Source organism: Oncorhynchus mykiss, chromosome 5 (assembly GCF_057628025.1).
Source record: "Oncorhynchus mykiss isolate SJ-2025 chromosome 5, ASM5762802v1, whole genome shotgun sequence".
NCBI classification, from domain to species: domain Eukaryota; kingdom Metazoa; phylum Chordata; class Actinopteri; order Salmoniformes; family Salmonidae; genus Oncorhynchus; species Oncorhynchus mykiss.
Window position 1 is genome coordinate 81,359,382 of NC_143026.1, and position 144,179 is coordinate 81,503,560.

The 144,179-nt window shown below is 42.1% G+C and overlaps 5 protein-coding genes across 8 annotated transcripts in view; 3 read left to right on the top strand and 2 right to left on the bottom strand.

Moving 5' to 3' along the window:
- Positions 1 to 9,764: 9,764 nt before the first annotated feature.
- Positions 9,765 to 34,818, bottom strand: LOC110524638 (desmocollin 2-like protein). The gene is made up of 16 exons (XM_021604482.3): positions 34,464 to 34,818; positions 31,381 to 31,468; positions 23,132 to 23,331; positions 22,694 to 22,858; positions 22,253 to 22,408; positions 21,948 to 22,092; positions 21,668 to 21,822; positions 21,140 to 21,274; positions 19,758 to 19,943; positions 18,568 to 18,815; positions 18,011 to 18,153; positions 14,669 to 14,896; positions 11,683 to 11,904; positions 11,314 to 11,423; positions 10,842 to 11,180; positions 9,765 to 10,620 (listed from the first exon to the last, which is right to left on the bottom strand). The coding sequence occupies exons 1-16, from the start codon at positions 34,500 to 34,502 to the stop codon at positions 10,411 to 10,413; spliced, it is 2,769 nt and encodes a 922-aa protein (XP_021460157.1). The 5' UTR covers positions 34,503 to 34,818; the 3' UTR covers positions 9,765 to 10,410.
- Positions 34,819 to 54,104: 19,286 nt separating this feature from the next.
- Positions 54,105 to 75,544, top strand: LOC110524639 (desmoglein-2.1). Of its 2 annotated transcripts, none has more exons than XM_036978491.2 (14): positions 54,105 to 54,342; positions 57,158 to 57,289; positions 59,625 to 59,783; positions 59,912 to 60,053; positions 60,403 to 60,566; positions 60,982 to 61,116; positions 61,450 to 61,635; positions 61,787 to 62,241; positions 62,549 to 62,691; positions 65,945 to 66,166; positions 66,859 to 67,098; positions 69,132 to 69,262; positions 69,418 to 69,735; positions 70,437 to 75,544. In XM_036978491.2, the coding sequence occupies exons 1-14, from the start codon at positions 54,292 to 54,294 to the stop codon at positions 71,637 to 71,639; spliced, it is 3,681 nt and encodes a 1,226-aa protein (XP_036834386.2). In that variant the 5' UTR covers positions 54,105 to 54,291; the 3' UTR covers positions 71,640 to 75,544. The 2 variants fall into 2 exon arrangements, with proteins under 2 accessions (XP_036834386.2, XP_021460158.3); XM_021604483.3 differs by having other exon boundaries at positions 54,172 to 54,342; positions 57,155 to 57,289.
- A 19,531-nt stretch (positions 75,545 to 95,075) lies between these two features.
- Positions 95,076 to 118,436, top strand: LOC110524640 (uncharacterized). Its single transcript, XM_021604485.3, has 14 exons — positions 95,076 to 95,396; positions 100,850 to 100,978; positions 101,771 to 101,926; positions 102,152 to 102,290; positions 102,696 to 102,865; positions 103,216 to 103,350; positions 105,654 to 105,839; positions 106,010 to 106,548; positions 107,946 to 108,088; positions 109,622 to 109,843; positions 111,034 to 111,279; positions 111,459 to 111,583; positions 112,878 to 113,237; positions 113,445 to 118,436. Exons 1-14 carry the CDS (start codon positions 95,340 to 95,342, stop codon positions 117,063 to 117,065), a joined length of 6,228 nt encoding a protein of 2,075 aa, XP_021460160.3. The 5' UTR covers positions 95,076 to 95,339; the 3' UTR covers positions 117,066 to 118,436.
- A 2,834-nt stretch (positions 118,437 to 121,270) lies between these two features.
- Positions 121,271 to 124,546, top strand: ttr (transthyretin (prealbumin, amyloidosis type I)). Its single transcript, XM_036978495.2, has 4 exons — positions 121,271 to 121,413; positions 123,305 to 123,444; positions 123,605 to 123,740; positions 124,381 to 124,546. Exons 1-4 carry the CDS (start codon positions 121,348 to 121,350, stop codon positions 124,486 to 124,488), a joined length of 450 nt encoding a protein of 149 aa, XP_036834390.1. The 5' UTR covers positions 121,271 to 121,347; the 3' UTR covers positions 124,489 to 124,546.
- A 4,008-nt stretch (positions 124,547 to 128,554) lies between these two features.
- b4galt6 (beta-1,4-galactosyltransferase 6) overlaps positions 128,555 to 144,179 on the bottom strand; it is a 22,702-nt gene continuing 7,077 nt past the window's right edge. For 2 of the 3 annotated variants that reach the window (XM_036978493.2, XM_090236106.1), the window contains 7 exons: positions 143,803 to 143,916; positions 142,250 to 142,374; positions 141,767 to 141,883; positions 140,530 to 140,717; positions 139,623 to 139,745; positions 139,419 to 139,520; positions 128,555 to 133,123 (listed from right to left, as the gene is read on the bottom strand). In XM_036978493.2, the coding sequence (XP_036834388.1) occupies positions 132,976 to 133,123; positions 139,419 to 139,520; positions 139,623 to 139,745; positions 140,530 to 140,717; positions 141,767 to 141,883; positions 142,250 to 142,374; positions 143,803 to 143,916 (917 nt within the window). In that variant the 3' untranslated portion in view covers positions 128,555 to 132,975. Of the gene's footprint in view, positions 133,124 to 139,418; positions 139,521 to 139,622; positions 139,746 to 140,529; positions 140,718 to 140,787; positions 141,571 to 141,766; positions 141,884 to 142,249; positions 142,375 to 143,802; positions 143,917 to 144,179 lie in introns of those variants that run through there. The other variant, XM_090236107.1, reaches the window with a different exon arrangement.

Sequence of the window (144,179 nt, forward strand, 5' to 3'; positions counted from 1 at the left end):
CGGTTGACCAACCTGTATCTACGGGTTCGGAGTCGGAGTCAGAGTCAGAGGGGGCGCCGGAACCTGACCCCCCCCCCGATTTCGAGGGGTCAGTCGAGACACTCACTGGGGGCCGACTGAGGGGACAATTCGGAACGGTCCAGTGGGAGGATCCGAACTTGAAAGCCTTCGCAGCCCAAGTGATAGCGGTGGATGGACAGCTACTTCTAGGGGTGAGTGACTGGCGATACCCCCATTTCCAAATCAAGAATAACCTTTTGTATCAGGTGTCGCGCCAACAGGGGGAACTTCGAGCGGTATTGTTACTGCCCCGACGGTACGTGGGAACCGTTCTTCAGCTGGCCCACACCCACCTGTTGGGGGTGCACCTGGGAATGGAGAAGACCCGAGAACGGATCCCCGCCCGGTTCCATTGGCCCGGGATGACGAGGGCCGTGGATAACTACTGTCGCAGCTGCCCGGAGTGTCAACACTGCCCCAAAAGCACACTGCCGAAACCCACTGGTCCCCCTACCGATTATCGGGGTGCCCTTTGAACGCATCGCCATGGATATAGTTGGACCCCTGGTAAAAACAGCACGAGGACACCAGTCCATCCTTGCGATAGTAGATTATGCCACCCGGTATCCCGAGGACATTCCCCTATGGCCAGCGTTATCCAAGGGAATCGCCCGGGAGCTGTTCCACCTCTTTAGCCGGGTAGGCACCCCGAATGAGATCCTGACAGACCAAGGTACAGAGTTTATGTCCCGCCTAACGAGTTGTGTGCTCTCCTGCAGATCAAACGGATCCAGGCCTCCGTCTTTCACCCGCAGACGCCTGGGCTCGTTGAGCGCTTCAATAAAATGCTCAAACAAATGCTGCGGACGGTCATCAAGCAGGACGGGAAGAACTGGGATCAGCTACTACCCCACCTAATGTGGTAAGTTCCTGACAACATGGCAAATTATGAGGTGATCGAGAAGCTGGGACCTGTCAATTACTGCGTACGGGGACGGTTGCAGAGTTGGGGACGGTTGCAGAGGTAACAGGAGTGAGTTCAGTTTTTGATCCCCACAGGAAGACGACATCCCGGAGAGGGTCTCATGGGGGAGACCTATTATTTTCTTTTGAACTATAATTTTAATAAACACCTTTGAAACTGAGCTAATCTTACTCTGTCCCTGTCTGATCTGTGTAAACGTTTTGACCCAACCCCCTGGTCTGCCACAAGCTCTACAGTGATGTATGGATCTAACATACAGTTTACAGGTGGACTATAACTCTATAGTGATGTGGATCTAGTATACAGTATATAGGTTGATTATAACTCTACAGTAATGTATGGATCTAATATTCAGCATGCAGGTGGACTATAACTCTACAGTGATGGTATGGATCTAATATACAAGTGGACTATAACTCTACAGTGATTTATGGATTTAATATACAGTATACAGGTGGACTTTAAATCTATGTGGATCTAGTATACAGTATATAGGTAGACTATAACTCTACAGTAATGTATGGATCTAATATTCAGTACGCAGGTGGAATATAACTCTACAGTGATGGTATGGATCCATCATACAGTATACAGGTGGACTTTAAATCTACAGTTATGTATGTATCTAATATACAGGTGGACTATAACTCTACAGTGATGGTATGGAGCTAAAATACAGTGTACAGGTTGACTATAACTCTACAGTGATGGTATGGATGTAATAATATACAAACCGTATCATGTCACTATTTTATCCTGTCATACTGAGTCAGTCAACCCATTCCACAGACACATGCGCACGCAAACACAGCCGCATGCACGCACGGACGCACACACAAAATCACACACACACACACACACACCGCCCTGAACCCTCCCCACCCCACCCTAACCCCCAACATAGCCCTCCTCTGACACCTCATCAGCATATGGAATAATTGCACATGGAAGCAGAATCTCCCTGCCCCCCAAGTCTTCAGCGGTGTCTCAAATGTCTGCCTATTCCATTTATAGTGCACTACTTTTGACCATAGGGCTCTGGTCAAAAGTAGTGTGCCATATATGGAATATAGTGCCATTTGGGACATACCCGTCTTCTCTAGTCCCTGAGATAATTCATTCAGCCTGTGTGTGACATTCTACAACAGCAGGAGGGAGTAGCATGGAGGAGGCAGGTGATGCCTATTCTATGACTGGGTTATAAACGAGCCAACAATCAATAACTACCCCCCCCCCCCAGTAACACTGACAGTAAGGGGAGCAACACCAGGCCAAGTCACCCCTATATCAAATCCAACACCCTCAACTCAGCCCAACTGCCCTGTTCAGCTAGACCTTAATTCCACTAGATCTTTCCCACTAGACCTGAATTCCACTAGATCTGAATCCTGTTGTTTGGCAGCCCAGATAGGCTCAGTCCAGTCCAGCCTAACCCAGCCCCAACCAGTCCAGCCCAACCAAACATAATCCAGCCCAGAAGGCTGACACTCCGAGGCTTTTTATAGATCAGTGGTGCCGGAAGAGAGCAAAACTATCTGATTAGTGATGCAACAATAACCACTGGACAGAAGCCCCTGCCCAGCCCCTCTAAATACACCTCTGCTGTTTTCAACCAAGATCTCAGGGATCACTGCCTCATTGCCTGCATCCGTAATGGGTCAGCGGTCAAACGACATCCACTCATCACTGTCAAACGCTCCCTGAAACGCTTCAGCGAGCAGGCCTTTCTAATCGACCTGGCCGAGGTATCCTGGAAGGATATTGATCTCATCCCGTCAGTAGAGGATGCCTGGTTATTTTTTTTAAATGCCTTCCTCATCTTCTTAAATAAGCATGCCCCATTCAAGAAATTTAGAACCAGGAACAAATATAGCCCTTTGTTCTCTCCAGACCTGACTGCCCTTAACCAACACAAAAACATCCTATGGCGTTCTGCATTAGCATCGAACAGCCCCCGTGATATGCAACTTTTCAGGGAAGCTATAAACCAATATACACAGGCAGTTAGAAAAGCGAAGGCTAGCTTCTTCAAGCAGAAATTGTCTTCCTGCAACACAAACTCAAAAAAGTTCTGGGACACTAAAGTCCATGGAGAATAAGAACACCTCCTCCTAGCTGCCCACTGCACGGAAGATAGGAAACACTGTCACCACCGATAAATCCACTATAATTGAGAATTTCAATAAGCATTTTTCTACAGCTGGCCATGCTTTGCACCTGACTCCCCCTACCCCAGTCAACAGCTCTCTTCTCTGTATACATCAATGATGTCGCTCTTGCTGCTGGTGAGTCTCTGATCCACCTCTACGCAGACAACACCATTCTGTATACTTCTGGCCCTCTTTGGACACTTAACAACCCTTCAGGCGAGCTTCAATGCCATACAACTCTCCTTCCGTGGCCTCCAATTGCTCTTGAATACAAGTAAAACTAAATGCATGCTCTTCATCCGATTGCTTTCTGCGCCTGCCTGCCTGTCCAACATCACTACTCTGGACGGCTCTGACTTAGAATACGTGGACAACTACAAATACCTAGGTGTCTGGTTAGACTGTAAACTCTCCTTCCAGACTCACATCAAACATCTCCAATCCGAAGTTAAATCTAGAATTGGCTTCCTATTTCGCAACAAAGCATCCTTCACTCATGCTGCCAAACATACCCTTGTAAAACTGACCATCCTACCAATCCTCGACTTAGGTGATGTCATTTACAAAATAGCCTCCAATACCCTACTCAATAAATTGGATGCAGTCTATCACAGTGCCATCCGTTTTGTCACCAAAGCCCCATATACTACCCACCACTGCGACCTGTACGCTCTCGTTGGCTGGCCCTCGCTTCATACTCGTCGCCAAACCCACTGGTCATCTACAGGAACCTGCTAGGTAAAGTCCCCCCTTATCTCAGCTCGCTGGTCACCATAGCAGCACCCACCTGTAGCACGCGCTCCAGCAGGTATATATATCTCTCTGGTCAACCCCAAAACCAATTCTTCCTTTGGCCGCCTCTCCTTCCAGTTCTCTGCTGCCAATGACTGGAACGAACTACAAAAATCTCTGAAACTGGAAACATTTATCTCCCTCACTAGCTTACTGCACCTGTACATAGCCCATCTATAATTTAGCCCAAACAACTACCTCTTTCCCTACTGTATTTATTTATTTATTTTGCTCCTTCACACCCCATTATTTATATCTCTACTTTGCACATTCTTCCACTGCAAATCAACCATTCCAGTGTTTTACTTGCTATATTGTATTTACTTCGCCACCATGGCCTTTTTTTGCCTTTACCTCCCTTATCTCAGCTCATTTGCTCACATTGTATATAGACTTATTTTTCTACTGTATTATTGACTGTATGTTTGTTTTACTCCATGTGTAACTCTGTGTTGTTGTATGTGTCGAACTGCTTTGCTTTATCTTGGCCAGGTCGCAATTGTAAATGAGAACTTGTTCTCAACTTGCCTACCTGTTTAAATAAAGGTGAAATAAAAATAAATAAAAAAAATACCCATCCTTTCTCCTCTGTACTGATGTAGACCCAGCCCTGGCCTTGTCAACCATCCTTTCTCCTCTGTACTGATGTAGACCCAGCCCTGGCCTTGTCAACCATCCTTTCTCCTCTGTACTGATGTAGACCCAGCCCTGGCCTTGTCAACCATCCTTTCTCCTCTGTACTGATGTAGACCGATCCCTGGCCTTGTCAACCATCCTTTCTCCTCTGTACTGATGTAGACCCAGCCCTGGCCTTGTCAACCATCCTTTCTCCTCTGTACTGATGTAGACCCAGCCCTGGCCTTGTCAACCATCCTTTCTCCTCGTTACTGATGTAGACCCAGCCACACACACACACACACACACACACACACACACACACACAGAAGAATATCCACAACGTGTTATATTTTACAGCAAAGGCTGCCGCATAAGCAAACTCCTTTTTCGCCCACTCATTTGCGAGTGTGTGATAGGCTTTGGAACGACGGCTGTCTGGCAGCTCCGTGAGGAAAGTCGTTTAAACCTGTCTGAATGCTCTCATACCTTCCACAAAAAGTTTTACTCAACAAAAATACATGTAACGCATACACGCAAGCACACACACACACACACACACACACACATATATTCCCCCTCTGCACTATAGAGGAGACTGCCTGTATCAGGGCCTGTATCTCGCCCCTGGCCAATGCCTACTTGAAACCCAAAATGAGTGCTCAGGGCCAGTGTTACAGTCTCAGGCAAGATGCTCCAGTGAATTTAGAGAGGCGTTTGAGCTCTTCAAAATTTCCTAATTGCACCCACTGGGAATGATCTGAAATAATCCTTGAAGGCTTTTTGGTTTCATGACTTTGCAGCGAATGAAGAACAGTTTTGTGAGCAGTTTATGTTCATTTTCCTACATAAAACATAATGGTGGTTATGTGGAAGTGTCTTTAAATGCATATTTTTAACATTAAAGAAACGCATTTCTGTATGGCTGTACTATGTCTGTGTTCCTTATTGTGCCTTGTGTTTGTATACATATCACATGTTTTGTAATAGCTTTCTTCCTCCACTCGGTTCCCCAGTGGCAGAGCAGCTGAATGAATAATGGGTGGCTATGAAGGAATGACTCCTTAATCCCTAATGCTGCTGACTCACATCAGCTGGTACCTGATGAACAACTCTCCCTCAAACTAACTGTTCAGCCTGCTATCTCCCTCTTGAGTCAACACCTTTTTGTTTCTATTTCTCTCTTTCTCTCGCCCTCTCTCTCTCTGCATCTCACTGTATGAGGGTCTCTCACTCACTCACACACACCCCCCCCCCCCCCCCCCTACACTATAGAGGAGATGTCTACTGCCTGTATCCCGCCCCTGGCCACTGCCTACTCGGACCCAAAATGAGTGCTCAGGGCCAGTGTTAGAAGCTCTGGTGAATTTAGAGGTGTTTGAGCTCTTAAAAACATCCTAATTGCACCCACTGGGAATGACCTGAAATAATCCTTGAAGGCTTTCTTCTTTCATGATTTTGCAGCGTGCTATCTCCATCTTGAGTCAACATCTCTCTCGCACACACAAGTTCAAAATGAGAGAGAGCATGAGCAGAATAACATCAACATGCCTATGAGAGCTATCATGCTTTTGGGTGGTTTATTAAGCATAACGACAGAGTATATTTTAAGTGTGCATTTGGTTTGTTTGCGGTAAGAAATATCTACCCCCTCTACTGTCATTAACATATTTTCAAAGGCAGCATTTGCATAACAGTAGTGATCTGTCCCACTGGGCACAGACGTCTATTCCAAGTTGGTTCAACATCATTTCATTGAAATGACATAGAAAACAACGTTGATTCAACCAGTGTGTACCCAGTGGGTTAGGTCATTAACATTTAAGCATGTCTTACTGTGACAGTCGAACATGACAGTACTGAGTTTCAGCCTGATAGGAACAGTCACATTTGCTCTGAGATTTGCTCGTTGCCGGTCTGCCTCCATCTACTCTGCTATCTAATAGTAATGAATGTTTATCTGGTAAGTGAAACACTTAGAGAACACAAATTAACATTTCAACAACTCATGACACCATTACCACATTGTTTACTGCAAAACTAAATAATCACCCACAAAAAGCACAATTTAGGAGTATATATAAAAAGTATATATATAAAAAATATTTTAAACAAGATATTTTATATGTTGTCAAAATTGGCTTGCTTCCAATTACTGGTAGCTGAATCAATCAACACAATATTTTTTATGGAAAAATCTCATCTAAAAATGTTGAACATTATCCATGAATGTCGGATAGCACCTACTGTATTAACAGGTTATCACTCCCATCTCTACAATATCCCAAATTCTCCATCCCATTGGAACTAAGACACAGACACACACACACACACACACCAGTGTTTCGCTTATATTAATTTGTTTCCGCCACTCCCAAAAATATGATTGAATGATTTTTCAACAAAAAAAAACCCAGTTGGTAAAATATTTTCAGTGTAAACTTAACTGACTAAAACTAGATATGAAGTATGTAGAAAAGATAATGGAGCTATAAACAGTACCAGTCAAAAGTTTGGACACACCTACTCGTTCAAGGGTTTTTCTTTATTTTTTACTATGTTCTCCATTGTAGAATAATAGTGAAGACATCAAAACTATGAAATAACACATGGAATCCTGTAGTAACCTGTAACGTATATTTAAAATGTTAGATTCTTCAAGGTAGCCACCCTTTGCCTTGATGACAGCTTTGCACACTATTGGCATTCTCTCAACCAGCTTCATGAGGATTGCTTTAACAACAGTCTTAAGAGTTCCCACATATGTTGAGCACTTGTTGGCTGCTTTTCCTTCACTCAGCGGTCCAACTCATGCCAAACAATCTCAATTGGGTTGAGGTCGGGTGATTGTGGAGGCTAGGTCATCTAATGCAGCATTCCATTACTCTCCTTGGTCAAATAACCCTTACACAGCTTGGAGGTGTGTTTTGGGTCATTGTCCTGTTGAAAAACAAATGATAGTCCCACTATGCGCAAACCAAATGGGATAGCGTATTGCTGCAGAATGTTGTGGTAGCCATGCTGGTTAAGAAGTGCCTTGAATTCTAAATAACTCACTGACAATGTCACCAGCGGGCCTCCCAGGTGGCACAGTGGTCTAGGGCACTGCATCACATTGCTAGCTGTGCCACCAGAGACTCTGGGTTCGCGCCCAGGCCACGGGGCGACGCATAAATGGCCTAGCGTCGTCCGGGTTAGGGAGGGTTTGGCCGGTAAGGATATCATTGTCTCATCGCGCACCAGCGACTCCTGTGGCAGGCCGGGCGCAGTGCGCGCTAACCAAGGTCGCCAGGTGCACAGTGTTCCGACACATTGGTGCGGCTGGCTTCCGGGTTGGATGTGTTAAGAAGTAGTGCGGCTTGGTTAGGTTTCGGAGGACGCATGACTTTCGACCTTCGTCTCTCCTGAGCCCATACAGGGGTTGTAGCGATGAGACAAGATAGTAACTAATAATTGGATACTATGAAATTGGGGAGAAAAAGGGGGTAAAATATATATTTTTTTTTAAAAAGACAATGTCACCAGCAAATCAGTCACACCTCCTCCTCCATGCTTCACGGTGGGAACCACACATGCGGAGATCAACTGTTCACCTACACTGCGTCTCACAAAGACACGGCGGTTGGAACCAAATAATCTCAAAATTGGACTCATCAGACCAATTATCCATTGCTCGTGTTTCTTGGCCAAAGCAAGTCACTTCTTATTGGTGTCCTTTAGTTGTGGTTTCTTTGCAGCAATTCAACCATGAAGGCCTGATTCACGCTGTTTCCTCTGAACAGTCTGTTACTTGAACTCTGTTAAACATTTATTTGGGCTGCACTTTCTGAGGCTGGTAACTCTGATGAACTTATCCTCTGCAGCAAAGGTAAATCTGGGTCTTCCTTCCCTGTGGCGGTCCTCATGAGAGCCAGTTTCATCATAGCGCTTCTTGGTTTTTGCGACTGAACTTGAAGAAACTTTCAAAGTTCTTGAAATGTTCCGCATTGACTGACCTTCATGTCTTAAAGTAATGACAGACTGTCATTTCTCTTTGATTATTTGAACTGTTCTTGACATTGCCCTATTTGGTAAAATATCAAGTCCATACCATCTTCTGTATACCACCCCTACCTTGTCACAACACAACTGATTGGCTCAAACAGATTAAAAAAGGAAATAAATTCCACAAATTAACTTTTAACAAGGCACATCTATTAATTGAGATGCATTCCAGGTGACTACCTCATGAAGTTGGTTGAGAGAATGCCAAGAGTGTGCAAAGCTATCATCAAGGCAAAGGGAGGCTACTTTGAAGAATTTCAAATATAAAAAGTACAATTTGTATAACACTTTTTTGGTTAACACATGACTCCATGTGTTATTTCATAGTAATGTCTTCACTATTATTCGACAATATAAACCATAGTCAAAATAAAGAAAAACCCTTGAATGAATAGGTGTGTCCAAACGTTTGACTGGTACTTTACTTTTAAATAAGATCTTTGAGAACTAAAAATCACCAAAATAAAAACTAGATATTCAGGAAACATCTAAAATTCCGAAGATGTCATGGCCCCCCATTATTTAAAAAATGTTTGAGTCACACAGATAGCAGAAAAGGACAGCATAAACCATGGCAAAATGTGTAGAATTGCAAGAAATTAGCTTTAAAACAGCAAAATGTTCTCTGCACCCAACAGGAGGGCCTTTAAAAATATTGGTTGGAGACCACGCCATTTTACACGCCCACAACCCCACCTGTTGGTTCCAGTCTACGTCTTGAGTCTTTTACCATTTTTAGGGCCGTCCTCCGACACCTGGATGGCAGGGAGCTCGGCCCGTGATGTACTGGACCATACGCACTACCCTCTGTAGCGTCTTGCGGTCAGATGCCAAGCAGAAGCCATACTAAGCGGTGATGCAGACAGTCAAGATGCTCTCAATCGTGCAGCTGTAAACTTTTTCAGGATCTCAGCCCATGCCGAATCTTTTCAGCCTCCTAAGGAGGAAGAGGTGTTGTCGTGCCTTCTTCACAACTGTGTTGGTGTGTGTGGGCCAAGATAATTTCTTAATGATGTGGACACGGAGGAACTTGAAGCTCTCAACCCGCTGTGTTAGAAAGAGCAATCACCGTTCTTTATCGTTTTATTTTCTCTATTTCTTCAGCTGGCAGGACACACTTCTCCCCCTCTATTACCTCTTTCAAAATACCTTTGGGTTTAATTTAAGAGAAACAAACATTCAAGAAGCAGACCGTTTTAATGTATACAGTACAATAGAAAAATACTCTGCATTAACATCTTCAAGCACAAATGTACAAAACAAAGCTCTTCTCTTTCTGCTTAAATTTGCTATTTATTTTCTCATTAGAAAAAGACAAAATAGTGTGAGCCCTTGACAAACGGCAGCAATTATGAAGCATTATCTCATCTCCTACAGAAACCAATTGACTCAGAGATTATGTTACACATTCAGCAATGACAACTGCAGAAATATGATCTCTATCTGATCTCTATCACACACAAACACACTGATCCTGGCCAGTGTTGTATTACAGTAAAAACAGGGACATACGCCCCCTGGTGTCAAAGCAGAGCATAACAGAAACCAGATCAGAGCACTAACAGTCAGTAGCATGTGTATCTCAGAGTGAGGTACAGGCAATGTAGAAGGCTGAGGAGAGAAAGAATACCTGCCATATCGTTGTCTCCCATCCAAAACAACAGATCTATCATCAGACTCACTCACTGACAGTCTCACATACTGACGACACGCTCTTGGCATTCACCTTCCATTGACTTTAGTGGTTGTCTTTCTCCCAAAGGTTCTGATCTTATTAGTTGCTTTGTGTTCCCGTTACTTGTGTTCTTTAATCGTGTTCTCATCTCAGATCTCCTCCTCCTTGTCCATGCAGATGTTGGCCAGTGTTTTGAACTTTGACCCCAGTGACTCCAGGAAGTCCAGGTTATCCTGGTCACCAAAGTCACTGCAGCAACCCACCGACCCGGCCGGTGACCCTTCACCCTCGTACCCGTACGCTCGGGCCACGTCGTCCGCATAACGCTCCTCTGACTCATCTGCAAAATAGACCAGCTTCTGCAGAATAGAGAAAAAGGGTGTCCAGGTCCCGACTGTTGTCACACCAACCCAGATATTTATTGCAAAAACACTTGACAGGAATGACAAATTGAGTGCTGAAATTGCATTCTTTTGAAACAGCCCATATTGACTAAATCTACGAATAATGTATTGCAATCTGAATACCATCACAAAAACCACAATAACAAAAAACACATGTTGCTTTGGCTATGGCTTACCTTGCCCAGGTAGAGTCCGTTGGTCTTCCAGGTGTGCAAGGCGGAGAGAGTGGAGGAAGCCTGGGACTGTTTGAGGAAGGTAGTGTCTGTGTAGAAGTTACCGCCCCCGTACTGTCCAGTGGAGTAAAAGCTACTCTGTCCCTGAGCTGTCAGGAAGTCCCGCCTACTGCTCTCCCGATTCAGATTGATCGTCTTCTGACCAATCAGAGGAGGACCTGGAGCCGGACACCCCGCCCCATTCTGATCCAGAAGCCCCACCAGCCCTGCCCCCTTCACGGAGCCATCCACTGTGTCCACGGCAACACCGGTGGAAGGTACAATCAGCAGGGCCGCAGATTTCTGACCAGAGATAAGAGACAATGAAAGTCCCATTCACACACACATCCACACACAAAACACACAGGCAGACAGTACACACACACACACACTCATCAATGATAGAGGAGCTAGTCCAGAGGAAAGCTGATCTCACCACTTCATCTCCAGGAGCCTCTGTGTTAGACTTCAGCAGCATGCCACCACTACAGTCTTCCATGTAGATCTTCTCTCCCTTAGTGGTGCAGTAAAACACAAATAATAGACCTGCATATGAGAGAACAAATATGTTAGTTACATAAATCCATATAAATGGAGAATTGACTAAAATGATAGATGTGAAGTATAATGTAGGATATGTCATATTCATGCCTGAGAACATGGTATGAGTACTCTGAGTGGTATTTGATTTAATACAGGAATAAACTGACAAAGTATTCGATGTGACTAAGTGATGCAGGATAAGATATTTGATGAATGTACAAGTGTGGGCATGTGCTAGTGTGTATCCATCATTCCTACTCACAGAGCAGTAGGAGCAGCAGGAAGGCCAGCAGCATGGCTAGGACGCCCCAGATCCCCACAGAGACAGAACTCCTCTTGGCCACACACTCTCCCCCCAGGCACTGACACACCCTTAAAGACAACACCTGGACCCCGCCCTTATTCTGGAGGTCAGTCACATGCACAGGGACTGTATACACACCCCGGGCCATCTCCACCACCTGCTCCAGCACAGCTGACCCATCTACAGAGGGGGCGGGGTGTAAGAAGGACAGGAGTTAGGAGGTGATTGACAATATGAGGGATAGAAGAATAGAGGAAGGGGATTTAGAGAGTTAGGTAGAGAGAGAGAAAAAAAATGAGAGACCGAGCAAGCTAGAGATAGATTACTTTGGTAACCAGGGTATAAATGCCTCGTGAGGAGATAACCTTTGGAATGTTCAGTGTCTCCTGTGGTGGCTGTGTGCCCCTCACAGTGTGTGTGTGTGTGTTTGTGCATTCGGAAAGTATTCAGACCCCTTGACTTTTTCCACTTTGTTACAGCCTTATTCTAAAATTGATTTAATAGTTTTTTACCCTCATCAATCTACACACAATACCCCATTACGAGAAAGAAAAAACGGAATTATTACATTTACATAATTATTCAGACCCTTTACTCTGTACTTTGTTGAAGCACCATTGGCAGGGATTAAAGCCTCAAGACTTCTTGGGTATGATGCTACAAGCTTGGCACACCTGCGCAGCTATTTTCAGGACTCTCCAGAGATGTTAGATTGGGATCAAGTCCGGAATCTGTCTGGGCCGCTCAAGAACATTCAGAGACTTATCCCTAAGCCACTCCTGTGTTGTCTTGGCTGTGTGCTTAGGGTCGTTGTCCTGTTGGAAGGTGAACCTTCCCAGTCAGAGGTGCTGAGCGCTCTGGAGCAGGTTTTCATCAAGGATCTCTCTGTACTTTGCTCTGTTAATCTTTCCCTCGATCCTGACTAGTCTCCCAGTCCCTGCTGCTGAAAAACATCCCCACAGCATGATGCTGCCACCACCATGTTTCACCGTAGGGATGGCGCCAGGTTTCCTCCAGACGTGACACTTGACATTCAGGCAAAAGAGTTCAATCTTGGTTTCATCAGACCAAAGAATCTTGTTTCTCCTGTTCTGAGTCCTTTAGGTGCCTTTTGGCAAACTCCAAGCGGGCTGTCATGTGCCTTGTACTGAGGAGTGGCTTCCGTCTTGCCACTCTACCGTAAAGGCCTTATTTGTGGAGTGCTGCAGAGATAGTTGTCCTTCTGGAAGGTTCTCCCATCTCCACAGAGGAACCCTGGAGCTCTGTCCATTGGTTTCTTGGTCATCTCCCTGACCAAGGCCCTTCTCTCCTGATTGCTCAGTTTGGCCGGGCAGCCAACTCTAGGAAAAGTCATGGGGGTTCCAAACTTCTTCCATTTAAGAATGATGGAGGCCACTTTGTTCTTGGGGACCTTCAATGCTGCAGAAATGTTTTGGTACCCTTCCCCAGATCTGTGCCTCAACACAATCCTGTCTCAGAGCTCTACGGACAATTCCTTCGACCTCATGGCTTGGTTTTTGCTCTGATATGCACGGTTAACTGTGGGACCTTATATAGACAGGTGTGTGCCTTTCCAAATAATATCCAATCAATTGATTTTTCCACGGGTGGATTCCAATCAAGTTTTAGAAACATCAAGGATGATCAATGGAAACAGGATGCACCTAAGCTCAATTTCGAGTCTCATAGCAAAGGGTCTGAATAGGTATTTCCTTTTTTAATTTTTAATAATTCTGCAAAAAAAATCTTAATCCGTTTTTGTTTTGTCATTATGGGGTATTGTGCGTAGATTGATTAAGACTTTTTTATTTATTTAATACATTTTGGAATAAGGCTGTAACAAAATGTGGAAAAAATTCAAGAGGTCTGAATACTTCCGAATGCACTGTATGTGCTTTGCAGCTTCTGTATTGAAGCTTTGCCTGTTTGTTGGTTTGACGGGGGGCATTTCTTATAAGCTACCGGGTTAGAGTCCCGCTCCTTGAAAGGGGCAGCTCTACCCTTTAGCTCAGTACGGATGTTGTTTGTAATCCATTGCTTCTGGTTGGGGTATGTACGTATGGTCACTGTGGGGACGACGTCATCGATGCACTTATTGATGAAGCCGGTGACTGACGTGGTGTACTCCTCAATGCCATCGGATGAATCCCAGAACACATGCCAGTCTGTGCTAGCAAAACAGTCCTGTAGCTTAGCATCTGCGTCATCTGACCACTTCCGCATTGATGGAATCACTTCCACTTCCTGCTTTAGGTTTTACTTGTAAGCAGGATGAGGATAGAATTATGGTAAGATTCGCCAAATGGAGGGCGAAGGAGAGCTTTGTATGAGTCTCTGTGTGTGGAGTAAAGGTAGCCTAGAGTTTTTTTCCCTCTGGTTGCAAATGTGACATCCTGGTAAAAATTTGGCCAAATGGATTTAAGTTTTCCTGCATTAAAGTTTCCGGCCACTAGGAGCGCCACCTCTGGATGAGCATTTTCTTGTTTGCTTATGGACTTTTGCAGCTCATTGAGTGTGGGCTTAGTGCCAGCATCGGTTTGTGGTGGTAAATACAGCTTTATTTTTTCTCATCTTAAATAGACTGCTACAAAAAAATGTAGATGTAAACTCTCTTGGTAAATAGTGTGTACTGTCACTATTTACTCTCTGTCACTGACAACTAAAAATGATCTTGACCTGTGCACCTACATTGTAAACCTTAATTCATAGGTTAGACTGTAGCAACCTCATGATGGGTATAGGGAACATAGCCTAAACCTATCGATGTTACATTGAGCTGGGTGAATAGAATATGAATGACAGTCATCCAATATGCTGTAAAAGAAATAAGGCCAAGCTCATTCAAAAATATATCTTCCTCCCTCATCTTAAACGTCACCGACCGCCACTGCTCTGGATGTAGACATACTATACCCACAATTCAACCCCAACCCACTCTTCTCACTTTGAATGTCTCTCAGCCTCCATTTCCCATCATGCCCCTCTGGCAGCATGAAGTTGAAGGGTCTGGCATAAGGTGATAGGTCAGCATCCTCTGCTTCTATGGTTACGGAGCCCATCTGCCCGTCCTCCCCCTCACACAACGTCAGGTATGTCCCCGGGACGATCATCGGGACGTTGTCATTAACGTCCTCGATCAGCAGCGTTATATTGCCATTGCCAGACTTCCTACCTAAGAGACAGAAAGAAGGTGGAGGGGTCAGGTGAACAAGGTCAAGCTCTGAGCGGCAGTGCCGATTGGGTAACTTTTCAGGTTTCACTCATTCAAAACTAAAATTATTCATCCATTCGTTCATTCAAACCTGGAATCTCTCATCCATTCATTCAAACATGATGTCATCTGTAACCTGAAATAATTTGTCTATTCATTCAGTAATCCATTCAACTATTTTGTTACATCTAAAATCCATTGTATTATACAATAGTGCCACATAACAAAAGTACAATACTTTGAGTGGAATATGTAATAACAGTTGAAGTGCTGTACACACACATCCACAGTTATGTTAAGGTCAAATGTAGCCATTATTATCTAAATATGAAATCATTTATGGTTAACAATAAAGTACCTTACTGTGATTGATTTCAATTAAAATGGTCAATCAGAAATATTTATATTTCTCAAGCAAGAATGTAGCTAGGACTGCCTGGAAGTGGCCTGAGTGAGGGGCCTAATGGGAGGGATATGTAACCTGAAAACTAGCAGTTATGGGTGGAGAGGTTTGAAACTCTGTTAGTTGGAATTGCAGGCTGTCTTTTCAAACAGCTCTTATAATAAAAAGGTATTATCATAATTTTCTAAATTTCACAGTATTATTCCAACCTCATATTGTGAAATATATATATATATTTAAAAAAAGAAGATAAATCATGTTTTTGACTGCACTGCTCCTTTAATAAGAAAAACAGCTTGTGAGTGTTCTGTTGTGTAGATTTCCTTTGGGGGTTTAGAACAGTTCAGCCCTAATGAAGATAAAACAGTTCAAGTGTCTTGCATGAATGTCCTCCTGCCACATTCTATGTGACTCTGTACTTAAAGCAAGACTAGATAGAGACAGATAGCAGCTAACGGTTTTGATCTAATTTACACTATGGTGTTGCGTGACCCTTTCACACATATCACTCTCAGGAATGGTAGACATTCAGATAATACAGATTAGCTTAACCCTTTCAATTCAATGGGCTTTATTGGCATGGGAAACATACACTACATGACCAAAAGTATTTGGACACTTACTCGTCAAACATCTCATTCTAAAATCATGGGCATTAATATGGAGTTGGTCCCCCATTTGCTGCTATAACAGCGTCCACTCTTCTGGGAAGGCTTTCCACGAGATGTTGGAACATTTCTGTGGGGACTTGCTTCCATTCAGCCACAAGGGCATTATTGATGTCGGGCACTTAGCCCTGGCTCACAGTCAGCATTCCAATTCATTCCAAAGGTGTTCGATGGGGTTGAGGTCAGGGCTCTGTGCAGGCCAGTCAAGTTCTTCCACACCGATCTCAACAAACCATTTCTCTATAGACCTCACTTTGTGCACGGGGGCATTGTCATGCTGAAACAGGAAAGGGCCTTCCCCAAATTGTTGCCACAAAGCTGGAAGCACAGAATCGTCTAGAATGTCATTGTATGCTGTAGAGTTATGATTTCCCTTCACTGGAACTAAGGGGCCTAGCCCAAACCATGTAAAAACACCCCCAGACCATTATTCCTCCACCAAACTTTACAGTTGGCACTATGCATTGGGGCAGGTAGCGTACTCCTGGCATCTGTCCGTCGGACTGGCAGATAGTGAAGAGAACGCGTTTCCACTGCTCCAGTTTCCAATGGCGGCAAGCTTAAACAACACTCCAGCCAACGCTTGGCATTGTGCATAGTGAGTGATCTTAGGCTTGTGTGTGGGTGCTCGGCCATGGAAACCCATTTCATGAAGCTCCCAAGAAACAGTTATTGTGCTGACATTGCTTCCAGAAGCAGCTTGGAAGTCGGTAGTGAGTGTTGCAACCGGCGATTTTTACGCGCTTCAGCACCAGGCGGTCCCGTTCTGTGAGCTTGTGTGGCCTACTACTTCGCGGCTGAGCCGTTGCTCCTCCTAAATGTTTCCACTTCACAATAACAGCACTTACAGTTGATCGGGGCAGAAATTTGAAGAACTGACTTGTTGGAAAGATGGCATCCTATGACGGTGCCACGTTGAAAGTCACTGAGCTCTTTAGTAAGTCCATTCTATTGCCAATGAGGTCTATTGAGATTGCATGGCTGTGTGCTCAATTTTATACACCTTTCAGCAACGAGTGTGGCTGAAATAGCTGAATTTTAAGGGGTGTCCACACACATATATATAATATATACACATAAAACATGTTTACATTGCCAAAGCAAGTGAAAGAGAATAACCCAAAGTGAACTAAACAATGCAAAATTAAGAGTAAACATTACTCACAAAAGTTCCAAAACAGAGGTATTTCAAATGTTATATTATGTTATATATACAGTGTTGTAACAATGTGCAAATTGTCACGCCCTGACCTTAGTTATCTTTGTTTTCTTTATTTGGTTAGGTCAGGGTGTGACATGGGTGGTTAATTTAGTTTTTGTATTGACTAGGGGTTTTTGTATGTCTAGGGGTTTTCTAGTTTTGATGTTTATATGTCTATGGTTGCCTAGATTGGTTCTCAGAGGCAGCTGTTTATCGTCGTCTCTGATTGGGAACCATATTTAGGTAGCCATATTCCTTGGTTATTTTGTGGGTTGTTATTCTATGTTTAGTTGCCTGTTCTGCACTAGCCATATTGCTTCACGGTTCGTTTTGTTGTTTTGTTTAGTACTGTTCAGTGTGCTCTCTTTTATTAAAGATTTATGTTCCCTTACCACGCTGCGCCTTGGTCTCCTCTCTATGACGACTGTGACACAAACAGTTAGTACACTGAGCACAAAGGAGAGTTTCCGCCTACCACACCCTGACTGACAACCCAACAACACTGATCAGCCACACCCCAGTTCAGCTACTCCAGGTGTTCTCACCAACGACTCACAACAGCATAGCAAGTATGTTATACTGTAAGGAAGTGGTCCTTTATGAACACCAATAAAGTCATGTTTTACTGTGTCACTGCATGTTCACCTACACAGAGTAACACTGTAAACCTAACAGGGAAATGTTAATAAACCCCAAAAGGCAGATGTGTCATTTCATACTAATACATGTATGAAATATCCTTCATACACTCTCCAGTGCGGTTGCCCATGTGTAATAACAGTTTGGGTGAAAACCACACTCACTCTCGTCCACAGCTTTGATAGTGATCGTGTAGGCTCCGTTGGTAACTAGAGGAGACTCAAGGTCGATGGTGTTAGCTACCCTCAGCTCTCCCGTGGTCTCTCCCACAGCTATCCATGAGCCAGGGTCAAATTTTGTGTAGTACCTACAACACACAAATCAACATTTGTATTGGTAACATGCAGATGTTGCGTAAAAAAATGAAGTACTACAAAGTTGCTTAGGAGCTAGAAGCAGACCTGCCATGTCTGTCAGCACGATCTTACACACACACACAGAGAGAGAGAGAGAACAGGTTTAACAGATAGCATAGAGCTATTGATGCATTCCAAACTATAAGTGCAAATTGATATGCATGTAGAAACATGAATAGAAGAATGTATGAAAGACACGAGAAAACAACTAATTTAATATAAAGGAAAATATAATTTACTACCAATCTACTCTACTATAACCAGCTTTAGGGTAGTCATTGGTCTATATTCTTCCTTTACTCTACTGTTACTGGATGTGTAGGGACAGTGGGTCGCTAGTGTGCACTAGGGACAGTGGTCCGTACTTGATCCCCTTGCTACTCTTGGTCTCTGGGTCCAGTGCAGTGTACGTGGAGAGGAGGGTCCCGTTGGGAGTGTTCTCTTTAACCCTGATCACCATGTTAGGAGGGGTAAACTCTGGCCCCTCGTCCTCATCACCCACACTGACATCCACAGGGATGGACAGCCAGGTCCCTGCCATGCCCACCAGGGGAGCCTCATTCTGGGCAGAGATCATCAGCTTCACTGTCTTCCCCTTCTCATAATCAAGAGGCTGGAGGAGGGGTTGGAGAGTAGGGAAGAGTGAAAAAAAACAGGTTAGGCTCATGACTAACTCAGACTGGCCTGGTTGTCATTCTGTCAGCATTAGCCTGAGCTCTGTGGCTGCATCCCCAATGGCTCCCTATTCCCTACCAAGTGCACAACTTTTGACCAGAGCCCAATGAGCCCTATGGCCCCTGGTCAAAAGTAGCACACTATATAGGGAATAGGGTTCCATTTGTGACATAATCTGCACAAAATGTTCCTGTTACGACTCAGGTCAAGCTGAAGTCTCCATCCTCTGACACATTTAACACCCACCTACCAGAGAGCAGAGACGCACTATGACCTGCTAATAATAACAACCACGCTCACTTCTTATCACTGCTACAACTTAGACACACATACCCCCCACACACACACACGTCTGACAAGACTAATCCACACTCACCAGGCAGGCCAAAAGTCCATCCAACCTCATATTGCAGAAATATATATAAAACACAGGGAAATCATGTTTTTGACTGCACTGTCCCTTTACTAAGAAAAACTGCTTGTGAGTGTCTCTGTGTGTGACACTGTGTGTGACACTGTGTGACACACACAGAGAGAGACAAGTCTGCCAAGACAAATTCCACACTCAACTCTCCAGAGAGCTGCCTCTGAATTATAACAGTGTGAGCAGATTAATATCATCATTCATCTTTTAGTCAATGTCGCTCTGTCCTTGTCATTATGTCAGTCTCTCTCTCTGTAGCAGACTTTTTTTTTGTGTCAGTCAAGTAAAAAGCAAGAGTTGACACACCCAAACAAGATGGACATGTGCTGACTAATGGAATAGTAAAGTTATGAAATCATAGTAGTATACCCATAAAAGTATTTGGAACATATTTCAAGTATGTGACTATCTTTGATTGTCAGTGCTTTGGTCTGTGGTTGTTGTTATCTCTGTCACCTTGACGACATAGAGCAGGCCCTCGTTGGTTTCAGGGTCCGTGTCGATCCGGAAATTCCCATTCTCGTTGCCCTGGGTGATGACAAACCTGGCGTTCCAGTTTGGAGTCTTCTCCTCATCCTTGTCATCCACAGGAATCCTCAGGACCAGCATGTCTGCTTGGTTCTCCTTTACAGTGGCCTTGTACTGTCAGGCAGAAACAAACATTTTGTTAAATAAGTGGAGCACTCTTTTTTTGTTGTCGTTGTTGTTTTTGCCCGGTTATATATTTCACCTAATTTTTTTAGTATAATGTTTTCTTTTAAGTGCAAATAAATACATTAAATAAATAGCATCGCCTGACTATATTTGACTATTTAAGTAGCGTTTCAATAATGACCACTTAGCACCTACCGAAAATACCCTGAGGTGATTTGTTGACTGCATTATTAACACTGCATACCTGTTTTGATTAGACACATATGGACAGGTACGAAAGGTCAAAAGGGTAAAAGAGGGCAGTAGTCTTTATAACCAAGATATCAGACAATACCACTTCTGTGAAGGATTGCACAACTCGTTAACTTTCCCCAAATTCCCAGGGGTATTGCTTACTCCCTTTTGATTCCGGGAACCTTTCATCCAGGATTTATAGGAAATCTGGTAATTTAGGAAAAATGTCAAGAATTTTACAACCTTACTATGTGTTATTCTCTTTACATTAAAACACATTTTGCAGGTCTGCTTCCAATCAAAATAATGTGTTAACTAATACACTCTAAATGGCCTGTAACGCAGAGATTAGCCAGCAGTGTTATTTTCCGACAGCCAATAAAATGTCAATAATTTCCTTTATAGTGCATTACTTTTGACCAGGGCCCATAGGGCACTATGCAGGGAATAGGGTGCTAGTTGGAACACAAACACAGTGCTGTCTCATGGCAGAAGGGTTGAGAGGCTAGAATAGGACCTCAGGTTAAAGAACTGGTAACCTGTCCAGACAATCACTCTCTACAGCTTTGATGTTACCTGAATATCTCAACATGTTTGAGAAAAGTGAAAATCTATTTACCATTTTCAAATGCTGTAGGCTAATGCATTGTGGTGGGGGGTTGGGATAAAGGACAAAAAAAATACAAAATAAAAAAAATATAAAAAATATTGCTCAAGTGTTGTCAAAATGTAACGTTTTCCACATATTCACTCTATTGCTATTATTTGTGTGCAATATCATTGAGTTTGCGTCAAAGATGAGTGATTTATTGATTGCATTCCAAATGGCACCCTATTCCCTATATCCAGACGGACTCCGGTCAAAAGTAGTGCACTATATAGGGAATAGGGTGCCATTTAGGATGCAACCATAGTCGTCATCTTAAACACAAGTGGGAGGAGTGACGTACGGTGGTCTCCCTGAAGGTGGGAGGGTTGTCGTTGATGTCCAGTAGCGTAATGGTGGCCGTAGCAGTGTTAAACAGACCGTTCTTAGCTCCATCCATGTCCCGGATCTCCACGGTAACAGCATTGACAACCTGCGTCTGGAAAGACCCAAACACACAGAGAAACATTTTAGTCATTTAGCAGACGCTCTTATCGAGAGTGCATACATTGTTTCGTACTGGTCTCCCACAACCCTGGCATTGCAAGCTCAATGCTCTATCAATTGAGCCACACGGGACATACAACATTTCCACCACAGAAAACCTCAGTGAAGTATCATCATTCAAGAGTACTCAAGTCTGCTCTGGTTTATACCTCAAATTCAGTACACCGTTCAATTAGCTAGAATGTCAGAGACTAACAATCACTTGTTACACAATATTAACATAGCCCAACAATACAATAGGCGAACTCTATATTACAGTGATGCTGGTGTATTTAGAGGGAAACAGGTGGGTGTTGAATAAGGAAGGACGCCCTGCCTATGGTACCTCTCTGTCAAGAGTGCTGGTCTTAGCTGTGATCAGCCCACTGTGAGACCCGATGGTGAAGAACTGACCACCAGTCAGAAGGGTGTATCTGATCTTAGTGTGGGGAGTGTCTGCTTCATCCTTATCAGTGGATTTCACTTCTCCTACCTCAGTACCTGGAGAGAGGGAGGGAGGGGGAGAGAGAAAGAAAGTTAAAATACAATATTGATCTGACACACACACACTCACTCACTCACTCACTCACTCACTCACTCACTCACTCACTCACTCACTCACTCACCAGGTTTGCACTGCTCTAACACAGAGAAGGTGAGTGGTCCAGAGAAGGTCGGTGCGTTGTCATTGATATCTTCCACCAGAACAGTAATGTCCAGAGGCCGATCTGTCTCCTTCCCCGACCGCCTGTCAAACACCTGGGCTGTGAACTACACACCACTCATTAAGAACACACATACTGAACACTTTTGGTCTGAGGTACAGACAGCAGACAGACAAGATGACGCCACTGCTATTATCTTGCCTATAATCATTGTGCGTTCATTTAGACCAACTTTATGGCCTGTATTGAAGGTCTGTCACACTTACCACAAACTTGGGGTACTGTTCCCGGTCAACAGGGTAGTGCACACGCACCATGCCTGTGTCACGATCCACAGAGAAAAGCTTCTCCGGGGGCATGGTCACCCCTGAACCACTGATTATATAGTACACTGTGAAATTCACTGATGAATCTGACCCCACCTACAGATAGGGAGGGGGAGGGGGAGAGGGAGAGAGACAGACAAACTTACAGAAATAGCCTAAAATAACACCAGTACAGTTCTAACACACTGACACATAAATCAAGAGCCAAGGAGAGAAGTGAATGATGATTCCAAAATGGGGGAATTCAAGATTGGAGGAAGGTGATTGAGATGAGGGGGGGGGTATTACAGAAGAGGGATAGGAGAGTAAGACTGATGGGATACATGAGGAAACAGAAGGGAGGATGTGAGGACGGTGATAACGATGAATGCATGTCCTCACCAGTTCTACATCTTTGGGGAAAGGAGGGATGTCCTGCTCTATGATGCTGAAAGGGAGAGGACTCCATCTCCTTTTAGAGCGCCTCAAGACCTCAGACGGACCCCTCTGAACCCCTTTATGTGCAGGCACATTGAAGGGCACCCTCATGGGTACTTGAATATGCTCCTACAAGGACAGTGTCACAGTGATAAGTAAAGATACAAGCAGTCTACTTTCTAAACCTTACAGGAAGACTCACATATCTACAGTAACTCTGTTATTGCTTTTCTGTTGTAGAGGGCAGGTTGAGTAAAAGGGTTGGTGGGGAGTACTGGGTGTGTCTTCTGTTTGTGATTCAATACTGTATGTTGCATGTATGATTCATTGCATGATTCAGTAATGTTACAGTAAAGTCATTCAGAAGTATCCCTCCCTCCCTCCCTCCCAGGTATTCCTCACCTGTTCAAGATCTGGGGACAGATGGACCTCCATCCTCCAGCGCCGTCCTCCCCCGTCCCTCCCCCTCACCCAGAAGGACCTGCCCTCCGCTGTAACCGTTGTGACGTCCACCGTGACAATGGTGCCGTCGCTCCGCATGGCGAAGTGGGGGTCACTGGAGGTCAGCCACTGTCCCTGTATGTGACACCCTGTCACTGGTACTGGACAACAGAGAACACAGACACCACACACTGTTAAGTCGATTGAACTATCATTAAAAGTGAAGACATTTTATCAAAACAATTTTCTAGGTGTAATTATTATTACGCGATTTAACTAATCATGTAAACTTTAACTAGGAGGTCGGGGCACCACGGATTTTTTTTTTAAAGAGTCTCTATTTCCCGAATCGACTCTTCAGATGCTTTCATATGTTATTGAGTACAGTGTTCTATTAATGATTATTAATCTTTACCTTCCGTTAGTCTCATTCCAAACGTCGTAAAATTCTTGGTTATCTGCACGAACCCTAGCATAAATTATGAATCAGCGATATACAAATTGGTTGAATTATTTATTTACTAAATAACTAATCAAGTCACAGAAATACATGAAAATAGACACAATTAGTTCATACATGGGGTATTACATGATACAAAAAAAATTCCCTGGCGGACAAAACCGATAGCTGATAACTACACTCATAGAAATTGATAATACCTTACATGAACTACCTTTAATTTGAAAGGAAATTGCAATTTACATATTTACGAATGTATGTCGTCTCTCTCTATGGTCGCCGGTCCATCGGCTGGAGAGAGTCGACAGAAAGCCTCTGGTTTGTCCACCAGAGATCAAAGTCGAAGGTTGTTGGAATTGATACTTCAGAGTATCATTCAGAAATGCTTTTAGAATAGATGTTTCGGCGGTTGTCGGTATTCTCGTTCTAGACTTAATTTCTAGCTGCAGACTAGACATTATTCGTCTAAGATTTGCTCTTATTCTGTAGTGATCAATGGTCTCAGAGTTGAACCATTTCCAGCCGTGTAGCCAATGTTCCACATGGTATGGTCTTGTCCTTTGGTAGAGTTGTAGTGGCAACTATTTCAACATGTCGCGTCAGCTGCATGTTTTCTAGTCTCATGTCAATTTCTTTAGGTAGTATTGTAGTTCAACCATTTGCAACCTCAGCTTACACTGTGGTTTGTGTGGTCTGGTGTGAATTGCGTCACGAGTGGGTTTATACACTTCATAGAAAAGGGCGGTCCATGACACTGACGTAATGTCTAGTAGTTACGCCTACGTGAGCATATATTTATAACATTATATAACATTTATGACATTATAACATTTTTGGCATGTGTTTTCCTGGATTTTTTGTTGTTATTCTGTCTCTCACTGTTCAAATATACCTACCATTAAAATGATAGACTGATCACTTCTTTGTCAGTGGGCAAACGTACAAAATCAGCAGGGGATCAAATACTTTTTTCCCCTCACTGTATATCCCCCCACTAGAATCCCCATACTTTAATGAAGACAGCTTCTCCATCCTGGAGGGGGAAATCAATCATTTCCAGGCCCAGGGACATGTACCAGTCTGTGGTGACCTAAATGCCAGAACCGGACAAGAACCTGACACCCTCAGCACACAGGGGGACAAACACCTGCCTGGAGGTGACCGCATTCCCTCCCCTATATCCCCCTAGGCACAACTATGACAATATAACCAACAAAAATGGGTCACAACTCCTGCAGCTCTGTCGCACGCTGGGTATGTACATAGTCAATGGTAGGCTTCTAGGGGACTCCTATGGTAGGTACACCTACAGCTCATCTCTTGGCAGTAATACTGTAGACTACTTTATCACTGACCTCAACCCAGAGTCTCTCAGTGCGTACACAGTCAGGCCACTGACATCCCTATCAGACCAGCAAAATCACAGTCTACTTGAACAGAGCAATACTCAATCATGAGGCATCAAAGCCAAAGGAACTGAGTAATATTAAGAAATGCTATAGATGGAAGGAATGTAGTTTGGAAACCTACCAAAAATCAATTAGGCAACAACAAATGAAAATCCCAGTAAAAATGTTTAACATCTCAGCTTCCCTATCAAACCTAAAAATCTCAAATAGAAAATTGAAGATAATGAACAACAATGACAAATGGTTTGATGATGAATGCAAAAATCTAAGAAAGAAATTGAGAAATCTGTCCAACCAAAAACAGAGACCCAGAAAACCTGAGTCTACGCCTTCACTATGGTGAATCGCTAAAACAATACAGAAATACACCACAGAAAAAGAAGGAAAAGCACGTCAGAAATCAGCTCAAATTAATTGAAGAATCCATAGTCTCTAACCACTTCTGGGAAAATTGGAAAACACTAAACAAACAACATGAAGAATTATCTATCCAAAATGGAGATGTATGGGTAAAACACTTCTCCAATCTTTTTGGCTCGATAACAAAGAACAAACCGCAAAAGCATATACATAATCAAATACAAATCTTAGAATCAACTAAAAAAAGACAACCAGAACCCACTGGATTCTCCAATTACCGTGAATGAACCACAGGACAAAAAACAACAACCTTCCAACCCAAAAACACCTGTGTTGTTGATGGTATCCTCAATGAAATTATAAAATATACAGACATCAAATTCCAATTGGCTCTACTAAAACACTTTAACATCATCCTTAGCTCTGGCATCTTCCCCAATATTTGGAATCAATGACTGATCACCCAATCCACAAAAGTGGGGACAAATTTAACCCCAATATCTACCGTGGGATATGCAAACTTGGGAAAATCCTCTGCATTATCATTAACAGCAGACTGTGAAAAAAAAAAATTTACTGAAAAAATGTCAAAATGTATTTTTTACCAAATTATCGTAGTACAGACACACATTCACCCTGCACACACTAATTGACAAACAAACAAACGAAAACAAAGGCAAAGTCTTCTCATGCTTTGTTGATTTCAAAAAAGTATTCGACTCAATTTGGCATGAGGGTCTACTATACAAATTGATGGAAAGTGGTGTTGGGGGAAAAAACATACAACATTATAAAATCCATGCACACAAACAAGTGTGCGGTTAGAATTGACAAAAAAACACACACAATTCTTCCCACAGGGCCGTGGGGTGAGACAGGGATGCAGCTTAAGCCCCACCGTCTTCAACATATATATCAAAGAATTGGCAAGGGCACTTGAACAACCTGCAGCCTTACCTTAAAAGAATCTGAAGTCAAATGTCTACTGTTTGCTAATGATCTGGTGCTTCTGTCACCAACCAAGGAGGGCCTAAAGCAGCACCTAGATCTTCTGCACAGATTCTGCCAGACCTGGGCCCTGACAGTAAATCTCAGTAAGACCAAAACAATGGTTTTCCAAAAAAGGTCCAGTCGCCAGGACCACAAATACAAGTTCCATCTAGACACCGTTGCCCTAAAGCACACAAAAACCGATACATACCTTGGCCTAAACATCAGTGCCACAGGTAACTTCCACAAAGCTGTTAACGATCTGAGAGACAATGCAAGAAAGGCATTCTATGCCATCAAAAGGAACATAAAATTCAACATACCAATTAGGATCTGGCTAAAAAATACTTGAATCAGATATAGAACCCATTTCCCTTTATGGTTGTGAGGTCTGGGGTCTGCTCACCAACCAAGAATTCACAAAATGGGACAAACACCAAATTGAGACTCTGAATGCAGAATTCTGCAAAAATATCCTCAGTATACAATGTAAAACACCAAATAATGCATGCAGAGCAGGATTAGGCTGATACCCGCTAATGATCAAAATCCAGAAAAGAGCCGTTCAATTCTACAACCACCTAAAAAGGAAGCAATTCCCAAACCTTCCATAACAAAGCCATCACCTACAGAGAGATGAACCTGGAGTAGAGTCCCCTAAGCAAGCTGTTCCTGGGGCTCTGTTCACAAACACAAACAGACTCCACAGAGCCCCAGGACAGCAACAAAATTAGACCCAACCAAATTATGAGAAAACAAAAAGATAATTATTTCCAATGTCAAGTAATTAACAAAAACAGAGAGTACACAGCGGCAGAATACCTGACCACTGTAACTAACCCAAACTTAAAGAAAGCTTTGACTATGTACAGAGTCAGTGAGCATAGCCTTGCCATTGAGAAAGGCAGCCGTGGGCAGACCTGGCTCTCAAGAGAAGACAGGCTATGTGCACACTGCCAATAAAATGAGGTGGAAACTGAGCTGCACTTCCTAACCTCCTGCCAAATGAATGACAATATTAGAGACACATGTTTCTCTCAGATTACACAGATCCACAAAGAATTTGAAAACAAACCCAATTTTGATAAACTCCTTTATCTACTGGGTGAAATACCACAGTGTGCCATCACAGCAGCAATATTTGTGACCCGTTGCCACAAGAAAAGGGCAACCAATGAAGAACAAACACCATTGTAAATACAAGCCATATAAATAAACATATTTCCCCTTTTGTACTTTAACCATTTGTACATTGTTACAACACTGTACTGTGAGGCAAAAAAGTATTTAGTCAGCCACCAATTGTGCAAGTTCTCCCACTTAAAAATATGAGGCCTGTCATTTTCATCATAGGTACACTTCAACTATGACAGACAAAATGAGAAAAAAAATCACATTGTAGGATTTTTAATGAATTTATTTGCAAATTATGGTGGAAAATAAGTATTTGGTCACTTACAAACAAGCAAGATTTCTGGCTCTCACAGACCTGTAACTTCTTCTTTAAGAGGCTCCTCTCTCCTCCACTCGTTACCTGTATTAATGGCACCTGTTTGAACTTGTTATCAGTATAAAAGACACCTGTCCACAACCTCAAACAGTCACACTCCAAACTCCACTATGGCCAAGACCAAAGAGCTGTCAAAGGACACCAGAAACAAAATTGCAGACCTGCACCAGGCTGGGAAGACTGAATCTGCAATAGGTAAGCAGCTTGGTTTGAAGAAATCAACTGTGGGAGCAATTATTAGGAAATGGAAGACATACAAGACCACTGATAATCTCCCTCGATCTGGGGCTCCACGCAAGATCTCACCCCGTGGGGTCAAAATGATCACAAGAACGGTGAGCAAAAATCCCAGAACCACACGGGGGGACCTAGTGAATGACCTGCAGAGAGCTGGGACCAAAGTAACAAAGCCTACCATCAGTAACACACTACGCCGCCAGGGAATCAAATCCTGCAGTGCCAGACGTGTCCCCCTGCTTAAGCTAGTACATGTCCAGGCCCGTTTGCTAGAGAGCATTTGGATGATCCAGAAGAAGATTGGGAGAATGTCAGATGGTCAGATTAAACCAAAATATAACTTTTTGGTAAAAACGCAACTCGTCGTGTTTGGAGGACAAAGATTGGTAAAAACGCAACTCGTCGTGTTTGGAGGACAAAGAATGCTGAGTTGCTTCCAAAGAACACCATACCTACTGTGAAGCATGGGGGTGGAAACATCATGCTTTGGGGCTGTTTTTCTGCAAAGGGACCAGGACGACTGATCCGTGTAAAGGAAAGAATGAATGGGGCCGTGAGATTTTGAGTGAAAACCTCCTTCCATCAGCAAGGGCATTGAAGATGAAACGTGGCTGGGTCTTTCAGCACGACAATGATCCCAAACACACTGCTCGGGCAACGAAGGAGTGGCTTCGTAAGAAGCATTTCAAGGTCCTGGAGTGGCCTAGCCAGTCTCCAGATCTCAACCACATAGAAAATCTTTGGAGGGAGTTGAAAGTCCGTGTTGCCCAGCAACAGCCCCAAAACATCACTGCTCTAGAGGAGATCTGCATGGAGGAATGGGCCAAAATACCAGCAACAGTGTGTGAAAACCTTGTGAAGACTTACACAAAACGTTTGACCTCTGTCATTGCCAACAAAGGGTATATAACAAAGTATTGAGATAAACTTTTGTTATTGACCAAATACTTATTTTCCACCATAATTTCCAAAGAAATTCATTAAAAATCCTACAATGTGATTTTCTGGAGAAAAAAAATAATTTTGTCTGTCATAGTTGAAGTGTATCTATGATGAATATTACAGGCTTCTCTCATCTTTTTAAGTGGGAGAACTTGCACAATTGGTGGCTGACTAAATACTTTTTTGCCCCACTGTATATAAGAAAAATATGACATTTGTAATGTCTTTATTCTTTTGGAACTTCTGTGAGTGTAATGATTACTGTTCATTTTTATTATTTATTTCCCTTTTGGATATGATCTACTTCACTTGCTTTGGCAATGTTAACATATGATTCCCATGCAAATAAAGCCCCTTGAAATGAATTGAGAGGGGGGGGGGGCTCCCACAGTGCACATCATGACAGTTACTACACTGGGCAACACACACACACACTCAGAACAAAACATAGAACTTTGGACAGAACACTCAAGCTCGTATTCACAAATAGTTTCAGAGTAGAAGTGCTGATCTTGGATCAGGTCTTCTCTATCCATTTAAACTTATTCAGTATGATCTAAAAGGGGAAATCTGATCCTATATCCTACTCTGAAACTCTTTGTGAATACAGGCAACGGTAACTACAGGCAGTGAGTCAGACATAACTCACACACACATAAAACACGGTCACTAACTAAACTCAGCAAAAAAAACAACAAAAAAAACCCCCCTTTTTCAGGACCCTGTCTTTCAAAGATAATTCGTAAAAATCCAAATAACTTAACATATCTTCATTGTAAAGGGTTTAAACAATGTGTCCCATGCTTGTTCAATGAACCATAAACAATTAATGAACATGCACCTGTGGAACGGTCGTTAAGACACTAACAGCTTACAGACGGTAGGCAATTATGGTCACAGTTATGAAAACTTAGGACACTAAAGAGGCCTTTCTACCGACTCTGAAAAACACCAAAAGAAAGATGCCCAGGGTCCCTGCTCATCTGCGTGAACATGCCTTAGGCATGATGCAAGGAAGCATGAGGACTGCACATGTGGCCAGGGCAATAAATTGCAATATCCGTACTGTGAGACGCCTAAGACAGTGCTATAGGGAGACAGGACAGACAGCAGATCGTCCTTGCAGTGACAGACCACGTGTAACAACACCTGCACTGGCTCGGTACATCCGAACATCACACTTACGGTACAGGATGGCAACAACAACTGCCTGAGATACACAAAGGAAGGCACAATCCCTCCATCAGTGCTCAGACTGTCCGCAATAGGCTGAGTAAGGGGTGGCAGGTAGCCTAGTGGTTAGAGGGTTGGACTAGTAACTAAAAGGTTGCAAGCTCGAATCCCCGAGCTGACAAGGTAAAAATCTGTAATTCTGCCCCTGAACAAGGCAGTTAACCCACTGTTCCTAGGCTGTCATTGAAAATACAAATTTGTTCTTAACTGACTTGCCTAGTTAAATAAAGGTAAAATAATAAAAAGACCTGGCAACAATGCCCCCTATGGGCACAAACCCATCGTTGCTGGTCCAGACAGTACTGGCAAAATGTGCTCTTCACTTCCGAGTCGTGGTTTTGTCTCATCAGGGGTGATGGAGGTGGAGTGTCCGTCATGGTCTGGGGGCGGTGTGTCACAGCATCATCGGACTGAGCTTGTTGTCATTGAAGGCAATCTCAACGCTGTGCGTTACAGGGAAGACATCCTCCACCCTCATGTGGTAGCCTTCCTGCAGGCTCATCCTGACATGACCCTCCAGCATGACAATGCCACCAGCTATACTGCTTGTTCTGTGCGTGATTTCCTGCAAGACAGGAATGTCAGTGTTCTGCCGTGGCCAGCGAAGAGCCCGGATCTCAATCCCATTGAGTATGTCTGGGACCTGTTGGATCGGAGGGTGAGGACTAGGGACATTCCCTCCAGAAATGTCTGGGAACTTGCAGGTGCCTTGGTGGAAGAGTGGGGTAACATCTCAGAGCAAGAACGGGCAAATCTGGTGCAGTCCATGAGCAGGAGATTCTCTGCATTACTTAATGCAGCTGGTGGCTACCCCAGATACTGACTGTTACTTTTGATTTTGACCCCACCCCCCTCCTTTGTTCAGAGACATTATTCCACTTCTGTTAGTTACATGTCTGTGGAACTTGTTCAGTTTATGTCTCAGTTGTTGAATCTTGTTATGTTCATACAAATATGTACACATGTTAAGTTTGCTGAAAATAAACACAGTTGACAGTGAAAGGACATTTCTTTTTTGAAGTTTACATTGACTAGGCTACACACAGATAGGCAGGTGTTATAGGCCTACCTTGAGAGATGACATAGCCAGGCCTGACCTCCACTGGGACCTGGGCTTGGATGGAATGAGGAACACAGCACTCAGACTGAGCTATGATCTGAGAGAGAACAGAGAGAACAGGGTTTACACGTGTCTTTCATCCTGTCTTTGTCACTCTCCTTCTCCTACAGTCCATATTTTCAATTCATTATTGGCAGTGATGCATTAACCCCCAAATCCATTTCTGCTATCTGCCAACTCCTTGTCAAGAGAGCAGACAGACTGGCTACAGATGCATGTCTTCTAACCCTAACCTTAAAGCTATAATCCTTCATTAAAACAATAACAAAGCAGGCACACTGCCTCTGTTTTCCTAAAAAGATTAGGGATTGGTCTGGAGAAATGTAACCACTCAAATTCAGACAGATCTATGGATGCATGGACTGACCATACAAATGCATGGACTGACCATACAATTTCCAGGGAACTCATGATATTATCACAATACGCAGGTGCCGATACGATATGTATTGCTCATTGTACACAGTGTACAAAACAGTAGGAACACCTGCTCTTTCCATGACATAGACTGACCAGATGAATCCAGGTGAAAGATATGGTTCCTTATTGTTGATGTGACTCGTGGCAGAGGAAAGGGAAAAGACAGGTTAAAGAAGGATTTTTAAGCCTTGAGATATTGATTTAAGTGTGTAAAGAACTGCAATGCTGCCGAGTTTTTCATGCTCAACAGTTTCCGTGTTTATTAACAATGGTCCACCACCCAAAAGACATCCAGCCAACTTGACACACCTGTGGGAAGCATTGGCATCAACATGGGCCAGCATCCCTGTGGAATGCTTTTGACACCTTGTAGAGTCCATGCCCTGGTGAATTGAGGCTGTTCCAAGAGCAAAAGGGGGTGCAACTCAATATTAGGTGTTTGTAATGTTTTGTACACTCAGTGTATGTCTACTGCAGATAGACAAGTGAGACCCATAACAAAAATTAGTATTGATCAGTCATGGAAATATAAGTGCTGAAAACTTGTTGGCTCACTATTTAAAAAGCTATAGGATGAAAAATACTTCCGTTTTGGCATAGATACAGCCAACTAGTGCTTGCTAACGCTACCAAGCCAAAACATAATAATCTACAAATCTATACTTGGAGTCAAAGTATCGATATAATATCATCCCAAATAATATTTTGATATGTAACTTCATCAATTTCTTTCCCCATCTTTAGTTGAGGCTGTACGATGTTTGTTCACATTTCTGTTGTTTACAAACATTGAAATAAAACAAGCTTATATTTTGGATTCTGATGGGGTATGACAGTTGAACTTCGCTCATGAGGCATTTATAAAAGTTATATTATTCAAGAATGAAAGGGTATATTTCCCTCAAACACAACTCTGGACCTCGAAACCTGTTCCACTGCATTTATTGTTCCCCTCTAATCAGGGACTGATTTATAACTGGGACAACAGGTGGGTGCAATTAATTATAAGGTAGAACAGAAAACCATTAGGCTTCGGACCTCGTAGGGTAAGAGTTGAATACCCCTGTTATATACCATTTATTGTATAAGTCCAAAAATGGATGTAGATACTAGGGATTCTAGCTTCACTGAAAATACCTAACCTTTAGAGTGGCAGGTAGAGCTCTGGGTCAGTTACCGAAAGGTTGCAAGATCAAATCCCAGAGCTGACAAGGTAAAAATCTGTCGTTCTGAACAAGGCAGTTAACCCACTGTTCCTAGGCTATTATTGTAAATAAGAATTTGTTCTTAACTGACTTGCCTAGTCACATTTTTTTATTAACCAATCAAATGTATTTATAAAGCCCTTTTTAGATCAGCAGCTATAAAGAAACCCAGCCTAAAACCCCAAACTGCAAGCAATGCAGATGTAGAAGCACGGTGGCTAGGAAAAAGACACTCCTCTTGTTGGACAGATCAGTTTTCCAATCACACTCTGTTCACATCATTGAAATGTCTTTGAACTAATAGGCCTATAGTAATACTACTGCTGAAGAGTGCCTAACTAATTCTAGCAAGTGTGAGGAAACCAGTAGACGTGTGAATAACATACAATGATAAATGTAGCCCGAGTCAAAGGCAAAACTACTTATTCAAGTTTAATCTTCAATGTGAGATTGGTACATCCATTTTTTTACCACATCAACTGTTTATCAAAACAAGTTGTGAGGTGACTGCTTTGTTTTTTAATCCCAGATTGGGATATGGGTTATTTTAAGCAATATTTCTAATATTTGTCTCTGAAACAGTATAGGATGTTTTGGTGGGGCATTGTTGAGCATTGAGTAAGTAGGCCTTATGCTGTTTGTTTGAGGCCCCCAAATGACCTTATTATTTTCCTATATGGAGTAGCCTGGTCATAATGGCTCAAAACAAAATGTCAACATGGGCCGCCACTCACTACGCTATTTGAAAATATTTGAGCTTTACAGGTTTATCAAAAAAGTCTTATCTGGATTCGCATTTCCCAGACCTTTGTTTCTTTTATAACCCGTAGTGCCTTCGATAATCATTAACCCCATTCGCAGCGAGAGTGCTGTATCAGTGAAATGTATAACTAATGAATGCATTTGCAAAAGATCTAGACAGGCCTACTCAGTTTGACAAATAAGTAGCCTATAGCCTAAACACACGTCAGAGAAAGAGACTAGGACAGGAGACTAGAGAACACGGATCATGCTCATTTTATACAAAGTTTCAGCTCAACAACATACGTCTGTCATTTCTGTGCTTACATTCCACACCGATTTGCTCACGAAACGTCTGCAGGAGATACGCGTAGTGGTCAGACATTGAGGACTGGACTGCCCACCTACTTTTAAACCTGAACTTTAGTCCCTCAACACTTTTATTCAGGAAAATAACGAAAACAACGGATCCCAGTGAAGAATACCGTTCCACTGGGCACAGACGTCCATTCAACGTCTATTCCATTGAAATTACGTGGAAACTAAATTGATTCAACCAGTGTGTGCCTTGTGTGTTAAATAGTCAATCCTACATCAGCGCTATTCTCCAAGACACATTTGTCTTGAAAGTTACAATACCCATTGTTTGCGGTTACCGTCACTTACCACAGTGAGCAGGCTGACGCAAAAGACGCCCGGGGCCATTGTGCGGCGGGATGAATAAACAGAAGTCTGGAGAATCGCGCCCTACCTAAAATGACTGAAGTCGTTCGGTGAAGTCCCGGGTGCAGCGCGGCGCGAGGGATGGGTGGAGGTTTTGGCTCTAGAGCCTTGGTAATTATTTTAGCTCACACATTAATTCCAAGGGTGTGTCGGGAAGAATTGAGACAGGCTGTAAGGGGGTACGGAGTACGCTCTGGGGCTGGCCGTAACGATCACCACCTACAGGTTTACGGGGAGGGACTGTCCCGCCTCCTGTCCTGTCTTATCTCGGGGTCTGGACTCCACCCACGCCAAACCTTCCCAACTATGTGTGCTTTACTGTCTATGTTGACTATAAGTGTTTATCTAAGTTATTATCCAACATTTCAAAATGTGCTATTGTAATAAAAGTGTCACCCTGTATATTAGGCCTATGTTTTTTAATGCATACAGAGTGAGTCATTGACCAAACCAACCAGAAAGGAAACAGAGGCTTAAGTGTAGACCAGAGGTGTGATTTTATCTCTTTGCGGGTAAGAAGTCTGACAGCCATGTATAGTAAGTATCGTTCCCTTGTTAGGTGTGTGTGTTGGTTATTCTATCCTTGTGGGGACCTAAAATCCCCAAAAGTCCCCACAAAGATAGGAAAACAAGGAAAATTCTCCCTCGTGGGGACATTTCCCACACCATTTTGAGATGCCGTAGCCAGTATACAGTTCCTCAAAAGTCCCAATTAATCTAAGATAACTAAAGAAATCAGGCATTCATTTTGATGTTTTTGCCAAAGAGATCGTAATCGTGCAATTTTACATCTAACTAAAATGTGTTTTTTCAATGAAAAAATGTGCAAGAAAATGAGTTGTCTCTCATTGAATGACAACAAAGACTTTATTGAAGAATTCGTACTGTTGACCAATCACAGACGAAGGGCATAGACTTCCGCTCCGAACTTCGGCTTGACTCCAGATAAAAATGTGTGTGCCCAAACAACCGATATAAACCTCACGTAAGTCCAAAACAAACAAAAAGTCATAATATGAACTCTACCAAAATGTTCCAGCTGGCAAGCATGCAGACACCTTAAGGGGTTAGGTTAATTTGTTTAACCTTTAGGCAAGTCAGTTAAGAACAAATTCGTATTTACAATGACAGCCGACCCCGGCCAAACCCAGACAACACTGGACACCACCCTATGGGACTCCAAATCACGGCCAGATGTGATACAGCCTGGATTTGAACCAGGGACTGTAATGACACCTCTTGTGCTGTGATGCAGTGCCTTAGACTGCTGCACCACTCGGGAGGGTTAAGGTTAGGTTATGGTAAAGGTTAGGGGTTAGGGAAACTAGGATTTGAATGAATGTTAGGTCCCCACGAGGATAAAATAGCGTACGGTATGCATGTGTGAGAAAGAGAGAGTGAAGTCATAATAAAACCTTTATCTACAGACATAAACAGGTTGACCTTTACTTAATTCATTCATACAGGTGTATCAGACAGAACAATAATACATGAGTTACAGTCTAGTCTACACCTTGACAGTCTAGTCTACAGACAAACAGAAGCCTGCTGAGGGAGAGTACAAAGGTGATGTGTGCTGAGAGTCCTGGCACAAATGGTTGCCATGAATCACCCAAGTGGGTGCCACACATTGGTGGTGGATGACGAGAGTTTCCCCCTTACTATGTAAAGTGCTTTGAGCACCTAGGTGGAAAAGTTATTCCAATCAATTATTATAATTCATTATTATGTGTCATTACAGTGTAACCAATGTGAAATGGCTAGCTAGTTAGCGGGTTAATAGCGTTTCAATCGGCGACGTCACTCGCTCTGAGACCTTGAAGTAGTTGTTATCCTTGAAAATAAACCACCTAGCCCACTTAGACCTCATAGCCCAGACTCCAGGAATGCACATCCACCACTCCAGGCCCTTGAGGAGTGTGTGTGAGGAATATGTGTGCGCATCTAAATTCATATATGTGTGTGTGTGTGTGTGTTTGTGTGTCAATGTGTGTGGTAGGCTAAGTGAGGGGCACAGACAGGGGAGTTGAGAGGGAGTGAGAAAGCAGAATGGTGACCTCACTCCCACCTCTTTATGAAGAGCTGATCAGGGTGCATGACACTGGCGGGAGCAGAGAGAGAGAGAGCAAACTAATATTCCTTTCAAACAGAGACGAGAACCTGCCAACTTTAACATTGCCCACCACAGAGCCTGTACTTCTATTTCCACCATCTGACCTAATCATGATTGCGGTAATGTATAAATGTAAACTTTCATATTACCGTCGTTAGCACGCATTCAATTATTAAAGGGGAACTGCACCCGCTGATTTGGCATCGTTTGGGGCTTTTGGCTAGTATTAGTCAGACTCAGACATTAATTGGCTGCCACCATAGCTGCATCTATTATTTTGTTTTGCCCTAGACAATACAGAATACACTTTATGAGCAACGAACTACCTTGAAGCTAGCTAGCTAGTCTGCCTCGCTAGCATTATCAAATGATAACATTACATAACCAGCAGTATCTAGACAATACACAATAAACTTGTATGAGCAACGACCCAACTAAGTTGTAATGAGCTAGCTAGGTAGCTAACGTTAAATAAAACATTAGCTAGCCTGCCTCGCTAGCTAACGTTAGCAAGCCTGCCTGCTTTATCAAAAGATAGATAATGTTATTGCTGGTTATGTAGGTAGCTTACGTCGTTACTTAAGTTATACCAGAGAGGTCATTATATTCCAGTATCTCTGATTATACTCACCACCACCGGTCATTGCACACAAAGCTACCATTACTAGTGCAGACTTGGGGGCTGACCAACTCCAACCACCTATTCTGCGTACTAGGGTCCTTCGGCATGGCATGCAAAAAATAGAACTTTGGCTGTGGAGGCATGGTCAATCTGTTTAGCGCTTTTCAATCTGCCGTCCTTTGAATGCGTTGGGGGCCATGAAACAACGGAGCCCAATTAAATGATGGGAAGCAAAGTGGGCGGAGGGGCGATTTGAACGTGGAGCTTAGCAAAAGGGGGCATGATTTTTTGACATGATTTTAATCCAAACCCAACCTTCATTTACTCTTGTGACGAACTAAGGTTCCAAACTTTGTTTCAGACGAGACTGAACTTATGACCAAAATTATCTTATTTACACCTTGTAGTCAAAATGTTTCTGACTCATATCTTTAACATTCTATCGTTGTTGTCCGGCAAAAAAGTTGTCCTTTCATTATGAAAAAGTATTAACACAAGAACAGCAATCTGCATGACAATCATCACAGCAGCCTGGTCCAAATAATTGTCTGGAACATATTATCTAACCAGATGGTTGTTTGCGAAAATTATAACTGAGAGATTGACAGGTTTTCATTTGAGGTCGAGGAGATAGTGTGTGAATCCTGGCACTGCGCCTGCAAATCCAATTTGTTTCCCAACAACATTTTATTCCAGTCATTCTGAAGCATATATCATCACACCGCTGAAGAGAACACACACACAATAAATGCGACGGTAAACACACACACACAGATTTGCCAGGGCAGAGCCACAGGATTCACAGGGTGCGGCCCCAGCAGAGCCTGGAATGTAGCACTACTCTGATATTTGGGAAGTGTCTCCCTCCTCCCTCTTCTCTCTCTCCCTTCCTTCCCTCAGGTCCAATTCCACCCTTAGCTTCCCACCCCGGGGCCTCCACCCTTCTGACTTGTAGCTTGTAACTAGGGGCGACGAGAGGACAACCTCCCACAATGGTGTCCAATTACATTAGCAGGAAGAAGGAGGAAACTGAAAGAAAACCTCAACTACTGGTCTGTCTGAAATGGCACTACGTTCCATTCATAGTGTAGGGAAAAGAGTTCAATTTGAAACGCAACTGCTGATCTGTCCACTTTATCCAGCAGATCAGAGAAACTTTGTCTGCGTCCCAAATTACAGCCTATTTCCTATAGGGCTGTGGTCAAAAGTAGTGCACTATGTAGGGAATAGGGTGCTATTTGGGACCACGAAACTAGGCTAGGGATCAACAGACCAGCTATCATCCCCGTATGACCAGTGGTGATTTTAGCATGTACATCTTGGTGGGGGAAAAAATAAACTATGTGGGATGCATGCCAGCAAAGCCACTACACAACACAACTAACTAGACAATCTATTGTACTTGTCCTGTTGCTCAGTTGTGCACCGGGGCCTCCCACTCCTCTTTCTATTCTGGATAGATACAGTTTGAGCTGTTCTGGGAAGGGAGTAGTACACAGTGTTGTACGAAATCTTCCGTTTCTTGGCAATTTCTCGCATGGGATAGCCTTCATTTCTCAGAACAAGAATAGACTGACGAGTTTCAGATGAAAGGCCATTTTGAGCCTGTAATCGAACCAACAAATGCTGATGCTCCAGATACTCAAATAGTCTACAGAAGGCCAGTTTTGTTGCTTCTTTTATCAGGACAACAGTTTTCAGCTGTTCTAACATAATTGCAAAAGGGTTTTCTAATGATCAATTAGCCTTTTAAAATGATAAACTTGGATTAGCTAACACAACGTGCCATTGGAACACAGGAGTGATGGTTGCTGATAATGGGCCTCTGTTCGCCTATGAAGATATTCCATTAAAAATCAGACATTTCCAGCTACGCTAGTCATTTATAACTGTTATGGCTAGCGTTCCCCTAGGGGAACCCCCCCCATTCAGCTGAAAAGGTGGCGCGGGAAATTCAAAAAATATTATTTTGAAATATTTAACTTTCACACATTAACAAGTCCAATACAGCAAATGAAAGATAAACATCTTGTTAATCTACCCATCGTGTCCCATTTTTTAAATGTTTTACAGCGAAAACACAACATATATTTATGTTAGATCACCACCAAATTCAAAAACACACACAGCCATTTTTCACAGTCACAAAAGCAGAAATATAGATAAAATGAATCACTAACCTTTGATTATCTCCACCAGATGACACTCATAGGACATCATGTTATACATGTATTGTGTGTTTTGTTCGATAATGTGCATTTATATATATATATATATATATATATATATATATATATATATATATATAACAAATCTCAGTTTACATTGGCGGGTTACGTGCAGTAATGTTTTGATTCCAAAACATCCGGTGATTTTGCAGAAATAATCACAATAAACATTGATAAAAGATGCAAGTGTTATTCACATAGTTAAAGATAAATGTATCCTCTATGCAACCGCTGTGTCAGATTTCAAAAAAACTTTAAGGAAAAATAATAATCTGAGAATGGCGCTCAGAACCCAAACTAGCCAAAGAAATAGCAGCCATTTTGGGTCAACAGAAGCTACAAAAAACACTATATATATATTCACTTACCTTTGAATATCTTCATCAGAAGGCAGTTCCAGGAATCCCAGTTCGACAATAAATGACTGATTTGTTCCATAAAGTTCCATAAAGCCCATCATTTAGCCACTTGTTGTTAGCTCGTTCAGCCCTGCATTCAATCCTAAAAAAGCACGAGCAATTCCTCCAGACAAAAACTCAAAAAGTTCCGTTACATGTCGTAGAAACAAGTCAAATGATGAATGCAATCCATGTTTATGATGTCTTAAACATTAATCAGCAATAAGGTTCCAACCGGAGAGTTTCGTTGTCTCAAGAAACGCATTGGAACGGAAGAACACTCTCTCGTGACCGTGCGCAATGAGACCGAGGCTTTCTGCCAGACAACCCACTCAAAGAGCTATTATGAGCCCATCCTTTATTGTAGAATCATACAACCAGAATCTAAAGACGGTGACATCTTGTGGAAGCCCTAGGAAGTGCATGCTCATCCATATCTAAAATGGACATCAAATGGCACTGTTTTCAAAATTGAGTTCTCACTTCCTGTTTGGATTTCTTCTCGGGTTTTTGTCTGCCATATGAGTTCTGTTATACCCACATACATAATTCAAACAGTTTTAGAAACTTCAGAGTGTTTTCTATCCACCAGTAATAATAATATGCATATATTCCCATCTGGGAAAGAGTAGGAGGCAGTTTACTCTGGGCACGCCTTTCATCCAAAAGTGAAAATGCTGCCCCCTAGCCCCAACAGGTTTTAACAATGTCTACAATGTATGATGTTATTTTAATAGACAAAAAAATTTGCTTTTCTATTCAAAAACAAGGACATTTCTTAGTGTCCCCAAACTTTTGAATGGTAGAGTATATATATATATATTACATTATTTGCAAACCTGGGGCTCAAAACAGGGGGGGGGGCAATCATTTGGGATTGAAAACGTATAGGCAGCCTAGCCAACCTAATTTTGAATATAAACCAAATTTGATCACATTCACATTTTCTCCTGACACACAAATGGACTATAAATATATAACGTTACCAATTAGTTACCCTTACCAAATGGACAGCGCACATAGGCTGTATGCATATGCTCTTATTTGTAGCCTACAGTTGATCAGATGGAAAAATGGTCTCGTTTTCATCCCATGCAACAAGTCAAATCTTGAATGTTTAGGTGTAGCCTAGGCTGCTGCTACATTTATTTAATTCGTTTTTTTGCTTGTGTCTGTCCGGAGTGATGGAAAGTGGAAAGCCTACTTGAGCGCGCGTTAAAAACATGTGCTGCGTCAACCTCTAAGTTTTAATCGATGACGCGATGGAAGCTATCAAATTATTCTGAATGATTACATAGGAGACAGTAGAAAGTTCCATATGTTCAGCAAGTAAAGCATCGTTACGTGCAATTACCACTAGAACACCCTTGTGGTTGAACAAGGTAAAGAGAACATTCAGGTTGGATAATCAACTATTCGCCTGCAGTTTTCCTTAAATCCACCAACAGCAGTTAGGGACCGTCAACAATTTTTTCTAATTTCAATAGCTCTTTAACAATTACTCCTAAAACTTTAAAAACTGGTTCTAGCTAACCAGATGGCATAGACACACATTGCACACACTTTTTTTTGTTGGTTTACATCTCACACTATTTTAAATAATTGATTTTAATTTCTAAAATTCAATAGTGCCTTGGTCTTGTGACCCACACACCTCAAACAATATTCAGAACGTACACTCAGTGGGCCTACACATTGCACACCCTTTTGTTTGTCCATTTGCATCTCATGAGATTTTATGATATTTTTTATCAACAGGTCCTTGGTCTTATGACCTATAACCCTCAAACTACTTTCAAAATATCCAGTCACTAAATTGCACACCCTTGAAATGATGTAGTACATAATTTTTTTGGTCCATTTTCATCTCACACAATTTTACTTTAATTTTCAATGTTTTTCATTGTTGCTCATTTCAATATCTCCTTGGCCATGTGACCTACAACCCTCAAACTACTTTCAGAACATCCAGTCACTAAATTGCACACCCTTGAATTGTCAATTTTCAACTCAGGTGATTTTACATACATTTTTCTATGTTTTTATTGTTTTGGATTTCAATACCTCTCTGGTCATGTGACCTACAACCCTCAAACTGTTGTCAGAATATCCACTGACAAGCCTTACATATTGTACACCCTCTTTGTCCATTTTCATCTCAAACGATTTGACAGTTTTCAAACATTCAAATTTTAATAGCTCCTTGGTCATGTGACCTAAAACCCTCAAACTTCTGTCAGAATATCCACTGACAAGCCTTATATATAGCTGGACTCAAACAAGTTTCAGAATGTCCAATGACTACCCTTCCATATTGCACAACTTTGAGTTTGTCCATTCTCATCTCACACGATTTTCCATAAATGTTTCAAAATGTTACATTTCAATAGCTCCTTGGTCATGTGACCTACTGAAGTCAAACAAGGTTCAGAATGTACACTCAGTGGGTCTACACATTGCACACCCTTTAGTTTGTCAATTTTCATCTCACTCGATTTTACATGCATTTTTTATATTTAAATTTCAATAGATCCTTGGTCATGTGACCTACTTGCCTCAAACAAGGTTCAGAAGGTACACCCAGTGGGCCTACAATTTGCACACCCTTTAGTTTGTCCATTTTAATCTCACTCAATTATACATTATTTTTTTCACTTTTTAAATTGTCAATAGCTCCTTGGTCATGTGACCTACTTGACTCAAACAAGGTTCAGAATGTACACTCAGTGCACCTACACATTGCACACATTTAGTTTGTCCATTATCATCTCACTTGATTATTCATACATTGTTTACATTTAAAATGTCAATAGCTCCTCAATAGATCCTTGGTCATGTGACCTACATGACACAACAATTTTCACAATGTCCACTGACTACCCCTCTATTTTGCACACCCTTTGGTTTGTCTCATTACATCTGACACATTTTTACATTAATTGTGTAAACTTTCTAATTTCAATACCTCCTTGGTCATGTGACCTACTTGACTCAAACAAGGTTCAGAATGTACACTCAGAGGGCCAACACATTAAACAACATTTAGATTGTCCATTTTCATCTCATTCGATTTTAAAATCATTTATACATTTCAATTTCAATAGCTCCGTTGTCATGTGACCTACTTGCCTAAAACAAGGATCAGAATGTACACAGTGGGCCTACACATTGCACACCCTTTAGATTGTCCATTTTAATCTCACTTGATTATACATGAATATTCAACATGTTATATTCAATAGCTCCTTGGTCATATTACCTACTGACCTCAAACAAGGTTCAGAATGTCCACCAACTACCCTTCTATATTGTACACCCTTTTGTATGTCCCTTTCATCTCAGGTGATTTTACATACATTATTCAAAATAAAACATTTCAAAAGCTCCTTTGTCATGTGACCTACTAGCCTCAAACAAGGTGCAGAATGTACACTCAGTGGGCCTACACATTGCACACCCTTTAGTTTGTCTATTTTAATCTTACTCAATTATACATTAATGTTTCACTTTTTAAAATGTCAATAGCTCCTTGGTCATGTGACCTACTTGAATCAAACAAGTTTCCGAATGTACACTCAGTGGGCCTACACATTGCACACCCTTGCGTTTATCCACTTTCATCTCACTCGATTATACATTTATTTTCAACATGTTACAGTCAATAGCTCCTTGGTCATGTGACCTACTGACCTCAAACAAGGTTTAGAATGTACACTCAGTGGGCCTACACATTGCACACCCTTTAGTTTTGTCCATTTTCATCTCACTCAATTTTACATGAATTTTGTAAATTTTAAAATTTCAATAGCTCCTTGATCATGTGACCTACTGAAGTCAAACAAGGTTCTGAATGTACACTCAGTGGGCCTACACATTGCACACCCTTTTGTTTGTCCATTTGCATCTCATGAGATTTGATGATATTTTTTATCAACAGGTCCTTGGTCTTATGACCTATAACCCTCAAACTACTTTCAAAATATCCAGTCACTAAATTGCACACCCTTGAAATGATGTAGTACATAATTTTTTTGGTCCATTTTCATCTCACACAATTTTACTTTAATTTTCAATGTTTTTCATTGTTGCTCATTTCAATATCTCCTTGGCCATGTGACCTACAACCCTCAAACTACTTTCAGAACATCCAGTCACTAAATTGCACACCCTTGAATTGTCAATTTTCAACTCAGGTGATTTTACATACATTTTTCTATGTTTTTATTGTTTTGGATTTCAATACCTCTCTGGTCATGTGACCTACAACCCTCAAACTGTTGTCAGAATATCCACTGACAAGCCTTACATATTGTACACCCTCTTTGTCCATTTTCATCTCAAACGATTTGACAGTTTTCAAACATTCAAATTTTAATAGCTCCTTGGTCATGTGACCTAAAACCCTCAAACTTCTGTCAGAATATCCACTGACAAGCCTTATATATAGCTGGACTCAAACAAGTTTCAGAATGTCCAATGACTACCCTTCCATATTGCACAACTTTGAGTTTGTCCATTCTCATCTCACACGATTTTCCATAAATGTTTCAAAATGTTACATTTCAATAGCTCCTTGGTCATGTGACCTACTGAAGTCAAACAAGGATCAGAATGTACACAGTGGGCCTACACATTGCACACCCTTTAGTTTGTCCATTTAAATCTCACTTGATTATACATGAATATTCAACATGTTATATTCAATAGCTCCTTGGTCATATTACCTACTGACCTCAAACAAGGTTCAGAATGTCCACCAACTACCCTTCTATATTGTACACCCTTTTGTATGTCTCTTTCATCTCAGGTGATTTTACATACATTATTCAAAATAAAACATTTCAAAAGCTCCTTTGTCATGTGACCTACTAGCCTCAAACAAGGTGCAGAATGTACACTCAGTGGGCCTACACATTGCACACCCTTTAGTTTGTCTATTTTAATCTTACTCAATTATACATTAATGTTTCACTTTTTAAAATGTCAATAGCTCCTTGGTCATGTGACCTACTTGAATCAAACAAGTTTCCGAATGTACACTCAGTGGGCCTACACATTGCACACCCTTTAGTTTATCCACTTTCATCTCACTCGATTATACATTTATTTTCAACATGTTACAGTCAATAGCTCCTTTGTCATGTGACCTACTGACCTCAAACAAGGTTTAGAATGTACACTCAGTGGGCCTACACATTGCACACCCTTTAGTTTTGTCCATTTTCATCTCACTCAATTTTACATGAATTTTGTAAATTTTAAAATTTCAATAGCTCCTTGATCATGTGACCTACTGACCTCAAACAAGGTTCTGAATGTACACTCAGTGGGCCTACACATTGCACACCCTTTAGTTTGTTCATTTTCATCTCACTCGATTTTACATGCATTTTTCAAAACTTTATATTTCAATAGCTCCTTGGTCATGCGACCTACTGACCTCAACCAATGTTCAGAATGGCCACTAACCCACCCTTCTATATTGCACACCCTTTTGATTGTCCCTTTTCATCTCAGGTGATTTTACATAGACTTTTCAAAATTGTACATTTCAATAGCTCCTTGGTCATGTGATCTGCTGACCTCAACCAAGGTTCAGAATGGCAATGAACTACCCTTCTATATTGCACACCCTTTAGTTTGTCCCTTTTCATCTCACTTGATTTTACATTAATTTTCAACATGTTACATTCAATAGCTCCTTGGTTATGTGACCTATTGACCTCAACCAAGGTTCAGAATGTACACTCAGTGGGCCTACACATTGCACACCCTTTAGTTCGTCCATTTTCATCTCACTCGATTTTACATTAATTTTTCAAAATGTTACGTTTCAATAGCTCCTTGGTCATGTAACCTACTGACTTCAACAAAGGTCCAGAATGGCCACTAATGACCCTTCTATATTGCACACCCTTTTGTTTGTCCATTTTCATGTCAGGTGATTTTACATGAATTTGTCAAAATTGTACATTTCAATAGCTCCTTGATCATGTGACCAACTTGACTCAAACAAGGTTCAGAATGTACACTCAGTGGGCCTACACATTGCACACCCTTTAGTTTGTCCATTTTCATCTCGCTCATTTTTACAAGAATTTTGTCCACTTTACAAATTCAATAGCTCCTTGGTCATGTGACCAACTTCACTCAAACAAGGTTTAGAATGTACACTCAGTGGGCCTACACATTGCACACCCTTTAATTTTTCCATTTTCATCTCACTCAATTTTACATTAATTTTTCTAAATTTTACATTTCAATAGCTCCTTGGTCATTTGACCTGCTGACCTCAACCAAGGTTCAGAATGGCCACTGTCATGACGTTGCCCTCTTTGGACACCGCGAGCACCATCTCCCTACCTTGGCACCATCTCTCTCTGTCTCCTACAACCAGGCTGCTGTTGTCAGAGAAGTCGTAAATTCCTGGAGGAGATTAAATCCTCATGGCCACAGTATAGAGAGAGAGTGAGTTTCATAGAGAGAACAAAGGAATTTCTTCCACCTCACAGAACTGGAGAACCGAACGACATTTATGTTCTGGAGAAGGTATAAAAGATCGGTGAAGAATCCAGCTACGAACTGGTCCGTTTGGTACAATTTTGTGAAACTCATGGGAGACAATACCATAACGCTGTTTATACAATAGCCCCAGTTATGAGGATAACATCTAATTGTTGTATAAGATGAATGAGTGAGGATGATACTGTTTGTGAAATTGTGTAATGTGATTTTGGACTGTTTAATGAAGGAAACTCCAATTCCCTTTGGAGTTTAACTAAATCAGAGGACGACCCATGAGCACAGTTATAGTCTGGCGTCATGGGACAGGACCTTTTCTGCTCTTCCGAATAAAACCCCCACCCGGGTATTCTATCACCAGACCAGCTTACCTCGATAACGAGAGGGCCAAAGGTTGAGAGGAGACCGAGCTTACCTCAATTACGAGATGGCTAAAGGTTGCAGACCAGCTTACCACGAGAGGGCCAAGGTTTGAGTAGAGACCATAAACCTGAGTATAAGCAATGGTTTGAGTAGAAGGCTGAATCTTTTAACCATACCATGTGGTTAAACTCTTAGACTATTGATACTGATAGAATAAGAACAAGTCTTTGATATTAATTACTAGTCTGCAGCTAGGAATTCGGTATCTCTGAACGCGAAGACCGACAACCGCCGAAACATCTACTCTATAACGACATGAATGAATGTCACTCTAAACTATCCATTCTAACGACGACAGAGAGAGAGAGAGAGAGGGCGGACAGCCTCTCCAACAGAAACAAACTTTTCAACAGAGATCTCAACGACACACTGAGCGTAAATATATATATTGATTGCAAATGTTCCCGAATGAGTGAGCGTTCATGTGCAAAGGATTAGCATTTCAATTGTTATAATATTCAACTCTGTAGTGTCTCCTCAGCTGACCCCCACTCTCCTTTTTGTCTAACAAGCCGCCATGCCGGTTTAGCCCACTAGGGCACATTCTCCTATCATTTCCTTGTAACCATATCTACTGTTTGTTATGCATTTCTGTGAATTACTTAGTTAGTAAATCAATTATTTTAAGACAATTGATGTATGGATGACTCATAGTGAAGACTGTGTTCGTGCAGATAACCAACAATTTACGACGTTTGGAATGAGACTAACGTGAGGTAAATAATAATTAATTAATTAGAAGACTAATTGATCAGATATTAAAATATCTGAAAGTTTAATTAGGAAAATTCTAACTTTGTAATCTGAATATTTTCCTTGGTGCCCCGACTTCCTAGTTAATTACAGTTACATGATTAATCAGTTTAATCGCGTAATAATAATTGCAAAGTGTTATTTGATGAATAAGTCTTCAGTTTTAATGATGCCAAAGACACGACACCACTAACTACCCTTTTATATTGCACACCCTTTAGTTTGTCCATCTTCATCTCAGGTGATTTTACATACATTTTTTTAAATCTTACATTTCAATAGCTCCTTGGTCATGTGACCTGCTGACCTTAACCAAGGTTCAGAATGGCCAAGGACAACCCTTCTATATGGCACACCTTTTTGTTTGTCCCTTTTCATCTTAAGCTATTTTACATTCATTTTAAACATGTTTCATTCAATAGATCCTTGGTCATGTTGACTGACCTCAACCAAGGTTCAGAATGGCCACTTACTACCCTTCTATATTACATACCCTTTATTTTGTCCCTTTTCATCTCAGGTGATTTTACATTCATTTTTCAAAATTGTACATTTAAATAGCTCCTTGGTCATGTGACTGACCCTTTGACTTCCACAGCGTGTCCCAACCTGACTTACATTCCCACCAGAGGACGACCCCTGGTGGATGGGCGAACACCACCTAGCCCCCTACCTGTCCAGAGCCCCATGTCTTACGTCTTCTACCTGCCTGCCTGGGCTCTCTCACACTTTGTCTGGCCTCTGGTCCCTGGCCCTTCTGTGTGAACATGGTAAACTGTAATAAAATAAGGAGGATGGTGGAGGAAAGATGCCTTCTGTCCCGACAAAATCTTGGACTGATAGCTGACTTTCAATAGATCACAGCGAGTGAGCTGCTCTGCTACGAATGAAACCCTGACCTAGAATCAGGTCATCTTCGAGTGATTTAGCACCAGGTTCCCCACTAAATGCGGTGCGCATCAGGAGAGGGGTGGAAACTCATCTGGCCGCACCCCAACCCCGTCTCGAACGGCTCTACTCACCTGCCAAAAGAGGCAGACTATCCTGGGCCAACCGAATATCCATGGTGCTACTGTAGCCGATGTGAAATTGCTAGCTAGTTAGCGGTGGTGCGCGCTACTGTTGTTTCAATCGGTGACGTCACTTGCTCTGAGACCCAGGTCAGGGCGAGGGGACGGACGTAAAGTCTATACTGTTACACTACGGTATCGTTACGTTTAGGGGGGATTCTGACTTAGAGGCGTTCAGTAATAATCCCACAGACGGTAGCGTCACACCATTAGCATACACCAAATGTGCTTGGGTGATTTGAGTGCGACCGCGACAGGTGGGTACGGTCCTTTGAATTTCATCAAGTTGACAATCAGTGATCCATGCCCAGTGGGAACCCAGGCTTCTTCTGTCCGTTTTATGCGTCCGCAGCAAATCAATGGGAGTGGGTGGTACTACCCACATCAGATGTAGGCCTCCCTCCCTAGACAATCTGGAGATACCTCTACAAGCGGATTCATGAAAGGCTCCCCGTTAACCAGCTATACTTTTGATACCAATTGGTATTAAACGCCCTCACCTTTTCATCTTTCTTCATGAAACAGATCTCAGGCAGAGGTCGACCCTCGGTTTTAATTCACACCTTTTCTGTGTACCCCAGAGAATGAAAGGGGTTCATCAAAAACTAAACACAATTTGCGGTAGCATTGGTGGTGAAAAGTGCACACTCGAGCTGGTATCTAGCTAGTTAGCTATTGCTAACAGTACTTGCTACTGAAGTTAGCAGGGCAAATTGAAATAAATTGCACTGGAAACAAAAATAAAGTTATAAAACCAAGAAAACAATGTATAATCTACCTCCATCTCCTGTAACTTGAAGAAACTAATTTGAATTGAATAATATAAAAAAAATACTCAACTATCACTTTTCAATCTCTATCCAATAATGCCACCAACTCAAGCTTCTCAACACATAGAACTCCTTATAATCCTCTGCGGCACAACCCCAATACAAAGCACTAGGTTTGTTTTCTGATCATAATCGTATGATTGGATGGACAACATGTCAGTTCATCCTGAAAAAGCTTTGATTGATTGGAGGATGTCCTCCAGAAGTGGTCATAATTACCATGTAGGTCTATGGAAGGGGTGAGGCCTACGAGCCTCCTAGGTTTTGTATTGAAGTCAATGGATCCAGAGGAGGACAGAAGCTAGCTGTCCTCTGACTACATCATGGTGCTGACCCAGAGAGTGCTGTTGAAATTACTATAGATCTTCCTTGCAAAATAGTGTGTTTTAATCAATTATTTGGTGACATATGGATATATTTAGTATAGTTTTATCTAAAAAAATTAACTGAGGAGGATGGTCCTCCCCTTCCTCCTCTGAGGAGCCTCCACTGGTTGTTACCTCACAATAACTAGTGTTAGACAGGGTGCTAGGCAGCACAGGTAGATCCTGCTTTTGGGTGTGTCTACCTGGCAGGACACCCTGCCATGCCCCACCTGGTCATGCCTACCTGGTGACGGCCTTGTCACGCCCTGTCATGGCCTAGTAGGAGTGTCTCAGTCATGACAACACCTGCCTGAGGGGGGTACATAATGATACCCAGAACGATACTGTTGCTGTCTCACTGAGAGGAGTGGACTGTGGAGTTCATATATCCACTCTGTCTCCCAAGTTACATCTAGTCTATGAGACCAGGCTGGTCTCCCTCTAGTGAGAACTAACCAAACTACTGTAACTGATATAACGATTATGGTGCTATTTGGGACTCAACCCACAAAACTTTCAACTGAACTTAGTCAAATATCTATATTTTTTGTTTTATTCCCAACTCCTAAACACACCACCGACCACACACACCACACCTACAGCAGCACCCTTGAACAACTCATTAGCAGTCTTCATAAACCTTACCTCGACCCTGATCCTCAATAAAACTCCCTCCAACTCTATATTTGACAGAGATGTTTCCTCTCTCTCTGACCCCAATAATAACTGCCATGAAGAGGAACAGGTATGTGCATGTATGCACCTGCTTGTCAACAGACATGTCTTAGGTGAGTCACCTTTTCAGTCTGTTCCCAGAACAGTCACATCTAATTAACAAGGTGTGTCCGTCTCTAATACCTGTGTGAATATAGTACACTTGTGATCATAATATCTGTGTGAATAATAAACCTGTGATGATCATTATCTCACACTGGATTCCCCTCTTATTACTAAGAACAGCTATATCACAGAAGACAAAACACAAAACCTCCAGGACTTTCTGCAACACCTGATCAAAGTGAATTTCCTGAAGCCTTCTTAAACTAAAGTAGCATGTTATTTCCCTCAACAACCCTATTTGTAGAACAGCAAAGTGCTTCTGTTCACATTCTCATGACTGTTTAGCAGGGATGTGGAGAGAATATATGCCTGTGTACCAAAACAGCACACATTCCCTACATTGTGCATTATGTTTGACCAGGGCCCGCATACTTCATTACATTTGACCAGAGTCCTATGAGCCCAGGTCAAAGTAGTGCACTACGTAGGGACTGGAGTAACATTTGAAATGCAGTACGATTGTAATAATTTAGCTACAAAGAAACCCTCCCCCGTGTGTATTCTACTGGTTAATTTAACATCATAACCCATATGTCCACATGAGGTTGTGTCAGTATAGACTAGAGCCAGCTCAGGGATGTCTGTATACAAGCCTCTCTTTATGTCTCTCTCTGTGCCTGACGCCACCTCAGTTTGGGTTACACCAACACTGCTTCACCATGACAAGAGTGTCGTGTTTCAAATGGAGCAGATAGAAAGAGATGACAGAGAAAAGGAGAAAGTGAGAGAGACTAAGGTAGAGGGAGGGAGAGAGAGGGGGAATTTACAGCTGTACTCCACCCTTGTTATTAAGTTCCATTAAACATGTTAGAGCCAATCTCTTTGTGTGTGTGTGTGTGTGTGTGTGTGTGTGTGTGTGTGTGTGTGTGTGTGTGTGTGTGTGTGTGTGTGTGTGTGTGTGTGTGTGTGTGTGTGTGTGTGTGTGTGTGTGTGTGTGTGTGTGTGTGTGTGTGTGTGTGTGTGTCTTTGTATGACATGCTCATACAGGGTTTGATTGTCTGTGTTTATACCTGGGGTGGACAAGTGTTGGGGCGTTTCCAGAAAGACTGGTTCTGTCTCTCTCCCTTTCCTCTCTCCAGTCCTATACCCACCTACAGTACATACTCTTCTCCCTGTCCACCGCTCAAAGTTCTATTCTGCACTCTTTTTCATCCCTTATTTCATTCTCTCTTCTTCCTGTACCCCTTCTACCTCTCTCTTCATTCTCCCTTTCTCCCATATCCCCACCTTCTCTCTCCCACTCCCTCATCTCTCTCTCTCTTTTTTTCTCTCATTTTCAGGTTTCCCTGAAAGTATGACTCATCCATCCAACACTCCTCTGCGGCTACACCCTCATAAAATAATTGAACAGTTCTACTGAGGGCTCCTTTTAATCCCAATGTATTTTACTCTTTGTTATTTAATTTCTTGGATACATAAAGCTGTAGATGAATTAACAGAAACACACCCGTGCATGCTCCTCATTGAATTTAACCAATATTAATGCTTTTAGCTTGAAACTGTACATCAATGATGAAGTGCAATTAATGAATTAATGTATTTTCCAGCACCCTCTCTTTAAACCATATCACAACCAGCCACATGTCAGAACACGTGTATAGAACATTAATGCTAGCTATCTTTCCAGAGTGGTATACAGAAAACAGGAATAAAGAATGCTGATAATACTGACAGACGGAAGAATCTCTACTTTTACAAGGAATTGAAAGTGGCACATTTAGTTTCATTGCAGTCTGGGGTGTTTTGTTATTTATAATGAAGCAGAGTTGGCAACTTTAATTTCCATAAAAATTCCCACTTTAAAACAACATTTTCATTTAGGCCTAAAAGGCAAGAATGTTTGACTTTGGATTCCATTTAACCCTATAGGATATGTCACACAAGATTAACAAATAGTTTTGTAAATGTTCTATAGCGTGGGAAATTACTTGATAACTTATTTCCAATACATTTTAAATGGCACCATAAGTCTAGGTGATGCGGCTAAGGCAGAGTCAGGCTCAGGACACAGACGTTCTCATTCCAACATTCTTTAGTCACGTGCATGCAATGCATACATGTGTCACATAAAGAGAGCAAGGGTTGTGGGAATAGGGAATGTTTTTCCTAAACAAATTAGGGATTTTGGTAACAGAACTTTTCAGTCAGAAAAATGTCTGTTATTACTGTTAGCTTCAGCGCGATAAACACGGATGTTCTATGGTGGTCGCTGCAGCAGGGAGGAGAGAGAGATGACGGGTGCCAGTCACACAGTCACTCGCTGTATTTTTTCTTTTTTAACAGCGCATCAAGCCTCAGCCCGGCCCTGCACAAACAATCAAATCAATTGCTGGTCGGACTCCCTCTAGTCATTTGTGTGTCTTAATTATTTAATCAAACAGCGTGATTAAATTAATATAGTTGATTTGATTAAAACACATAAGATGTGTCAATATATGGAAAAATACACGTTTAAAAAATTCGGCCAGGATTCTCCTATCCAGTCTAACTGTGCCTAGGGGCCCCTGACAGCCTGCCTGCCTGCCTGAGTTGCCTCCTCTCACATCATCACCTAGCAGTGCACTCTAGACCTAAGCACCTTATGAAGTCACTGTGTGATTTACAGTAGGCTATACAGTATACTACCTTGCCATGTTCGTTTACCTTACATTACATTACATTACCCAACTTTACCCAACCTTACCAGAATGTGTGACTTCAACAGGTAATATTTTGTCAATAGGCTTACCACATGACAGTTTACATTGTATATACTCTCTATACAAAAGACATCCATCAAGATCCTTTAATATTTTGTCATACAATACAACGAGATATGAGAGATAGCAAGAGAGGCAGAAAACATACAAATTCATCTGATATGGACACTGCATCAAGAAATAGTAGCCTGGACAAAACAATAGCTTGTCATTGAGGTGAGTTATTTGTTATTTACATAGCCTTGTTCTGTTCAATGATATCTACCTATATAACACTTTAAATGCCCCATGTCATGTTGTTATGTTCAAAAGAAAACAATATCAATATTGCTAAGCACCATTCAAACCAATGAGGTATCGGCACTTTAAAACCAATTATCTGATAATCATATTTCCCAAGCTCTTGAAAAGCAAAATAAGCATTTCGGGGCTCTTATCTCACTCGCTCTGTCTCTTTCTTGCCAAAGCAAGTGAAGTAGATAATAAACAAAAATGAAATAACAATACAAATTAACATTAAACATCACACTCACAAAAGTTCCAAAAGAATAAAGACATTATTTCACATACACAGAGAGAGAGAGAGAGAGAGAGAGGGAGAGAGAGATAGGAGAGAGAAGAGAGAGGAGAGGGAGAGAGAGAGAGAGAGAGGGAGAGAGAGAGAGGGGAGAGAGAGAGAGAGAGAGAGAGAGAGAGAGAGAGATCTCCTTACCCCAGGTGAGGGTGTGGATGTGGTGTCACCAGCCAACCAAAGAAGAGGAGGAGGCACCGCCTCAATTTACCGTACATCAACAGTGCACTGAAAGAAGTATCTCACCTTCGTCCACTATTATAACGTCGAGGACTCGCTTGTGGATATAGCTCGGATTCTAGCACAGGTGTTTGGATTTTGGGACATTCTTCCGGTCATGAATCGGGGTTCTTTGCCCGCCGCTGCTTTTTTGCTACTTACATTCACGGTGAGTTATCTTATTTGACGTTACCGGCGTTGTTTTTGGATTATAATTTTTTTTTTGTGTTGGGGAGGCTAAATTACTTGGAAAATATAGTTTACGCGCAACCAACTACGTCACACTGGAAGAAGTTAAGCTAAACTAAAGCTACCCTTAAGAAACACATAGTCTAAAGTTACTATCTATCTAAATTTGAAATGATCATCATCTGTAATTTATCATATTAAACACAAAAACGATGTTTCAAGTGAGAATTAGGCTATAGGCAGGTCTGATGGCGAAAAATAAATTCACCGATATGTTATTTTATTCTTTGCAAAATAAATAGTGTGTAACGTTAGTTAGTTTCAGTAGCTAAATTACACGGTACATGCCAACGAGTAATTAACTAGACCTACTGAAAACACAACCAATATTTGAATTTAGTACATCTAACACTACTACTGCAAAATGTAATTTAATTACTACCCAACACTGGCAATTTTACACTTCGTTTTACAATTCGTTTTTTGGTCGTTCCGACATGGGCGTTCTGACACTCATAACCGTACGGATATGTTTGGCTGTAGTAGGCTACTGGTAGCCTAGCTAGTTGTTAAATACATTTATATTCCTTGCCTTTTCAGTTTATAAGTCATAAGCAGTCTCATCTCGCTCCCAGAGTGGGCCGTTATTAAAAATACAAAAAGGAGTTGTGTAATAAACACTTTTATAAATTGTATAAAAGGTGACTGTCTACTGGTCAAATATGCGCGAGACAAGTGCGCACAACTCATTGACTATCAAAGGGAATATGACGGTCCACAAGCGCACCCATTCTTTCTGTAGGTCTATACAATTATTATTTTTCTGAGGTTACAAAATAATGATGTGTCACTTTTCTAACGAATATTGACAGTAGGCTTATAATCTTTAGGCCACACATTTCAGGTGGTTAGGCATATAACCCAGTCAATCAAGAGCCCATAACCTTTACTTGGGGGTCTCGTAGGACTGACATGTTATTTAGTTATAACCCTCTGGTCGAGCCAGAACCACCATAAAAAGGAGAAAATGTCCAAAGTTTAGTGTTTTGTTATTTGCATATAGACAGGTGTCATGGTAACATTGCTCTCACTCATGACAGTGAGAAATAATCCCTTTCATTTTGAGAGCACTGCTTGAAACGGGTTTTGAAATATGAATAAGGCCTCCTACAATACATTTTGAAAATGGCATCCACAGAACGGTTTCCACCTAAATTGACTATAGCCCTATCATAAGAATACCTGAAAACAAATAAATGCTTTTTGGTCTGAATTTAAGGTTATGGTTTGGCATAAGGTTAGCAGTGTGGTTAAGGTTAGGGTTAAGGTTAGGTTTAAAATAAAATTGTAAGAAATAAATTGAAGAAATTATGACTTTGTGGCTGTGGTAACTAGTTGCAACCTTGCAGAACCGTCCCACTGGGCACAAATGTCAATTAAACGTCTTTTCCACTGTGGTTCAATGTAATTTCATTGAAATGACGTGGAAACAATGTTTATTCAACCAGTGTGTGCCCAGTGGGTTTTGGGTGTGTATCATGGCTGCGGATCACAGCTGAGAGATATAGCGGAACTAGCCTAACCTTGTACATGATAGAAAATAGTATTTCTACAGCATTCACTCAAATGTTCTTTAAAGGGCATGAATTTGACTTCATGTGGTTGTTACTAGTTACCACAAGCACAAAGTCTAAATGTGCTCGGCCTGTCTATATTGTAAAAAGTCAATAATTTACTCTGTGGTTAATATTAGGTTTATGGTTAAGTTTGAAATCAGATTTGAAGAACATCAATTGTAGAAATACGCAGGGTTTAGCCATAATTAGTACTTTATGGCTGTGGTAACTAGTGACAACAGTTTCATGTTGACAATGACCTGGCTGTCAAAGCTAGTTGGTCATTCCATCCACAGGGCTATTTGTCAAACATGTTAATGCATCCCAAATCGCACCCTATTCCCTATTTAGTGCACTACTTTTGACCAGGCCTATAGGACTCACGTAGGGCTCTGGTCAAAAGTAGTGCACTATATAGGGAATAGGATGCCATTTGGCATGTGTTTTTTGCCAGTCCTGATTCATCTTTTGTTCTCACGTGCCCACCCACTATTACATACAGGTTCATACTCCTCCTTGCGAGCTACAATAACTATTCTTTACTTAGGAGTGGTTGGCTGGGTGAGTCTGCAGTAGGCTTGGCACGGTCTCACTGCTTTCACAGTTATGCCTCAGTACTTAAGTGGGTTTAGGATGTACACTGTATCATAACAGGTTTAAGTTCTGGTTTAGGTTCATTACAAGTCACAGTAAACTCATGGAACCTGAGTGTTTGAATGACAGATCAAAGAGTAACTCACTACAGGAGAGGGACATGCAACAATGGCTCTTCCTATACCAGGACCACAAACTAAAATGGGAGATAAAATTGTTGACTGCCAGGTAAAAAAAAATATGCCAGGCTCCTATCCCAGTCCATGGACTGGAAATTGAGACACACTGATCTGGAGAAACATAATGCAAGTAATACTCTCTCTCTTTATCTTTTTTCTCTCTCTCCACCTCTGAAAAACATGGGGTGTGCACAATCACTCACCATAAAGTATAACTCTGCCAGGTGTTTACCATTTGGAAGATCTGACTGAGTTATGAGAACTTGAGAAGGAGGAGCAATCAGTTAATATGTTCCAGACACATTGATAGTGGATGGGGTGGGTGAGAGGATACGGGTTTCTGCTAATGCTTTGTCACTGTTATCCATGGAAGTAACCATTGATGTATTTTGTTTTGTGAAAGCAGGTTTTAGTGTCTGTGGCTGTGGTGGAGGCACGTCATTCCGCTGGGCTAAGGAGACACAAGAGGGAATGGATCATCCCTCCCCAGAAACTAGATGAAAATGTAGACTACACCAAGAAAGAGTTTATCGCCAAGGTAATGCCACATGACGGAGGTGCAATTGGTCGCTAGAAGAGCCATATATTTAGAGAGTTAAGCCAACTTTTAGAATTAGAATATTGTTCTAATTCTAGATATTCAGTTATTGTTTAGATTTTCCTGATGTAATATTAATGGGGAGCTAACATGGTATAGTACCAGTCAAAAATTTGAACACACCTAGCAGCATGCCACCCTGCATCCCACTGCTGGCTTGCTCTTGAAGATAAGCAGGGTTGGTCCTAGTCAGTCCCTAGATGGGAGACCAGATGCTGCTGGAAGTGGTGTTGGGGGGCCAGTAGGAGGTACTATTTCCTCTGGTATAACAAAAAAAATCCCAGGGCAGTGATTGGGGACATTGCCCTGTGTAGGGATGCTGTCTTGTGGATGGGATGTTAAATGGGTGTCCTGACCTTCTGTGGTCACTAAAGATCCCATGGCACTTATTGTAAGAGTAGGTGGGTTAACCCTGGTGTCTTGGCTAAGTTCCCATTCTGGCCCATAATACCATCATGGCCACCTAATCATCCCCAGCTTACAATTGGCTTATTCATCCACTCTCTCCTGTAACTATTCCCCAGGTCATTGCTGTAAATGAGAATGTGTTCTCAGTCATCTTAACTGGTTACATTTTTAAAAAACTACTTATTCAAGGGATTTTCTTTATTTTTTAACAATTTTCTACATTGTAGAATAATAGTGAAGACATCAACACTATGAAATAACACATGACATCATGTAGTAACCAAAAAAGTGTTAAACACATCTAAAAGTATTTCATATTATAGATTCTTCAAAGTAGCCACCCTTTGCCTTGATGACAGCTTTGCACACTCTTGGCATTTTCTCAACCAGCTTCATGAGTGCATTTCAATTAACAGGTGTGCCTTGTTAAAAGTTAATTTGTGGAATTTCCTTTCTTCTTAATCCGTTTGAGCCAATCAGTTGTGTTGTGACAAGGTAGGGGTGGTATACAGAAGATAGCCCATATTATGGCAAGAACAGCTCAAGTAAGCAAAGAGAAACAACAGTCTATCATTACTTTAGGACATGAAGGTCAGTCAATCCGGAAAATGTCAAGAACTATGAAAGTTTCCTCATGTGCAGTCACAAAAACCATCAAGCACTATGATGAAACTGGCTCCCATGAGGACCGCCACAGGAAAGAAAGACCCAGAGTAACCTCTGGAGAGGATAAGTTCATTAGAGTTACCAGACTCAGAAATTGGAAATTGCAGCCCAAATAAATGCTTCACAAAGTTCAGAGGAGACTGCGTGAATCAGGCCTTCATGGTCGAATTCCTACAAAGAAACAACTACAAAACAACACCAATAAGAAGAGACTTGCTTGGGCCAAGAAACACGAGCAATGGACATTAGACCGGTGGAAATCTGTCCTTTGGTCTGATGAGTCCAAATTTTAGATTTTTGGTTCCTACCGCCGTGTCTTTGTGAGACGCAGATTAGGTGAACGGATGATCTCCGCATGTGTGGTTCCCACCATGAAGCATGGAGGAGGAGGTGTGCTGGTGTGGGTGTCGTCTGCTGGTGACACTGTCAGGGATTTATTTAGAATTCAAGGCACACTGAACCAGCATGGCTACCACAGCATTCTGCAGCGATACGCCATCCTATCTGGTTTGCTCTTAGTGGGGCTATCATTTGTTTTTCAACAGGACAATGACCCAACACACCACCAGGCTGTGTAATGGATATTTGACCAAAAAGGAGAGTGATGGAATGCTGCAACAGAGGACCTTGCCTCCACAATCACCGGACTTCTATCCAACTCAGATGGTTTGGTATGAGTTGGACCACAGAGTGATGGAACAGAAAGAAGTGCTCAGCATATGTGAGAACTCCTTAAAGACTATTGGAAAATCATTCCAGGTGAAGCTGGTTGAGAAAATGCCAAGATTGTGCAAAGCTGTCATTAAGGCAAAGGGTGGCTACTTTGAAGAATCTCAAATATAAAATATATTTTGATTTGTTTAACACTTTTTTGGTTACTACATGATTCCTTGTGTTATTTCATAGTTGTGATGTCTTCACTATTATTTTACAATGTAGAAAATAGTAAAAATAAAAAACCCTTGAATGAGTAGGTGTGTCTAAACTTTTGACTGGTACTGTACATTTACAGTACCAGTCAAAAGTTTAGACACACCTACTCATTCAAGGGTTTTTTATTTTTACTATTTTGCGGAAACCACATTGATCCAACTCTTTAAATACGTGTCTCTCGTCTCTAGCAATGTTAATATTGCTGTCGTGTTTGTTGTATTTTGCGTTTGTGTCGACTCACCCCTCTATCTGTGTGTCTGTGTTTCAGATCCGGTCAGATTCAGACGATGGGACTGGTAATGTGCAGTACTCTCTAACTGGGGTGGGAGCTTCTAAATACCCCTTCAACCTGTTCATAGTGAACCCTGACACTGGCTTTGTACGCATCACTGGTATCCTGGACCGGGAGACTATCGCCATGTACAATGTGAGTATCACACCTACAGCAGAGCCAAATAACTGAAGATATAGCACAGGTGTATTAGTACTGCCGCAATGTATGATGTCCTTTGGTTTATTTATAGATAGATGTGATGATGTTTTTTTTCTCTTCAGTTGTCAGGTACCGCTAAGTTCACTGATGGCAGTGAAGCAGAAAAGAACATTGATTTGAGGATCCAAGTTGTGGATCAGAATGATAACCCTCCTATTTTCGGTGATATTAACCCAGGAGCGGTGTACGAGCTCAGCCCAAAAGGTAAGTGTTTGGCAATAAATCAATAACTTCCCCTAGAAAAGTGGGTTGCTCTGTTTGAGTGTCTGCTAAATTATTCAAATGTAAAATGTTTACAACTTCCCCTAGAAAATGGGAATGTGCCAATGCAATCCCAATGTGTGTTCTAGCTAATGACAGCATAATCTCTCATGGACAGACAACGTAACTAATAATCGAGTAGCTGGTGCAAGATTTTCATTCTGGGTTGCCAAGTTTAATGATAGCATGACAACATCCCATTAATGTTTTTTAAATGTCCTGGGGCGATGTTATTTGATGAACATTAATAGAGATATTAGTGTTGATGACAGTTTTTTTTCTGTGTCTGTAGACACGTCCATCATGACATTGACTGCAACAGACGCTGACGAACCAGGGAATGAGAACTCTAAGATTGCCTACACCATAATTAAACAGGAGCCTCCAGGAGAGAGCATGTTCTACATCACCAATGATGGAGTACTGAAAGTAAAACAGCCCACACTGGACAGAGAGGTACATACAGCATAGTCACCCATCTTTATTTATTTTTTCTTTCTATTTATTTTGTCTTTATTTTTACCCCATTTTCGTGATATCCAATTGGTAGTTACAGTCTTGTCCCTTCACTGCAACTCCCGTACGGACTAGGGAGAGGCGAAGGTGTGCGTCCTCCGAAACAACCCCGCCAAGCCGCACTGCTTCTTGACACACTGCTCGCTTAACCCGTAAGCCAGCCGCACCGATGTGTCAGAGGAAACACCGCACCCTTGGCGACCGTGCGTACATGCGCCCGGCCTGCCACAGGAGTCGCTAGAGCGCGATGGGACAAGGACTTCCCGGCCGCATGCACGCTGTTTTTAATAGACAGATTGTTATTAGACACTCAGTTTATATATATATATATATTTGAATCTCTTTTGTTTCCTAGGTGCAGGACTGGTACATGCTGACAGTGAAAGGTACAGATCTGAACGGTAGACCAGAGGGCAACACCGGCACCGGAACCTTTAGAGTCAACATCAAGGATGTGAACGACAATCCTCCCACTCTGGAGAAAGATGAGGTATCTAGAACATTACTCCATCAGCCTGATCCCAGATCTGTATGTGCTTTAGAAAACACTCCCAACAGCATACTCCAGCCTGATCCTAGATCTGTAAAATATAATTGTTTCATTGTTTCACGTCAGATGATGACTCCATATGCACTGTTCATGGTAATGCATTGCTTTGGAATGGCACCATCTGTCCGAAGACAATGTTAACTAGTTATGCTAGTCAGAGGTGTTGACTAGCACATACACAGTACTGGGACCAGGTTAATATTACTCCCCCTCTGTATAGTATTAGGACACTAGAGGCTGATGTAGTGTCTGATACTCTGTGTGGTTCTGCAGTATGAGGGCAGTATTGAGGAGAACACAGAGAACGTGGAGGTGATGAGGTTCAAAGCGGAGGACATGGACATGGAGAACACTCCTAACTGGGTGAATCAGTTTGAAATCGTCAAGGGAAACGAGGCTGGCTACTTCAGCATTGAGACAGACCCCAAGACCAACGAGGGAGTTCTGATACTCAAGAAGGTACGGCATGAGCTCTATCACACTGCACAGTCATACATTCACAGATATACTGTGTACACACACACACATACAGATGCATTCACACACTTACACACACATTATCTCCTTTCTTTTTCTGCTGAAATGCCTTTTTGTTTCTTCCATCCATTAGTCTGTAGACTATGAAGACGTCAAAAACCTTGAGCTGGGAATAGCCGTAGCTAACCAGGCTCCACCTTATAATGGTGAAGGAGGAGGAGGAGGAGGAGGAAGTGGGACAGGAGCAGGAGGAAGTTGGACGGGAGGAGGAGGAAGTGGGACAGGAGGAGGAGGAGGAGGTGGAGGAGGAGGAGGAGGAGGAGGAGGCGGCAGTGGAGGCGGCAGTGGAGGAGGCAGCAGTGGAGGAGGAGGTGGAGGATCGTGGTTTGGTGGTGGAGGTTCTACAGGGAAACCTATGAAGACCTACCCAGTGAAGATCGCTGTGAAGAACCAGCCAGAGGGGCCACGGTTTGACCCCAAGGTCAAGGCTATCCCCATCTCAGAGGGAGGAGACTTCAACATCAACAAGGTGATCGGCTCCTACCATGCCATCGACGGAGACACACTAATGCCTGCACAGAACGTCAGGTCTGTAGTCTCTCACTCACTCACTCACTCACTCACTCACTCACTCACTCACTCACTCACTCACTCACTCACTCTCTCTCTAGTGGTTGGACTAGTAACCAAAAGTTAACCCACTGTTCCTAGGCCGTCATTGAAAATATGAATTTGTTCTTAACTGACTTGCCTAGTTAAATAAAGGTAAAATAAGCACACACACACAGACACGGCAATACCTAGTCTGATCTGTTGAGCTCAAATACACAAACCCTATCCGATATAAGTTCATATACCAAAACATTTTCCACTATCCCTGTTTTTCCTGATGTAGGTATGCTAAGGGCTCTGACCCTGACAACTGGCTGACCGTTGATGAGTTGACTGGGGATATTAAACTCAATAAGATGCCTGACAGAGAGTCCAAGTTCCTGGTCAACGGGACATACTACGCCAAAGTTCTCTGCATGACACAAGGTAAGCTAGTTCAGCCTCTTGGCAGTTAGCTTCTTAGACTTGACACACAACACCCTACAGTATATTGAATGTCAATGTGCCAAGGGAAGGATCTGAACCTGGGTCTCGCATGGGAGAAACCAAAATCTTAACAGTTAGCGCAATATGAAATTCCATCTTTGCCCGAGCGTGACACTGATTTGAAGCTGCACAGAGGGCTACCTCATCACATCTGCTACCTTTGTATAGGACATATGTTGCATAACATGAATAACTCAAGTTGAACTAGTTAGTCTATAGCCTTCTGTTGCATTTCTGAATGAAATGACATGATCTCTTATTACAATCTATTCTACATAGCACAAGATTATATAACATCAGTCTATATAACCCCTGAGCCTGAATCCTAACTTGTAACACTATGTTCCCATGTTCTGTGGCTCTGCTAAGCACTGAAAATAGAGAAGAGTACACTCCTGTCTCCTTATAGCCTTGTATTCTGCTCATACTCCGTAATCCATACATCAAGGCTGACCGGATGTAGCCTGTTCCCAGATCTGTTTGTGCTCTTGTAAACTCCATTGCTGTCTTTGTCAAGCCAAATATTTCATGTCATGTTTGGCATGACAATGAGTGACAAGGAGGTGACATGATAGCACAAACAGACTGGCACTAGATCTGATGTGCAGTAAAGGGGCCTGATTCACAAAACCTTCTTAACTGCCATTTTTTCCTTAACTATAGACTTGTGAAGAAAGTTCAGCAAAGTTGCTATTCCTCAATAAAGTTATTGGAAATATTCTTAATTTTTTTTCCTATGTTTCTTCCTAAGAAAAACATAATGTTTTAGGATTCCTTCTTGGAAATGTACTTAACTTTAGGACAGCTAAACCCTTGTCTTGAGACGAATGGATACTTCTGTAACCATGAATGTTTTCTTGCGCCACAGACACATTTGGCTATGGGATATTTAAATGCAGCAAGAAAACAAATTAAGCACGCATTATCTAGCTAGCTAGTAATTAGCAATATATTACAATATTCTAGAAGTGTTAAATATTTTAATGTTGAAAGATGAGACAGAGGAATTGAGGCGAGTAACCAGTCTTGTTCAGGACATTGCAATACATCCAATACATCTCAAGCACACCGGTAAAAACACTGAAGTTGCAGTAATTAACATTTACAGATGGCATCACTGTGCCATCTTACACCCCCATAACATCTTCCCGTTTATAAAATAGGACAGGAACTGTCAATTCACTAACAAAACAAACCTAGTAATAATTTCCAACATGAACATTTTAGTTTTTTTTTCAGGTATTAACTTAACACATTTTGATAGTCTCTTCACTTTTCCCACATTTTTTATATCTCTGTCTGTCAACAATCCCTAATGGGAAACCTACAGATTAAGTATTTTTGGTGGCTGGGACAGACGCCCGCCGCGTGAAAAGAAAGGGGGCGTCTGCGAGGACTGCGTGTTCCCGCACAGGCGTGTCACCTGACTGTCTAAGGGGAGTATTGATGGGTGAGGGAGTGGCCAACCTGTGATCCCCTAGCTCTTCACCCAGTGCCTCAGACCCCATGTGACTTGCTGGGGTTGCGTCCTTTGTCATGCGACCCCTATGACCATCAGGGTTCTGAGTAAGTGCTGGCTCAGCAATCCGAAGGTCAACCCTGTTACGATGGTACAGTGATCCATTCTATCTATTCTCTGACGGCTAGAGCAGTTTCTTCCTTGCAGTCGGGCCAGCCCATCAGAATCACAGACCTCAATGCCCGGAGGTGCTCGTCCCTGTCTGTTTGCTGTCTGATTTGTATAAGGCGCTGGTCCGTAACATTAAGGTAGTCAGCCTGGTTGATGTGTTCAACATCCATTTGCACTGTTTGTAAGCTGAACACTGCGTGTTGTTCATGCATGGAGCGTGTGTGTGTGTGTGTGTGCCTGATGCAGTAGCCCTGCCGAGCGTGTCACTCACATACATCTCCGGCCCTGGCTTATACACCACCATAGTTCTGCTCTCTTGGAGTGAGTGCCCTAGAGGCGAATGCCACAGGCTGGCCCTCCTGCATGAGGCAACAGCCAAGTCCATACAGCCAAGTCCATACGGTTGTGTTAGATCAGTGGAGATCCAGGTAAAGAGGCGGACATATATCCGGCCAGTTGCCTGACTAATTCCAATCCCTGAGATGACAGAGGACGTGGAGCGATGAGCCTTTGGAGGAGTGTGGATTTTAACAAATTTCCAGGGTTCCTGTAGAAAAGGCCTATGGAGTTGGTGGAATCGCCCTTTAATTCATGGCCACTTGCACAGCAAAATCAGAAATGGGTTGCCTGCCCTAAAAATCTTCGTCCCTATTCCTTTGTGACAACTACTGATGGTAAAAAAGGGCTTTCTAAATCCAAAAACACTCCTTACCCCAGGACACCCTCAACAGGTGACTATCCAGGGAAATTAAGAAAAATGAGCCGTCTGTTTCTGCATAGATCTGATAGATTTATTAACGGGACAAACAAACAAACAGGCTGACGTTTCAGTGTAGTTCACCTTCATCGGAGCCTTGAGTTTAAAAAGGTGGGAGGCACCTATTTAACCTCACAGGGGAGTGTCACACTTTTCAAACATGTCATTTAGAGCTGTCAATAATATCAACTAGACATGGGCTATTTAACCAAGTATAATAAGCCTTCTAGATTCCTTCCTACATATACAGTGCATTCCACTTGAATAATAACAAAGGAAAGAGAAATAAACAAAAACATATTTACAAAAGAAGAGAAAGAGCTGACCCCTTCGCTCGACTGCGTCTAAGCAGTCCGTCCAAAGTGCCTCTCTCGGTAGCAATTTCCTCACAATATTGCCTCCTCTGGTGGAGAGAGAAACTTTCTCAATTCCCCAGAATTTCAAAGTGGAGGTTTGAGCCATGGTTAACACTCGCTTAGTGCCTCCCACCTTTTCCTACTCAAGGCTCTGATGAAGGCGAATTACGCCGAAACGTCAGCCTGTTTGTTTGTCTCGTTAATAAATCCATCAGATCTATGCAGAAACGGAGTGCTCCTTTTTCTGTATTCTCCCCAATAGTCACCTGTTCAAGTGTCCTGGGGTAAGGAATGTTTTGGGATTTACAAATCGAGCACATGATTCCGTTTGTTCAAGCTGGGCTGAAGTGCTTTTGGGTACACTTCCTTTCTATGTCTTTATAAATACATTTGATTGATTGATTAACTGACTGACTGATTGATTGATTGTCGCACTCTTTTCCTGTTCAGACATGCCCTCTAAGACAGCCACGGGTATGGTAGCCATCCAAGTGGAGGACTTGAACGACCACTGCCCCACGCTTACTAGTAACGTTCAGACCATGTGTATGACAGCCGATGCTATTACCGTAACTGCAGTGGACAAGGATGCGTTCCCCAACGGAGCCCCCTTCACCTTCACCATCATCCCAGAGGGAACAGAGGGAGTGTGGGTGGTCGAGCACCTAAACGGTGAGAGGCCTGGAGAATGGAGTTCCTACTGAGGGAATAAGATGATGATAGCACACAATAAAACCATTAGGATTATTTAGTCTAGAAAACAAGAAGAGCTACACTGAGTGGTAGCATAGCCAAGCATATCATATCACATATACTGTATTATATACTATTCTACTGTATCTTAGTCACTTAATGACGTTTACATATCTTGCATTACTCATCTCATGTTTTTACTGTATTCTATACTATTCTACGGTGTCTAAATGACTTAATGTTTACATATTTGGCATTACGCATCTCATGTATATATTGTTTTCTATGCTATTCTATTGTGTCTTAGACAGTTCCACTCTGACATTGCTCGTCCACATGTATATAGTCTTAATACATTCCTACTTAGATTTGTGTGTATTGGGTGTATGTTGTGTAATTTGTTAGATATTACTTGTTAGATATTACTGCACTGTCGGAGCTAGAAGCACAAGCATTTCGCTACACCCGCAATAACATCTGCTAATCACGTGTATGTGACCAATACAATTTGATTTGATTTGACAGACTTGCCTATTTCCTTAGTCATAGAGATGAGGAAGGAAAGTGATACCGTCCATGTTGTGGTCCCAATCCCCAGACAGATGTAGTATATCTATCTGACAACCTGTCTCATGTCTGACTGTGTTTGTGTCTAACCTCTGACCCTACAGACACCTCGACCATCCTGAGGTCCCAAAAGGATTTGTGGCCGGGCTCCTACGCAGTTGCCATGGAGATCCGCGACCAGCAGGGGCACGCGTGTCCTGACCAGCAGAAGCTAAAGGTAGATGTCTGCACGTGTGTGGACAAAGGGAAGGCGTGCGCGACGCGAGGAGCTAAGGGCTCTACTGGGGCAGTTCTAGGGCCTGCAGCAATTGGACTGCTCTTCCTGGGTCTGCTGGCGCTACTGCGTGAGTATGATATCATCAGGAAGAAAAAAAGGCAGAACGCATTCAGGATTTGCAGTGAAACAAGGGAAATGTATTGCATATTTTCAGGACAAATCTTTTGACCAACTGGGTTCATCAATGTCTACAATAGTGAGAAAATCAAAGTCATCATTGTGACATGGTTAGAGCTAGAGTTAGTCATCGAGGGGATGGGGATTGCCTGAGCAAGGCGCAGATTCACTGATCTTGATCATATAATGAGAAGATAATTCTTACTAAGCAGTAATTCTGCTTAGAGCCCTGCTCAGTCAGGTCGATCCTCTTAAATATTCTGGTACCATAGAGATAGATAGGTGACTCATCTTTATATCTGTGCCATTATAGCGTCTGTGACAGCATGGGCAGCGCCATTGAAGCTGCAGCCCATAGGAATCCCCACCCAGTTGACTACTTTAAATTGGCCAAAGTGGTGGAAGCCCTCAATGGCAATGTCAATGCTAAAATGGGTCAGATACATGATGAATCCTCTATCTATCTCTATGGCTGGTACACTAAACTCTTCCCATAGTCCCTCCTCTCTCACACAGCTCTGAACTGATCTGTCTTTAAACAATCCCAGCTTTAGTTGAGGAGACAAGAGAGCCATATCACCAAGTCATATATTGAGCCATTTAAGACTGAATTTCCTACAGAATGCCTAATCAAACATCATTGCCTGAACTTGATTGATATTTATGTCAGAGCAAGTCTGAGTCGACACCTGAAATATACTGATCAAAAATATAAACGCAACATGTAAAGTGTTGGTCCCATGTTTCATGAGCTGAAATACAAGATCCCAGAAAAGTTCCATATGCACAAAAAAAATTGTTTTCATCCCTTTTGTGAGCATTTCTCCTTTGCCAAGATAATCCATCCACCTGACAGATGTAGCATATCAAGAAGCTGATTAAACAGCATGATCATTACACCTTGTGCTGGGGAAAATAAAAGGCCACTTAAAATGTGCAGTTTAGTCACACAACACAATGCCACAGGGGGGTTGCTGAGGAGTATTTATCTTTAATAAAGCCCTTTTGTGAGGAAAAACTCATTCTGATTGGCTGGGCCCTGGCTCCCGAATGGGTGGGCCTGGCTCCCAAGTGGGTAGACCTATGCCCTCCCTGACCCACCCATGGCTGTGCCCCTTTAACTAAATCATGCGGTATAAACAAAAAAGTAGTTGGTCTCCTGCTGCACTTGTAAATCTTGTACTGTGAGTGGATTTACATTTACTATAATACCTCTAGTCTATGAGACCAGGCTGTGATTACGGCTCATCCTAAATGAATCATGAATAATTATGAGTTAGAAAGTTATAGACTCACAAATATCATACCCCCAAGACATGCTAACCTCGCACCATTACAATTACAGGGGAGGTTAGCATTTTTGGGGGGGTATGATATTTATGCCGCTGTAGCTTTCTCACTCATCATTATTCACAATTAATTCAGGATTATCCGTAATCATGGTAGTATCCACATTAATAGAGAAGTGTTTAGAAACATATTCTAGTTTAATTTACTCCAAAATAACACAATACATTATTTACCATTCATTTCTAATGGGCACAAAATAATCTGAAACGCAACCAAAACAAACAGAAAATGCATCCAACAATGTGTAGAGTCACAAGCTTGTTGTAGTCATTGCGTGCTATGAATATGGAACCACCAAATACATAACTGTTTACTACTTTAATACACATAAGTAAATTTGTCCCAACACTTTTGGTCCCCTAAAATGGGTGGGCTTTGGTCAAAAAGTGCTATAATTTCTAAACAGTTCACCCGTCAAATCTATAGTACTGGAGTACAGAGGCAAAACAACAAAAAATGTATCGCTGTCCCAATACTTTTGGAGCTCACTGTATAGTCAACATCAGCCCTACTCTTGCTTTCTTGCTTATGCCGTATAATGGCAGGTCATAGCTCTGTCATAGCTCTCAGTTTTTAATTGAAGCTGCTACTCTTATGTTTTGTCTAACCCCCCTCATGGTTCTGTCTCCACAGTAATCCCTCTCCTGCTGTTGTTCTGTACGTGTGGGGGTGCCGGAGGTCTTCCTGGGGGCTTCACTGAGATGCCCTTTGACGCCAAGGCACAACTTATTTCCTACCACACTGAGGGACAGGGGGAGAACACGGTAAGAAGGGGAAAGAAGGGTGTGTGTGCATGCGGGGTCACAGATAATATTTTGTGTGGATGATTCCACTATGGTAGTATGTTTCTCGTTGGAGTTAATGGTCCAAGATGTCACAGTAATATTTTTTTAACCCTCTGACCCCTGACCTCTTACAGGAAGTACCTCTGCTGAACGCACCAGTTCAGGTCGACACAGGAAGGGTCAAAATGGTCAACGCGGGAACCATTGCAGCAACGGCCGGAGGGGCGGGGCTAATGATAGGTGGTGGTCAGTTCCAGAACTCCTCCTCCACGATGGGCGGTGGATTCTACCAATCAGACGGCCTTATGGATATTGGATATAAGAATGGAGGAGAGATAATCGGCCATGGGAATGGAGGGGGCTTTTATTCTGAGTATGAGAGCAGAGAAGGAGGAGGAGCCTATGAAGGCATCGCCCTGCCTGATCACTACCTGGAGGAGTACTACTCTCAGGTAAGGAGGCAGAAAATAGATCTGTCAGGTCAGTAGATTGTGAATCAACATGGAGTAGAGAGCACAAATAGAAATACAGCGTCCATATATGAACGGTTGTGTGTATATTTAACTGGTTTAACTGTCCCTGGTTGGTTGTTTAGCAACAAAACCGACATATGCGCAATTATGGGGCAAAACAGACGGGGTTGGGTTAAATTGTTGACAATATGTAAACTATATTTAATCTCCAAATGTTTATTGAAAACATAAATACATTTGCACAATGAGCACTTGATGTCTGTCAAATACATCATTGCCGTTGTTGGTTAGCTAGATAGCGTATTTTTTGCCATATTAGCATTGACATGAAATCAGTCAAAACACCTCAAAACAAGACATTGTATCAGAAACTAGCTGTAACTAGTCACTTACGATTCCCCTCATGGCAGTTTCTTGTCATCGTTGGTAGCTATCTGGCCATCCAGAATCACAACAACTCATGGACTTCTGCCTCATTGAAGTGGGCACATAATTTCTGCATTGCTTGCTGTTTGGGGTTTTAGGCTGGGTTTCTGTACAGTACTTTGAGATATCAGCTGATGTAAGAAGGGCTATATAAATACATTTGATTTGATATAATGAATGGTGGCAGGCGGTAGAATTAATTGATGTGTCTGTATTGTAACATATGTCTGTATGGGTCTGTGTTGTATTTTCAGAAAGCTCACTGTGCGGCTGAAAACCATGTCCAGAAGGACAGTATGTTGGTGTATGACTACGAGGGCCAGGGCTCTCCTGTGGGCTCGGTGGGATGCTGCAGCCTTCTGGAATCTGACAACGACCTCCAGTTCCTCAATGACCTAGGGCCAAAGTTCAAGACCCTGGCCGAGGTGTGCCGCGGAGAGAGGTTCCAAACCGAAGTCTCTGCGCCTCTGCCACCCAGACCCATCATCTCCATGCCAACAGCAGCCAGCAGTGTGACGACCAATGTGGCGTCCAGACTGGTTTCCGCCGCCCCGGTCCCAGCCCCAGCCCCAGCCCCAGCCCCAGCACCGCCCCCTGCCCCGGCCCAGGTGACACACGTTGAGAGGGCTGTGGTGCGGGAATCAGATCGTTTGTCTACTCTGAGGCAGGACATGGTGGGAGGAAGCCAGGGCCAGACCTTCCTACTGCAGCAACAGCCTATGTACTACACCACCATGCAGCCTATGATGCAGCCCGTGGTGCAGCAGATGCACTATGTAGTGGAGCAACAGGTTCCCAACATACAGGGCATGATAATGGTCAACGGGCCTCCGTCAGGCTCGGCCCAGGGCCTGGTGCTGCAAGGGCAACAAGTGGTGACCGGTACCCAGGCTCAGGGCACGCTTGGCAGGGGAGAGGGAGGCCTGATCCATATGGGGAACATGTCTGGTTCTCAGGGTATGATGGTGGTGGATGGGCCGGTGATGCAGGGGGGGCAGATGCTCCAAGGGGGGCAAATGCTGCAGGGGGGGCAGGTTTTTCAGGGAGGGCAAGTTCTTCAGGGGGGGCAGTTGGTACAAGGGGGTCAGGTCCTTCAGGGGGGTCAGGCCTGGCTGCAGCAGAGTAGCTCCCTGCAGCGAGGGGGCTTATCAGGGTCACAGAGCATGCTGGTGATGGAGGGACAGGGGGGTAGCAGCGGAGGTAGTGGGGTGCAGAAAGGCCAAGGAGGGGTGTTAGGGTTCTCCCATGGGTCCATGCAGAGGAACGGCCTCTCTGGCTCACACAGAGTCCTTTACACCACAGAGCAGAGCTCAGCCGCACAGTCCAGCGCAGGCTCACAGAGCGGCATTGTAGGATTGAACGGGTCCTCCAGCAAGGTCAGCGTAGGCCCCGCATCCTCCTCCCGCAAGGCGGTGATAGAGAAAAGAGTTGTGACCAACCAGAGCACCAGTAAATAAGGTCTCGACCAATAATATAATACTATAAACACAAGACACATTAAATGCCACTGAAGTTATTTATGGATGGAAATGTCACCACCTTGAAAGTTTTGATTTCAATTCAGTGGTCAAGGTGGGTGTATTTTTTTGTCCCTGAAAAGCATATAATTCTTAGATGTATAGTGGGTTTTAGAATGATAAAGTGTTAGATTGTTGTTTAAATGTGGCAGTGGGCAAGTGTAAATGTGCAGGTTCAGAATATTTTACAGATTGTAACCTTGTGTCTGCTTGCACAGCAAATTCTATCAGCCAGGCCTATAAAGCATCCCACCTTAGTTTTATCAGGCAGTGTGTACATGTGTGTTTTCATGTGAGTACGATTCAGCTTCCATCTGAAATAATGAACTGTTTTATTCCCTCTTGTGTGTACAAACACAATATGGTACCTTTATTTGACTTTCTAAACTTCTGGGGGGACAATGGTAATTCTTCTTTTTAGCTGTTAAGTAAATTATGTGTGTTTATGTCCTCTACTAAAAACAATCTTGGTCGACCGAAAGATGTCTGTTCTTTCGACCAATCGATTGGTTAAAATGTGTATTTTTCCATGTATAGACACGACCTATGTGTTTTAATCAAATCAACTATATATGCATTGAGCTTGTCTGATGCTATAAGCACACTGTTTGATTAAATAAACACAAATTACTAAAGAGGGAACTAGGGATAAAGATAACCAGAATTTTAAAAAAATGTTGCCTGTCCCTACCATCCTCCTCCCGCTCCAACTGGCCTTCGCAGATTCTGATGTTACTGTCCTGAACTTGCCAGGAATAGGCTACACAAGGAGTCAGCAAACTTTCTCATGTGGAATGCAAATTTATCCTACCATTTCTACTGATCTGTGTGGCAGTTATGATTTTCATATGCACATTTTTGTGTAGCAGTTTTCATTTATATTATCATCTTTGTATCTTAAAATCATTGTCGTGTGGTTAGTCAAAATTATATCCAAATCTAAATGAAAATGATACAAAACCTAAAAAGTTACTTCTATTGCCATTGCTAACTCTGTAAAAAGAGCCTATAAAGCCAACAAATAAAAACATTGCAGCCTGCAGGTAGAAAATATCCTGATAAAAATAAATATCCCATAAATCACATTGGCTACACATGACCTGTCTGCAACGAACTTGAAACATTGTATCAACTATTAACTTGGGTCTGGCCTGAAGAACCTTGCCACATTGTATAAAATATTGGGCCCTCAAGAGTTTTGCGAGCCAATGAGACACACCTGTAGGCTATTTGTGCAAGGGATAAGAAGTAATCAGGTAGGCCTATTTTATGATGTTTCCACTGATCAGAGCATGACATTTTTCACTTTCACACTGAGTGTTTATCAAAAGGTAGAGAGCTGGAAAGATTTTTCAAATACATTGACAATAGTTCATCATTCTCAATGGATGTAAAAACAGACTTTGTTTGCTTGCTGTTTGAGGTGAAGAGAATATTACTTTGAGAAGCTCCAAAGGTCATTAGTGGTGGTGTGTTAAGCCAAACAGAAATGCTATCAGATCCCCAAATGGGCACATTTATATGCCTACATGTGCCTGCAGGCCAGGTAGCCTATAGGCCTACTTCTATGGGTAATCAGGTGCACGTCCTTACTCAACATTGACAGAAGCGCTCCAAACAAAAGACAATGACTAAATTGACAAAACTCATAAATATAATTAAATTAACCAGAACTGGTTTCTCACAAGTGTAGCATAGGTTGTGCGCTCTGCAAACAACGTGACCACTCCGACATTGACAAAGGTAAAATACTGGAATTATATTGAATGCATTAACACACATTACCGTAACCAAAAAAACATTGTAGATTAGAAATTATAGGAATTAACTGGATGTACTACTGGTGATATATGTAATGGGGAATTGATAGACACTAACAATCAGACGCCAACAATTCATACTATGAAGTTATGAAACAATGAATGTGCACAAATTGGCGGGAGAGAGGGTGTTCTGGAAAGAGAAGTGCATTGTGAAGCCACATGCCCCTTCTTCTTGGACTGTGCCATCCCCGCGACCTCTGTAATAGATTAGTTCACTGAGATGGCCGCGAATAAGACAGGCATGTCCTGTGTCATAAAAATATATATTTGCTACTGCTCAACTGAAAAAAACCTTGGTCGACCAACAGCCTATCTACCAAACATTCGACCAGTCAAATAATTGGGGTCAACCCTAATTTCTGTTGATTAGCATCAAGGATCAACCTGATTTTGATTAGGGGCACTGTATTGAGTATTGAGCACTTCTTTACAGGCGAAACAAATCTAAAGCTTTTTTGTTTTTCTATTGGCTGTTAGTGTGAGTTTGTCATCCACAGACGTGTGATTGCTGTTATTCTATGTGAACATCTCCACCCACGTCTCCCTGAGACAGGCTCTCAGCCCCCCACCACACGCGCATGAAGGCACACATACACACACAGACCTCCTCTTCAGTCTGTGGGACTTGTCCATGCACACCAAGAGCACGTTAGACTGTACATTTCCATACAAACCCTGACATCTTGTCCAGTCAGTTTAAGATTCTGCACCTTATTGGCAACTTATACCTGGAACCTGCTAGTCCCGCTGAGCAGGGCTCTGAGCAAGCCTCACATAGGACAGAAGTGGATGAGCTATAGCCAATAGGCAAAGAGATACAACAGAAGTGGCTGAGCTATAACCTATATATTCTACACCCATCTCTGGTATACACATCCATGTTTGTTATTTCAGTGATTAGACAGGTTTGTTTAGATATTATTTTTTTTTTGTCTCTGCTTGTATTGTAACTATTTGATGGTTTTGTTTGATCTGAATTTAACGTATACGTAATTAATTGGACTTTCTAAAAGCAGCAAGCATGTTCTCAGAGCTTGAAGCATGAAGAATGTGCTTCCATTTTTCAGTCTTAAGCTCAAAACATGAAGTTGGAGTTTGTCAATGTAATAATACTGAGATTGTCACACAGTTTTTCTCACTTAACTGTTGGGTGCTCATTCTGAAACAAAGTATAATAGCTATGCCCCAAAGCTTTTAATTTTATCCAGGTTTGATTGAATCTATACTTGTAGTTGCATCAGTTATAGTACCTAAGGATGGGTCTTAGTATTTTTATGTTGTTTGTGTTTTTGTGTACAAATATTCTCATTTTTATGTAACTTTTTTTTATACCTTGTTGTGTTTGTGTATGCACTCAGACTGTTACCTAAACATGGATTCGTCCAATCAGGGTCTATTTTGTTTTTAACAAGAATGGGAAGAGGGGGAAATTATTACCACTTGTCTAAGACTATCTACTAATTCTCAAAGTACCAGGGGAACATTGTATAGTTTATTTTATGTTACTCTTCTATTAAATGCACTGGTATGTATTTTGTCAAACGCTGGGTATATCTGAAAACAGTTTTTCTTAGCCGTGTTTGTTCCAGAGAAAGTTTGGCAAAAAGGAGACGACTGAGATAAATAACTATTGCTGTATTGCACAAGAAGACACAAACTACTGACCTCCTGCACAGTCACTGTCTTTGTGGTCTGTCTGATCTGATTTCATCAACCAAATGTCATCGAGCCAATGTTTCACCTCAACTGTATTTAGAGATCAAAGTCCTTTTGGTTATTTAGACTGAAGTTAGGAGTGTCCGATACATTAATTATATACAACATTTCTGAAGCAAGTCTATTATATAAATAACAATTATAGTACGCTATCCCTTAAGGTTTTGACATGAGTCACAGTCCAATCAGGCTTTTATCTACTGAAACGTCTCTGGAACACTCACTCTTAAGTAATGTTTCTATTTTGGTTTGTAAAAGAGACATTATTTTAAATGTTACAGCTTCAATAAAGCTCCTCTTTTATTATTCCTGATGCCGTCGACTAGCCTTTTTGACCAAAGTCAACTATGATCTCTCTCTTGTGAACTTTTTAATTTAACACTCAATGCTCAGCTCTGAGGAATGAGGTCTATCAGGACAGGGCATGCTCAGGCAGTATACTGCCACAAACACAAACCAAGTGCGAGTCTCTCCAAGTCTGCAGTCTAGAGAAACAGGTTGGGTTTCTTTGATCTCTGTTTGTCCCCATTGTCTCTGTGACATTTCTGTAGAAGTTCAAGTTACATAATTAATATGCTGTGGGTAGCTTCGCATCTATCAACAGTTTTCTTGGCACTTGTTCAACAATTATGGGTTCCATGTAACTTTCTTCTCTTACACACTTTTTAATCTGGTCGTTTAATTCTACAGAACCCTCAGGTTTCTTTGATCTCCGTTTATCCAATTTTCTCTGTGGCATTTCTAGTGAAGTTCAAGTCAGATCATTAACATATTGTACACAAAAAAACAACCTTCTTCCACCTAAGAAACGACTCAGACCCTCTCTCTTTGACCGCACTGCTGAAATTCTGTTTACTCACACCCCACTGCTGAAATTCTGTTTACTCACACCCCACTGCTGAAATTCTGTTTACTCACACCTCACTGCTGAAATTCTGTTTACTCACACCCCACTGCTGAAATTCTATTTACTCACACCCCACTGCTGAAATTCTGTTTACTCACACCCCACTGCTGAAATTCTGTTTACTCACACCCCACTGCTGAAATTCTATTTACTCACACCCCACTGCTGAAATTCTGTTTTACTCACACCCCACTGCTGAAATTCTGTTTACTCACACCCCACTGCTGAAATTTTATCATACCTGGACTACTGCAACGCCATTCTCTACGGACTCCCTGTCAAAACACTGGACAGAGCTGTACAAAACTCAGCTGCCCGAGTCCTCACACACACCAGACCTTGGGACCACATCACCCCCACCTCACCACATCCCTTCTCCTCCTGGCACCTTTTTATACTATTTACCCCTTTTTTAAATCCAAAATGAACGTGAAGGCAGCTTACACAAGGGCCTTCTTTATAAACACCCAGAGAGAGAAACACACGCAACGGAGACATTGGAAAGGCATTCAAAGAGACTCCAGAAAGCGGTCTTAAATCTTAAAAAGGATACAAAGAGGGTGGTACAATGAGAGGGAGAATGAGAGACAGAGAGAGCGGGAGGGAGAGAAAAGAAAGGAAGAGAGAGGAGGTGGAGAGAGAGAGAGGGAGGGGGTGAGGCAGCCATGTATAAAAATAGAGAGAATACAAAGGGGAGGTGGGACTGAGAGGATTTAGTGAAAAGAAGATATGACCGAGAGGGTGTTCTCAGTTGGGTTTTTACCTCAGTCTGTACAGATTGTATGCTGCTGTGGAGCTGTACTGCATTGGCTTCATACCTACCTGTAAGCACTATAGCAACAGCTCTGCCTCTGAACCCTACTCATCCAGAGCAGACACTCATAACTATCTAACCACGACCAATACAAATTCCACACAAGGATAAATAGACAGACACACAGTGGATGGGCTGCAGCAGGAGCAGTAGCAGAGCAGTAGAACAGAACACAGCCGTTAGCCGTTTGCTAGGTTTACAACCACCTGTGTTATCCTGTCCTTCAGGCAGTTGTCTTCTCTACCTGCCAGGTGTACCAGCGGCGGCCAGTGAAGGTGTGGATCTGGCAAACCTAAGATGGCTCCCCTACCAGCTGTCACTCTGTTACTGGGTCTCTCTGTTGTAATGAGTTCACAGAGAGTTGTGTGTGTGTATTGCTACTTTCTACCTAAGGCTGCATCTCTATTTGTTTACTGTCAAAATAAAATAAAGAGGGTGTAAGGTCCAGGGTGTGCGTAAACAGATTCATATTCTATCATTATTTCAGAGTATGTTATAGTCGTTGGACTCAAATGCAAAACAGACAGAGAGTAGCGACAATGCTGTATTAAGATCAGGGTCCCTGAATAAGTCACTTAAATTGAGTACTGATAACTTGAGCCAGTGTTGAAGGACCAGTGTCAACTCAAACCGTTTAATTTGATTTAGGACAGAACCCAATTTGCTGCTTGTAAATGTGATTGTGTGTCATGACTGAGGCCCGTATTAAGTCTACTTTATTTGACCCTATTTTGCTGAGTTAGTTATCATACAGGATTTAATTCTAACATTTTCAGAGCAAAGATGTCACTTTTGTCATACTTCTGTATTTTTCAGATGTCCTGTTGGTGGCTTATTGAACAGAACGCAACCCTTTGTTGTTTGTGTGTGGCTTAAATCAGCCTTCGAGACTGGTGTCTTCCCACTGGGCACAGACATCAGTTCAACATCTAGTTTTGATTTACATTTGGTTGAGTTGTCAACTAACGTGAATTCAATGTAAAATCAACAAAACATTTCACCATGTTATTGGAGTTAGCTTAAAAGTTGGAAAAAAAGACAAAATGCCCTTATGTTGATGACTTTTTGCAAATCCAATTATTTTTCCACGTACATTTTGGGGGTTGAAACTACATGGAAACAACATCGATTCAACCAGTTTTTGCCCAGTGGGAGGTTATTTTGGAGTTGCTAGCAGGTGTATTACGGTCAGTGACAGGGAAGGGGACAACAGCAATTCAACTGTTTGTCAGTAGCATAACAAATTCAACTCAAGCAAAGACTAGCTTGTTTTGACAGTATAGCCTAGCTAACTAGCTGATTCCTCTAGCCTACATTAGCAATGAACAGATGATACAGCCCACCCCAATTCTAGCAAAGATACTTAACTCCCTTTCATATTTGGTTGTAGCTTGATTTGGTGTAGCCTAGCCTACAATGTGTGATGTATTTTTGCAGAAAATGAAGGCCTTTGTTCAAACAAATCATGGAGAATTTGGCTACAGGAGCAGTAGAAAATGATAAATGGAATTTTCACTTTGAGCACGTGCCCCACCCAAAGGCTGTGTATGGCCCTGCATCCATGGCATCTGTGTCTGGAGAAAAGTGGGTATGTTCAGTGATTAGCATGTTCAGTGACCCTTACATTCAGAAGGATAAGATTTAGTGGCAAAACGGATAGTGTAAAAAATTAAAAGACAAAGAAATAATAAAAATAATAAGACAAAGAACATTTGGTTCTCTGCCTCTTTCCAGCAACTGAGTTAGGAAGGACACCTGTATTGTTGTAGTGACTGGGTGTATTGATACACCATCCAAAGCCTAATTAATAACTTCACCATGCTTAAAGGGATATTCAGTGAATTATTATTATTTTTTATCTATCTACAATAGGAGCCCTTCTTTGCGAGGCATTGGAAAACCTCCCAGGTCTTTGTGCTTGAGTCTGTGTTTAAAATGCACTTCGACTGTGAGCCATATGTTGTTGTTAAATCATTATTACTGATGTGATGTCCACATAAACATTGTGTATTTTTCTTCTGTAAATGAAAGTTTAACTTTGTCATCCTCTAACAACAGCATTAATCACCATAGAGAGAGAGAGAGAGAGAGAGAGAGAGAGAGAGAGAGAGAGAGAGAGAGAGAGAGAGAGAGAGAGATATGCAAGTTGAGCCCCACCCTCTTCAACATACAATATAGGTCAAATGTTTGGACTCCTACTCATTCCAGGGTTTTTCTTCATTTTTACAATTTTCTACATTGTAGAATAATAGTGAAGACATCATAACTATGAAATAACACATATGGAATCATGTAATAACCAAAAAACATGTTAAACAAATCAAATATATTTTATCTTTGATATTCTTTATAGTAGCCACCCTTTTCCTTGGTGACACTTGGTATTCTCTCAACCAGCTTCCTGGAATACATTTAAATTAAAAGGTGTGCCTTTTAATTTGTGGAGCTTGTTTCCTTCTTAATGCATTTGATCAGTTGTGTTGTAGGGGTGGTATACAGAAGAAGATACAGAAGATAGCCCTATTTGGTAAAAGACCAAGTCCATATTATGGCAAGAACAGCTCAAATAAGCAAAGAGAAATGACAGTCCATCATTACTATAAGACATGAAGGTCAGTCAATCTGGAAAAATTCTAGAATTTTGAAAGTTTCTTCAAGTGCAGTTGGAAAAACCATCAAGCGCTATGATGAAACTGTCTCTCATGAGGACCACCACAGGAAAGGAAGACCCAGAGTTACCTCTGCTGCAGATGATAAGTTCCTTAGACTTACCAGCCTTAGAAATTGCAGCCCAAATAAATGCTTCACAGATTTCAAGTAAGAGACACAACTCAACATCAACTGTTCAGAGGAGACTGCGTGAATCAGGCATTCGTGGTTGAATTTCTGCAAAGAAAGAGAGCGAGAGGGAGAGATTACGAGGGAAAATGAGAGCGAGAGAGACAGATTTGACCCCAATAACTAAAGTGGGATATGCGTCAACAGCAACCTTGGGAAAATCTAATACATTATCATTAACAGCAGACTCGTACATTTCCTCAATGAAAACAATGTACTGAGCAAATGTCAAATAGGCTTTTTACCAAATTACCATACGACAGACCACGTATTCACCCTGCATACCCTAATTGACAAACAAACCAACCAAAACAGAGGCAAAGTCTTCTCATGCTTTGTTGATTTCAAAAAAGCTTTTGACTCAATTTGGCACAAGAGCTTGCTATACAAAAAAAGTGAAACATCGCCTTTGATCATATTTCAATGAAAGCTGTACATCACCAGGGTACAAAGATTATCTTAGGGTCATTTTTCATTTACACACAACAAAAGACACAAAGACACACACACACACACACACACAAGAAATTGAGATTATGTGTGCTACTGATTGAACTCAGCCAGCAGCTCCTGAAGAGGAAGATAGTTGGCACAGTTAGAAAGAACAAGCCTGAGCTCCCCCTGCACTCCTCGCAACAAGGGGGAGAGAGGCTTTCTCATCAAAGTTTGCCTTTACCCCCTCACCACTCTAGTTTCTTACCTCCCAAAGAGGAACAAGAATGTGGTCCTCCTGAGCACACTGCACAAAGCTGAGATCAGTGATCATGAGGACAGGAAGCCAGCCATCATCCAGGACTACAATCACAACAAAGGAGGTGTGGACAACCTGGACACGGTGATTGGAACTTACAGCTGCGGGAGGATGACTGCCCGCTGGCCCCTGGTCATCTTCCATAACATCATTGATGTGTCCTCAATACATGCCTTTGTGATATGGAACAAGATCAACCCTACCTGGATGGCTGATAAGCGGAACAAGAGAAGGGTGTTCCTGGAGCAGCTGGGAAAGGCACTTGTAACCCCACACACTCAAAGAAGGGAGCACCTCCCCTGCACAGCAGCCTCTGCAACGCTTGTGAAAGCTGTTCAGGGGGCTGAATCTTGTCCTGATCCACCTGAGGCTGCAGCTGGGGCAGGCAAGAGGAGGAGATGCCAATTCTGCCCCAGCAGACAATGAAACCTCTTACAATATCAGATGATGACATTTCTCAAAAACAGGTTATAGGCTACATGTGCAGCATCACCGAGTCAGAACAGTAACGTGACATTAAGAGGTGAAAATAGACCAAATTATTAGGGTGATGCACATGGGCTACTAACAGCTTACTACACAACATACTATTACTTTCTTAGCTACAGTATACATATCTCCCTTGCATACTGCATACTAATAAAGACATTTTTTGACTCACCTTGGCATTTTTTGACTCACCTTGGCTTGTGATGTGCTCACTTTAACATGGCGCAGTGGTCCTTTGTGGGCAAATTTTGTCATAAAACTTTGTCATCAAAGTCTGGCATTCTCTGGATTTATGGTGGGAACTCTGAAAAGAAAAACACAGCCACAGTAATCTCCTTTTATGCACTCTGGATATGCATTGGTAGTACCCAACTCGCTAATGACAATCAGGTCGCTAATGGCCTGGTTCTCAGGGCTCTATTGTCCCTCTAACCACTCTGACATCAATGCAAATGCATCAAACACTAATCATCTAAAGAGTATCGTGCTTTTAAAGCTCACCTCATTGTGATGATGAAAGAAGTTCAACAACAGGTTGAAACTGAGTGGAAAACATGGTCATTGTGGATGTTGTTTCAGAGCCTAACACAATGAAAATGGACAGCGATTTATAAGGTGATGATTATTTCAAAACACCATACACATATTAGAGCTTATGCATAGGCATATATATGTGCCCAAACTTGGGGGGAAAAATATTAAAATAATGATTGTGCCGTTTGTTATACAATACATAGCCTACCTCATACAACTGATTTAAGATGTCTTTGGTACATATTGGTCTAGCCTATACTCCATAAATAAACAAATTCTAGAAATCGCCTTTGAGTGTGGACTATTATTATGCATACTGGTGGACTGGTTACCTATTTCTACACTCCAATTGTTCTATCCATGAGTCTGGGAGAGAATATATAGGCCTAGGCAATGCTGTTGGTCAATTGATTGGCTTACAAAGTTAACATACAATTCTAGTGAATTTGTATTTGATTTTGAATAGCCTAGTAATGAGGCATTTACGTGAAGGAGCCAATGATAGACCAGGAAGTATTTACATTTGACCTCATTGCTATAGACCAGTGTCACCCAAACACGGTCCTGGGGACCCAAAGCGGTGGACATTTTGGTTTTGGGTCAACTCATCATCAGCTGTGTTGTGCCAGAGCAAAAAAACTCAAATGTGCACCCCTTGGCGTCCCCAGGACTGAATTGGGAAACGTTGCTAAACACCAGCGTGCCTTTGTCACTGCATGTCTATATTGTGCACCTAGCCCCTAAACTTAACTCTTAACCCTTAAAAACAGAACATTTTTCAATCTGTCTACAGAGACAGAGTTCTTACATTCTGACTGTCCAAGGATCTGATATGGATGGGGCACCTGGAGGCAACACAGGGACAGCCATAGTGCACTTCAACATGCTGGACATCAATGACAATATCCCCACATTGGAGAAGAATGAGGTGACAACTGCAGCTGTAGTATTTTAACATATTATTCAAATCAGTACCTATATGCCACACAAAACCACACAGAGAGTATTTGCAAAAGTATGAGTGGACAGGTTGGTTTATCTGCATAGATGTGCATTACATATTTATAACCATTACTGGTGTGTGAGATTATTCTGAGATTATTCATATAATTTTCATAACTGTATATCTGTCCTGTATGTGTAGTACCCTGTCAGTACAGTGAACACAGACAACGTGGAGGTGGTAAGGATCTAGGCGTTAGATCCAGAACTGAAGAAGACAGATAACTGTCTGGCTATGTTTGAGATCGTCAAGGGCAACGAGGATAGCGTCTTCTCCAATGAGACAGACCCCAAGACCAACAATGCTCCTTAAGGTAGGAGATGATTCTGTCAGTATAGTGACACACAGGTTAATGAAAACAGTGTAAATTATGCTTTTCATTCATTAACAAGAATCTCTCTAAGCTATTGTAGGATAGTAAATACTTCCACCTACTGGAGAAATGGTAATGTCACAATACAGTTCATGTTAAACAACGGAAGTGAAGATATGTGTTGTTATGGTCAGACTGGCTAGCTGTTACGGTCCGACTGGATCATTTAGCTATTTGATTTAGCATTTTAGGACCCCTTTAGGTATCCCAAAAATACACTTTAAAAGTATTTGATAAAATATTGAATTTGTCCTAAACTACTATAGCCCATGTAACAACATTGAATAACACATTAATAAATGGCAAAAGCCCATAAAAAATGGTTTTGAAGTGTCTGTCCTACATCTAGGAGATATGAGAAAGCTCAGGAAATATTTATTTTTACACATATTTAACCCCATATTTTTGACCATTCGGACGCTACAGACATCTTTGCGAGAAGACCGATTTTCGGGATGTCTTATACTGTAGTCTGACAACACCGCTGTATCTCGCCCACCTTCCACAGCAGATGCGGAAGACCGGCATAGGCGGATGTGGTGGATTGATAGAGATTTTTGTATTGTGTTACTTAGCGCAATGGTCAAATAATCTTACTAGAAAATATTCATATTCTTGAAATCACAAGTGAAATATAGCGAAGCACAGCTTAGCCTTTTGTTAATCACCCTATCGTCTCAGATTTAGACATTTACAGCGAAAACAATACAAGCGTTTGTGTAAGTTCATCGATATACTAACAAAACATTATGTACACCTAGCGGCAGGTAACTTGGTCACGAAAATCAGAAAAGAAATCAAATTTACCTTTGCCTTTTTCGTTTACCTTTGATGATCTTCGGATGTTTTCACTCACAAGACTCCCAGTTAGACAGCAAATGTTCCTTTTGTTCCATAAAGATATTTTTTATATCCAAATACCTCCGTTAGTTTGATACGTTATGCCCAGGAATCCACCGAAAATAGTGGTCACGACAACGCAGACAAAACTTCCAAATTATATCCATAATATCGACAGAAACATGGCAATCATTTTTTATAATCAATCCTCAAGGTGTTTTTCAAATATCTATTCGATAATATATCAACCGGGACAGTTGGCTTTTCACTAGGACCGGGAGGAAAAATGGCTACCTCTCTGTTTTGCGCAAGAATCACACTGAGAGCCAACAACTGACCACTTACGCAATGTGGACATTTACGCTCATTCTTCAAAATACATTCCTGAAACTATGTCTAAAGGCTTTAGATGCCTTAGGGAAACCGTAGAAATATTAATCTGGTTGATATCCCTTTCAATGGGTAATAGGGATGCATAGAAAGACAGGGGTTTCAAAATAAGAGTCACTTCCTGATTGGATTTTTCTCAGGCTTTCGCCTGCAATATCAGTTCTGTTATACTCACAGACAATCTTTTTACAGTTTTGGAAACTTTAGAGTGTTTTCTATCCTAAGCTGACAATTCCATTTATATTCTAGCATCTGGTCCTGAGAAATAGGCTGTTTATTTTGGGGACGTTATTTTTCCAAAAATAAAAATAGTGCCCCCTAGCGTCAAGAGGTTAAGGATTACTGTACAATAATGTCAGGCTTGTCATAACTAACCAGTCATCCATCACTCTCTCTTGCAGTTTGTGGACTTTGAGGAGAATCCTGACATCAAGCTGCAATTGGTGGTGTATAACAAAGCACCTGTAGTCGGGGGAGAGGGGGAGGGAGATGGGGACAGGATAGAGGTGGAGCAGGTTGTGGAAGAGGTGGATGAGGAGGAGGTGGTGGTGGAGATGGGGCAGGAGCTGATGCTGATATTGACCTTGATCTTGTGGCTTGGGTAGGAGCAAAGGCTGGGGCTGGTCCAAAGTATAAACCAAAACGAAGGCCAAAACGTGGTAAAATTTACCCATTGAAGATTGCTGTAAAAAATATGCCAGAAGGGCCTGTCTTTATGCCCAAGGTGAAGGGAATACCTGTGTCAGAGAGCCCAGAGGACGGAAGCCCCTAATCAGACGTCATCGCTACATATCCTGCCTTCGACAGAGACACTTCAGAGCCAGCAGAAAAAGTCAAGTGAGAGTCGTTTACTCTAGACATTCCTCCAAATCAATGAAAAAACTGAATATGATAACAGCTCATACCACAATTACACCTCCAACACCGCCGAAGCATGTGCTATGCGGATATTGGCCAATACTAGTTTAAAAAAGATATATAGGCGATGTCCGCGCACCGCATAATAAAATATCCCCATCAAAATATGCCTGTTTAAGCTAGAGATATCTTTTGCATGGGGGCCGTCTCAATACACCACATCCGCCGATGTCGGCCTTCCGCACCTACGGTGGAAGGTGGCAGAGCTACAACACTGTTTGTCAGACTAGGAGACATCCCGAAAATGGTTTTGACTTATAACTAATATGGAAAGATGAGACTTTCGCGAACACAATGGTGTTCTCCATTTTTCTCTAAAACAAGTGTCACTGTGTCTGAAGGTAACCCCGTACCGGGCCGAAAAATGTACGTAAGCGAATGGGGCAAACGTATACGGATAATTCCACGAGAAAAATATAATCTCTCTCAAATATAAGACAGACACTTCAAAAATGCTTTTTTTAATGTATACCTACAGGGGTTCTAAAATTCAAAATAAAAATGGTCCTTGGTGTGACCATTATAAAACAATTCCATATGTTAGCTTAGAATAAACCTAGCCCCAGGCCCTTAGATAAAATCAAATCAAATGTATTTATATAGCCCTTCTTACATCATCTGATATCTCAAAGTGCTGTACAGAAACCCAGCCTAAAACCCTAAACAGCAAGCAATGTAGGTGTAGAAGCACCTTACTATTAATGTTGGTTAATGCTCAATCTGATTGAACCCTTACCTAACCCTAAATAAACTCTTACCCTAGCACTCATTATTACAGTACATTGTGCTGATTGTCTGTTCCCAGACATTCCCTCTAGGAATGCTACAGGGACAATCGCCCTGCAGGTGGGAGATGCTAATGATAACTGCCCTGAGCTGACGAGCACACTAGAGTACCTGTGTACCGACGCTGAGATGGTCAACATCACCGCAGAGGACACAGATGATGATCCTAACGCAGCTCCCTATGAGTTCATGCTAGTGGAAGAGGAGACGCAGAGAGAGTGGAAGGTCGAGCCCATCAGTGGTATGACTATGAAGGCCTCTCTCTTCAGGTTTAGAGTGTGGGGGCCTACACTTTACCTGGAACTTTAAAGATGTACCTGAGACACGGAGGCAACTTGACATGACAATATCTATACAGGAGAGGAGATTATATACATTACAGTGAAATATAGTTCTCCTGTGGGCTCGGTGCTGCAGCCTTCTGGAATCTGACAATGACCTCCAGTTTCTAAACAACCAGGGGCCAACGTTCAAGACCCTGGCAGAGATCTCTTCTCCTCCCAAGCCCAAAGTGGATCCCATCATCGAGTAACCAGCATCACCACCACGTCCTAACATCAACATCAAAAGAGAGATCCCTGTCGCCACTAGCAATGTCAACCTCACACAATCACATGTCAGTAATGTCTACATCAACCAATCATCTTCCAGCTCTGTCAACATCACCCAATCCACACTAACCAGACCTGTCTCTAATGTCAATCATTCTCCCCCTAACCAGACCTTCCTACTGCAGCAGCATCCTATGTACTACAACACCATGCAGCCTATGATGCAGCAGATGCACTATGTAGTGGAGCAACAGGTTTCCAACATACAGGGCATGATAATGGTCAACAGGACCCCTAGTGGTGGCATGCTCACGGGACACTCAGAGCACAACACACATGGGGTAGGACTACACAATGGGTTACACAATGGCACGTTCATCTTCCCCCACACAATCTTGGGAAGAGGGGAAAGGATGGTCCATGTAGAGAAGAACAACGGTGGGGTGCAGATACTGGTGACCAGCAGAGGAGGAACATGGTCCTCATGGGGGGGTGGAGGTGGGGAACTAAGCCAACGGGTGCTGGTAGGGGGTGGAGCTGGGCTGAACCATTTCCATGTTTCCATTGGGGGACACTCTCAGGGCATCAGAAAATCATGCTGTCAAGTGAACAGGTGAAATGTGGACATGTGGGGTGTGAACAGGTGATGTCACAGCAGGTGAGGTTAGGGATGATGGTGTCAGAGCAGGTGAGGTCTGGAGTACACAGAGGTCTCGTGGAGGGAGAGGTTTTCAGTGGCCTTTTTATGGTGGGAAATCCAACAACTCTAAGTCCCATCTCTCTAAGTAGTCCAGTTTCTTTGGGTGCAGTAAGTCTTGGTCCAACTCCTGCACAGAGTGGTAGCAGTACATGTGCGTTGAGGGTCAAGCAAGAGAAGCAGGCTAGGAAGTGTGACACTGGTGGAGAGACAGCTGATCAGTGAACAGGTTGTTACCCAGGGACACAACAGGGCTAAATCCTTTCACATTGTTCTGTCTCAGCAATTTAGGAGACATTTAGGTCTGCGTCCCAAAAGGCACACCATTACCTATATAGTGCACAACTTTTGACCAGGACCCATAGGGCACAGACAATAATACAACAAAAATAAACAATACATATGAGTTTCAGCATACATTACCGGTCCAAAGGTTGTACACACGTACACATTTAAGGGTTCTTTACTTTTACTATTTTCTACATTGCAAAATAGTGAGGACATCAAAACTATGAAATAACACATATTGAATCATGTAGTAACCAAATCAAAACATATTTTACATTTGAGATTATTCAAAGCAGCCACCCTTTGCCTTGATGACAGCTTTACACACTCTTGGCATTCTCTCAACCAGCTTCATGCGGTAGTCACCTGGAATGCATTTCAATTAACAGGTGTACCTTGTTAAAAGTTCATTTGTGTAATTTCTTTCCTTCTTAATCTGTTTGAGCCAATCAGTTGTGTTGTGACATGGTAGGGGTGGTATACAGAAGATAGCCCGACTTGGTAAAATACCAAGTCCATATTATTCAAGTGCAGTTGCAAAAACCATCGACCAGTTACCTCTGCTGCAGATGATAAGTTCATTAGAGTTACCAGCCTCAGGAAGTAACAAGTACATCTCAACATCAACTGTTCAGAAGAGACTGCGTGAATCAGGCCTTCATGGTCGAATTGCTACAAAGAAACCACTACTAAAGGACACCAATAATAAGAAGAGACTTGCTTGGGCCAAGAAACACGAGCAATGAACATTAGACAGGTGGAAATCTGTCCTTTCAGATTTGAGATTCTTGGTTCCAACTGCAGTGTCTTTGTGACGCAGAGTAGGTGAACGGATGATCTCCGCATGTGTGGTTCCCACCATTGAGGAGGTGTGATGGTGCTCTGCTGGTGACACTGGTTGTGATTTATTTAGAATTCAAGGCACACTGAACAAGCATGGCTACCACAGCATTTTGCAGCGGTACATCATCCCATCTGGTTTGCGCTTAGTGGGACTATCAAATCAAATCAAATTTATTTATATAGCCCTTCGTACATCAGCTGATATCTCAAAGTGCTGTACAGAAACCCAGCCTAAAATCCCAAACAGCAAGCAATGCAGGTGTAGAAGCACGGTGGCTAGGAAAAACTCCCTAGAAAGGCCAAAACCTAGGAAGAAACCTAGAGAGGAACCAGGCTATGTGGGGTGGCCAGTCCTCTTCTGGCTGTGCCGGGTGGAGATTATAACAGAACGGGGCGGCAGGGTAGCCTAGTGGTTAGAGCGTTGGACTAGTAACCGGAAGGTTGTGAGTTCAAACCCCCGAGCTGACAAGGTACAAATCTGTCGTTCTGCCCCTGAACAGGCAGTTAACCCACTGTTCCCAGGCCGTCATTGAAAATAAGAATTTGTTCTTAACAGACTTGCCTGGTTAAATAAAGGTAAAATTAAAAAATTAAAAATTAAATGTTCAAATGTTCATAAATGACCAGCATGGTCCAATAATAATAAGGCAGAACAGTTGAAACTGGAGCAGCAGCACGGCCAGGTGGACTGGGGACAGCAAGGAGTCATCATGTCAGGTAGTCCTGAGGCATGGTCCTAGGGCTCAGGTCCTCCGAGAGAGAGAAAGAAAGAGAGAAAGAGAGAATTAGAGAGAGCACACTTAAATTCACACAGGACACTGAATAGGACAGGAGAAGTACTCCAGATATAACAAACTGACCCTAGCCCCCCGACACATAAACAACTGCAGCATAAATACTGGAGGCTGAGACAGGAGGGGTCAGGAGACACTGTGGCCCCATCCGAGGACACCCCCGGACAGGGCCAAACAGGAAGGATATAACCCCACCCACTTTGCCAAAGCACAGTCCCCACACCACTAGAGGGATATCTTCAACCACCAACTTACCATCCTGAGACATGGCTGAGTATAGCCCACAAAGATCTCCGCCACGGCACAACCCAAGGGGGGGCGCCAACCCAGACAGGATGATCACATCAGTGACTCAACCCACTCAGGTGACGCACCCCTCCCAGGGACGGTATGAGAGAGCCCCAGTAAGCCAGTGACTCAGCCCCTGTAATAGGGTTAGAGGCAGAGAATCCCAGTGGAAAGAGGGGCCAGGCAGAGACAGCAAGGGCGGTTCGTTGCTCCAGAGCCTTTCCGTTCACCTTCCCACTCCTGGGCCAGACTACACTCAATCATGTGACCCACTGAAGAGATGAGTCTTCAGTAAAGACTTAAAGGTTGAGACCGAGTTTGCGTCTCTGACATGGGTAGGCAGACCGTTCCATAACAATGGAGCTCTATAGGAGAAAGCCCTGCCTCCAGCTGTTTGCTTAGAAATTCTAGGGACAATTAGGAGGCCTACGTCTTGTGACCGTAGCGTACGTGTAGGTATGTACGGCAGGACCAAATCAGAGAGATAGGTAGGAGCAAGCCCATGTAATGCTTTGTAGGTTAGCAGTAAAACCTTGAAATCAGCCCTTGCTTTGACAGGAAGCCAGTGTAGGGAGGCTAGCACTGGAGTAATATGATCACATTTTTTGGTTCTAGTCAGGATTCTAGCAGCCGTATTTAGCACTAACTGAAGTTTATTTAGTGCTTTATCCGGGTAGCCGGAAAGTAGAGCATTGCAGTAGTCTAACCTAGAAGTGACAAAAGCATGGATTCATTTTTCTGCATCATTTTTGGACAGAAAGTTTCTGTTTTTTGCAATGTTATGTAGATGGAAAAAAGCTGTCCTTGAAATGGTCTTGATATGTTCTTCAAAAGAGAGATCAGGGTCCAGAGTAATGCCGAGGTCCTTCACAGTTTTATTTGAGACGACTGTACAACCATTAAGATTAATTGTCAGATTCAACAGAAGATCTCTTTGTTTCTTGGGACCTAGAACAAGCATCTCTGTTTTGTCCGAGTTTAAAAGTAGAACGTTTGCAGCCATCCACTTCCTTATGTCTGAAACACATGCTTCTAGCGAGGGCAATTTTGGGGCTTCACCATATTTCATTGAAATGTACAGCTGTGTGTCATCCGCATAGCAGTGAAAGTTAACATTATGTTTTCGAATGACATCCCCAAGAGGTAAAATATATAGTGAAAACAATAGTGGTCCTAAAACGGAACCTTGAGGAACACCGAAATTTACAGTTGATTTGTCAGAGGACAAACCATTCACAGAGACAAACTGATAATTTATATATATAAAACCTTTGTATGCTTGCAATGCACAATGATGGAAAAGTACTGGGTAAATGGAGATATACTGCTTTAGTTCTGGAACCCAAACCGGCTGCGCGCATGCGCCATCGTGCTCTATCGTGCATAAATGTATTTTGCCCCCCCACACCAAACGAGATCACGACACGCAGGTTAAATTATCAAAACAAACTCTGAACCAATTACATTAATTTGGGTCGAAAATCATTAAACATGTATGGCAATTTAGCTAGTTAGCTTGCACTTGCTAGCTAACGTTAATTTGTCTGATTTAGCTAGCTTGCTCTTGCTAGCTAATTTGTCCTGGGATATAAACATTGAGTTGTTATTTTACCTGAAATGCACAAGGACCTCTACTCCGACAATTAATCCACACAATAAACGGCCAACCGAATCGTTTCTAGTCATCTCTCCTCCTTCCAGGCTTTTTCATCGTTTAACTTATATGGTGATCACATCTAAACTTTCATTGTATTACCAAGACTACCGGCAAAACAGTTAGTCTTTCAGTCACCCACGTGGGTATAACCAATGAGGAGATGGCACGTGGGTACCTGCTTCTATAAACCAATGAGGAGATGGGAGAGGCAGGACTTTCAGTGCGACTTTCAAACCACCATGTTTTTCTCTTTTGAAATACTTTGTATCTAATCCAATGCAACAATGTTAAGGTATGATTGACGGTAGGTTGTCCACTCTGTATGTGAATCTCTGTCTGCAATTGCATTTTATTACCAAACCATTTTATACCAAGGTTCCTGTGTCATCTATCTGGAAGACTGATGGATAAAGGAAACTTACATCACCCAATGCAAAGGACTACCCAACAATACCTGATGGTACCCCTTCCCCGGCGTGGCCGGCTGGAACACGGGAACCTGACATACCGGCTGAGGCAGGGGAGCCTGGAGATCCGGCTGAGGCACGAAAGCCTGACGAGCCGGTGGCCGCAGGGGAGCCTGGTGATCCAATGAAGGCATGAAAGCCCAACAAGCTGGCTGAGGCAGGGGAGCTGGCTGAGGCAGGGGAGCTGGCTGAGGCAGGGGAGCCTGGCGATCTGGCTGAGGCATGAAAGCCTATAGCTGCTCCCGGGCCCGACATCATTCCAGCTGTGGAAAAAAAAACACTCCCTGATGCTTCCCTTAGGTGAGGCGTTATTCTGTAACGATGTGCCCTGAGCGTCGTTACAGATAAACGCAAAACAAGAAACACGAACAACGCACAGACATGAAACAGAAACAATAACACCTGGGGAAGGACACATAGGTGCACGTAACGATGGTGACAGGTGTGCGCCATAATGAGCTGAGGTGACCTAGAGGCCAGAGAGGGAGCACACGTGACATTCATCATGAAGTTGGTTGAGAGAATGCCAGTGTGCAAAGCTGTCATCAAGGCAAAGGGTGACTACTTTGAAGAATCTAAAATCTAAAATATATTTTGATTTGTTTAACACTTTTTTGGTTACTACATGATTCCATGTGTTATTTCATAGTTTCGAAGTCTTCACTATTATTCTACAATGTAGAAAATAGTCAAAATAAAGAAAAACTCTTGAATGAGTAGGTGTGTCCAACCTTTTGACTGGTAGTGTATTTTGCAGAAATGTGATTACACTATGTTTTCAGAATATTGATTAAAAAATATATATCTTAAGGGGCTTAGCTAACAGCCATAGTGTGGCCTCTAAAAATACAAGTTAAATACAAACATTTGTAAAATATGGAAAATCATTCACTTGAACATCCCCAGTAAAAACAGAACCATTCTATCAGATCTTCTAACACTCCGACGGAGTTGACGTTAGACAAAAAATATGTAGGAGATTGTTTTACGAGTTGACAAAAAAAATATTTTTCATTTAAGTTGTAAAACAGTAGCAATTTAGTTTTTCCTCAGTTGCTTAATGACAAAAAAAAACATATTTGAACCAAAATTAATATTATATTTTAATCTATCAGGCAGATGGAGTTGACAGTTTATGATTGTGACCACGGTGATTCCAATATTGTTTGTTTAAATCTATCAAAAGTAGAAAACATTACAGGCCATGAGTGGTCTTGTTGCACTACATGTAATGAGGACATGAATAATAGTCCTTATGGTATAGCTGACCCTGCTTATTCCTGATTCATTTAGGATTTTAGACACATTTCCAGACACATCTTTTAGGAATCAAGGTTTTGTGAAAAATATTATTTAAAGTCACAGAGTGCTATTGCAAGAAACTACATACGATACTTAATGGATAATCGCCGACGTTCTGCACATTACCTTGGAAATAATGGATGACTCAGTGGGATGAGGCGAACCCAAGTCCCTTCGCAGAGTTCATTTTTCCAAGGTAATGTACATGTAAAGCACACCTATACCGGTAAAAATGACATGTTTTCAAGTAATATGTTCAGTGAATTCATACTTTCTCATCTTTCCACTTTGTTCTATAGCCAGGGACGCGACCCAGTTGTTAATTATTTTTGTTCTTTATCTATAGACGTGACCCAGTCATTCGTTCTTTATGTTCTGTTGCCAGCATTATCCCTTGCTTGCTCGATAGCCAACCTCTGCAGCCGGAAGAACAGCAAATTAGCTGCAGTTTTGCGTTTTTTTAGCGTTTTTTTCTCACCGATGTACACACAATACCACATAATCACAAAGTGAAAACGTATTGAAAATGAAATACAAAAATATCTAATTTACATAAGTATTCACACCCCTGAGTCAATACATGTTATAATTAACTTTGGCAGTGATTATATTTGTGAATCTTTCTGGGTAAGTCTCTAAGAGCTTTACATACCTGGATTGTACAATATTTACACATCATTCTTGAAAAGATTCTTCAAGCTTTATCAAGTTGGTTGTTGATTATTGTGAGACAGCCATTTTCAAGTCTTGCAATAGATTTGAAAGCCGATATAAGTTAAACCTGTAACTAGGCCACCCAGGAACATTCAATGTGGTCTTGGTAAGTCTGTTTTAGATAATTGCCGTGCTGAAAGGTGAATCTGTCTCCCAGTGTCTGTTGGAAAGCAGACTTTTCCTTTAGTGTTTTGCTTGTGCTTAGCTCTATTCTGTTTATTTTTTTCCCCTAAAAAAACTCCCTAGTCCTTGCCGATGACAAGCATATCCATAACATCATGCAGCCACCACCATGCTTGAAAATATGAAGAGTGGTACTCAGGGATGTGTTGTGTTGGATTTGCCCCAAACATAACCTTTTGTATTCAAGACATAAAGTTCATTTCTTTGCAACAATTTTTGCTATTTTACTTTAGTGCCTTATTGCAAACATGATGCATGTTTTGGAATATTTTAATTCTGTACAGGCTTCCATCTTTTTACTAAGTCATTTAGGTTAGCATTGTGGAGTAACTCCAATGTTGTTGCTCCATCCTCAGTATTCTCCTATCACAGCCATTAAACTCTGTAACTGTTTTAAAGTCACCATCCTCCTCATGGTGAAATCACTGAGCGGTTTCCTTCCTTTCCGGCAACTGAGTTAGGAAGGATACCTGTGTCTTTGTTGTGACTGGTTGTATTGATGATACACCATCCAAAGTGTAATTAATAACTTCACCATGCTCAAAGGGATATTCAATGTCTGTTTTTTTATATATTTACCCATCTACTAATAGGTGCCCATTTTTGCGAGGTATTTGGAATCATCCCTGGTCTTTCTGGTTGAATCTTTGTTTGAAATGCACTGTTCAACTGCGGGACCTTACAGATAAATGTATGTGTGAGGTACAGGGTTGAGGTAGTCTTAAAATAATTATGTTGAACACACAGAGTTAGTCCATGCAACTTATTATGTGACTTGTTAAACAAAACAGGTATGGTCATTGTATTTCCACACCTATTTCAAAATAATTACCCCCAAATAACTTTCCCTCTTATAAGCAGTCATACGTGCTTAGCAACCATACTTCCCCCAGTAGTCAACTTTTTTTCCATATGGTACTAGGGTTTGAATAATTCCACACGCTGCAAATAACGCTCCACTAATTCTCACTGGTTTTTACACAACAATCCCATCAGACCCAAGACAGGTATGTGTCCTAAATGGCAAACTGTTCCCTATAAAGTGTACTATTTTTGACCAGGGTCCATCAAAACTAGCGCACTTTATAGGAAATAGGGTGCAATTTGGGACTGAGCCAAGCTGTAATTCACAGCTGGCTTATCAGACAAGCTGACGTTGATGACTCTGTTTTCATTTGTTGATGTTTTATCAACTGAGAGTGAGTCTGTGTCACAAAGTGCACCTTTCTTCCTATCTAGTGCACTACTTATGACCAGGGCCCATACGGCTCTGATCAAAAGTAACGCACTATATAGGGAATAAGGTGCCATCTGGGTCACAACCTAAGACAGGCAGAGCCAGTTTAACAGTGTTACTGCGACCGCCCTGGCTGGAAGGTACTATAAAGTATATCAGCCTGCCAGCTCCTTGTGTCAGCACCACACAGGAACACACCTTTCAAAAATATTCACCCAGAGGAAGAGAGGGGGAGAAGGGGTAAGCTACATGCTGTAGCTGTCCAGTGTCCCTGAGGAGAAAGTACATAAGACACCTCCCTCCCCTCATATTTAACACCCACCTCATGAATTCTCAAGACTAAATTCTACATTCTGAGGGAGAGAGTAAGACTAAAGAGAGAGGGGGACTGTACTGTACAATAACTGTCTGTATGGTACAGACTCTATAACACTGTCATGGCTAGGGTCAGGCATGCAGGAGTCTGCCTGCTGCTTCTGCTGACCGTGGCACTGGTGAGTACCCCTGGCGCTTTATTGAAATATGATCATTCATATTGAAATGTCAATATAAAATGTTGAAGGAGAGCCTGTTGTTGCAAGTATATATTTTATGCTTCAGGTTAGGTAATTTGATTGCAATCTGCTGTCTTGTATTAGTCTTAATTAGGCATGAGCCTTATTAAATGTGCTTTATAAAAACACCTATTTGCACTTGTGCCACAAAGCTGGAAGCACAACTTTAAACACTGTTGATGCCTCTTTAGCAGGGTTCCCCAACTGGCGGCCCATGGGTGGTTTTATTTGGCCCCCCAATCTTTAAAAAAAAAAAAAAAAATACTAAAGGAAACTATTTTTTTGTGACACAAAAGACTGAAAACATCAGGAAATCAGCTCCAGGTGATTTTAATTGAAGAAATCTGTTCCCAAGTATTCTCACATATAATAGAGAGACACGTGATTGTAAACAAATGTAAGCAAGGTTTAAAATTATTATGTTTTAGTCAAACATTATATCTGTTTGGGCTTCTTGCGGTCAATTTGCAGCCTAGAAATAATTTGTAATTATGTTCCGGCCCCCAGACCATCCGCTCAAGTTAAAGTTGTCCCGTGGCTGAATGTTGTTGATGATTCCTGCTCTATAGCTGTAAGAAATTAGTGTCAGAGAACCTTCTCTTTTTCTAATTCCAAAGTTGCTTGTGCAACTATGTTGACAAACAAGTTATTGCAGAAGCCCATTCATTCCATGCAGACAAGCACAATGACCCTCATTATGAGTGATTTATGCAGTGAAACAATATACTATGCATGATTCTTCAGTGTGGTTTCATTCTTCTAGTCAGTGCTGTGTGTTGTGAGTCAAAGAGGCTAAGTGGTATTTTACTTTGGTCTTTGTTGCATCTTGGTCTTTATTATTGCTTTAACTCATTAGCCATTGTAATCTTATAAGTGCTGTTTACACTGAGTGTACAAAACATTAGGAACAACTTCCTAATATTGAGTTGCACCCCCTTTGCCCTCAGAACAGCCTCAATTTGTCGGTCATGGACTCTACAATGTTTCGAAAGCGTTCCACAGGGATGCTGGCCCATGTTGACTCCAATGCTCGCCACAATTGTGTGAAGTTGGCTGGATGTCCTTTGGGTGGTGGACCATTCTTGATACACACAGGAAACTGTTGAGGGATAAAAACCCAGAAGCGTTGCAGTTCTTGACACACTCAAACCGGTGCGCCCTTCCATATCTCAATTGTCTCTAGGTTTAAACATCCTTCCTAAATTTGTCTCCTCCCCTTCATCTACACTGATTGAAGTGGATTGAACAGGTGACCTTTTCAGATAACCTGTTGTATAACAACATGGCCTGCGGGGTTCAGGGTATAGTCTGAGTACATAATGTACAAGTAAGTGGATGGTAGTTGCAAAGAAACAGCAGCTCGCTCTGTTGAAACATCAGCCTTTGCAGTAGGTACACAGTGTCTACCTCCATAACACCCTGGGAAGGTATGGAACAGTGGTGACACCATAGAGATCCCATAGTTCAGGACTCTCTGCAGGTGTTCTATATGAAATATAGCACATTACATATGGCTGACATAGCCAGTAGGACATCAGTAAGGGATCATAGCTCTCATCTGGATTCACCTGGCCAGTCTATGCCACGGAAAGAGCAGGTGTTCCTAATGTTTTGTACACTCAGTGTATACAGGTAAAGGTTAAAGAAAAGTAATTAATTAAAAAGCAAGAAAAAGCCCATGGGCACAATTAAAATCATAACTTGTTCCAGGTGCCTCTCAACCGACCTTAACCCATTCCAGGAACAGCACAATCCAAAACAGAGAGAGAGGGAGAAGCTGAAAAATGCAACCGCTCGTTCACATACCTGTAAAGTACTTCCAACAGAGATACTTTTGTTTGACATGTAATGCAAATAATATAGGTCACTAAAAATCAACAGAACATACACACACTTGTTGGGAAAGGGGATACCTAGTCAGTTGCACAACTGAATGCATTCCAACGAAATGAGTCTTCCACATTTAACCCAACCCCTCTGAAGCAGAGAGGTGCGGGGGGCCTCCTTAATCAACCTAATTGGCTCCTGGGGAGCAGTTGTTGGAGGTTAAATGCCTTGCTCAAGGGCAAAACTTCAGATTTTTCAAATTTACTGGGTCGGGGATTCAAACTAGCATCCTTCCAGTTACTGGCCCAATGCTCTTAACCACTAGGCTACCTGCCGCCTCATTGCAACACCATGTACTGTTCATGTAGCCTCGTGCCTCAGGTTGAAAACATACAGTATGATTGTCATTTGCTTTGTACAAAATACAAATGTAAAGGCAGGAAAAGACAGATCTATTTCCATCAAGCAATAAACCTCTGTGATCAACACTAACTTTCTCCCCAGCTAACAGGAGGTGTGGACACTATAGGGGACAAAATGTTCCTCTCTAGAAAGAGAGACAGGCCACAATCTAGGACATGCATTATGTACATGTTCAAACACAGCTTATAGGCTATAGGCTAGATACCATACAACAGGAATCATCAACTAGATTCAGCCGCTGGCAGATTTTTTTATTGAGCGGAAGGTCTGCAAATTGACTGCAAGGAGCCCAAACAGATATAATATTTCACTAAACATAATAATTTCAAACCTTGCTTACATTTGTATACGATAACATACATCTCTCTATTATGCGTGGGAATACTTTTGCAAATACATTTGAAAAAAATCTGGTGTTTTTACAGTCCAACATTAAAAATATTAAAACAATTTGCTAAGAAAACTTGGAAAACTTGGGCTGGCCGCCAGTTGGAGAACCCTGCCATGCAATCAAAAGGGGACCTTTGCGCTCAGAAGCTTGGCTGGTGCGTAATGAGAGTATATCTTTATCTGATCAGACAGAAAACAGACGCAACCCGTCTGTAGCCATAATCCGCTTTATTTCTGTGCCAATAGTCAGTCAGCCAGTCAGTCGGTGTCAGTCAGTCAGTGTCTCTCTCGCTCACACACACACACACACACACCACACACACACACAAGGAATTGGCTCAGGGGGGCCAGAACTGATTGAATTGGCCCGGAATCAGGTGTCGGACTTTGCACGAAATCAAAATGAATGACCGCCCAGAATCGGCCCAAGTACATCGGTCCGTTTCCATCTACCGGAATTTTATACTTACATTTTATACATACAAATTATATCCATCCACAAAAACATTTTGTGTCGGAGGAAACACCATACACCTGGTGGCCGTGTCAGCGTGCATGCGCCTGGCCAGACACAGGATTTGCTATCACCGCGATGGGACAAGGACATTCCGGCTGGCCAAACCCTCCCCTAAATCGGGCGACGCTGGGCCAATTGTGCGTTGCCTCATGGGTTTCCCGGTCACCGCCGGCACAGGCCTCGAACTAGCATCTGTAGTAGCGCAGTTTGCACTGCGATTCAGTGTCTTAGACCGCTGCGCCACTTGGGAGGCGCCACCCACAGAGTTTTTAATGCTTATCAGTTGCCTTACACAAAGTATTGAAATACTAAAATACTACTTAAAACAGGACTCTTAAAGAATTTAATTTAAATGTTAATTGTATTTTTTGACCACAGAAACAATGAGAAAATATGGAAAAATAAATAAATAATGAAATGTTAATTATATAAAGCAGCCTGTGTAATCATCTGCCAGAGAGTAGCCCCAATCGTCCAGAGCACCAAGTAATACTTTTGGGCCAGATATCTCACACCGGAATCGGCCCGAGCTCAATCCCCAAATCCAAGCCATAAGTAATACTGCCTAGACTCGGGCCACATGACAGCGGCCTAGACTCGGGCCCCATGACGTTGGCCGAGTCTGACTATCAGCCGGGTGTCCCGACTCTCAGCCGGAATCTATCCAGATCCACATTGCTAGCTGGGCTCTCTCTCTCACGTTCTCTTTGTCTATTTCTCTCCCTGTCTCTCTCTCTCTCTCTATTTCCCCCTCTTGTTCTCTCTCTCTCTCTCTTGTTCTCTCCCTCCCTCTTTATTAACCTCTCTCGTTCTCTATTTCCATCTATATCTTGTTCTCTCGTTACCTCTCTCCCTCCATATTTCTCTCTCTCTCTCTCTCTCGTCTGGTCAGGCATCTCAATGATGATTGCCATTGTTAGAGGATGACAAAGTTGCACTTTAATTTTCAGAACAAAACATTCCAGATGTTTACGTGGACATCACATCAGTATTAATCATACAACAATAACATATGGCTCGCTTGTTCGATTCTTTGGGATTCATAAAAAATCCTCACTATGCAGTGTTTGGTATTAAAGTGTAGGTGATGAGCCTCCCAGGTGGCGCAGTGGTCTAGGGCACTGTATCGCACTGCATCACTGTGCCACCGGAGACTCTGGGTTTCGTGCTCAGGCTCTGTCGCAGCCGGCCGCGACCGGGAGGTCTGTGGGGCGACGCAGAATTGGGCTAGTGTCGTCCGGGTTAGGGAGGGTTTGGCCGGTAGGGATAACGCACCAGCGACTCCTGTGGCGGGCCGGGCGCATCCTCTGTCCAGAATGACTGGGTTTATCACCACTTTAGGGCACCACTGTGGTGCCACCGATAGAGGGCTGTATTTCAGTCCAAGTCAAGCACTAGCCTAAACATGCATACACCATCAGATGGAATTCATAGCAAGCAGTAGGGAGGGGGTGGGAAACGAAAGGGATATATACAGTATTGACCATTATAATACATTTTATTTGGCAGATGCCTTTCAGGACACTCAAGGACATCTTACATATATTTTATGTACAGCACTAGATTTTATTTCATGTAAGCCTATGTAATGAATTTGAATTATGCTTGATTATTTACTGTGGGGCTATAAAGGCAAATTGTTTTTTAAAAAATACAAGGAGTTTATCACTTTCAAAATAATGGGCACGTTCTGGCATGTGTCACTTCGCACTGATACCATGTGCAGTAAACAGTAGCTATCGCTATGTTGACTAGGCTACACTGTGTAGGCTTCTCACCGTTAGCTAGCTAACTAAGACTCACTAGCCAACTTGGTTAGCAAAAAACAAGTAAAATGGCCAAACAAAGCTCACTGTTCCATTTTTTCAAGAGATGGGGTATTTAAGAGCATTTGCCAAGTTATTTGACATCAGTGATTTTGCCATGAATGGCCTTCAGTCCCCCTTTATATCAATCACTGATTGCATTGATCTAATTGAGGGCCTTAAAGACAATGATCAGAACTACAACAGCGTTTTTATTCAACACTTTTAGAAATCATGAAACACGCTCCTCAACTTCTACTCGCAGGGACTACGTTATTTATAATAAGGGGGAGGCCTATATGGAGAAAACTCTTATTATATATGAAAATAGGCAAATGCATGGAAACAATATTTATTTCCAGTCTAGTGTACACAGACGTTAACTGTATAAGATTACCTGTAACTCTGGATGTGCTCTTTTGATATTCCAGGTTATCAGTGCTGACGCAGAAGCAGAGATGCGAAGAAAGAATCTCAGGAGACAGAAGAGAGAATGGATCCTGCCTCCTGCCAAAATCTACGAGAATACAGACTACACAAAAAGAGAGTACATTGCCAAGGTCTGCTAAACTAAGACACCAAGCAAAACCTGACTAATCATAATGACCACTGAAATAAGCTGAAATCCGCATAAAGTGAAACTGCGCCACTGTTCGCACATTTGTTATTTTGTTTAGCTGGACTTGATTGAGCTTGCCTGGCTGGCACAATAGAATCAATATAATAGTTCCAAAAGTGCAAACCCACCCCACCCGTCTGGCACCCCAGGCAGGCTCAATAAAATAAGTATTTGAAAGAATACAACCACTATTTAAAACTCAGGTCTGTTCTGTGGATGGCATGAGAAATTAAACGCTTGGAGGAATGAAACCAGGAACAGGTTTCTAACACATGGTTGCCAGAATGGCATTGGCAGGCAAGGCTGATGAGCATAAGTCTAGGTATTATGTTCACTTGGTTCATGTGAGAAAAGGAGGCAGAGATTCAGGTCACCAGCCTGTTTCATCTAGAGAGACATAGAAGTTGATTGTTGTGATGCTTATTTGGATGCAAATAAGCAGTTGGGCATAATCCTTAATCGTGAGTCACTCCATCCTGGCAGAAGTGGTTTGAGTCCTATGGAATTTTAACACATGATAAACAACTATACTGACAACATAGATACGTATAATTAGATGAAATACATTAGAAATAATTAATTTAGACATGTAAAAAACATGTTTTTAAGACGTCAGGCCATAATATAAACTTTTTAAATGTATGGATCATTGAGGAACTCCACAAGTTATATTCAGGTGTGATTATCCCTTTGTCTCTGTTTCCTTATGTTTGAATGTCATTTGTTTGTTCAGATCCGCTCTGATAAGGACAAAGAGGCGAAGGTGGAGTATTACCTGGCAGGGAAGGGGGCTGACAAACCCCCCTTTAACCTTTTTATTGTCAACCCCGAGAACGGCTTTGTACGCATCACTGGCATCCTGGACCGGGAAAAATGCCCCATGTACAACGTGAGTCTCCTTGACGTTATAAAGTTGTCATCTATAAGAATTACATGGCAGTTATGACTGCAGTTTATAAGGTGTTTGTTAATATGTAACTGAAACAATATAACCCATATATATATATATATATATATATATATATATATATATATATATATATATATATATATATATATATATATATATATATATATATATATATATATATATATTATTTCCCCCCTGTCCCAGTTGACTGGAGTGGCCAGGTACAGAAACGGTACCTTGGCGGAAGCAAATATTCCTCTGCAGATTCATGTCATTGATCTGAACGATAACTCACCTTACTTTGAGCTCCACTCTGGGTCCATCGCAGAGTCCAGCAAAGCAGGTACATGACATTTTTTTAATTGTCACATACACCTGATAAGTGCAGTGAAATGTGTTGTTTTACAGGGTCAGCCATAGTAGTACAGCACCCCTGGAGAAGATTAGAGTTAAGTGCCTTGCTCAAGAGCACAATGGCATATTTTACACCTTGTCGGTTCGGGTATTTGAACCAGCAACCTTTCAGTAACTAGCCCAACACTCAAACCGCTAGACTACCTGCCGCCAAATGCCCTCATATAAGACAGATACCCTATTCTCATTGGTGCTGCACAATCAGATTGGACATCATCCGATGTACCACACAGTGTTTAACAAATCCAGAAACACATAGAGGCTGCCTCTTGCCTTTGGAATAACATGTCTCACAATGTCCTCTCCCATTGCCCCCTGCCCTGTGAAACATCAGGCACAGAAATCATGCAGATCATTGGGAAAGATGATGATCAGGAGGGGAGCATCAACTCTAAGATCCATTACAAGATCCTCAGCCAGAAACCAGCAGGGTCCGGAGCCATGTTCACCATCGATGAGAATACAGGGAAACTCTTCGTAAAGGATGCCACACTGGACAGAGAGGTGCACTTGATGAGGCCTTGACAGCCCTACAAACTGTCTGTATCAGAGGAGGCTGCTGAGGGGAGAACGGCTCATAATAATGGCCGGAACGGAGCAAATGGAATGGCATCTGGAAACCATGTGTTTGATACCATTCCAATGATGACACTCCAGTCATTACCACGAGCCCGTTCTCCCTAATTAAGGTGCCATAAACCTCCTGTGGTCTGTATGGTATTTTCAGATTATTTGGTAGCCAGAAGAGTCAAGTGTATACCAGGCAAGCTCAATCAAAAGCAGCTCAAATATTAACTGAACCAAGGTCTGATGTGAAATAGTGTATGAAAGTCTCTTTGCTCTATCTTTTCTAGACTCACGATTCGTACACTATAATCGTCCAAGGGACAGATATGGGCGGGGCAGCTGGAGGCAACACGGGAACAGGAACTGTGGAAATAAAGGTCCTGGACATCAATGACAACATCCCCACACTGGAGAAGGGGCAGGTAAAAGATACAGCCTAGGTTTCAACCTTTCCTGAGATTGTTTTACATGCTGTGTTTTCCATGCCAGTGGGTCACAATCTGGGAATGATATTAATGATGAATAATAAATGTTTATAATACGTTTCCTCATTTTACTGAGGTTATCCTTCAAATACATACAGTGCCTGTAGAAAGTCTACACCCCCTTGAACTTCTAAAAATATTTTGTTGCGTTACAAAGTGGGAATAAAATTGATTTATTTGTATTTTTTTGTCAACAATCTACACAAAATACATGTCAATAGTGATTAATGGAAAATAAAACGAAAATAAAACGAATATATTTTGATTACCTAAGTATTCACCACAATGAGTCAATACATTATGGAAACACCATTGGCAGCAATTACAGCTGTGAGTGTTCTTGGGTAAGTCTTATAAGAATGTTGTAACTTGTATTGTGCAATATGGTACATTTTCATGTCTTGCCATAGATTTTCAAGCAGATTTAAGTCAAAAATGTAACTCGGCTACTAAGGAACTTTCTCTGTCTTCTTGGTAAGCGATTCCCGTGTAGATTTGGCTAGGTTATTGTTCTGCTGAAAGGTGAATTCCTCTCCCAGTGTCTGATGTAAAGCAGACTAAAGTAGGCTTTCCTCTAGGATTTTACCTGTGTTTAGCTCCATTCCATTTCTTTTCATCCTGAAAAACTCTCCAGATGTCAAGCATGCCCATACCATGATGCAGCCACCATTATTACTTTAGTGCCTTGTTGCATACAGATGCATGTTTTGGAATATTTGTATTCTGTATATTTGTATTCTTCTTTTCACTCTGTCATTTAGGTCATTATTATGGTCACTACAATGTTGTTGATCCATCCTCAGCCATTGAACTCTGAAGCTGTTTTAAAATCACCAATGGCCTGACATCCTTAAGCAGTTTCCTTCCTGTCTTGCAGCTCAGTTTAGAGGGATGACTGCATCTATGGCGTGTCTGCGTGGTTTAATAGATTATACACAGTATCATTATTAACTTGACCATGCTTAAAGATATATTCAATGTCTGATTTGTTATTGTTACCAATCTATCAATCACTGCCCTTCTTTATGAGGCTTTCGGAAAGCTCCCTGGTCTTTGTAGTTGAATCGGTGCTTTAAAATCAATACTTGACTGAGGGACCTTACAGATGTTGTATGTATGGGGGACAGAGGAAGGGGTAGTCATTCAAAAATCATGTCGAGCCCTATTATTTCACACAGAGTGAGTCTATGTAACTTATTATGGGATTTGTTAAGCCACATTTTTCAGTGGTGGAAAAAGTACCCAATTGTCATACTTGAGTAAAAGTATAGATACGTTACTAGACAGTTACTCAAGTAAAAGTCAGCCAATAAAATACTACTTGAGTAAAAGTCTAAAAGTATTTGGTTTTAAATATACTTAAGTATCAAAAGTAAATGGAATTGCTAAAATATACATAAGGATCAAATGTAAAAGTATAAATAATTTTAAATTCCTTATATAATGCAGCAGATGGCACCATTTTCTTGTTTTAAAAATTGACAGACAGCCAGGGGCACACTAAAACACTGATATTATTTACAAAAGATGCATTTGTGTTTAGTGAGTCCGCCTGCCCAGAGGCAGTAGGGATGAGCAGGTGTTCTCTTGATAAGTGTGTGAATTTGACCATTTTCCTGTCCTGGTAAGCATTCAAAATGTAACGAATACTTTGGGTTGTCAGGGAAAATGTATGAAGTAAAAAGTACAATATTTTCATTAGGAATGTAGTGAAGTAAAAGTTGTAAAAAAAATAGTAAAGTACAGATACCCCCAAAAAACTACTTAAGTAGTACTTTCAAGAATTTTTACTTAAGTACTTTACATCACTGCAAATTTTATTCCTGAACTAATTTAGGCTTGCCTAAACAAAGGGGGTAAATACTTATGCAACGACTATATTTTAGTTATTACATTTGTAAACATTTGTAGAATTTTATTTTCAGTTTGACATTACGGAGTATTTTGTTTAGATCAATAACAAAAAATTACAATTAAATATATATCAATCCCACTTTGTAACGCAACAAAATGTGAAAAAAGTTCAACGGGGTCTAGACTTTCTCTAGGACTGTATCTGGCCGCCATTCAGCTAGCACAATCAGATGTCAAACTATAGCTTGGCATTTATATTTGTACGGTACCATTGTAACGTGGGGGATTAAACAATAAAGGGACCTCAGCCTGTTACCTATGGCAGAAACATACTGTATAACATAGTGTATATTTGTTGAGACTGATCCCTGCCATTGTTCTGTCAGTATGCAGGGAACGTTGACGAGAACATTGCTGATGTCATTGTGATGAGGATCAAAACAGTGGACAGAGATCTAGAACACACAGATAACTGGCGGGCCGTCTTTCACATCACCCAAGGCAACGAGGACGGACTCTTCTCCATCGAGACGGACCAAGACACCAACGAAGGCATTCTGAAGCTGATCAAGGTATGACTGGACTCTAAGACCTCACTCAATGTTGTTTGGACATTTTGAGCTTATGTTATCTGACTGTAGTTTCACATATGGTTTGAGTTGTCAAACTCAGTTCTGTAGATGCCTATTGACGCAGTATGTCTAAGAGTTTAATATATTTTTTCCTCATCTCAAACCCACAGGCAGTAGATTTCGAGAAAGTCCAGAAATTAGAACTTGGAATAGTCATTGAGAACGTAGCTCCTTTTGTTGTAGGGAGTGCTGTAGCGATGGATGTGGATGTTTATGCTGGGGGGGAAGGGCCGGGAGCTGGAACTGGAGCTGGGGCTGGAGCTGGAGCTGGGGCAGGGGCTGGAGCAGGGGCTGGTGTTGAAGTAGGAGTGGATGTTGGGGGAGATGTGGGGGTGAATGCAGGGGTGGATGTGAATGTAGATGCTGGAGCTGGGCCCGGGGTAGGTGTTGGGGCTGGGGTTAAACCAGGAGTTGGGCCTGGTGTTAAGCCTGATCCCAATGGGAAGCCGAAACCAAAGCCAAAGCCTAAAGGTGGGAAGAACTACCCGATTTCGATCGCAGTTAACAACATGCCGGAAGGTCCAGCATTTAAGCCCAGCACCAAACCTGTGCTTGTCTCTGAGGATCCCAACAAAATGCCGAAGGATGGAGTGATCGCCTCGTACCCTGCTGTGGACGGAGATACAGGGGAGCCTGCTGAGAACGTCAGGTTAGTGGGCTGACCAAGGAAATGACCAGAAACGGGTAAAATGATCAGTCTGGTGATCAACAATAATATAAAAGCTAAGATGCCAAAAACATAAGAGGGTGATTCCTCACAAAAGTAAAACAAAAAAAGACCACGTTTTTGAGGATTTCCACTAAATGTAATCCATAGACAGGTCCTTTGGAGGAAAGATTGTTGACATATATTTGACATTTGCATTTTAAAAAGCTTAACTGAGAAATAATTAATGATGACATTTTGTGACATTTCGGCCTCACCCAAGCCTCTTTGAGACTCCATGTTGTAGGTGTTACAAAGCTAAAGTTTGTGTAGTATTTTGATTTCAATTACACATTTCTTACATACATTTAAGAATATTAAAAAAATATAACATTTTGATTTGGCAAATGTTTCTCTACATTGTTTAACATAATACTCGGGCATATCAAAGTTCCATAGTGGGATCACTGTTAGTTTAACGTTATGGCCCATTTTATACAGAGAAATTGGAAAAGTAGGCAGTGTACCCAATCACATCCCTCCTTTTACTTGCATCATTGCACATCCTGCAAATAATTAGCAAAGGACGACCATTTGTTATCCTTTTCACGTTCACTCTGTTAGTAATGCTTACAAATTGGGTCATAACACTAGAAACAGCAGATCCCACTTTGATATGCCTGTAGATTATATTATGTTCAACAATATATTGACACATTCGCCAAATCAAAAATGGTATATTTTCAATATTCATGTTAATATTCATAAATGTGTGTAGGAATTGTTTTGAAATGTGTATCTTTTTTAATTGAACCTTTATTTAACTAGGCAAGTCAGTTAAGAACAAATTATTTTTTACAATGATGGCCTACCAGGGAACAGTGGGTTAACTGCCTTGTTCAGGGGCAGAACGACAGATTTTTACCTTGTCAGCTCAGGGATTTGATCCAGCAATCTTCCGGTTCGCTCTAACCACTAGGCTACCTGCCCAGCGGCCTTTGATCCAGCAACCTTCCGGTTACTGGCCCAACATTCTAACCACTACAGGCTACCTGTAGTAGTAATTTGGAAATCAAATTACTACTACACAATTACAGAGCAAGCGGTAAAGTTTAAATGACAACAACTTTTGCTTTGTACAGATTAAACATGTCTTTTTACAAATATTCCAACTTCAATTAATTATTTACACTTTAAGATACAAATGTCAAATATCTGTCTACAATCCTTTCTCCAAAGGACCATTAGCCTAAAATAATTTAGTGGTGAAAATCCAAAATAATGGTATTTTTTGTTCTTGTTTCATTAGGAATCGCCCAAGGGTTGACATATTCAGACTCTTAATGTGTCTGTAAGTTGTCTTCTTAATATTCATCCATATTCCTTACTGCATTTTCCAGGTATGCCAAAGCCTATGACCCAGACAACTGGGTGACCATTGATGACAAGACAGCTGAGATAAGACTTATCAAGACGCCAGATCGAGAGTCTAAGTTCTTGGTGAATGGGACATACTTTGCCAAGATACTCGTCATTACCCAAGGTACTGTAAGATACTTTAGCGTCTAGCTAGGGCTTAATACAGAAATTGACTGTCATCTTCATTCTTCTTCATTCTTCTACATTAATATGAAGGTTAGCCTGTTAGAAATTAGCATCAACTGTAACTGTCATAAATACTTCTCATAATTCAAAATTATCTTCTTGTCTTATGCTGTTGGCCCAGGCCTTGCCACGGAGTTTCTAATCTAGTACAGCTGGGTGTGTTGCTCAACTCTCATCCTCCTTTAACAAGTTCAATGTTTATGAGAGCGGGTGGAAATATTTGCCGGAGATAATTCATCTTGGAAAAAGCACAGCAGAGACCGGTCCTTTTAAACAGCTTAACTATTCAGGGTGTAGGCTTATTGCTCAACTAAGGGAATCAAATGTGATGACAATGGAGAGATGCTTGTCAAAAACAACAGCATGAAGCAACACGTCTATCCATCAGAACTGAAAACTAATGAGTTTATCCAGAAAATAAAAATGGATAGATACAGTGCCTTCGTAAAGTATTCAGACCCGTTGACTTTTTCCACATTTTGTTACGTTTCAGCCTTATTCTAAAATGGATTAAATAAAAAAAAAAAAAAAATGCTCAGCAATCTACTCACAATACCCGATAATGACAAAGAAAAGCAAACAGGTTTTTAGATTTTTTTTCCTCAAATTTATTAAAAGAAAAATCAGAAATACCCTATTTACATAAGAAAATAGACCCTTTTCTATGAGACTCGAAATTGAGCTCAGGTGCATCTCGTTTCCATTGATCATCCTTGAGATGTTTCTAATTTGAGTCCACCTGTGGTATAGTCAATTGATTGGACATGATTTGGAAAGGCCTGTCTATATACGTTTCAACAGTAGACAGTGCATGACAGAGCATAAACCAATCCATGAGGTCAAAGGAATTGTCCGTAGAGCTCAGAGACAGGATTGTGTCGAGGCACAGCTCTGGGGAAGGGTACCAAAACATTTCTGCATGTATTGACTCAGGGGGTTCAATACTTATCTAATCAAGATACAGTAGAGTGTTTTATTTATCTTTTACAAATGTTCGAATATTTCTTCTAATGAAATTACAGAGTATTTTATATAGATTGTCGACAAAACATGACAATTAAATCCATTTGAATCCCCTTTGTAACAACAAAATGTGGAAAAATTAAAGGGATGTGAATACTTTCTGAAGGCACTGTAAACTAAAATGAAGGTCCCAGAGCTACACAAAAGGTGATATCTAGAACCGTGCAGAATCCTATCCACAGAGGGTTTAACATGGAACCCAAAAGCATTGTTCTTGGAACCAAAAAGGGCTCTCCTATAGGGACAGCTAAAGAACCCTTTTGGAAGCATTATTTTTAAGAGTGTATCAAGCCAAAGTACTGTCCCTGTGGTAACACTTCACTCAATGCTGAAAGGTACAGTATAATGCAATATGATCCAGTTACAATGCATTATAAGACTTGTCATTAGTATGCCTAAAACTGTGGTCTGTATGAGTTTGACTATGAAAACATCTATTGTTTTACAGATATGCCCTCTAAGACAGCCACGGGCACCATAGCCATCCAGGTCCAAGACTCCAATGACCACTGCCCCATGCTGACTACTACCTATGAGAGCGTGTGCTCGGGCAAACATGCGGTCAACGCCACCGCGTTCGACGAGGATGTCTCGCCCAATGGAGCTCCGTTCACCTTCACCGTGGTGGCTGAGGGGACACGTGGCAAATGGGAAATAGAACACATCAATGGTAAGAACAGTACAGGAACATTTACAGTGCTTTCAGAACATATTCACACCCCTGGACTTTTCCACATGTTTTGGTGTTACTGCCTAAATTTAAAATTGATTAAATTGCCATTTATGTGTCACTGGCATACACACAATACAGTACCCCATAATGTCAAAGTGGAATTATGTTTTTCAAAATTTGTACAAATGAATTAAACATTTAAAGATGAAATGTAATTGAGTCAATAAGTACGCAACCAATTTGTTATGGAAAGCCTAAATAAGTTCAGGGGTAAAAATGTGTTTAATAAGTGACATAATAAATTGCATGGACTCATCCATGACTTCAATCTGCTTGAAAATCTATGGCTATTTATAAATAAAAAATTAAATTGTGCCGTCTGGTTGGCTTAAAATAAGGAATCAGTGTATTTTAGCAATTACATTTACTTTTGATACTTAAGTATATTTCAAACCAAATACTTTTAGACTTTTACTCAAATAGTATTTTACTGGGGGACTTTCACTATTACTTGAGTCATTTTCTATTAAGGTATCTTTAATTTTACTCAAGTATGACAATTGAGTACTTTTTCCACCACTGTCAACAACCAATTTGACAGAGCTTGAAGAACTTTGAAAAGAACAATGGGCAAATATTGTGCAATCCAGGTGTACAAGGCTCTAAGAGACTTACCCAGAAAGACTCACAGTGGTAATCGCTGCCAAAGGTGATTCTAACATGTATTGACTCAGGGGTGTGAATACTTATGTAAATGAGATATCTGTATTTCATTTAAATCCATTTAAAAAACATGTTTTCACTTTGTCGATATAGGGTATTGTGTGTAGATTGGTGGAAAAAAATATTTGATCTATTTTGAATTCAGGCTGTAACAACAAAATGTGGAATAAGTCAAGGGTATGAGTACTTTCTGAAGGCACTGTCCATTGTCTAACTTTTTCTCACTAGGAAGAGGAACTAGACAATGATATTTCTGCCCCCTTAACTGCTTGCAATAGCACTCAAACCCCTCACACCAACAATTCTATTAAAACAAATGACATAAAAGTAAGAGCTTACCAACATAAATGAAGTTAATATGCACTGTAATGATGCAGTCAAACATTTCATCCATATTCATGGAGATTCATAGTATCTCTCTCTGTTTCTCTCTCTCTCTCTCCCTACATCCCTCCATATCCTAGGCACGACGGCTGTCTTGAGATCTACTGAGGCATTATGGCCGGGTGAGTATGAGGTGAGGGTGGCGGTAGCAGACGAGCAGGGCCTGTCCTGCCCAGAGCCACAGGTGTTCAAGGTGGAGGTATGTACCTGTTTGGAGGGGGAAGACTGTGGCTCCAGGACTATCAGTTTACGCCAAAAGACCACCGGAGCCATAATTGGTACCCCTGCCATCGGACTGCTCATCTTAGCCAGCTGTGTTCTGCTACGTGAGTTGGGCTATGCTAAAGACACTCATATTTCACACACACACACACACACACACACACACAAAGTCATGCCTCACAAGTTTATTAGGAATACACATCAGTTCATATAGACACAACACGTGCGCACACACACGTTCATACTCCCCCTGAAGTGTGTCTCCTTGGCTCTGTGTTTGCAGTGGTACCTCTAATGCTGCTGTTCTGTCAGTGTAGAGGAGCCTTCGCTGACCAGTTCACTGACTTGCCATTCGATGCCAAGGAATACCTCATATCCTACCACACTGAGGGAAAGGGAGAGGATAAGGTGATGCCTTCTTCAAGTTCCCATATTGACATTGTAACTATTTTGTCAGTTTATGTCAGTTATGAGATGTATAGCTTATTATATGTAAAATATTCACAATTACAAACATCAACATACTGTATGTGACATACATATTCAATGCTTTTACGTAAATACACTATATGGCCACTATATACACTGCTCGTCGAACATCTCATTCCAAAATCATGTGCATTAATATGGAGTTGGTCCCCCCGTTGCTGCTATAACAGCTTCCACTATTCCAGGAAGGCTTTCCACTAGATGTTGGAACATTGCTGAGGGGACTTGCTCCCATTCAGCCACAAGCATTAGTGAGGTCGGGCACTGATGTTGGGCGATTAGACCTGGCTTGCAGTCAGTGTTCTAATTCATCCCAAAGGTGTTCGATGGAGTTTAGGTCCAGGCTCTGTGCAGGCAAGTCAAGTTCTTCCACACCGATCTTGACAAACCATTTCTGTATGGACCTCGTTTTGTGAACAGGGGCATTGTCATGCTGAACAGGAAAGGGTCTAGAATGTACAGTAATTGTATGCTGTAGCATTACGATTTCCCTTCACTGGAACTAAGGGGCCAACCCCGAACCAAGAAAACAGCCCCAAATTATTCCTCCTCCACCAAACTTTACCATTGGCACGTTCTCCTGACATCCACCCAACCCAGATTCATCCGTCGGACTGCCAGATGGTGAAGTGTGATTCATCACTCCAGAGAACACATTTCCACTGCTCCAGAGTCCAATGGCGGCAAACTTTACACCCCTCCAGCCGACACTTGGCATTGCGCATGGTGATTTTAAGCTCCCAACAAACAGTTATTGTGCTGACGTTGCTTCCAGAGGCAGTTTGGAACTCAGTACACGCTATGCACTTCAACACTCAGCGGTCCTGTTCTGTGAGCTTGTGTGGTCTACCACTTCGCGTTTAAGCCATTGTTGTTCCTAGACGTTTCCACTTCACAATAACAGCCTTTACAACTCTAGCAGGGCAGAAATATGATGAACTGAGGTGGCATCCTATGCTGAGCTCTTCAGTACAGGCTTTTCTACTGCCAATTCTTGGCTATGGAGATTGCATGGTTGTGTGCTTGATTTTATACACCGGTCAGCAACGGGTGTGGCTGAAATAACCAAATCCAGTCATTTGAAGGAATGTCCACAAACTTTCATTGTATGTAAAATAGGTAATTTTAAGTTTGTGTTGCATTCCAATAGTTATTTGACATGTATCAACATGTCGGTTTGATAGTCTATTTGTTTTTTTGTTTTGTTGTGTAGGAGGTGCCCCTACTCAGTATTCCTACAACCGTAACTGATGGAAGGGCTGCACTAGGAACAGGATCAATTCGGCCAGCAAACATCGCCACAAAATCCTCACGTAATACTACAAACAATATACGTCAGAGCAGTGGGGTCTCCAGTGAGGACATGCACACACTGCGTCGGGAGCAGAGCCACATGGGTATGGAGATGGACTACACCTATGGACTCCAGAACGGTGGAGGCTTTGAGCCTAGTATGGGGCTGGGAAGCAGCACCATGCATTCCAGATACGCCACACACACCTCACATGTCAAACAAGACATCTATGAGGACATGGCACTCCCATGTACTTTCCTGGATGGCTACTACTCACAGGTAAATGGTTGAACATCTTTATATCTTTATTATGATGGAAAATACTGTATTTCAATAATGCAGAAACTGTTGAAAATGTCTTATGACCACATTTGATTTAGGTCCCCAACATATACAACATTAGGTCTCGAGCATGTACAATCTAAGTTCTGGTCACACAAAAGGCACACGGTATGTCAAATTAGTCTATCTTATCCCCTCATGCAGAAAGTGACATGTGCATCTCAGAACCCTCCATTGAAAGACAGTAAGTTGGTGTATGACTACGAGGGCCAGGGCTCTCCTGTCGGCTCGGTGGGATGCTGCAGCCTCCTGGAATCTGACAACGACCTCCAGTTCCTCAATGACCTGGGGCCAAAGTTCAAGACCCTGGCTGACATCTGCTCTCCTCCAAAACCTCAACCCAAACCTCAACCCAAACCCAGAATGGTGGAGCGCATCTTCGAGCCAAAACACCCCGAAATCAAAAGAGAGAGCATCGTCACCGCCAGCAATGTTAACATCACCAAATCTTCCATTAGAAATGTCAATATCAACCAATCGTCTACCAGCACCAGCAGAGTCAATATCTCCCAAACACCTCCCACCAGTCCCCCTGCCACTGGGGTTGGTAACTTCTCTAACAGTCAGTCCGCCACTTTCCCACCGCCTCCTACGCAGACGATTCTGCTGCAGCAACAGCCTATGTACTACACCACCATGCAGCCCGTGGTGCAGCCCCTGATGCAACCCATACAGTATGTACTGGCTGATGGCGGCTCTACCACCAACCTAAAGCGTATGGTAGTGCTCAACGGGCCCCCTGTGTCTGGAAGCATGGGAAGTCTGGGAGGCCTTGTCATCCAAGGCAACAGGGTCATATCAGAGATCTCCACAAGCCCCATCAGTCCCAGTACCCCAGGAAGCCCCACCATGCTGGGGCTGGGTAGTCCCAGAAGCCCTGGGTGGATCCAAGGCTCCCTACCCAGGGGTGGCCTGGGTGGTCTGTCTGTAGTGGGGCACAGCCCTGATGGTAACTATGTTTACATGGAAAGGCAGGTTAATGTAAGTGGAGAGCCACAGGTGGGGTCTGGGGTCCCAGGTGTACCTTCTCAGGGCAGTTTGCCCAGGGGTGCGTTCCTGGTGAAGGAGGCTGCTCCCCCTCAGGGGGTTTTAGGCCTGGCAGCCCAGGGTGTGGGTGGGGGTGGTGGAGGTGTGTATGGCGTTATGCCAGGACACACCTTTACAAGGGTGAGGCAGGTTGGGGGTGGGCCTATTGGGGTTGGGCCGGCTGGAATGGGGCCAGGGGGGATAGGGCAGATAGTTATAGGATCGCAGGGACTCCCAATGTGGGTGCCACTGAGCCCCCCAGGGGGTAGCCGTGGACAGATGGAGGGGGCAGCGCCAACAGGTGATTCTCAACCAACTCCGGTTACTGTTGAAATACCAGAGTCATTTGAGTCAGTGGCAGAGATTGAGAGGAAACTGGTGTTTGAGGGCCATAGTGAACCAGGTGAGCAAATAGAGGAGGAGGAAGAGGAGGAAGAGGAAGGGGAGGAGGTGGAAGAAGAGGAGGAGGAAGAAGAGGAAAAGCAGGAGGAAGAGAATGAGGAGGAGGAGGAAGAGGAGCCTTTAGAACAGACAAAAGAAACAGCTGTGACTGAGGAAGAACCCGTAACTTTAGCTTTGGCCTCAGAGCCGTCAACAGAACAGGTAGAGCCATCTGAGTCACTGGAACACAAAGTAACATACCAATCTATTGAGTCAAGCCATCCAACAGATGAAGATGCATCAACTCAATTAAATGAAGTTTCTGGAGCTCTCAATGAAGAAGGCCTAGTTGACTCTGAGGACCAGCTGTCCGATGAGGATGTGTCCATGGTAGTCGAGGCCTCCTCAGAAGAAGCATCCATGTCCGAATCAGACATTATAGATTTAGTTGGTACAGATCAGCCAACTGAGGATGAAGACTCTATAGATCTAGTTGGTACAGATCAGTCAGCCGAGGAAGAAGACATTATAGATCTAGTTGGTACAGATCAGCCAGTCAAGGAAGAAGACATTATAGATCTAGTTGGTACAGATCAGCCAGTAGAGAAAGAAGACAATATAGATCTAGTTGGTACAGATCAGCCAGCCAAGGAAGAATACATTATAGATCTAGTTGGTACAGATCAGCCAGCCAAGGAAGAAGACATTATAGATCTAGTTGATACAGATCAGCCAGTAGAGGAAGAAGACAATATAGATCTAGTTGGTACAGATCAGCCAGAAGAGGAAGAAGACATTATAGATCTAGTTGGTACAGATCAGCAAACCGAGGAAGAATCAACAGAACTGACTCTGGAAGAGGAAGTGGTTTCAGAATCGCAGGAATTTCAGCTAACGGTGGATCCAGTCACTAACGGTCAACTAGAGAAGGGTATTACTGAGACAGAAGAGATGATGGTATCAGATGCACAGCAAGATCCGGTCACAGTTGATGACATCACTGATAGCCAAGAGGAGGGTACAGCTGAGGAGGAAATTATGTCACAGCTTCAGTTAGATGAGAAGGCACCTGAAGAAGTTTTCTTAAAATCAGAATTGCTCATAGCGGCTTACAGTGCACTTGATGGCCAAGAAGAAGAGGGTAGTCCTGAGGAGGAATTGATGTCAGAGTTGCGGCAGAATCAGCCAATATCACATAGCGACACTGATGTCCAGGAGGAGGGAAGTCAAGGAGATGAGGAGGCAGCGCTGAGTGCTCAGATAGGAGAGGTGAAGGGAGAGATGGAGGAAGAAGTGGAGGAAGAGATGGAGGGAGAAGAGGAGGAAAAGGTGGAGATGGAGGAAGAGCTAGAGGGAGAGCTGGAGTCTTCCCAGGCGACAGAGGAGGAGGTGGAGGGAGAGGTGGAGTCTTCCCAGGCGACAGAGGAGGAGGTGGAGGGAGAGGTGGAGGAAGAGATGGAGGGAGGGGTGGAAGAGATGGAGGGAGAGCTGGAGGGAGAGGTGGAGTCTTCCCAGGTGACAGATACTTCTGTGGTACAGAGTGAAGCATTTGATGAGTCAGCACCAGAACAGGAGTACACAGAGGTAGATCAGGACATAGAGACATCAGAAGAGACTGAAACACTAGACTCAGAGAACATAGAGGACATACCAAGCCAGTATACTACAGGCCTGATGCCAACGTCAGGTGATGGAATGATAGACGAGGGCACTGTTGTTAGAGAGAGCCAAGTTTCTGTTGATCAAGATTTATCTGGAGGCGCAGGCTTAGTGACTGTGGAGGGTGAGGTGGAGTCTGTTGAACTAGTAGCAGAAGAAGCAGGTTTTTCAGCCCTAAAGGCTACAGGTGATGTAGAGGAATCTGAAGAGGATGACGAGGTGGGAGAAAGTCCGGTCACCTCTCGCCAAATGGCTGAAGTCAAAACACTAAGAGAAGAAGTAGACGATAGTGAGAATGTTGTAGGAGAGGAGATGGAGTCTGCTGTTGAGACAGTTGAGGAAGTAGAGGCTAGTGCTGACCAACAGACAGAGTCCACAGTAGCTAAAGAAGAGATTGAGTCCCCTAGCGAAGAATTGGCCGAGGACCTAGAGGTGACCTCTTCAACACCAGAGGCTACAGGTGAGGTTGCTGTTGAGGCAGGTGAGGCTATAAATGCAGTGGCAGGTGCAGCAGTGGATGATACAGTAGTGGAGGCTGCGGGTGAGACATCAGGTGAGGCCGCAGGGGCAGCTGGTGGGTCAGAACAGGCCCCAAAGCCATTGGCTTCATCTTTCCGTAGCAAATTCAGGATGGGCTCCAAGAAAGATTTTACTCCCAAGAGTCCAAAGAGTCCCACAGCAAAGTGCAAACAACAGTGAGAGCTCTTTGCACTCAGCCATAATGCGGAGAATATTTTTGTATATATCCGACTTTCTGTTGATAGGTTTTTGTTCATTGGTTTTGCTTCACAGGTCTATGTTTGTCAGTCATTGTTTTCTCAATCATAGATGATCTTTTATGTAAAGCAGTATGTTGGGTCTTTCAGCTTTTGTGGTTCTGGTCAAAAGTAGTGCAGTGTGGCGCAGCGGTCTAAGGCACTGCATCTCAGTGCAAGAGGCAGTCCCTGGTTCGGTCCCTGGTTTGAATCAAGGCTGAATCACATCCGGCTGTGATTGGGAGTCCCATAGGGCAGCACACAATTGGCCCAGCGTCGTCTGGGTTTGGCTGAGGTAGGCCATCATTGTAAATCTGAATTTGTTCTTAACTGACATGCCTAGTTAAAGGTTAAATAAAAAAACATAGGGTGACACTGTGGTCTGTGGTTCTCATAGGTGTCATAAAATATCATATCAGTTGTGATTCCCCTTGGGGAATTGAGAAAATAACAATTAAAACAAACACGCAGAAACCTGCAGAGCGACTTCACACATTCACCACAAAACTCTCTAAGCACAAGTCAGGAAAGCAGCACACCCATCTATTACCACAGACTGTCACGTTTTATATGCAAATACTCTGATCAACTCTTTTCCATACCTTTACACATCACACTGGTTCTGTTCCTCCATAGTTTCCCACTCCTGTTCTAATAGCCCCTCTGATGGTTATGACAGGGCATGGCAGGTTGAAGAAGCCAAATGTATTTATTGTCAATGTTCTGCAGAGTAGTGAACAGGCAATTACTGCTTTATGAACCAACCTTCAGAATTTGGCAAATGTGAAATATAGATCCGTTTTTTTTCCTGTTTGTAGGTTTTTGTTAATTGGTTTTGCATCACAGCTTTATGTTTGTCAGTCATTGGTTTCTCAATAATGGTTGACCTTTTATGTAAAGCAGTATGTTTGGTCTTTCGGTTTTTGTGGTATGTGGTCTTATTTCAGCCTTTACTACAAAGTCAATGGGGTGTCAGCTTTTTTCAAACAGAAACTACTTAAACATCATTATTGTAAATCACAAGACAGAGTGGGGTATGTTTAGATAAGACACCGTTTTTTTATGGGGGAAAATAAATGTGAAAAATAATACTTGTAATGTACAATTTATCCTGCATCATCATATACTATATCACTGGGAATCACTACACAGACACAGGCACCATTGTTTTTGTTAACAATGATGGAATGCCAACGCTGGTTTGATGTTTGAAACTTCTGACGTTGAATGTTGTTTCCTTTTTTTAACAAATATAATAAATGAAATAAATTGTCTGAACACATTAAATAAAGGTTTTGGTGATAAAAAAAAAAAATTGTGCGTATTAATCTCTTTACAGCCAGTGGTTTCTCTCGGTTGTCAGTTCTAGCTCAATAAACTGCTGAGTGTGTGCATATGTTCCAAATGGCACCCTATTCCCTTTGTGGTGCACTACTTTTGAAAAGTAGTTCACTATATAGGGAATAGGGTGCCGTTTGAGACAAACTACCTGTGGTCTGTGGTTCTCATAAGTGTCATAAACAATCATCTATATTTTGATTCCCCTCAGGGCAGTGAGAAGAGAAGCAGTAAAACAAACATGAAGAGACCTGCAGGGTGTCTTCACACACCACAAAACTCTCCAACCACAGGCCAACAGATACACTTCTCAACAGCACACGCACCTGTTACCACAGACTGTCCTGTTTTATATGGGAATACTCTGATAAAAAGATCAAAAGTATGCAGAAGAGTTTAACACCTATATACTAAACTTTTTTTTTTATCTGTGTCTCGGCCTCTGAACATTGCAACCTACTGAATATAGACCTTCCCTGGTGGTTTATCACTAACCAACATGAGCTATAATTGCTTTGGCTCCCTCTGCAGGCAAAATGTAAGAAGATATGTGTCAAGCTACTGTCATACGGTACACTAACAGTACACTAAGCCTCTTATCATTAGCCAAGAGGAGAGGAAGTATTGGAACAGGAACATGTTAGAAAATAACTTTGAAAAGTCAGGATTTATCTAGGGCCTTGTTTTCTTATTAATTCTTGTGGAGTCAATCTGTTGTCTTCAGGAAAGCATTTTTTACTTCAAGAGCTGAACTTGTACTTCTGTGTATGCTAGAGTATCCTCCAGAACCTGGATGTAGGTCTGAGTCGTATTTGAGATTGTTATGAGGTGCTATGAATCTCTATTTGGCAGTGATGTGTTTAGTGATAGACAGCAGTTACTTCTGATAACATTCTGCAATGTAATGTCATTTTACCTAATGACAGGTGAATCTGGGTCTGGGCATTGAGAGAACGTGGTTTGTAATTCTATCTCCAGGTTAATTAAGGTGACATTTATATCCGCTGCTGGATTGGACCCATCCATTGTTGTTCCAGGTTAGACTAATCTGTAATCTTAGAAGACTGGCACCTACAGTGAGGGAAAAAAGTATTTGATCCCCTGCTGATTTTGTAGGTTTGCCCACTGACAAAGAAATGATCCGTCTATAACTTTAACGGTAGGTTTATTTGAACAGTGAGAGACAGAATAACAACAAAACAATCCAGAAAAACTAATGTCAAATATGTTATAAATTGATTTGCATTTTAATGAGGGAAATAAGTATTTGACCCCCTCTCAAATCAGAAAGATTTCTGGCTCCCAGGTGTCTTTTATAAAGGTAACGAGCTGAGATTCTGAGCATTCGGAGCATGCTCTTAAAGGGAGTGCTCCTAATCTCAGCTTGTTACCTGTCCACAGAAGCAATCAATCAGATTCCAAACTCTCCACCAAGACCAAAGAGCTCTCCAAGGATGTCAGGGACAAGATTGTAGACCTACACAAGGCTGGGCTACAAGACCATCGCCAAGCAGCTTGGTGAGAAGGTGACAACAGTTGGTGCGGTTATTCGCAATTGGAATAAACACAAAATAACTGTCAATCTCCCGCGGCCTGGGGCTCCATGCAAGATCTCACCTAGTGGAGTTGCAATGATCATGAGAACGGTGAGGAATCAGCCCAGAACTGCACGGGACGATCTTGTCAATGATCTCAAGGCAGCTGGGACCATAGTCACCAAGAAAAGAATTGGTAACACTACGCCGTGAAGGACTGAAATCCTGCAGCGCCCGCAAGGTCCCCCTGCTCAAGAAAGCACATATACATGCCCGTCTGAAGTTTGCCAATGAACATCTGAATTATTCAGAGGACAACTGGGTGAAAGTGTTGTGGTCAGATGAGACCAAAATGGATCTCTTTGGCATCAACTCACTGTGTTTAGAGGAGGAGGAATGCTGCCTATGACCCCAAGAATACCATCCCCACCATCAAACATGGAGGTGGAAACATTGTGCTTTGGGGGTGTTTTTCTGCTAAGGGGACAGGACAACTTCACAGCATCAAAGGGACGATGGACGGGGCCATGTACCGTCAAACCTCCTTCCCTCAGCCAGGGCATTGAAAATGGGTGGTGGATGGGTGTTCCAGCATGACAATGACCCAAAACACACGGCCAAGGCAACAAAGGAGTGGCTCAAGAAGAAGCACATTAAGGTCCTGGAGTGGCCTAGCCAGTCTCCAGACCTTAATCCAATAGAAAATCTGTGGAGGGAGCTGGAGGTTCGAGTTGCCAAACATCAGCCTCAACCTTAATGACTTGGAGAAGATCTGCAAAGAGGAGTGGGACAAAAATCCCTCCTGAGATGTGTGCAAACTTGGTGGCCAACAACAAGAAACGTCTGACCTCTGTGATTGGCAAAACCCTTCTTGGTACCAAGTCATGTTTTGCAGGTGGGTAAAATACTTATTTCCCTCATTAAAATGCAAATCAATTTATAACATTTTTGACGTGTTTTTTCTGGATTTCTTTTGCTATTCTGTCTCTCACTGTTCAAATAAACCTACCATTCAAATTATAGACGGATCATTTCTTTGTCAGTGGGCAAACGTACAAAATCAGCAGGGGATCAAATACTTTTTCCCCTCACTGTACGTTATCCTCTTCCCAATCACATTTTTTATAAGATGGCCACAAAGCATGATTTGTGTGTGAAAGTTACTGATTCTCTCATTATTGACCTAGTCAATAGATGCAGGCATTGGCCTCTCTTGTCAGGCACCGGGGGGGGGGGGGGGGGGGGTTCAGTGTATAAAGGTACCAGATAGGGGTGTGTTGCCCAATTCTATGCCTGTCAGTCTAAGTTTATAGGTTTGACTGTGTTAGAGCCGCCAACCAGTTATCGCTCCAAATGGACAGTTCACTGCTCTGTGTGCTGCTAGCCACTGCTGTCCTACTCTGTAGCGCCGCCCCAGTGGTGAGTATGTTTGGGCATCTGCCGGTCTTTCTCAGGGGTCACTGCACCATTCAGTGTGGGCTTGTCAGGGCATGTTGTCAGAATGTTGTCAGGGCATAACTGATACACAATAACTGATAAGGTTTGTTAGCTGTGTAAACGTACAATATTAGATCATAAAGTCATACCTAGAATATGAAACATTTGCGCAGTTGTTTGTGTTTGAAGTTGAGATATTAGATGCCAGTGTTGGGGAATACTGAATTACATAGTTGAATTACTAGTTTAACTACATTTTGAAGTAGCAAAAAAAACATGACTTTCTTGCCATGTAGAGGTGTAGCCAAGTACTGGAACTAGAACTACACTACTTTTTTGGGCAAAAATAAAAAGGTGAAGTAGACAATTTCTTTCTTTATCGCCATCAGACCTGCATAACTGTCACTTAAAACACAGTTCGTGTTTTAAATTAGCCAAATTACACGTTCTGTTAACATCTGAGTCCAGAGTGATCCGTTTTTGCAATTTGTAGTGTATGATATTTCAAATTTAGATAATTTACCACAAAATAGTTTAGATGATATGAACTACTTTGTCACTAACTTTAGTGAAGTATATTTTTCTTAAGGGTAACTTAACTTCCTTCAGTGTGAAGTAATTGGTAGCTTGGTAAACTATATTTTCAGAGTAGCTTCTAACACTGTCAGATGATATCAGCATCTTAGAGTGTGTGTTGCGTGCATTACAGGCAGTAGTGTTTACCATCAGTGTGTGATGGAATGCAACGCAGTCAATGACCTCACATCACCACTTGTTCTCTCTGGTCCACATCCGCACTTTGACCTTCTTGTCCTCCAACTACACTGGAAATGACAAATTAGCTGGAAAAAGTAGTCCTCATTCTTTCCTCCCCCATTTTACATGGGAGCACTGGACAAAGTTCCTAGGCTTACCTACCATTTTCTATCCTCAAAATCCAAAGCTCAGACATTACAAAATGGCAGTTTTGTAATGTCTAACTTTGTCAGATACATTCATATTTAGAAAGTCAAGCCCATATTCCAAGCCTTCTGTTTCATGACTGGTTTTATCTCGTGATAGAACCAAATAAACAATATTAAGGCGTAGTGTCGTGATTACAACTGGTTAAATGTTTCTAACCATTTCTATAGCTATTATTTCAACTCTACCAGCCTTCTAACCAATAGTGATGACAGAATGCTTTACTATGGGTTATTCTGTCTACTATGTATTTCTGACCCTGTTGGCAGAGTTGTCCGTTATTTCGAAAGACTGCAGTAATTCTGCAGTGCCACTGCAGTTATTTTATTTAACGAGGCAAGTCAGTTCAGAACAAATTCTTATTTACAATGACGGCCTAGGAACAGTGGGTTAACTGCCTTGAAAAAATGTGGCATTCTGTCCCTGAACCTCGTCAGCTCAGGGATTAGATCTAGCAACCTTTCGGTTACTGACCCAACACTCTAACCACTAGGCTACCTGCTGCCCAGTAAACTGAAGTTATTCTGCAATTACTGCATCCAAAATCCCACCGTCAATTGCAGTTAGTGCACTTTCAAAACTGCATTTCTTTTTTGTAAGGGGTGTTGTGTCTGGCTGGCGTAGGCACATGGGTGTGCTAATGCTGGGCACCAACTGATAGACAAAAAGTAACACTGAACTTAACTGTCTGGCCAGCCATGGGTGTTTATATTTGTGTGGTCAGTCTTCAGGATGTTGTTTCTAGTGTTTGTCTTTGTAAACTAGGTCCTGTGTTATGTGTATTGTTAGTTATGATTGTGGTAAGTCTTGAATGACCTTGATACTGTGTACAGTTTGTGACAGTTGGTTTGTGGTCCACCCAGTTCATGGATTGTATTATTTACAATTATGATTGTGGTTTGGGGTCCAGGACAGGCATGGTGAGTCAGACACTCACTGCCCGTTGATGGTTAAGATTTTGGATGCGGTGAAGGGTGTACCAGCGGGCGCCGTGGCACTGAGTGTCTCCCGACGAGTCAATGGAATGACCTGGGCACAGGTTGCTAGTGGGTACGTATGAGGATGCACCACTGTTTGGGCAATGTTGTTAACGGACTTATTTAAACTAAAATAATATGCATTCAGAAAGATTTGTTAACCAATTTCATAATGAAATGTTATGCTTCTAAGCTATAAAAGAGTTTAACCTGTGACACCCTCTCTCTCTTAGAGTGACAGACTTGACAGGGGAAGTCCATAATCTGATCTCAGATCAGGACTTCCAGTCGGGGGTGTACCGAGTTGAGTTTGACACTAAAGCCTACTGGAAGTCTCAGGGAACCACACCTTTCCACGAGACTGCTGAAGTGAGTACAATCACCAACCTTTAACCCTCTCACTGCTCTGAGACCTAGTACAAACTAAGGTTGTGTTGCATGATGTACTACAGTACACTCTTAGAAAAAAAGGTTCCAAAAAGGTTCTACGGCTGTCTCCAAAGGAAAACCCTTTTTGGTTCCATGTAGAACCTTGTGTACAACCTGAGTGTGTAGTAGGCCAGACAGTGGACATTTGTAATCTAGTCTTTAGGCACATTACTGAGTTACATCTAGAACTACACCAGTTGTTCCCCATAGATAAAATAATACTCACCATGGAAAGTAAGACAAACCATAAACATTTGGACCTAAAAATCCGAGACAAAATAATTAGCTGGTTAAAGGGAAAAGAAAATAACAGAATGTGACAATTTCCCCCCTTCCATTATGAATTATGAAACGTCATGTGATTAAATTGCTTGCGATAGCACACTGGCTTTGACCTGTATCAATAGCTTTTTGTTTGCTACTCTACAATGTTTGTCCTCAATGGAAAGAATTTGTCCTAAGTGGGAAGAGTTCATAGACCTAGTTGGACAAAAGTAAATCGGTCTTCCTGGATGTCAGTCTGTGGGAGAGAATTCATAGAAGTAAAACAGCAGTACAAACTGATGTGCCGTGTGTACAGGTGGTGTTCGAGGCCCACGCGGAGGGACATCGCCACTACACTCTGGCCCTGTTGCTGAGTCCCTTCTCCTACACTACCACGGCTGTCGTGATGAAAGCACACGAGTGACACACACACAAAATACACACCTGACCAAGCTTAACAAATAAAAGTGCAGGTAAACGACTGACTGGGCCTTCCTTTGTTGAACATACAATGCCACACACATTCACCAACATACTCATATTCCAGACATTCATCGTTGTCCAACTACACATAGCGTGACAACTGTATGCACTGATCTGCTGAAGAACGAGGGTCTTGTATGAGTACCAGCCACCTGTCGGAAGAATTTACATTCATGGATTAGTTCAGATCCCTTCTACAGGCTACTGTGTAGGTTAACTAAGGTAATGAATAGTGGTGAAGGTTAATCAAAGGGTAGCACATACCTAAAGCCTAGTTACTGTATAATGCAACTTGTTACAGTGCCTTGCGAAAGTATTCAGCCCCCTTGAACTTTGCGACCTTTTGCCACATTTCAGGCTTCAAACATAAAGATATAAAACTGTATTTTTTTGTGAAGAATCAACAACAAGTGGGACACAATCATGAAGTGGAACGACATTTATTGGATATTTCAAACTTTTTTAACAAATCAAAAACAGAAAAATTGGTCGTGCAAAATTATTCAGCCCCCTTAAGTTAATACTTTGTAGCGCCACCTTTTGCTGCGATTACAGCTGTAAGTCGCTTGGGGTATGTCTCTATCAGTTTTGCACATCGAGAGACCGAATTGTTTTCCCATTCCTCCTTGCAAAACAGCTCGAGCTCAGTGAGGTTGGATGGAGAGCATTTGTGAACAGCAGTTTTCAGTTCTTTCCACAGATTCTCGATTGGATTCAGGTCTGGACTTTGACTTGGCCATTCTAACACCTGGATATGTTTATTTTTGAACCATTCCATTGTAGATTTTGCTTTATGTTTTGGATCATTGTCTTGTTGGAAGACAAATCTCCGTCCCAGTCTCAGATCTTTTGCAGACTCCATCAGGTTTTCTTCCAGAATGGTCCTGTATTTGGCTCCATCCATCTTCCCATCAATTTTAACCATCTTCCCTGTCCCTGCTGAAGAAAAGCAGGCCCAAACCATGATGCTGCCACCACCATGTTTGACAGTGGGGATGTTGTGTTCAGGGTGATGAGCTGTGTTGCTTTTACGCCAAACATAACGTTTTGCATTGTTGCCAAAAAGTTCAATTTTGGTTTCATCTGACCAGAGCACCTTCTTCCACATGTTTGGTGTGTCTCCCAGGTGGCTTGTGGCAAACTTTAAACGACACTTTTTATGGATATCTTTAAGAAATGGCTTTCTTCTTGCCACTCTTCCATAAAGGCCAGATTTGTGCAATATACGACTGATTGTTGTCCTATGGACAGAGTCTCCCACCTCAGCTGTAGATCTCTGCAGTTCATCCAGAGTGATCATGGGCCTCTTGGCTGCATCTCTGATCAGTCTTCTCCTTGTATGAGCTGAAAGTTTAGAGGGACGCCATCTACCAGGTCTTGGTAGATTTGCAGTGGTCTGATACTCCTTCCATTTCAATATTATCGCTTGCACAGTGCTCCTTGGGATGTTTAAAGCTTGGGAAATATTTTTGTATCCAAATCCGGCTTTAAACTTCTTCACAACAGTATCTCGGACCTGCCTGGTGTGTTCCTTGTTCTTCATGATGCTCTCTGCGCTTTTGACGGACCTCTGAGACTATCACAGTGCAGGTGCATTTATACGGAGACTTGATTACACACAGGTGGATTGTATTTATCATCATTAGTCATTTAGGTCAACATTGGATCATTCAGAGATCCTCACTGAACTTCTGGAGAGAGTTTGCTGCACTGAAAGTAAAGGGGCTGAATAATTTTGCACGCCCAATTTGTCAGTTTTTGATTTGTTAAAAAAGTTTGAAATATCCAATAAATGTCGTTCCACTTCATGATTGTGTCCCACTTGTTGTTGATTCTTCACAAAAAAATACAGTTTTATATCTTTATGTTTGAAGCCTGAAATGTGGCGAAGGGTCGCAAAGTTCAAGGGGGCCGAATACTTTCGCAAGGCACTGTAAGTACTGTTGAAGTCTACATACACTTAGGTTGGAGTCATTAAAACTAATTTTTCAACGACTCCACAAATTTCTTGTTAAACTAGTTTTGGCAAGTTGGTTAGGACATCTACTTCATGCATGACACAAGTCATTTTTCCAACAATTGCTTAGACAGATTATTTCACTTAAAATTCACTGTGTATCACAATTCCAGTGGGTCAGAAGTTTACATACATTAAAGTTGACTGTGCCTTTAAACAGCATGGAAAATTCCAGATTCCGTGGCTTTAGTAGCTTCTGATAGGCTAATTTACATAATTTGAGTCAATTGGAGGTGTACCTGTGGATGTGTTTCAATGCCTACCTTCAAACGCAGTGCCTCTTTGCTTGACATCTTGGGAAAATCAAAAGAAATCAGCCAAGACCTCAATTTTTTTTTTGTCCGTTTCATCCTTGGGAGCAATTTCCAAACGCCTGAAGGTACCACAAACAATAGTACGCAAGTATAAACACCATGGGACCAGGCAGCCGTCATACCCCTCCGGAAGGAGACACGTTCTGTCTCCTAGAGATGAACGTACTTTGGTTTCGAAAAGTGCAAATCAATCCCAGAACAGCAAAGGACCTTGAAGATACTGGAGGAAACAGGTAAAAGTATTTATATCCACAATAAAACAAGTCCAATATCGATATAACCTGAAAGGCCACTCAGCAAGGAAGAAGCCACTGCTCCAAAACCTCCATACAGTTTGCAAATGCACATGAGGACAAAGATCGTACTTTTTGGAGAAATGTCCTCTGGTCTGATGAAACAAATATAGAACTGTTTGGCCATAATGACCATTTATGTTTGGAAGAAAAATGGGGATGCTTGCAAGCTGAAGAACACTATCCCAAACATGATGCTGCCACTCACGTGCTTCATGTTGTGGGGATGCTTTGCTGCAGGGGGGACTGGTGCACTTGACAAAATAGATGGCATCACGAGACAGGAAAATGTGGATATATTGAAGCAACATCTCAAGACATCAGTCAGGAAGTTAAAGCTTGGTTGCAAATGGGTTTTCCAAATGAACAATGACCCCAAGCATACTTCCAACGTTGTGGCAAAATGGCTTAAGGACAACAAGGTCAAGGTGTTGGAGTGGCCATCACAAAGCCCTGACCTCAATCCCATTGAAAATGTGTGGGCAGAACTGAAAAGTCGTGTGCGAGCAAGGAGGCCTACAAACCTGACTCAGTTACACCAGCTGTGTCAGGAGGAATGGGCCAAAATTCACCCAACTTATTGAGGGAAGCTTGTGGAAGGCTACCCGAAATGTTTGACCCAAGTTAAACAATTTAAAAGGCAATGCTACCAAATACTAATTGAGTGTATGTAAACTTCTGACCCACTGGGAATGTGATGAAAGAAATAAAGGCTTAAATAAATAACTTCTGACATTTCACATTCTTAAAATAAAGTGATCCTAATTGACCTAAACCAGGGAATTTTTACTAGGATTAAAATGTCAGGAATTGTGAAAAACAATGTTTAAATGTATTTGGCTAAACTTCCGAATTCAACTATGTATTGTCTTACAGTTATTTCTCTATGTATGACATCTCTTTCTGTTTTGGCCTTTTGACAACCTAATGATAATGCTGAGTTCATAACCAAGTGAGAAGGTGGTATTTACTACATACAAATGGGATAAAAAAAATAAAGGATTTTATCACCCCTCCAACTGGTAATTACTACTGGGAAACTCGTCTATCATCTCAGCTCCGACTTCTCCCACATGCTGACCTCTGACGTCACCTACAAAGGAAATGCCGTTATATGCAACAAAACATTTATAAAAAGCTTTCTATTAACATGGCTTTTTAAACACTAATTTGTTTAAAAGTATGATCGTCATACTTTTAGTTAATGGATTACCCAGCTTGTTGGCCATTAGCCATTCGGCGTTTCTCAACGGGTTCAAAACACACGAATGCATCCAACTGGTAATTACCACATTCCCACTTGGTTTTAAACACAGCATAAGAACCAGCGGTCAAAGATGCAGAAAAAGAACACATTCAAAAAAATGTCAGACTTCAGAGGTGTTTCCCAGAACCTGGCAATGAAGTTGTTTATTCATCTTTTGTTGACAAAAAGAAAAACAACTTTACAAAGTCTAACAGTTCAACTCTAGTACTCTTTTTCTGGCTGTTATACCAAAGATTGTGGGAGATTGACAAGATGGCTAACCGGTCGGCTTCACCATGTAAAAAGTTGTCTAATGTCTGGGGGGAATTATAGCACATGACTATAGGCAACAAAATTGCAGAACAAGACAGAACTGCGAGAAGGTGTGTGGCGCATGAGAAGGCGCTACAACGAATTAAGGTCTTTTATTTTCACAAATGTGTCCTCCGAACAATCTAAAAATTACAAACCCACAAAGTCGAAATGAATATGCCTGACCTCAAATGAGAATTTATGATTTGTAGACCAGGTGACACTAATTTTTAAAAGTCACTACTTCCTCTGCGTCATTCTGCACTTCCTGGCGGACGGTAGTAACGCAAGAGTCTGCCTTCTGGCTCCAGTTATGACTCTTTGTTCAAACAGAGCAGAGCATATTGAGGAGACTGGAGAGCTGAGGATTCAAGAGGATTGTACATGGTCCAAGCAACCAGACCTCTGAACAGCAGAAAAATTGATTACGGACAATCATTGATACACACCTACTCAGCCCATTGTCATGGAAACGTATCGTGCATCTTTAATCAGAGCAACTGACTGAAAAAATAAATAAATTAATTAGAAAAAAGTGCACTCTAACTTCAGTTCAAAAACAATCCAAACCTTTACTGTATCTTTCAAGCAAGAATGCAAAGTGAAAACTGAGGGAAAAGGGAAAAAGGCACAAATATGAATACTGCAAAAATGTAATAGTCCACATTACTAATTGTGTAGTGGTGAATATAGTCATTTGAAAGAAGAAAAAACAAACAATACAGAGGCAGTAGGAAGGGTGAGGGAGGTCCTTGCCCTCCTCACAGGTCAGCTGGGGGTGTAAACCAAACCACTTGTGACCGGGTATAGCCAGAACACTGCCTGGCAGCCGCCTAACCTACCCTTCCCTCCCCCCACTCCCCTCAGAGGCAATAACAATAAATATGTACAACAGAGGGTGTGGCCATTTGGGACACAGACAGAACACTGATCCTAGACCAGCTCCAGTGATGGATGCTTTCCATAATTAATCTCTTCAAACTGTTCCCTGAACAAAGTGAAAGAGACAATATAACAGGATTAGATAAAAAAAGAAGCGGATCCTTTGTAGCAAGTAAGATGACGGGATCCAGAGAAAGAAGCCACCGACTCAGTGTCTCTGCTACAGTAACTCATAATGCCCTCAAGAGGGACGACAGCTAGGCTGCTCACATCTTCTGCAACGTATAAAAACAACGAGAGCATTTATCCAACATTGCAAAAATCTGTTACGGAGCATAAGGCATAGCACAAGAGAAGCTCCAAACAATGACCTATACCCAGAGCCATATACAGAGAAATACCTTGTATACAGTATGTCATAGGTATATCGCTTTTAATACCTTGACCCTGATCCCTATGATCAACACTAGTCTGTCAGGTTTCTCTCAACACTGACGAGTTACTGAGACACAATAGAGGATCTCATGGGAAGAGAATGAAATGGGGAAGGAAGGAAAGACGAGTAGAGATAAGTGCAGAAGAGAGGTAGGTAGAATGATGATAATGGGTAACAGAAGTGGAACTTTGGCACGGTTGACCACCTCCAAAAGAATGTCATTACTATCATGTCTTTTTAGATTCTGTCTCGCCTCATCTGATTGGTCAGAAATACACCATTGAGGTCTTATGTGACCGTTGTAGCCACGTCGGAGCCAAACCAAACACAGACTTTAGCCTGGTGCTTTGTTAACCACTTTAGCTTATGAGCAAAAATGACTGTTCCTCCCCAGCACTACAAGAGTGACAGGACCGAGAGAGCAAGGCTGCGTCCCAAATGACACCCTACTCCCTGTATAGTTTACTTATTTTTACCAGGAAGCATAGAAGTCCAGTCAAAAGTAGTGCACTTTAGGACACAGGGTGCCATTTCCAACAAACCCCATGTTAGGAGCAGGACAGGAGTATCCCAGTTTGATTCACACTCTCGTTCTCCTGCATTCTTGCAGTACTGTGATGGAGAAAACCTGGGTTGTTTGAATAGAGCAGTTCTACTTGAGAAGTACACTTGACAAATGAACAAATCACTAGAAAAACACAGAAAAGTACATCTATGCATAAATATGAAGTGTATGAGAAACAACTATGTACAAGAAAAAAAACACAAAGTAAAAAATAAAATACCTCCTACATTTTTCCTTGCTAATCTTAGTGCTAAATATTTAAGAATTTCAAGTCTTTATGGCCCAAGTTGCAGTCTGTACCATTCAAGAACAGGGTTAGCTGTTAGCATTAGCTTCCGTTCTCTCATTCTGGCCCCTCTCAATGCCTTGCAAGCTTATTAGGAACACACCACAGTTCAGACCAATAATGTATACAAACCCTGGATTGCTAATGCTATTGGCCAGTAAGAGGCTTTGAAGCCACTGGTCAGTAATATTGGCACTCCACAGAAGAAGCAGTCCTCCATAAGAATGAATGAAATTCTACACAGGAAGAAATTACAAGTATTTTTGTTGTAGTAATGGGGACAGTAGCATTAGAACTTTCAATAAAGTACACTTTAAGGAAAACAAATTATTTGTATGTTTACTCTACTACACACTTAATGCATACTTTTAAATTGTGAGCTAAACATGAATAAATGCCTTTCTACAGTTTCAAAAATAGATTTTTTGCGATGTAGACGGAGTGCCAAGATGGAGTGGTGGTAGCTTCAAAACCTCGCCTGTCGTCAGTCATCTAGTGTATATATAAATTATTGGTTCAGACACACTGCCCAATCTGCAAGCTCACTCATTAAAGACACCTAACATATGCTCAAACACATGGTCCAGTTACCTAATACATGAGCCACACACACACACACACACACGTTTGAAACATAATCCTGTACCAAACACACCGTCCACACTGTATAAACTCCTCCATAATAACAGACTACAAATACCAGAGGAAAAATGATATCCAGCTTTAGAATCTTCAGTCTTAAGCTCTGCTCCAGGTTGTTGCAGGTGGCTTGCTGTTGAAGGCTCAGCAAGCCTGACATAACAGCCTGGACCAGAGCGACTATAGTCCTCTGACCTGTCTTTCTGTACAGGAGCACACTCCATAACGTCAGTAAGTCTTTTCACGCAGTGCACCTCGAGGGAAAAAAAAAGACACAAAAAGGCTAAACTGGAACAAAATATAGACATCTCAAAATGATATAAATTATGATTAAAGGAAAAAAACATCTGGTAATAAAATAAATTAAGGCATGCAAAAGAATGTCAGCCTAAGAGATTGGTACATTTTCTTTTTTTAAGCCATCTATTGTTAGAACATCTTCCCATTTAAATGGAAGAACCAGGTAAGTCCTCAGGAAAGTAGCTGCCAAAACAAAATTCAAATCCACTGGAATAACAGGCTCTGAGCGTTTAAAAGGCTGAATATTTACATACGTGTTCTATGCTCGAGCTTTAAGAGTCAAGTATTTACATACGTGCTCTGTGCATCATGCGTGTCAGCAGTGCAGCAAAGGAACAGCAAAACACTCATGTGACACAGAGAAACAGGATAGTGCTTTAAAACGTCTGTTAAAAAAAGGCAAAAACTGGAGAAAAAAAAAACATTTCACCATTTCAGAAAATGTACATCACAAATAAGTCACCTTCACTTAGCGCCTGTCCTCTAAGGAATATGTTTCATTTTTTTTTAACCAAACGGTGTAAAAATGATATAAAGTGAAGACACAAAATGTCTGTTGGCTTGTAAGGTGATGGTACTGAGATGTTAAAAGTGAAAACTGTGCTGAGCTGTGAGATAAAGGCAAAGTCCCAAATGGCACCTTTTTCCCCTATATAGTGCACTACTTTTGACCAGAGCACTAAGGACCCTGGGCAATATATAGGGAATAGGGTGTGGTTTGGGAGGCAACCAGAGAGCCATGGTTCTGAGGCTGAGCCTGACACTTTAAGGCTTTGCAGTAAACATCTGATGTGAAAACAACACTGCCTCTCCCTCCTCATACTGAATCATGACATGTTGATGTTAAGTAGCTTAATAGCTAAAGCCAGCATGGACACATTGACATGCAGACACAGACACACACCCCATCTCAACATCCACAATCCTCACAGAACACACACACAATTGTTCGATTAAACAGACCCTATGTCCCTTCCGCTTTCATATTTTAGTTGGACATTTTCTTCAGAGTAAGGTTTCTTGGCAGCGTTACACGGTGTGCCTCCCACCACACCCCCAGCCCCCCTCTGCCCTGCTTTGGGGTCCCAGTTGGAGTGTGAGGGGGTGTGATGAGGTCAGGGACAGTGGGGGTCAGAGTTCAGTAGTCTGTAATGGGGGCCAGGTCAGGGTGGAGGTCCACGGTGATGTTCTTGTACAGGGAGCTCAGGGAGATCTCAGGGGTGTAGTTGAGGTTGTTCAGTCCATCCAGGTGCTGCCTCTCTTTGGAATACCTCAGTAACTTGTACCTGGAGAGAGGACAGGGAGGGTGAGGATAAGCTAGCAGTTAACATCCATACTGACAGTCACAAAACGGCATCCTATTCCCTAGATATAAATACATATTCCCTAGGTGCCCTGAACAAAAGTAGTTCACTACGTAAGGAATAGGGTTCCATTTCAGGTGCAGACACAGGGAAAGAGAGGAGAGGTGGTGAAGCTAGCCGTTACAGTACGATGTATACCTGGAGTCACAGTGAAACGAGAGGATTGGCCTAGTTCGTGTGGTGGGAAAATGAGAGAAGGTGATATACTTGTGACTGGTGATTTGCAGGCCCTGAGGTCCAGCATGATGACTCCATCACGATTTAGGACATTGTGTTTGGATGGCTGACCATTTGTGGACTGTCACAGGGGTCAAACACACCTTATCTGTGGAATTCATGGAGAAGAGATGTTCCCACAGATCCCTGGGAGCACGGACACGTTGGTGTGAAGACTGATGAAAACTTGAGGAAATTAATAGTGTGAATTAAATTGTAAATGTTTGGACTGTTTCAAGAGTTAATAAAGAGCTACACATTTTGATGTTTTATTGTACTGTAAGTGGTACAGGTTTGTTTGTCGGACTGAGGACAGTTCAAAGGAGCAACACGGTGCGTTCCTATAATTTAAATTGAGTTGATTAGAATCTGGGTGTTTCCCTGTCTTTTGTTTTTAAAAATGTTAATTTAAGTTTCTGCTTGAATTTGGTTTAAAAGGACAGTGAATTTCTCCATACTTTGAGAAGTTACTAGCAAGCTCCTGTGTGTATTACACACAAGTTTACTCTTAGAGATGATTCTTAACTGAAGACATGGGTAACCACGTTAGTGCCTTCAGAAAGTATTCATAACCTAACGTATTCCACATTTTGTGTTACAGCCTGAATTCAAAATGGATTAAAAATATATGTTTCATCCTCACCCAACACCTCATAATGACAAAGTGAAAACCTGTTTTCAGACATATTTGCAAATTGATTGAAAATGAAACACAAATCTAATTTACATAAGTATTCATACCCAAGTCAATACTTAGTAGAAGCACCTTTGGCAGTGATTACAGCTGTGAGTTTTTCTGGGTAAGTCTAAGAGCTTGCCACACATGTATTGTACAACATCTGCCCATTATTATTTTCAAAATTCTTCAAGGTCTGCCAAATTAGTTGTTAATAATTGCTAGACAGGTCTGCCATAGATTTTCAAGCAGTTTTAAGTCAAAACTGTAACTTGGCCACTCAGGAACATTCACTGTCTTCTTGGTAAGCAATTCCAGTGTAGATTTGGCCTTGTTTTTAGGTTATTATCCTGCTGAAAGGTGAAGTCATCTTCCAGTGTCTGTTGGAAAGCAACCTGAACCAGGTTTTCGTCTAGGATTTTGCCTGTGCTTAGCTACATTCCGTGTATTTTTTATACTGAAAAAACAGGCACACACATAACATGATGCAGCGACCCCTAGGTTTGAAAATAATGGTGAGTGATACTCAGTAATGTGTTATATTGGATTTGCCCCAAACATACAACTTTGTATTCAGGACAAGGGAATTGCTTTGCCACATTTTTTGAGGTACTACTTTTTATTTAACTAGGCAAGTCAGTTAAGAACAATTTCTTATTTACAATGACAGCCTACCAAAAGGTCTCCGGCGGGGTTGGGAGCTGGGATAAAAAAATATAAGACAAGACACACATCACGATAAGAGACAACACCACATAAAGAGAGACCGAAGACAACATAGCACGGCAGCAACACATGACAACACAGCATGGTAGCTATACAACATGGTAGCAGAACAAAACAGGGTACAAACAACACAAAGGGAAAGAAGGTTGAGACAATACATCACGTTAGTGCCATGTTTAAAACAGGATGCATGCTTTGGAATATTTTTGTTCTGTACAAGTTTCCTTCTTTACACTCTGTCAAATCAGGTTAGTATTGTGGAGTAACTACAGTTCTCCCATCACAGCCATTAAACTATCTGTTTTAAAGTCACTACTGACCTCATGGTGAAATCCCTTAGCGGTTTCCTTCCTCTCTGGCAACTGAGTTAGGAAGGATGCCTGTAGCTTTGTAGTGACTGGGTGTATTGATACACCATCCAGTGTAATTAAGAACTTCACCATGCTCAAAGGGATATTCAATGTCTGCTTTTTTTTTTTTTTACCCATCTACCAATAGGAGCCCTTTGGAAAACCTCTGGTCTCAGTTTGAAATTCACTGCTAGACTGAGGGACCTTACATATAATTATCTTTATGTGTGGGGTACAGAGATAAGATGGTCATTCAAAATTAATCTTAAACATTATTGCACACAGAGTCCATGCAACTTATTATGTCACTTGTTAAGCACATGTTTACTCCTGAACTTATTTGGGCTTGCCATAATAAAAGGGTTTGAATACTTATTGACTCAAGAGATTTCAGCTTTTTCGTTTGTGTGTAAAAATATCTAAAAAGATAATTCCACTTTGACATAGGGGAATTGTGTGTAGGCCAGGGACAAAAAAAAATCTAAATTAAATACATTTTAAATTTAGGCTGTAACAAAATGCGTAAAAAGTCAAGGGTTTTGAAGACTTTGAGGGCACTGTAAGTCAGTCTATTGCTGATGGTAATTTACTCTGAGTAGTCTAATGTATCATGTATTTCATGTACACCAATTGTTTGAGTGTTTATTATGACTAATACATTCTATTAGTTGAATTGAGTAAATGCATTCCTTGTTTATGGAGTAATTATTTGATTGACTATACACGCTTATAAATTTAGTTGAACTACTATTGGTAGTTATCTACACCAGTGGTTCCCAACCGTTTTCATTTACTGTACCACCAACTGAATTTAGCTCTGCCCGGAGTATCCCTGAAGTATCCCCTCATGTGCATTTTACCAGTAGGCCTATGGTCTCATGAGTCTTCTCAAGTACCCCGCATGAATAGGACAAGTACTCCCAGGAGTCCTAGTACCCCTGGTTGGGAACCACTGATTTACACTATACATGCCTGGATAACACCTTGACGTCTCTGATCTGCTTGCTCAAATTAATGCTAGAACATTGGTCGCCAGGATTAGCTATTGTATAGTCTCGTAATAATTGTATAACGGGCAAGTTGCAGGGTAGGGTAGCCTAGTGGTTAGAGCGTTGGACTAGTAACCGGAAGGTTGCAAGTTCAAACCCCCGAGCTGACAAGGTACAAATCTGTCGTTCTGCCCCTGAACAGGCAGTTGACCCACTGTTCCTAGGCCGACACACAGCCAGTTGCATTTATTCACATAATATATCAGATTAAAGAATGTAGTTATTATATTCAACATAAATAGTTGAATAATTTCCACAATCCACATTAGTACTTAGTATTGACACCAAATCAATTAAACACCACAGGGATCCTTAGCTAGCATAAGCATAATGACACCAGGGCAATCCTTAGTTAGTATTAATGCTAATGAAATTAGAGGGAATCAAATGCTGAAGATGACTATTAGGATCTTATTAGGATCCCCGATAGCGATAGTGCGCTAGTGTGGTACGAAGTAACAAAAAAAGACAAAATACATTTAAAAACATTAAAAACATGCATTCAGAAAGTATTCAGACCCCAAGTTATTCCTGTTTTTATTTTTAATACATTTCTAAAAACCTGTTTTTGTTTTGTCATTATCGGGTATTGTGTGTAGATTTTTTATACATTTTAAAATAAGTGGAAAAAGTTCCACTTATTTTAAAATGTATAAAAAATATTTCTCTCTTCAATCTACACACAATACCCGATAATGACAAAACGAAAACAGGTTTTTAGAAATGTATTAAAAATAAAAACAGGAATAACTTAATCAAATAAGCATTCAGACCCTTTGCTATGAGACTAAATTTAGCTCACATGCATCTGGTTTCCATTGATCACCCTTGAGGTGTTTCTACAACTTGATTGGAGTCCACCATTGGTAAATTCAATTGATTGGACATGATTTGGAAACTGAGCAACCGGGGGAGAAGGGCCTTGGTCAGGGAGGTGATCAAGAACCTAATAGTCACTGACAGAGCTCCTCTGTAGAGGTGGGATAACCTTCCAGAAGAACAACCATCTATGCAGTACTCCACCAATCAGGCCTTTACGGTAGAGCGACCAGACGGAAGCCACTCCTCAGTAAAAGGCACATGACAGCCCGCTTGGAGTTTGCCAAAAAGGCACCTAAAGGACACTCAAACCATGAGAAACAAGATTCTCTGGTCTGATGAAACCAAGATTGAACTCTTTGGCCTGAATGCTAAGTGTCACATCTTGAGAAAACCTGGCACCATCCCTACGGTGAAACATGGTAGTGGCGACTAGTTAGGATTGAGGGAAAAATGAACGGAGCAAAGTACAGAGATCCTTGATAAAAACCTGCTCCAGAGCACTCAGGACCTCAGACTGGGGAAGGTTCACCTTCAACAGGACAATGGCCCTAAGCACACAGCCAAAACAACGCAGGAGCGGCTTCGGGACAAGTCTCTGAATGTTCTTGAGTTGCCCAGCCAGAGTCCAGACTTGATCCCAATTGAACATCTCTGGAGAGACCTGAAAATAGCTGTACAGTGACACTCCCCATCCAACCTGACAATGCATGAGAGGAACTTCAGAGAAGAAAATGGTAGAAACTCCCCAAATACAGGTGTGCCAAGCTGTTAGTGTCATAACCAAGAAGACTCGAGGTTGTGATCGCTGCCAAAGGTGCATTAACAAAGTACTGAGTGAAAAATACTTATATAAATGTAATACATTTAATCAATTTAGAATAAGGCTGAAACATAACAAAATATGGAAAAAGTCAAGGGGTCTGAATAATTTGAATGCACTGTACACACAAGCATAAGAACACCAGGAGGTTCCTTAGTGTAAGCTGATTCATTAGTTTTAAAGCTATCTGCTCCAGTTGCAGAAAGAAAACCCTAACCCCAAAAGAGAAACGCTCCCCCTACTCTGAACCCCAGGAACAGGGAGTACCTTCTGTATGTGCAACAGCTAATGGGGATCCAAATAAACTAAACACTGTCCCTCCCTCCAGTGCTCTAGGGTAGAGTTACTCTGGAGGCTGTATGAGGATCAGTCCTCTAGGACAGAGTTACTCTGGAGGCTGTATGAGGATCAGTCCTCTAGGACAGAGTTACTCTGGAGGCTGTATAAGGATCAGTCCTCTAGGACAGAGTTACTCTGGAGGCTGTATGAGGATCAGTCCTCTAGGACAGAGTTACTCTGGAGGCTGTATAAGGATCAGTCCTCTAGGACAGAGTTACTCTGGAGGCTGTATAAGGATCAGTCCTCTAGGACAGAGTTACTCTGGAGGCTGTATGAGGATCAGTCCTCTAGGACAGAGTTACTCTGGAGGCTGTATGAGGATCAGTCCTCTAGGACAGAGTTACTCTGGAGGCTGTATGAGGATCAGTCCTCTAGGACAGAGTTACTCTGGAGGCTGTATAAGGATCAGTCCTCTAGGACAGAGTTACTCTGGAGGCTGTATGAGGATCAGTCCTCTAGGACAGAGTTACTCTGGAGGCTGTATGAGGATCAGTCCTCTAGGACAGAGTTACTCTGGAGGCTGTATGAGGATCAGTCCTCTAGGACAGAGTTACTCTGGAGGCTGTATGAGGATCAGTCCTCTAGGACAGAGTTACTCTGGAGGCTGTATGAGGATCAGTCCTCTAGGACAGAGTTACTCTGGAGGCTGTATGAGGATGAGACCTGGTTTCCTTGAGTAAAGAGACATGACTCAACAGGGCAAAAGGGACTCGGCCAATGAACGGGAGATTAAATAACTCAAAGCTGGCAGAGCAAACACCTACACAAACCCTGGAAGGAAAGCAACCCCTAGTCTATTGATCATATCTCTCTGTGTACACCGAGGCTAGCAGGACTACAGAATTGTGATAGTCAGAAAGTCTGCAATATGTCACACAGTTGACTGTTCCACGAGTACAATAACATTAAAGTTATTGTTAAGATGAATAGAAGCAATTTAAAGCGAACACCAATAAAATGAGATTTAAATGCAGCGACATCCCTGCCTGCAGAGGGCGCTGGACAACCTGCTCAATGGGGAGTAATGGATGAGGAAATAGCATTCAAGTAGCGAGTAACAATGAACCCTATAAGGAGATTAGAAACCTTTACCATAGCAGAGTGTATTGAAAAAGCAAAACTAATTTGACGTTTAAGGTAATGTTAGGTAAACATTCTTTGACATGGTGATGCCACCGGCGATGCACTGCTAATGCGTGTGTGTGCGCGCGTTACTGACCTGCCGAGGAACTGCACTTCTCCTCGGTGGTGGTGTGGGATGGACTTGTATTTACCCATCTCTCCCTCTGGCCTCGTGACATTCAGACCAGCATAGTGCACTCTGGGGGAGAGAAGGGGACAGATAGTCTTTCACTAAGTTACCCAATTAGATATTACATGTCTGTCGCTCTCAAACACACAGCCAACTGACAAACTCACTGACCTGTTCCAGAGGTCATCGTCCTCGCCTCCCCAGCCCCAGAATGCATTGGGAAAGCCGTTGATCTTGCGGAACTGCTCCACTGTAAGTCCACTCACGCCCCCGAAGAACTCACTGTAGGGTAGACTGTGCAAAACACACACAGACACTGTTACACATACACACCTGTAACACATACACACGGACAGGGGACAGACAACTACATAGCCAAGCTCTGCCTGGGGAGAGAGTGAGAACCCTTACCAGTCAGTATCAAAGGTAAGCACCAAGCAACAAAGAACAAGTCTGGCTGTGTTACAACACACAATTAGGTTTTCAGACTACGTACAATACAGCCATCAAATTTAGAAGAGATGCACACATAACCAGAGAGGATAATCTGTTCATAAATTAAACCTTACTTCAGGACCTTGTAAGAGCCAATGACAACATGGTTTAACCTTCAAGCCTGTGTTTTACAGTCTGTTTAAATGAAGCGGTTTATTCCCAAATTATTCTCACATTGAACAAAACTCAGAGAAAATCATGAAAACATTCATTAATTCCTTTTGTTGTAGAAATAAGTCTGTAAAGAAGGAAAAGGAACATGTAAAATATTTAACAATAATGACCACAACTAAATTAACATAGAGACTCTTCAGTACATGTCTCCCATACCATGCAGGAAGTGAAACCATAGTCTGGTTATGGGAGAGCGTCAACTCTCCATGTCTCATCTTCGGTCACTAAACAAGATCAGAGGTCCTATTTTCCCCTTGAGTGAGGAGGCGGTCTAATGAAGTGCTTTTCTAAGTGTTTCTTGGAAGATGTGCCTGGGGCATTGACTTGTCACGCCAAGTTCATAACTAGTCAGGTCATGACAAGGTCACTTGTGACTTGCTGTGTGCCCTGGGTGTGTTCAGTGACTTACAGGTACATGTACTTGTCCAGTTTGGCTGCGAAGTGACGAGGCATCTGACCACAGCCGTAGTAGTTACGGTCATTCTCTGGGATGTGGTCAACATCGTGGAACACCAGACAGTCCCAGTCCAGATCCTTCATGGCCTCCAGGAAACCCACATTAAACAACATGGCTCTGTTGAAGGGCTGCGTCCCAGACTGTAGGAGAGAGAGAGGGAAAGATTAAACATGGCTCTGTTGAAGGGCTGCGTCCCAGACTGTAGGAGAGAGAGAGGGAAAGATTAAACATGGCTCTGTTGAAGGGCTGCGTCCCAGACTGTAGGAGAGAGAGAGGGAAAGATTAAACATGGCTCTGTTGAAGGGCTGCGTCCCAGACTGTAGGAGAGAGAGAGGGAAAGATTAAACATGGCTCTGTTGAAGGGCTGCGTCCCAGACTGTAGGAGAGAGAGAGGGAAAGATTAAACAACATGGCTCTGTTGAAGGGCTGCGTCCCAGACTGTAGGAGAGAGAGAGGGAAAGATTAAACATGGCTCTGTTGAAGGGCTGCGTCCCAGACTGTAGGAGAGAGAGAGGGAAAGATTAAACAACATGGCTCTGTTGAAGGGCTGCGTCCCAGACTGTAGGAGAGAGAGAGGGAAAGATTAAACAACATGGCTCTGTTGAAGGGCTGCGTCCCAGACTGTAGGAGAGAGAGAGGGAAAGATTAAACAACATGGCTCTGTTGAAGGGCTGCGTCCCAGACTGTAGGAGAGAGAGAGGGAAAGATTAAACAACATGGCTCTGTTGAAGGGCTGCGTCCCAGACTGTAGGAGAGAGAGAGGGAAAGATTAAACAACATGGCTCTGTTGAAGGGCTGCGTCCCAGACTGTAGGAGAGAGAGAGGGAAAGATTAAACAACATGGCTCTGTTGAAGGGCTGCGTCCCAGACTGTAGGAGAGAGAGGGGGAAAGATTAAACAACATGGCTCTGTTGAAGGGCTGCGTCCCAGACTGTAGGAGAGAGAGAGGGAAAGATTAAACAACATGGCTCTGTTGAAGGGCTGCGTCCCAGACTGTAGGAGAGAGAGAGGGAAAGATGGAGGAACGAGAGAAAGACATTAAATAACATGGCTCTGTCTACATCATAGTTTCTATATTTCTCACCAGTGGGTGGCAGAGTTGACAAAACAAGAGAACAAATAGGATGACAGTATAAATGTGGGCAGTAACAACAGATCTTGTTTACAGACAAACAGAAAATGGTGTTACCTGCTCGATGACGTAGTATGCGAACTGCAGTCTCTGTCTCTGCAGTATGGGGGTGAGGTGCTGGAAAAGGATGGGAAGGTGCTCGTGGCGGTTACGGAACGGGATCAAGATGGCTACCTACACAAAGAGCGGGGACAGTCAGAGCGGGGACAGTCAGAGCGGGGACAGTCAGAGCGGGGACAGTCAGAGCGGGGACAGTCAGAGCGGGGACAGTCAGAGCGGGGACAGTCAGAGCGGGGACAGTCAGACATACCCACAGCATGTATAAGCTCATGTGTTTTGAATTCAGGGGAAGCATAAGATACACTTCTAATAAAATAAAATAAAGATAGGTGAATAGAAATATGACTAGTTGCATTTCTATATTGATAACAGAGATAGGAAAAGTTGTAAAATAACTGACATGTCCACAGTCCTACATGTCCACAGTCCTACATGTCCACAGTCCTACATGTCCACAGTCCTACATGTCCACAGTCCTACCTTCCAGCGTGGTTTGCAGTCCTTGGGTTTCCAGTGGCCACCAAACTGAACATCCAGATATTTAGAGAACTTCAGATCAATCTCCTCCATAGGAATCTCAGTCATATTCACATCTATAGGACCCTCTGAGAATACACAACACAGACCTGTTTAACAAACATCACTACTATACATAGCTATGGGGAAGGACACCCTACAAAGAAGGCACAACACTTAACATTCAACTAAAGACTGTCATACGGTCAGTAATCACAGGTTTTTAAACCATGCGGGTAGAAGACACACACATCACGCATTGACGTGAACATAGTGGTAGGACTAAAGCTGGAATAGACCCCGTCACCGCAAACCAAATGTGATTAAAGTCAAATTGAACAACAACAAAAAAATGATGAGCCCGAAGAGCAAGACTGACAGAGTGTGTGGGTGTGTGTACATAACATTACGATATTGAGTTGCACCCCCTTTTGCCCTCAGAACAGCCTTGATTCATCAGGGCATGGACTCTACAAGGTGTCAAAAGCATTTCACAGGGATGCTGGCCCAAGTTGACTCCAATGCTTCCCACAGTTGTGTCAATTTGGCTAGATGTCCTTTGGGTGGTTGACCATTCTTGATTTATTTAACTAGGGAAGTCAGTTAAGAAAAAAGTATTATTTACAATGATGGCCTACCTAAAGGCCTCATGCAGGGACAGGGGCTTGGGATTCAAAAATAATATCAATATTGGACAAAACAAACAGCACAACAAGAGAGACAACACTACATAAAGAGAGACCTAAGACAACATAGCAAGGCAGCAACACATAACAAAACAGCATGGTAGCACCACAACATGGTAGCAGCATAAAACATGGCAAACATTATTGAGCACAGACAACAGCACAAAGGGTAAGAAGGTAGAGACAACACATCACGCAAAGCAGCCACAATCGATACACACAGGAAACTGTTAAGTGTGAAAAACCCAGCAGCGTTGCAGTTCTTGACACAAACCGGTGCACCTGGCACCTATTACTATACCCCGTTCAAAGGCACTTAATCTTTTGTCTTGCCCATTCACCCTCTGTATGGTACACATACACAATCCATGTCTATTTTCTCAAGGCTTAAAAATAAATGGAACCATCTCCTCCCCTTCATCTACACTGATTGAAGTAGATTTAACAGGTGACATCAATAAGGGACCATAGCTTTCACCTGGTCAGTCTGTCATGGAAAGAGCAGGTGTTCTTAATGTTTGGTACACAAACTGTATGTGTGCCATAGAACAGTCCTCCCATTTGTCTTCAGACTTCACTGACAGCAGAGGGGATTATCGTTAACGCAAAACATTTAACTTTTGCCAGAGCATCCATTTAGATCTAACCAGCGTGATAACAGCCTAGAGAGGGAGAGGCAGTGTGACAAAGATGAGAGAGAGAGGCGGCACAAAGATACAACAAAGAGTAGCTTATCTCATGAGAGTAGTTACATAATACCGTCACCTGATCTCAGTAAGATTCTCTTAGTTGGCAAATTGATGTTTGAAGGTTAGTATTCTGGTTACTTACTCATAGAAGGTAAGCGTTCTGGGCAGGGGAGGTTCTGGGCGTATGTGAAGTTCTCAGGAAGGTATGTTGTTGGTTGAACCATATATTCACTGGAGTTACTGCCATCTGGGTAATCTACAGAAACAAAGCAATGACATGTAAATAAATGTTTTTCTTTGGACTTTTCCCATCTTCCCCCTTTTAGGTAGCTAAGAGAGGGATCATGCTGATTAATAGGTAGTGTGTGTGTGTGTGTGTGTGTGTGTGTGTGTGTGTGTGTGTGTGTGTGTGTGTGTGTGTGTGGGGGGGGGGGGGGGGGGGGGTAGACAGCAGTTCAAACAACATGAGACGAAGTGCAGGCAAAAATCACAAGAACAGAAGGAAAATAGCAATCCCCA

Coding starts and splice junctions, on each gene's coding strand:
- LOC110524638 (XM_021604482.3), bottom strand. CDS start 34,502: ATGGCCCCGGGCGTCTTTTGCGTCAGCCTGCTCACTGTG. Junction 21,823..21,947: donor GTTAGAGCAGTGCAAACCTG/GTGAGTGAGTGA, acceptor CCCTCTCTCCAG/GTACTGAGGTAGGAGAAGTG. Junction 11,424..11,682: donor CCTGCTGCTCCTACTGCTCT/GTGAGTAGGAAT, acceptor TCTCATATGCAG/GTCTATTATTTGTGTTTTAC.
- LOC110524639 (XM_021604483.3), top strand. CDS start 54,292: ATGAATCGGGGTTCTTTGCCCGCCGCTGCTTTTTTGCTACTTACATTC. Junction 60,054..60,402: donor GTACGAGCTCAGCCCAAAAG/GTAAGTGTTTGG, acceptor CTGTGTCTGTAG/ACACGTCCATCATGACATTG. Junction 69,263..69,417: donor AGGGACAGGGGGAGAACACG/GTAAGAAGGGGA, acceptor GACCTCTTACAG/GAAGTACCTCTGCTGAACGC.
- LOC110524640 (XM_021604485.3), top strand. CDS start 95,340: ATGGCTAGGGTCAGGCATGCAGGAGTCTGCCTGCTGCTTCTGCTGACC. Junction 102,866..103,215: donor ATGCCACACTGGACAGAGAG/GTGCACTTGATG, acceptor TATCTTTTCTAG/ACTCACGATTCGTACACTAT. Junction 106,549..107,945: donor GAGCCTGCTGAGAACGTCAG/GTTAGTGGGCTG, acceptor TGCATTTTCCAG/GTATGCCAAAGCCTATGACC.
- ttr (XM_036978495.2), top strand. CDS start 121,348: ATGGACAGTTCACTGCTCTGTGTGCTGCTAGCCACTGCTGTCCTACTC. Junction 121,414..123,304: donor TCTGTAGCGCCGCCCCAGTG/GTGAGTATGTTT, acceptor TTTGGGGTCCAG/GACAGGCATGGTGAGTCAGA. Junction 123,445..123,604: donor TGGGCACAGGTTGCTAGTGG/GTACGTATGAGG, acceptor TCTCTCTCTTAG/AGTGACAGACTTGACAGGGG.